The 101,111-nt window shown below is 44.2% G+C and overlaps 2 protein-coding genes across 3 annotated transcripts; one reads left to right on the forward strand and one right to left on the reverse strand.

Moving 5' to 3' along the window:
• The first annotated feature begins 16,789 nt into the window (after window positions 1-16,789).
• LOC8054079 (armadillo-like helical domain-containing protein 3) lies at window positions 16,790-66,584 on the forward strand. Of its 2 annotated transcripts, none has more exons than XM_029992481.4 (25): window positions 16,790-17,008; window positions 17,557-17,665; window positions 17,732-17,788; window positions 17,881-17,946; window positions 18,040-18,120; window positions 20,028-20,135; window positions 20,206-20,298; window positions 21,381-21,455; window positions 23,433-23,519; window positions 23,585-23,641; window positions 29,630-29,673; window positions 30,539-30,599; window positions 32,855-32,907; window positions 33,646-33,721; window positions 33,843-33,918; window positions 41,762-41,860; window positions 41,924-41,982; window positions 43,432-43,497; window positions 44,147-44,277; window positions 47,150-47,238; window positions 48,693-48,902; window positions 55,842-55,917; window positions 58,212-58,290; window positions 60,891-61,007; window positions 64,211-66,584. In XM_029992481.4, exons 2-25 carry the CDS (start codon window positions 17,594-17,596, stop codon window positions 64,301-64,303), a joined length of 2,025 nt encoding a protein of 674 aa, XP_029848341.1. In that variant the 5' UTR covers window positions 16,790-17,008; window positions 17,557-17,593; the 3' UTR covers window positions 64,304-66,584. The 2 variants fall into 2 exon arrangements, with proteins under 2 accessions (XP_029848341.1, XP_029848342.1); XM_029992482.4 differs by lacking the exon at window positions 16,790-17,008 and adding an exon at window positions 17,144-17,184.
• Window positions 66,585-72,317: 5,733 nt separating this feature from the next.
• Window positions 72,318-98,937, reverse strand: LOC8054078 (probable Bax inhibitor 1). Its single transcript, XM_029992483.3, has 8 exons — window positions 98,763-98,937; window positions 90,880-90,988; window positions 90,702-90,822; window positions 87,235-87,381; window positions 86,137-86,216; window positions 85,966-86,066; window positions 77,646-77,715; window positions 72,318-72,935 (listed from the first exon to the last, which is right to left on the reverse strand). Exons 1-8 carry the CDS (start codon window positions 98,813-98,815, stop codon window positions 72,906-72,908), a joined length of 711 nt encoding a protein of 236 aa, XP_029848343.1. The 5' UTR covers window positions 98,816-98,937; the 3' UTR covers window positions 72,318-72,905.
• Window positions 98,938-101,111: the final 2,174 nt, after the last annotated feature.

Below are 101,111 nucleotides of genomic sequence, written 5' to 3' on the forward strand. Positions count from 1 at the left end.
GCGCCTGGAGAGGGTTCTTCGCGTGCCATACTTGCGTACGAGCCGGCCGAATTACCGGCGGCGCAGGGAGTCCAGCACCCCCGCATTGGTTGGGGCCGGTGTTGGCCAGGCGGCGGTCTTGACGAAAGCGGGCCTTGGAGACTCCCAGCTTGCGGTCCAGCTTGTAACTGGGCAGCGTGAGAACCCCCTGTCGATCGAAGACATGGTCTGTGGCATTGGTTCGGCTGGCTCTCTGACGATCGAAAAGACATTGTTTATTGATTTCAATCATATCGAATAATGAACACATTATATCACGCTACGCTTGTGTAATTATTTGTCTTAAATTTATTCCACTGACCCAGTACTTAAACCATTCATTTATCGATAGTAAATCTTCCAATATATTTTTAAATGTGAAGGTAAAAAGACACGGAGATTGATGATGATACAGGCCTCGGAAATTTTTTAACGTTAGAAATCAGCAGTTTGTCTGCCATCCACCAGGTAGAGCAACATAAACACCCAAACAGTTTTTAATTGTTTTTAAAATTAGGTAAGCTCTACACCTATTAAAAAACCAAAGCAAGATTGAGAATAGCTTGATTCGTCGACCAAAAGAGTTCTGGCAGTTTGTAAAACACCACACGCGCGATGCAAGTCGAGGCATCTGTTTACGTGATGATGTAGTGCAAACACCGGCCTATCATTCGTCGCCTGATGACGTTGCAAATAAGGAAGCCAGCGGCGAGCCGCACCTTAACACGCGGAGAGCCGCATGCGGCTCGAGAGCCGCAGCTTGGCCACCCCTGCTCTATATGGTATAAAAGATTTTATCATAGTTTAATTATTTCCTCAGCGGCATTTGAAGTACCATGACTCGAAGCACAAAAAAGTGCTACGTTTGATATAAAATATCTAAACAAAAAAATTTTATTCAACATTAAATTTTTTTCTGCATATTACCAATTATAAGCACTACATCTGTAGCTAATTTCATAGTCCTAGCTCTTGTCATTAAAAACATATTTGTGCTGAAAAATGTCAATTTTAGGGCAGTATTTGGAGGGATGAATAAAACAAAGTAGTGCAAATACCAAAAAAGTGTATCGTTGTATTCTGCTCCGACATCATCTTAACAAAACTGCTATATTGGAACCAGGTTATCTTTAATGAATCGTTCATAAAATATGAACTAGCGGAGCAAGTGAGGGTCCGCGCCGTCATATTCCCAACGCTACAAATGCGCATGAACAGTAAAAACCAACACACACATAATATCAAATGAAAGAGGATTCCATTGCCTTTCGAATGACATCAATTCCACAAAAGAGTATTTAAAAGGAGATGAGTAATGACCTGCCAAAAAGTACCTAAACTGCCACATTCAGTGGGACCGTGGCCTTAATGCTTACACTCCAAGTGAAGACAGACAAAGGCGAAATTAGCACAGCGTTTTTTAAGACTAAAAGGTGCATACAAATTTCTTTACCGTGTATTCGCCTGGAAGGACGACATCCTCGCGAGTTGCAGGAACGAAGTATGGGTTGCAACTCTGCTGTTGCTGTTTTCTTGTGGTTCGGCGCAGCGTGCTTGCGGGTGGCATTTGCGAAGCCGTGTGTTCGCTAACACTCGCTGCCGCATCGAGTAGGATCTGCTGGGGTCCTTGAGTTCCTTCAACTTCAGAAAATAAAAACAGTAAATGGTTACATCAAATTTATGCTGTTAAAACGTGACCGATAGTGAAGAAACAAAAACAAAGTGACTTATCAGCTTTTTCTTTCATGGTATTCCGGACTTTTAGAAGATTGATGGTGGTTGGATCTCCCGGATGAGAGTGCTCCCCTGTTCTCCTGGTGATACGGGAACTCATCTTGTCCGTGGTGATTTTAGCCTTGCAGCCTTTTCTATTTCTGCAGATTCAGTACGAAGTCTCGGAGTCCTCTCGGCTGCACGTATAGACGCTTTCAGCGAGCGCAAGATTGAGCCTCCTAGCCGACCTTCTCTTGTCTTACCGAAATGCCGAGCCACTGAAGCGGGCGTTGAGGAATCTCCACAAGGGCCTATGCTGAGTAGAAGGACACAGTAACACTTACAATGACAATAACCTGTCCAGCCGTCGTAATGATGAAGTTGAGCGTACGCAAAAAGAGGGAACAAAAACTGAAGGTCGGTTATGGCGGCGCCCATGCACTGCTGCCTGAATGCGTCTTTCGTACAGCAGCATAGTTGCTCCGCGCTGGGTTTTCGTTAGCTCCATCGTACAGCTTGCCGGTGTTCAGTCTGGCAGTTAGCTTATTTCTTTCTATATGTACAGGGTGTCACAAAAGAAAATTTACACGGTCTTTTTTACCGCAAAAATAAACTAGGCATTGCCGAACGCTCATTCTCCGCCCAAAGCTAGAGCTAGAGGTCACAACCAGATGCCAAAGTTTCAGACTGATCCGATAACTTAATCAAAAGTTATAAGTGATTTTCTGAAAATTTCAATGAGAAAATGGAGCCCTTTTTTGCCCGTTTTCGGTTTCTGGTGCCATAGAGCCCCATGTGTTTGAAAACTCCGTCGGCCGCCATTTTCCCATTGAAATTTTCAGAAAATCACTTATAACTTTTGATGAAGTTATCGGATCGGGCTGAAACTTTGGCATCTTGTTGTGACCTCTAGCGCTACCTTTGGGCGGAGAATGAGCGTTCGGCGATGCGTAGTTTAGTTTTGCGGTAAAAAAGACCGTGTAAATTTTCTTTTGTGACACCCTGTATATATACCTTCAAGCCAGCGTTCTACCGAGTCCACACTTCGGTTTCCCGGATTTGAAGCGGTAAACAACAACAAAAAAAAGCATTTCTTCTTTTGAACCTTATCACCCCCTCACAAAAGTCTTCCCTCTAAAAGGAATTCTGAAAAGTGCTTACAATGGAAAATAGGGGTCACTGGGAAATACTTTCTTATTTTGAATCTTGGCATCCCCCTTACAAAAATCTGCCCTCTTAAAGGAACTGTGAAAAGTGCTTACAATGAAAAAGAGGGGTCACAGTGAAAGACAATACAGCCTTGTGTGATGGTAGACTGTTTAGCGAACAAGATAAAAAGAGAAGTAAGAAATGTGACGAACGAACTGAAAACATTCGACGACTTTTCCTGTGACGAGAAGGTCATTGCGACCACTTCCCCTATACGAGTTGACGGTAACCGGACAAAAGCTCACCGGACAAAAGCTCACCGGACAGAAGCTCACCGGACAAAAGGTCACCGGACAAAAGCTCACCCGTTTTTTGACAGACCCGGACAAAAGCTCACCCGTTTTTTGACAGACCCGGGCAAAAGCTCACCTCGATTTCTTTTTTTTTCCCTACCCGGGCGAAACACGGGCTGAAATAAAGTGCGGACGCAATAAACATTGGACCATTTTTAGGAGAATTTGTACCTCATCCACCATTGAGTTGCGAATTGTTTAAAAAATACTTTGAAAGAACGGGAGTTTGGCCTATTGGAAAAGTACAAGACAGATGACCAATTTAGAAAATTGTGCGGGATTTTAGATAGGCTCGGGTTTCTTCCACCACAGCCTGTTCCACAGGGAAAAGTCTACCGGTGACATCGGCTAACTGCTGGACTACTTTGATTCCACGTACGTCAACGGCCGCTTCCGTTATGCTTCTGTTCCATCTGCGGCGGCACCCAGAACGAATTGTTCCCTTCGCCTGACTCTGCGCCGACGGCGACCGGAGTTTCCCCCGGTACGGTGGAATATGTACGACACCGCTCTTCAAGATAAAGACCGGATGAACACCTGCGAAAGATAGAGTACCGGGTTCCAGAAGCTCGTCGGCCACGCCCATCCAAGCGTCTGGAGGCTGATTGAATGCCTACAGCAAAATCAGGCGCTCGTTGCCACGGCATTGACAAAAGCCCGGAGAGGTGAGCCCACCGTAAAGCGGGTGCGAAAAATTACTCTGCACCTGCAGAATCGTCTTAGAAATATTTGCGAGGGCTTGCATGTACATCGATATCTACCAAGACTGCTGGAGCTAGTGGGGGACTGCATTCGCTTCTAACCAATCGATAAATAAACTTGTTTCTACTAAAATCAACAAACCATGCGCCTGTCAAATTTAATTTATCGTTGCCTTTTTGTGTCGCACGCATGCACCTAAGTTGTCCGCACTCGTGTTGAGGCCAACATGACATTTTCTCGTGGTGAGCTTTTGTCCGGGTCTCTGAAAATATGGGTGAGCTTTTGTCCGGTGAGCTTTTGTCCGGTGAGCTTCTGTCCGGTGAGCTTTTGTCCGGTGAGCTTTTGTCCGGGATTCGAGTTGACCTAGTACAAGATGCCCTCTTTGACCAGTTGACCTATGACAAGTTTTCCTGTGACAAGTTGGCTGCGACGAAGGGACCTGTTCACACCACCATGGGGTGTACCCAAGCGGATGGATTCGGGTTCCACCACGTCCCCCTCCACTATACTGTGTCTCATCCTACGATGGACTAAAGGCGCCGCATCATTTCTCTAGATTCAACGCTGCAAAGAGCCTATGTCGTGGTGTCGTGGCTTTCTTTGCGATGTAAAACTGTTGAGTCACTCAGTGCTCTTCGATTCGAACCACTGTCCACCCGCCCCCTTATCAGTGATCCGAGACGCGGGCACCGATACAAATCCCGGAGAAAAGCTCACCGGAGAAAAGCTCACCGAAGATAAGCTCATCGCAAAACCGGCGGATGCGGAGAAAAGCTCACCGGCAAATAAGCGTATGCGGAGAAAAGCTCACGGATTTTTTTCTTAAATCAAGCGTAACATATGTCAATTTATTATCATGAAAAATCGCCGGCTTTGATGTCATTTTTTTGTAATATTTGTTAAGCTTACCCTATTGGGTATATTGCTCCCAAATCAATAATTGTGGGTGAGTGTTTTCTGTGACTTACTCTCTAAGCAACGAAAGCCTTGAAAACTTTGTGAACTTGAAGAACATGAAAAAGTTCGAAAACGTAATAATGTCTGCCTAAAACCTAAAAACTCAAACTGTAAATGCCAAAAATTCGAAAGTGCACGCGCAACAAGGCGGTGCCTGAAATTCTCTTTGAAGCTTTTGTTAACCTTTGAAAACGGGATAAAACAGTCAGTAGGATATCAAGGCTGCTTTCTTCCACGGACATGCACGTTTTCTAGCCGTTCGTGCTGGTGTTTCCACACGTTGCCTTTGTGTGATAGTGCCCTTCTATGGCTAGCCACCCATGGCCTTCAGAGCTGCACACTGGCACCGTTGTTACTCGTGACCTGTATAAGAAGTGGTCCTCTGTAAGGTAGCGAATAGGGCGAGTTGGTAAAGGTCATGCCTGATGAAAACCGCTCAAACGACGACTACGCAGTGAAGACAACAAACACGACCGGACGAAGCTGTTTTCGCAACTAAAGTTTTGTTAGTGAAATTAACAGAAAGAAAATAGCGTAGCCGACACTGATTACATCAACAAACACCTACTTATCTATTAGGCACTAAGCAATATTTGGAGCTGAAATGAAATTTTTTGTACGAATATTACAAAAAGGGGAAAATATTTCTAGTGAAGTGACGAATGCGAATTGTGTTAAATTGCCAGGTTTCACGTAGTTAAAAAAGTTTTAAAAAAATCGGTGAGCTTTTCTCCGCATCCGCTCAAAGGCCGGTGAGCTTTTCTTTGCACCTGCCGGTTTTGCGGTGAGCTTTTCTCCGGTGAGATTTTCTCCGCCGCCCCACCGGAATGTTCATCGAAGCGAGACCGCACAATTTCTAAGGGGCTCGTGATTGGATCTGGCGGTCCGTAGCCTTGGCCTTTAGTCCATCGTAGGGTGAGACGAAGTATAGTCCCAAATTTTTCGTTTTGTTTTGTTAGCAGCGTTTTTTGACCGGCTATTAGGATTCTTTGTTTAAAATTACTGGCCAATCATTTCGGTAAGGGACGACCACTTTTTCGATGAAACGGCGTTAGATGAAATGTCCTGGAACCTACGCGTTTGCCACTTTCTTTCCTTCGGGGTTATTTTCCCGAATATTCCTTTCCTCGACGACAACTAAAGCACAGCTTTGTACCCCCCCCCCCCCCCCTTTTTTTTTCTTTTTTTTTCTCCCTAAATAGAAAGTGACAAAACACAAAGGCCCGGACTCCTTTATATGTCATATAACGGCACCTACCCTAGCCACAAGCCGCTTCTGGTCAAGAGATCCAACGAGTCAAAAGATCCAACGAGTCAAAAGGTCCAATAATGGATCTCTTGACTCGTTGGATCTTTTGACTCGCCAGACCCGAGTCAAAAGATCCAATGTGGGTCAAGAGATCCAACGAGCCAAGAGATCCAACGAGTCAAAAGATCCACGGCGAGTCAAGAGGTTCAACGAGTCAAAAGGTCCAACGAGTCAGAAGGTCCAATAATGAATCTTTACGCGTTGGATCACTTAACACGGCAGACACGAGTCAAGAGATCCACTGTATGTCTAGAGCTACAATTACTCGAGAACTGCCGCTTAATATTGCAAAGGGGTCACAAAAAGCCCCTCACCACTCATCCGCGGGGAGGCGTTGCACAATAAAGATCCGTAAACGATTTTTGACTTAACGCCTTAGTTTTAGTTGAAAAAAAAAAAAAAAGAAAGCGAAATAGATTTAAGTTTGATGCGCCGCTCAAATACGCACCGTTTTCCGGCACGGAGACATCCAGTTTCGTGTCGCTGGCTATGGGAACTAGGGAGGGAGCGCTTTTCTTCGCTTCGGGTAGATGACGTCATAAAACTTTGCGTAAAAAAAAATCAAGACTATCAGGCTTTTGACGCGTCTCTTCGCGTTTTCACGATAACATTTGAAAAAAATTAGCCTCAAATCGAGCAGACACTTACTGAGCTTGCTAACTCAATACACTTTCAACCAGTTCACGTCACGCGCGTAGTTTTCTCGGCCGGCACAACCAGGCTGCAGGATGGAAAATAGTCCCCTTTCCTCTTCGCGATTTCTCCGCACACTCGCGACATTTAGAAAACTCAAAACGTGCTTTCTTTCTTTCCTTTTTTTTTTTTTTTTCTTTTGTTTCACTAACCGAAAGTTAAGCGAAAGTGACACGCACCAGATTCTTTGAACATTAAAATCATTCCACGGCCCCTTTGAAGGGGTCACGAAACGTTATCGGGTTGAAACGTTCCTGACCTTGCCGGTTCGTACTGGTCCCAGCCTGGCAAAAGTATGCTCGCACAGACCGCCACTGATTCAGAAACTTCTTTGTCGTGGGGAAATTGTGAAATTGCGAAGATAAAAGGGCATTACTTCTTTCAGTATTGCCTTTGCAAACCTGGATGACGTGATTGTGGAATGGAAACCACTTGACTGACGACACTCGAGCGCTGCACATGCATAGGTTGGGCACGAGAACTGCGTGAGCACTCGACTTCAGCTCGTAACAATGAACGCCTCGGCGGACACTCGGGTAGTGGCTCGTGTCCAACCACTGCGGTGATGAGGATAGCTGAACTCTAACAATGCCCGGAGCTCAGCACGCGTTTTCTACTTTGTCAACCCCAGCACGTGGGCATGATTAACGTTGAAGGTATAGGATATAGGCACCATGCCACCTGGCCGCTTGTTGTGGCTCCGAGTTGAGGGGATAAACGATGCTCATATTTCTCGAATTTTATTGGCGACTGCCATTGCCTAGGAAAAACTACTAAGGTTATCCAGTTATTAACCTTAGGAAGCGATTCTAAGTAGTATTAAGCAAAAGTAGAAAAATTGTTAGATTTTTCTACTTCGAAGAGAAACATCTCTTCAAAGTGACGTTAGATGGCCACTTCGAAGAAAGTAACTCCCGATAATTCACCGGTTCTTTTCGTGCAAGCAAGATATCGAGCTTGGCCAATGGGAAGGCAATACGACAAAAAATAATTTAAAAAATAATTTTAAAAATATATATATCTATTTGTATTTTTTTAAGGCGGGTTGATATTATGGTAAACTTTTCCCTTTTAATGAACTTTCAGGTTCGATATAGGATATATCGAAATTTAAATTAGCATTTAATAAGCAGTTGCAGTAATGAATCATGGGATGCAAAGTTCCAAATATGTCGCGAAAATATGAAAGGTACAATGTTGTTTTTTCCTGGGCTTTATTACGTGCGAATAAAATCATTCAGTTTGCACGGACAAAATTGACCAGATGCCGTATATGAAAAGGAGAAGTAATATATGATTTACGTGCTTATGCAAACCAAAAAATAAAATAATATATAACACGTACTATCGCGATTCATCGAAAGACGAATAAAAGTGTGCATTTCTTTTGATCAATGCTGCTCAACCTGGACACGAGCCAGTGAAGCGTGTGCATGCACAGCAAGACAAGGGGTACTTTTTCTCCTACTCTAAAATGCCTCGAACACAAAGGTGTTCAAGGCGTCGCGCGGAGCGAGATGTCCCATGACGCTCTCGGCTTCTAGCAAGGCTGCGGTGAATCCTTAGGTGAAAAGGCGTATAGCCTGGGGTCTTTAGGTGCACCACGCCGTAGTGGTTATACGATCGCACGCCGATGCTGGTTCTCCGCACAGCGTGGTGCCAGTCAGCAGTCATGCTGCACTCACCAGCAAGATACTGCTACATGTTGACCCTCTGGATGGCTGCCAAACATTATGCTGTCCAAATGATTCACATAACTCTTCCTCCCAGTTGAGCTCATGCTGCGTATAAGACCAATGCGCTGTTTCCATACAAGCCCTCACGAGCTGTGGGGAAATGCGCAGTTTCTGCACGAAATGTGGGTACTGCACGTGCGCAGGAAGCGCGCCAAGTGGACCGTTTGTGTGTGCGCAATACCGATAGCAGTACCACCGCAGTAGCGGGCCGTCAGTAGCGCGTGTTGGTCTATACGTGTCTCGTAATTCAGTCACCGATTAACAGTTCGTTGATTTCTAAATTCGAGAAACAATCTGCGTCCCTACGACCGTGTAGCATGCATAACTCTCGGGAAATTGCTGAGTTAGTCAAGCATACCGCACGAATAAATGGCGTTGGAAAATGCACAACGCCGTGACACAGCCAGCCATTCAGGATCCCGAAACTTTTCATCCCCGAGGCCACTGTATCCTCTTCTCTTATCTCCCTCTTTTTTGTTGCTTTGTTATTAGTCGCGGGATCCGACCCCGCTGCAGTGCAGTGACCGTCACGCCCCTCTTTGCCATTCGAAAGTCGTCATTCATCGTAGTTTTGCTTTTCTTTCTTTCCCGCTTTTCTTTAAAGTCCTTCCTCCCTTTTCCCGGTGATCGGGCAGGGAGTCAAGAGGTCCAACGAGTCAAAAGGTCCAATAATGGATCTTTTGACTCGTTGGATCTTTTGACTCGCCAAACACGAGTCAAGAGATCCAATGTGGGTCAAGAGGTCCAACGAGTCAAGAGATCCATCGAGTCAAAAGATCCACGGCGAGTCAAGAGGTCCAACGAGTCAAAAGGTCCAACGAGTCAGAAGGTCCAATAATGGATCTTTTGACGCGTTGGATCTTTTGACGCGTTGGACCTCTTGACTCGGAATCGCCACAAGCCAGTGGACCCCCTCTAACAAACCGATCTCACCAGTGTTCGGCACATGCGTGAGGCCGACATAACTTTAGTTCACAAGAAGCAGGCGGCAGTGTCAGAGACGGCTCGTGCCGTCTCGTGCTTTTCACGCGCAGAGTTACAGCGAGGTTCGGGCACGTGCTGAAATACTAAAGTTCTCTGATGCAGTGCGGCAGCGGTGGCGTAGTCAAACTGGCCCAGGGCAAAGAGTGAGCATAAAATGTTCGTCGTTTCGTCAACCTTTCTTTGTAACATCGCGGAGGTTTGTGGAAATTTCAACTCCGACTGAGAACGAAGTTGGAAGCCGTCCGCGCCAATATGGTGCCTCTATTAGCCGCGAGAACGAGCTTGCAATCAGTCTAATGATTGGTTGCTCTATCCTCGCCGTGGCGTCACTGGCAGGACAGCGGTTTTGTCCCCAGGAGATTAGGATCGCGCGAATAAAAATATAGGCCCTGTGGCACTGTAGGCACGATAATTCTTGCCTTGCAAGAATAAGGCAAAAATTATCATGGAATATATTATCAACCAATTCTAAATCGTTTCCGAGGCGGCTCTAATACTCTACTCAAAAAAAATGTTTTCCTTTTTTTTCTGAAATAGATAAATCTAGAAACTGAAATAAGGTATTCTCTGCTGAAATAAGGACTATACCCGTCGGTGCACCGATCTCATGTTTTTAAACGTGAATCGGTCATAGTATGCGATGAAGACCACTGCGGAGGTGGCCGCAGTACATGGCTCACTGATACGCAAACATTCGACTTTATCTCAGTCAAGCCTGACATATAATTAACTCATTTCGAAAAAAAAAAGCAAAAAAAAAAAAACCCTACCTGTGATTTTGTAAAAAATATAATCACATGGCCCACAAATCAACCAGCGCACTTTTACTCTTTTAGTATGTGCAACAGCGTTTACTTATTTGAGTGATTTGCGGTGGCGGCGTCTCGTCCGGGCGAACAAAACAAAAACAAATCCGGTGCTCGGTAAAATATGCTAGGGCCTTAGTGGAAAATCAGTTTTGAGACGCGATTAATCGGAACACGTAATTATGGAAGTTATTGTTTTAATAACTTGTTTAAAGCATAGCTTTGTCACAATAAAACTACGCTTTGATCAGTACGTATATAAGACGCAACACTATCTAAACGTGTGGTTATTCATTTTTTGGCATTTCGGCAGTACAACAGATAGTTCTGATTTCGTGCCATTTAGAAAACGCATACCGATTTGGGGATCGGGGTGACCGCTGAAATCTGGTGCTCTAGAAAAATAAGTTGGGGCTCTAATGGCTGCTAATTGTATCGTGAACTGGTTCATTTCGTTTCTTTATTCGCACAAGGAGATCAGACACTTTTTAGAGTAAGTAGCTTTATTTTTTAAAGCACTGCTCCGCGGGAATGAAAAGTAGGCTCTGAGGGGATGTGATTTAGGACGCAACACCATTCTGACTTGTGGTAGATTACTTCGCAACATTATGACACGACGCATAGCATATTTCGTTTTGTAATCACGATATGGCATATTTCGTTTTGTAATCATGATATGGCATATTTCGTGTTTGTAATGACGATATCAACAGTCTGCAGGCTATTTGGAAATCGTATCGTACGATAAACCTCGGAACGCGAAGAACCGAGCCAAATGAATCCAAAGTATCAGGCAGCTAAATTAAGCGTTCTCTAACCGCGTTTTTTTTTTTTTTTTTTTTTTTTTTTTTTTTTTTTTTTTTTTAAAGTTTGGTAAGAATGGGACAAAGGGCCCCTTCGCGATGGCCTCGGAGGCCCACCGACGGAGGAGCCATAGGACGCGCGGCCGCAGAAAAAGGGAGAGGAGGAGCGCGCGAACGCGAAGCGGTGACCAATATGGTAGCGCAGAGCGGAAAGGGCAGAGATAGTCCGCGAGCGCTTGGGTCATGAGCGGCCGCTCCCCGAACCACCTTTGTTTCGTGTTTTCGTCACCGTCGTTTTCGCGCTCCGGGAGAAACGGCTGCGGCGCAGAAACGGCGAAGGGAAAGGGTTGTACTAGATAGCAGAAAGTATAAAACAGAGAGAGGACGAAACACAGACGAGGAAAGGGTTGACGTCGAGTTTCTCTTCTCCACGAGTCCAAAAAAAAAAAAAAAAAAAAAAGAAGGAAAAAAAAAAACTGTTTCTGCGTTTGTCCGCTCGCTGTTGTGTGGCGCTGGCAGACAAGCTTCCCTCTGGAAAGCTATAGATTAAACAAAAGAGTTATTGCCAAAGAAAGCATTTATGACAATTCTAGGGGAAGCTCATTGCTGTTTGAGGCAAGAACGGGTGTTCTGCGAACCAGAACATACAGAGTGAAGTACCAGGAAATTGATACAGTGTGCACTGCTTGTGGAGAGGAGGACGAGACGGCTGAGCACTTGATACTCTACTGTAAAGGGCTTCACCCTATGCCTACCGAAGACAACATAGACTTAATAAAGTCATTGGGTTTTGGAGACAGCGAAGGGAGAGTGGATTTCAAGACTGCAGAGATTACCAAGCAAAGATTAAGTGAATGGTGGCAGAAATCGAGAGAAAACTAGGTATTTTCTTATCCACTGATGGCAAGGGGGTTTCATAGCCTCACTTTCTTTGCACTGCGGAGTGAATATAGATTTCACATTTAAATATTCTAAGCTTAAATGGTAAAACAAAATGGCTAGGTGGCGTAAGCTACCGCCCGATCCAAAGGGCTCAGCCGTATTCATTCATCCATCCATCCATCCCTCCGCTCCTGGTTCCCCGCCCCTCCTCTCCTACCTTCGGCGGCCACTTTTTTTCGCGACGTGCCGGGCTTTCTATCCTCTTTTTGAGCGAATAAAAAACAAAGCCATCTCGCAGCTCGCAGGGCGCAGAGCCTTCTGAAGCCGTCCGCTGATAACCGGAACAAAAAGTCAAGCTTTTCTTTATTTTTATTTGGAAGTAGAACTATATCGGCGTAGCAGGTTTCTACTTGAATATGTTCACTCGCGACTGTAGCATAATGGAATTTGGGAAGATCGAGCGAGGGGTTGACCTCCTGATCCTGTGGTCATATGTGCACTTGTAATTCGCGCATATGAATTAATCGCAGTCGCACTGTCGCAGAGGGTCTGCGATAGAGTTGTAACCAGTTGAAATCCTATCGCAGCCTCGGTATGCTACTGGGTGCCTATCGGTGCGATTGCTGCTTTCCACGTGACCAGAAAATGAAGAGCGGAAACGACGGAAGCCAATTCTAAAAAAGTATTGTATTCATTATTAAAATTACGTACTTGTTGCTTAACGCATGGTCCAATGCGACAGCAATAGCTTTGGTGGCTGAAGGATGCGAAACTAATCGTCGCGATAAGTGTCAATGCGCCGAATCCTCCGGATAATCACCGGACAAAACCTCACCACAAAGGCGTAATGGAAGGAACGCTGATTTTCTTATGAGGATCGAATTTTTGTTTCTGGGGACCGAAAAGTGAAATCACAAATGTCTACAACGTTCACCTTCGTTTTGTAAAAAATAATAAAAAATAAATTAAAATTTATTGTAATTGCACATATTACACCGACTTGACCTAACAATAATACTAACAATTTAATCAGGCGTTTTTATTCCATGCGGGGGACATCATCTTTGCGGGACTAGGGACAATAATAAGGAAAATATAGCAACCCGTACAATACGGAAATAAGACTGTGGCTGGGGATAGGCACGATTAATGTTTCTAAGCTTGGAACTCTCGTGGACCCCACATTTGTTTCCACGTCAGAGTTACAACCTTCTAAAAAGCAAACGCGTGACCAATTGTCAATAGTCAACGAGTTTTGTCTTTGATCTTGTAGCATGTGGGACCTTTATCACTTCATTTTTAATAATAGAAATTATCTTTATACTTAGATATATAGAATGAACAATAATTTTTTTTTTTATGAAGTCTACAAGATACACGAACATAATTTTAATTTTATTCGGGGGACTTCACAGAGGCAACGTCAGCGGGGCAAGCTCAGCGGCACTCTAAAATAGCCGTGCATCGAAAAGCCCGGTACTGAAAAGCCCGGTACCGAAATGACCACGTATACCGGAACAACCGCGTACCAAGATCTCCGCACCGAAACGTCCGGTTCCCTGTTTCATCAAACGTATTTTTCACCGCCGTAACTATCAGTAATCCTACTATTCGAAAAAAGGAATATCTGCCAAATTATATGCAAGGTTCATTCCATATCCGTTGGACCTTCAGACTCGTTGAACATTCAAACTCGTTGGACATTATGTCTCACTTGGATCTTTTGTCTCGTTGGACATTCAGTCCCGTTGGACATTCAGGCCATAAGCACACGGAACCGACTGCAGTTAGAACCCATCGACCTGTTACACCTTTTTTTTTTTTTTTTTGCTTATTTTGTTGCTTACGCATACAAACGGAACAAGATCCTGGCAAAAGGGCTACCTCTCGCGAAAAACACAAGACCTGTTAAATTCATACTCGCAAGAAAGCTTTCGCATATACGCTTGGCTTATGCAATTGCCGATCGACCTAATTATTACTGTCTCTTTTACAACCCCTTTGGCGTCATTGACCTCTTTGCATACTATCGTTGTACCGAACCACTCGGCTGTGCAGTCTCTGCACTCTTGTACATGTGTCGCAATTTCGGAATTAGGCGCTTTTATCTTTACGTTTCTTTTGTGTTCAGTTAGACCAGTGGTCGGCAACCAGCGGCCCGCGGGCCGGATCCGGCCCGCGAGGCAGTATCATGCGGCCCCTAGCCCCCCAGTGCCCCCCCCCCCCCCCCCCCCCCTCCAACGCGGTCAGCTAAAAAAGAAGAAAAAAAAAAAAAAGATAAAGTTGTCTAATTCGCTGCCCGTTGCCTGCCTTCACGAATGACTGACGAGAACCTCCACAATGTTTTGCGACTCGCAGTTAGTAGCTTGAATGTGGATGTCCGTAGTTTGGCGAGCGCAGTTCAACACCAGAAGTCTCACTGAGAGGTTTTTGTGGAAATGTTGTATCTCATGTCGTGTGTCGCGAGATAAAGAAACTGTTCCTTTTCGATTTATGTACTCAATGTGAGTCCGTGCAAGGCTCTCGGCGCAGGCTTGGCTGGCGATTTAGCCCTTTAGCGGTATGGCAGCGCGAAGTGGCTCCCGTTCTGAACTGATCTTTCCCCCGTGTTAGCTGTAGTTTGTGGCCAATGAAGTGTCATGCCGAATTAGTATTTAATCGCGCAGCAAATGCCACGAGAGCCGCCCTGGCTGCCCGCTGCATACAGCATATCCAGAGCACGCTTCAATGGCGCCCTCTCGCGCCGTCGACTCGGAGTGCGGCAGCCGTGAGCGCTCAATGAGCTCACTACTTCTCCTCTAGTTCACGGCCACTCTCAAGCAACCAAGGACGTCATGAGGGAGGTTATTTTTTGCTTGTTTTTGTAATTTTAATTCCCCTATAACTTTTAAAATAAAGGGAATTTCGAGAAAGGAAAAGTTTCACTAAGTTACTACGTTCACTGCGCTCAGGTTCGGTGTTAAAAAATAGTAAAAAAGTCATTGCAGGGCCCCTTTAACTGAGACTTGCTCTTCCGTATCTTCGCTATAGCCCAAAAACTTTCCTCTTAATTTCCTAGTGCGCTGTCTCCACTTTGTGTCTACACGCTGAAAACCTTTCGTGCCCATTGCTCCCCATCCATTTGCCTCAACCTATCCTCAAATTCTATCTTGCTCACCGCTTCCCTGCTCTCAAATGACGCCCATTCCATGTCTCCTTGTACTCCCTGGTTTGGCGTTTCGTAATGTGCCCCCAGAGCCAGTCTACATACTCCGCGCTGTTTTATTTCTAGTCTCGTATGCACTTCGGATTTCATGCATAGCACTGCGTTTCCAAAAGTGAAGCCAGGCACCATGACCCCTTTCCAAATCTCTCTCACCACCTCATACCTGTTGTAATTCCAAAGTGCTCTATTTTTCATTACAGCTGCATTTCTGTTGCCCTTACCTATTATATACTTTTCATGCTCACTGAGAGATTCTGCACCATCACATATACATGCTCCTAGATACTTGTATTTACTAGCTCTCTCAACTGTAATTTTCTGTATCTTCAGCCTCTCAACTTCATCCTCGTTAAAAATCATGACTGCTGATTTTTCGCTACTGAATTCTAAACCTAATTCCTCTCCTTCCCTACCACAGATGCTCATTAATTCCTGCAACTCTGTCCTGTTGTTAGCCATATCATCCGCATACATCAATCCCGGTAAAGATTGCTGAATTTTTTGGCCTAGCGTCCTGTAAGAAAGGTCGAATCCAAGCCCACTCCCCCCTTTCTCTAGTCTATCCTCCAATCCTCTCAGATACAACATAAACAGCAAAGGCGATAACGGGCATTCCTGCCTAAGGCCTCGTCTTATCTCTATTTTTCCTGTTGCCTTTCCTTCCCATGTTATAATCACCTTGTTATATTTGTAAATGTTCCGGGGTTTCGACCCCCGAAACCCCCCTCTGCCTACGCCACTGTCCAATATACAGTGTCGGCGGTAGTCACTTCACGGCGGTCGGACTTAATCCGGCGTGTTTTGGAGCACGTTTTGAAGAGAGCTGCTTTCTTTTGCACAGCTTCAAAGCAAATGAACGAACACGTCTTTTCCGTCCCCCCACCCCGGACCCAGCCCCATCAGCTTTTCTCGCGAAACCCGGAACATAGCCGCAAAGGCTTTTTGGAGATCATCTCAACGGAAATAATCCTCCGAGAACGTTGAACTGCCTGTGTCGCGTGCTGCTTGATGCTCGCTTTCTTCGTTCGTTTCCTGCGAAGGTTGTTCAGGAAACGAGCCCTGGTATTCCTTGGTTCTTACAGTGGAAGATAACACACAAAGTGTAAGCATCCCATGCAGGCAAATAAAGTAAAAACTTCCAAGAAAAGCCGGCGAACTCTGAATGCGCAATGCAGGTGGGGAGCCACGCTGACCGGATTTTCACAGCTCATACGGGTGGCAGAAATTTCTGGCTGATAGGGTCGCTCGAGTCGCAAAATGGCGGCGGCCAGAGAGCTCTTTTTGCAAAGGTCTGTAGCTCGTTTTGCAAAGTTTTTTTTTTTTTTTTTGGGCGCTTTATATTCTGGTCTATAGCTTTACTCCTTTAAATATAAAAAAAAATTATTTAAAGCTAGGTGATGCAAGCTACCGCCCGATATAAAGAAAACAGTCAATATTTATCCATTTATTTAGGTATCCAACTCTGGGCTAACAGAAGACAATCCCAATCCAAGCGCTCGCCCGCCTGGCCTGTCTTCCCCGCCTTGTCAAGGCCCGGTCGAAGTATTTACCTCAATATCACGACCGTATTTTTTTTTTTTTTTTTTTGAAGTGTGATGTAAATACGATATATGAATAATGTTGTGAAGAAGAGGCGTAAATATCTGGAAACAAGCCACTGCTAAAGCCAGCTGAACTGGCTGAACCACGGGTATCCGGGTATGTAAGCATTTCTGGAGAGTGGCTAGATATCGTGCTGTAAATGAATTCCGGCCAAAAATTTGGTTTGCTTTGACACGTTTACGCGATTATAAACGAGCCGCGAACCCCCGTATTGAAAACGGATATTTCATTTGTGGGGCAAGCCTGCTGTAGACTTGTCACCGCGGTGGCAGGTAGGTGTTAGGGTTTGCCATCATCGTTTCAGTTTGGAGAGCGGAACAAAATACTCCCGACTGCTGCAATACATCTCGTTTATCTGTCAAAACAATTATAGCAATAAGTTTTACATTCTGAGTTCTTAATTTGTTTCGCTAAATTTTGCCCCCATACGTGATTCGAATTTTCGTACAGTCCAGTGCTCCATCGTGCTTAGGAAGTTGCAATCCGCTTTCGAGAATATTTCTCGTCTTTCGTGCTTTGCGCACACGTTTGAGTTCTGTTGTGCGATTGTTGGGGAGGACAAACTAGTACAAGAAGCCCCTTATTTTTGAGTTACCCCTCCGGCTTTATGAAAGAGCTTGGTCTTTCATCTTTTTCGTGTCTAGGTTGTATGCGACTCGCTGCTTTGCGTACTGACGCAATATGATTGCCAAACAAAACTCTAGACAGCCATTGAAAGAAAAATTCGTTCAGATCTACGAAAGCTTCTTCAAAGTAAGTGAGAAACATAGCTCTGTTGCCAACGCGGAAATATTTGATGCGGTGTTATTTTGGCTCCAGGGAAAGGATCCTTCCATAGACAACCAGAACTTCTGGGATGAGCTTTTCTTGCTGAAAGTAAGTAGTAGTAGTTGTGCTCGGTAAGCAACCCGAATAGGTCATTTCCAGTGTGACTCGGGTGTTTCTTGACAAGGTTGTCTCACTTGCAGGTTAATGTCAACTTCATCCAACAGCAGTTCGACAGTTTGTCTGGAGAAGACCTTGTGAAACTTAAGGTAGATATTTTTGCGTTGGACACAACACTTGCCGTTGTCATTTCTGGAAGCCATCTTGCTGTTTCCTACCGGAAATTTTAATTTAAATTCCAGGAAACAATTAACACTTTGTTTTACCACTGCGTCCAAGCACTGCGAAGTGAGCATCGCATCCGAATTGTCAATGCTCTGCAGGTAAGGCTTTCTTTTGAGAGTTGTCCCCACATCTTCAGTATGGCTGTCTTCTTCCGCTTTTGTACCAGGCACACAGTTGTGTGGTGGGGATGGTGTCTCCTCGGCAATAGACCGATCTCACCAAGTGTTCGGCGCATGCGCGAGGCAGCCATAACTTGAGTTCACAGTGGGCTATCGGCAGTCTACGAGACTGTTCGCGCCCTGCACGCGCAGAGCTCCAGCGAGGTTGTCGCATGCGCAGAAAGACTAAAGTTCCCTCGATGCATTGCGGCAGTGGTGGCGTAGTCAAACTGGCTGGTGAGATTGGTCTATTTTGTGTCTGCAAGCTGGGGCATCTAAGCTTAAATATGAACTGGTAGTAATCTATTGTGGGGAATCTGCTTTGTGGGCAACATTGTGCACTTTTGTTTATGCTTTTAAAAGAATTGTTGGAGTTTTACACCTCATAAAAACTCTAAAATGTCTGGCAGTTCTCGCCATCTCCATGCATGCCTTCCCGCTCTATTTGTTTACTGGCTAGGTCAGTCAAGTTTCATTGTTGAGATGATGGATGGATGGATGCCAACCGCTGTACCCTTTATAACGGAACGGGCGGTAACTTGTTTCACCTAGCCTAGAAGTTAAAACCCAGAGGTATGATTTCCCCCGTCTAAGCCGATTTGCTTTCCCTCTCCAATTTCGTAACTATCGCCAGGTGGTGTGAGATATCACCAAGATGATCTTTGGAGGATCGGGCAAAAAAAACTTAAACAATCACCCCCCGCCTGAGGGAGTTGCCTGTTTTCTTCTGGTAAAACCTAGTCAGTGTTGCCCCAGCACCGGGGCCACTGGGAGGCAGGTTTGAGACTGGGCTAAAGCTACAAGGGAGGGAGGGAGTCCTGAGTTTCCTCTGTCCTGCCTGTCCCCAGCTGTGAGCATTTGTGTATTACAATGTTGCCAGATGAGATGCTAGTTTGCCGAACATGTGTTTAGAGAACCATGATAGCCTCCAAAATTCATATGGTCACCGATTCTTATTGCATTTCCAGGGGGTCTAAATTGACCCTCTGCCTTTCACTGGGGCATGCCAGATGCCCTTCATTGGTCTGGCATCTTAACCCCAATAATTTCCTTTTCATTTTTTTCCCCCTTAACATGGAGAATTTGATCAGTGACAGTCTGGAAAGACCCAGGAAAGTTTTCCTGCTCCTTAGCTAATGCTGTGGAAGCTGAGCTTATGCAAGTGGATGCAAATTTTGTGGTGAAACTGTCTCATTGGTGCAATTTTGAAAGACTGCTGTTGCTGTCATCTGCCTTCATTGTTTGCATATTTTTTTCTTTCAGTCTCATGGCATTGGTGCTTACTGATTGTGCTCACAAACAAATATGCTTATCTCATATTTGGTGGAATTCTTATTAAGTGCAATTCATTAACCCCTGGCAAACCAGGAAAGCAATGTCATGTGCCCTTCATTAAGGTTGGAGTGAGATTAGAAGCTTGGAATCTTTGTGCACGTGATATGAGGTAGAGGTACTATTTTGTTGGTGATCTGCCTCGTGTTGTATGTCGGTTGTACACACTACTATCAATGCTTTTTTCGCAGTGATATAACAGAGGTTTCACAATGTCTACCTCCTTTCTGTGACCGAGAATTTCTTGGCATTGGAGGCAATCGTGCCAACGAGCAATTCTGCAACCTAAGAAGAGCACACTCTCTTGCTCCTGTAGCCAATCATTTATTCCCTAATCACCCGAAGTGATTCATTCTGTTTCTTTACTCGACCACAGTTTCTTTGATAGTTTTAGTCTTAATGGGCTTCGCGGTTCGAGGGGTAAAGTCTGGAGGACTGCTTCCAAGTATGGTCCTTTGCATGGGCACTTTCCGAGAGGTCTGTCACTTCAACCTGTGAGGCCCTGCTGTTTGCAGACGTTGTGCGCCCTCATTCAAGGCGTCTACAGGAAAGCACATGGGGACTATGGCTTTGACATCATTAACCTGCTCATTGGATTTGATACGGCCGAGCCCACGATGCAGGTACGTTTGGGGCGGCTGCACTCTGGTATCGAAGGCGCTTACCTGTTGTTGTCCTCACTTTGTATTCCAGGAGCTCATCGACCTGATCTGCGGCCTTTTAGTTGGAGAGTACACAGACAGCCTCAAGTGTCTTGTCCTTCGATTCCTCCTCGTTCTAGTGACGGTATGCTTTGCTCATGGTGCCTCATAGCCTCGGTTGTGCCGTGGGCAGGTCGGACTTGGAACAGCAGGTGTGGTGTTTAGGAAGTATGTGTGCTGCCTCTTCAGCCTGACCCCTCAAGTGCTGCGGACCCTTCGGGTCGATCCTCCTTTTCCTTACCTCTCTTTACCCTCTTACTGATCCATATGCTGATGGGGGCTACATTTAAACGCTGCTGCCATATTGTATTATACAGCTTTTGCTATTTGCACACCTCTATTTTTAACCAGCATCCCACACGATTGTGTAGAAGATGCTCTGCCTCCAGCACAAACTTTCTGCCCTTGATAATGCTTTTTTTTCTCGTGCGCAGCACAAGCCCGGCAGAAGGCAACGAATGTGTGCATCAGGCGGCAATTCTACTGAATTCTCAAATACACTGACTATAGCTAGAATGGTGTGCCACACGTGTGCATACACTCCCACTGTACAGTGCCGACTGACTGTCTAGGTCGGAACTCGAAAGTGCCGTATCTCTCTTGTTCGGCTACTGCTCCACTGATTACCTTTGGCGTGCGCTCAACTTTGGGGCAGCATATTTTGTGGTATGCACCATTAGGATTCTTGATCAGATCCTGCGAGTCAGATTGCACAGAAATCATTGCAACAACATCGGTGACTTCCTAAATGTTTTGCTGCTTCAACTTTGCATGTGGCACCATTCGGAAGAGGTGATTAAGATTATTGGGCAAAACGCGTGCGCATTGTCAGTACCGTATCAACACACATACAATTGTTTGAGAAATTTCTGCTTCAGTAAACTGGTTTGGTATAGACCAACACGTGGCCCCGACGTCACGCAGCTGCGGTGGCGCTGTCGACGGCACTGCACATGCGCAGACGCTTCACTACACGCGAATTTGGTTTCTGCGCAAGCGCAGTGCCCACGCCAAGTGTGGACAAACGCGGCTTGTTTGTAAACAGTGTGTCGGTCTATACGACCCAAGACCAACTTCTACAGTGCTTTTTTTTTTTTTTAGCGTCTGTGCCCATTTAAGTTATTCTGCATGCTTTGTGCAGTGGTGCCTTCCTTATATTGTTTTCAGGCCACTGAGAATGTGAGCCAGAATACCCTCCTGGAGTACATCATGATGAACTGTGTGTTTGAAGCCATACTTCGGGTGAGCTGACACAACTTTCGGGGCTTTTGGAGGCTGTGTGACCAGGGGGGCAATGCCTGAGATGGCCATTTTCCTTTTGTGGAGGATGCGGTTTTAATCTTATTTTCTTTGTAACACTTTGTTTGGTAATCAAGAAATTTGGATACTTTACTTGGTAGCCTATTTTGTTGTTTTTAATTTTGCTTGGCAGTTCTTGCAATGTTGTCGTTCTGGCTGTAAGGAGGAAAACAAAAACAGCCTTTCCTTTTTCTTTTTTTTTTTTACGACATCTTTCATGCAGCAAGTTATTTCCTTTAATTAAGAGTTACATAGTTAACACGATAGGTAATGCCCAGTTGGGCCCAGTCTTCCCTCTCATCTGAAAGACTGTCATTCAAAATTACTAGTCTATTGGACTAGGCCCATGCGGGGCCCCAATTTAGGGTTGAAGTACTGCATGCGTAAAATTAGAAGAAAAGGGGACGCTGTCGTGTTTGTACTAAATGTGCTCTGTGTACATACGGTCAAGCACTTTACTGATGTGAGGACAGCAATTTCTTCTATTAACTTCATTAGCTTTATCTAATTGTTTGATGGGTGTTAACTTCATTAGCTTTATCTAATTGTTTGATGGGTGTAGATCTCGCATTCACTTCCTCAAGTCAGTAAAGTACTCCTAACGTTGTGTGTCACATACTCCTCACATATTTCGAAGGATTGAAGTAGTAGTCAAAGTGGCTCGACATCATGAGAGTGTTGTCTGCGCTTTTCTTCGACGGAGGTACATTGATGATAGAACCAGTTTAGAAAGTATGTGAAGCAGTGTTTGACTATTCCACCATAGTTTTCAACTTCAGGTTCCATCTGCTACGGCGTTTAGAAACAGGGTTTTTCTGTAGGATCGGAGAAGGTTCAGACTTGTGCAACTTTCACACTTGCCTCTTATTGCCGTTGTCAAATCAGAAGTTGGCAAATGCCACTCAACCATTGCTTCTTGCTTCAGCCATTGACCTTTCTGAAGTATGAAGACTCTTCCTTCAGTATAGTAGTGTTGCGCCGGAATCAAGATCAACTTTTTCTGTAGAGCTTCTTAGGACACGATTGCATACACCAACCAGGTGTCTTGGCATGAAAGGCTGAACTCTGTGAAGCGAATATGCTGCCAAGAAGCAACTAATTTTGTGCTGTGGCATACGTGTCTTGGGTTCACCACTTAGGATTTGCAGAGAATACTTGCCATGCGACTTAAATTAGAACGTAAAGTATTGGAAACTTGCGGAAATCTCCCCTAGAAGCTTAGAGTTCTACTATTCATGTTTTTATTTCATCGCTGACAGAGTGTTGTAACATAGCCGACTGCCGCAGCATCTTTTGCGCACATTCCTTTTCACTGTAGCAGGAGGAGAGCATGTTGCAAGTGTGCAGATAATGAATGAGTATGCACATGAAAAGGCTCATGTTATCCTATGAAATCGCCAAGTGTTTCTGGAGGTTGTCTGAAATTTATAATTTCGTGAAGCACTTATGTGATTTGTTTGCGGGATATTAAGGTGAAAGTTTATGAATGGTCCTATTGTGATCTCTCGAGCACAATTCACTATCTTTAATAGAAAAACAAAGTGCTTGTTTACTGTAGGGGACACTGCACTTCCTGTGCAGTTTTAAGCAAGAGTTTAGCTTCACAAAATAGAGCATGCCAACACTAGTGGAAACTCCCCAGAGCAACACTTTTTCTCTAAGTCTGAGTCTGAGCGAAAGGAAGATTTCTGCGAAAGGCTGTGCAAGCATCTGGGATAGATTGACATGGCACACACGTATCTCTGTTCTTTCCCGCTGCGTGTGCGTCGTTTTCCGTCAATTTGACCTGGGGGTCACGGAATCGAGACGCGACCTCGGTCAATACGATATACGCTTGTGTGTTGCAACCATAAAATGCAACCCTGAAAATGGGCCGAGCAAAATGAACGTTTGCTCGATGGGACTGCTCTGTCTTCCCAGCTGCTTGCTGACAAGCACTCCCGGGCACACTGTGGCTACGATGCTGTCCTGGTGCTCACCATTCTCGTCAGCTATCGGAAATATGAGGTGGGTGGCTGCACCGCTGCCTTCTTGGGCCACGAGGCGAGTTGACGCCGGGCTCTTTCCTGCAGGCTGCCAACCCGTACATTGTGAAGCTCTCCATCGTAGACAATGAGCTTGCCCTGAATGTGAGTATGGCTGGACGTGAAGATTGTTCTCTTGACACACCTGGTTTTAAAGGGACCAAGTCTTCTCAATTATATCGAGTCTTCATATATGGTCCAAGTTCGTTAATTTTCAAAATAAAAAATTAATTTAGAAAATGTTAGCAATTGCTATTTAAATTTTTCGTACCGAAAAGCAGGGGTTTGACTTCCTATTCTCTTTCTTTTGGCCCACTAAACGATATGCAATCAGTAAAATCTCAATCTAAGATAATCTATCCGAGCCCAAAATTAATTTCGTGGCCCCTTTAAGTTACCAGATTTTACTTTTTATAATTTACGAGCTTCTAGTAAACAGAAACCAGGCAAGTACTCTGAAAGTTTCAACACTTTCTTAATTTATATCGGAGGAGCATACACGATGACCGTCACATTGTTTGTCAGCGGTACCTATTGTGTTTAAAAGGTTTTGTTTGCAGGAGCATTGTCACATTGCAGGGGCCAGCTTCTCTTGCATGGCGCAATGTGCGGGGGGGTTGCATGTGCTGCACTAAATGAAATAAAAACTGTGTTTGCAATTTCCTGGATGCTAATCCGACAATAACCTCGAAAAGTTGTTTTTTCAGTGAGCTTATGATCGGTCATTCAGTCCTCCTGTCATCACCCAGGAATGTTTAGACCTTCTTTTAAGACCCTCTCCAAATGCGGAGTTTGGACGAGGGATTTGTTGCCATGTGCCTCCTGATGCACTTCAAGGGGGGCGGGTTTCCTGACATTGAAGAATTTCACCTTCTCTCTTTGCTTCATTTTCAAGAATATTTTTGAGTCACAGAATCGCATTAGCATGGTGCTACAGAATTGCGTGTAGCAAGTGTTCCGGTGTGCACAACTCGGCTTCGCAGTGTTGACTGACGCTCAAAGCCCATGGGCCCCCTGGCCACACTAGACTCGCCTTGCTTTCTATTCTAATAATGTAAACAAGTTTTTAAGTGCCACCACCAGTTGACTCGACCCTCGTCTCTGCTGTCGAGGCAGCCGTGTCTGTTGCAACTCTAATTTTGAGTTTAAGTTAGGTTGGACGAAACAAGCTTTCAGTTTGAGTCACAAAAAGTGTGAGGGGCTGCACGTTCTAAGGGTACTCTGGAGGACATTCACAGATTCCTCTAAATATTGTGTTTTAACAAATATTACTTCACAGAAGGGGGGGGGTGGGGAAACGAGTAGCAACTACTCCAACTAAAAGTTCTGCCGGGAATCAGAGAGGGAGAGGATGCGATGTTCCAGTTCGACTCTGCCAGAACGGGGAACTGAAATCTCGTGTTCCTGCTCTTTCCCACTATGTACTCTAATATTCCAAGGGGTGCCCCACCCTCGAAAGACAGCCCACCCCGGTTCCAGAAACACCAAAAGATTGCCCACTCCCAGAAATAGCGCCGCCCAGAGCCGTATATGTAGAGGGTTTGGTCAATGGGAGGCGCGGGCAGAGCTAGGGCGTGCGGTAGACTCGGAAAGAGGGCTTGGCATGCTCTCTTGACCAACCAGGAGTCGAAAAGAATCTCCTAGCGGGGGTAGCCAGAAACAGTTCTGATCAAAGGTCTATGTTCGTGTATGGTTTTAATAAGCGCATAAGAGTGAATTGTAGTAACGCTTCGTGGTTGAAAATAGGGTTCACGTGTTGTTTTGATCTTGATCATGCAGAAAGATGTAAGAAACGAATGCTCCGCTCAACTCTGTTTTGCACGGACAGAGTTTGACCGCTCGGGCGGCAGATTCCCAGCCCTCGGCGCTTGGCGTACGGATTATGTCGATCGTTCCACTAGTCACACCCTTCCACCATCATTTTGGATAAGCGTGATTGAAACATCACGTGTACCATATTTTCAGCCATCGAGAGTTACCCCAATTCAGTTATCAGGTTTGTTTCTCGCGACCACCGCCAGGGTATTATTTCCAGCTTCTAGTTGGTCACATTCAAATTTCTGAAGACGCCCTGGAACACGCCCAGCCCGCTTTTGGCCAATGGCGCCTCCTCATTTGTCTCCTATACTTTCCAACGAATGGCCGAACTTTCTACATATACGGCTCTGGCGCCGCCCAGGTGGCCTCGGCACTAATGGAGCAGCTGTTTTCACCGCTGTCATCTTGCTACATTTGCAGCGTTTGTCGGGGTTTTGGTGGAGTCATTTGGAACTGCTTGAAGTTCGGCCAACCAAGCTATATACTTCAGTAGTAGACCTATCGGCAGAAAGCACCTGTATTCTGAGAACACGAAAAGAACGGCAGCAGTGCTGTGACTGTCGACGAGATAAACGGTGGCTGTGGCTGCTCTAATGAAACTGGACCATCTGACTATAGCTTCAGTCCAGCTTCTCTCTTCTTAGGGTGTGGTACCGAGGCTACAAGACAAAAAAGAAATGGCGGAAACTCAATTCAGGGCGACCTTCTTGTGGACAAACTGTGCAAATGAAGTCTGAAAAGTTTAGTAACGGATTGAACGGCGGTGAAATTTTAGTCACTGGTATACATTAACTCTGTAGGTTGATTGTTGGTCCCACGAAGACGTCTGAAAAATCGGTTGGCAACTATAAACCAACTTGAGCATTCCGATAGCATGCATGACAAGTTGTGTGAGTTTCAGAATTCGCTGCCAGATGATTGGCGCACTGCCATAGTGGTACCTGTGCACAAAAAAGGGGATCGCCTAGCAGTTGAGAACTACCGTCCAATTTCCTTGACTACTTCTTCGTGTAAATTAATAGAGCATATCATCTGCAGCCAAATCAATGAACTGCTGGACAGTCGTAATTTTCTAACAGAATTTCAGCATGGATTTCGCAAAGGCTTATCAACTACGACCCAACTCGTCACTACCATCCATGAGTTTGCGCAAATCCTCGATAGGGAAGGTCAAATTAATGTGCTTTTCCTGGACTTCAGCAAAGCTTTCGATAAGGTGCTTAATGAACAACTGCTTTTTACACTTGAACAGCTTGGTCTTCCACATGGTTTTGTTAACTGGATTGCTGCATACTTGTCACATCGCACACAGTCTGTTTCCGTCGGAGGTTGCATCTCTCCAGTTCTGCCTGTAACGTCAGGGGTCCCCCAAGGGAGCGTTTTAGGTCCTCTTTTGTTCTTGGTGTACATAAATGATATTGTATCAATCATTGACGCAGGTGTCCATATACGTCTTTTTGCCGATGATTGCATTATTTTTAAAGAAATAACTTCGAGCTCGGATCAGTTATTGCTAGATCATAGTTTGCATTCCGTTGCATCATGGTGCGATACGTGGAAAATGAAGCTTAACTCTGCTAAATCAACACTTTTACGTATTACAAGAAAGAAGCAACCCTTTGAATACATTTATAATATTGCGGACACCCCGGTTACTGTGGAGCGAGAATGTAAATATCTTGGTTTAATTATATCGGACACACTTTCTTGGTCTCCTCATATAAAACTTATTTGTACCTCGGCATCCAGGAAGTTGTTTCTCATTAAAAGAAAGTTGAACGATGCTCCGATTCAGGTTAAGCTGCATGCATATTATTCATTAGTCAGATCCAAGTTGGAGTATGCAAATATCGTTTGGGATCCATTCACTCAGAAAGATATCCAGAAGTTGGAGATGGTGCAACGTCGAGCGGTTCGGTTTATTTACGGAAAGTATAGAAGGCTGGATTCACCATCTCAACTTATGCAGGCTAATGGAATACAGACTCTTCAGGCCAGAAGGAAATAGCGCGGTTGAAATTCTTGTTTCATCTTCAGCAAGGACAGACTCGCATAGACCCATTGCAATATATTTCCCCTTTAGCGTCAAGAGCTACGCGGCACAGACATCAGTTTTCACCAACACCCATTTTTGCGCGTACTAATATGTTTAAGTTTAGCTTTTTCCCTCGCACTATTAGCGACTGGAACGGTTTACCTCTCGAACTATTTATCGACACCAACTTTGTAGAAGGTCTCGAGCGTCTTGACAACTAGCATGTTTTGCTTTGTACATTGCTGCACCTTCATCTTTTTCGCATGGACATTAGGATTGTATAAACCTTCATACTACATCTGGATAGGTCATTTGGTATTAGTGCATGATGGAATTACATACTGCTTGATGCTTGCTTCTCCCCCCCTCCCCTTTTTTTTAAATAATATATCCTGTATATTTGCTAGTTAGTTGTAAACCTTTTAATGTTGTGTTATTTGCTTTCGTGGTATGTGTGAATGTATATGTTGTATCCCACACCTACTTGGGCCTTCAATGGCTTGTAGTATCCTCTAAATAAAATTTTGCTCGTATGGAGCGCTGCTCAAAACTTGAGAGCTATACGGACATACGGAATATGAGCTAGTCTTCCAAGCTTTGCCGGGGAGCAATGTGACAAAATTCGAAGCCTCGTGAGTGAGCGCTGCAGAAATGGCGTGGGGGGATGTCCCAATCCCTCTGTTGACATGTGGCTAGGCTTCGAGTCTTGCGTGTAGCTGCAAGCCTCGATCGACCTGTCGATGGACGACCTTGCGTAAAGTTGCAAGGCACAGCCCACCGGCCTGATGCTGTCTCATTGAGCTCCAAAAACTACTTCCTCTTCGTTTTTCTTATCGCTTAGTGAATGCTTTCTTTCTTTTCCGTTGAAATCACCACACTCACCCCCAATGACCACAATCACCCCCCACTTAAGACAATTCTACCACGTTCACTGTCACTGAGTAAGAAAGCTATCATGTGCTATAAATTATGTCCAATGAACAAACACGCGCGCACACAAAAATACAAGTTTCTATGCGAAGGATTGTGCACCAAAGCCTACACAATGTGCATTGAATATAAAAAAAAAAAATTGTTTCAACATAAACAGTGGTGTGTACGGCGTACACGTCAAAAGTCACTCAATATAAGCGCCGTCGGCCACACATGCACTTAAAAAAAATCTATTTACGTACATAATACCCTGAAGGACATAAACAAATATTCTTAAGCAACAGACATCAGACTCGTGTAATCAGCGCCAATGTTTTCACTACCTTTGATATACTCAACGGTAAAGTCATACTCCGTTAGAGTTAAGCTCCAGCGCAAGACTTGGTTGTTGACGTGCTTTGTGGAATTCATATAAACAAGCGGCTGGTCTTCACTCTGCAAAATGAATGACCTTCCGAACAAGAATATATGAAATTTATTAACTGCCCACACAAGAGCCAGACCTTCCTGTTCGATCGTTGAATAGTCTGCTTCACGTGGGAGACGTCGATGACTTGAGGAGGCGACCGGGTGAAGAACAGCATCATGCTGTTGTATGAGAACGGCACCCACGCTGGTGTTCGACGGATCGGTGCGTAGCACGAAAAGTTTCGAGAACTCCGGTGCTTTTAGGATGGGTTCTTTGGACAATTGTTCTCTTAGCTTGTCAAAAGCTTCCCCCCCCTCCCCTTTTTTTAAATAATATATCCTGTATATTTGCTAGTTAGTTGTTGTAAACCTTTTAATGTCGTGTTATTTGCTTTCGTTGTATGTATGAATGTATATGTTGTATCCCACACCTACTTGGGCCTTCAATGGCCTGTAGTATCCTCTAAATAAAAAAAATAAAAAATAAAAAACAATGCGAAGAAACCAACTTTCTCATTACCTAGAAGACTTTATTTTTTTGGCCTGGCTTCGATGTGTTCCAGAACCTTTTTAGTATTGCTCCGAAGGTTAGCTCACTTTTGGTTTTCACCCCCATTAACTGTCTATATTAAATGGGCCTATCTCTCAGGATCCTACGGCGGGTGCATGGCACCACGGAGTTGATTGTTCCATTCTCTCTTTAGTCCATTCATGGGCCAAAAAGTCGCCTTCTTGGCTTAGAACAGGGTTGGGGCTGTCTGGGATGTCTCCACTATGTGTTACAAGCTTAGAATTAGGCTTTCACAGTCCTCTCAGTGTCGCTCCCAAATGTTTTCTTGCACTACAAGTTCATACACTGTGTGGAAGATTTGAGCACATGAATAAAACTTCCTTTCCAGGGGTATGGACTGGTGGTTTCTACAGCCTTGTCTGAATTCAATAGGTAAGCACCGTTTGAATCCCTTTGAAGTCGGAACTCGTATGAGTGTTCAGTTAATGGTACTTGGGACTCTTGTAAACAAATGTACAGAATGTGATGCATTTAGTGTGATTGAGTGATCGCCCATTGTTTCTGTGATTATCTCGCAACTGAAGCGCAATTTTTGAAATTATTAGTGTGTTGGAATGTGCTCATTTGGGGCACATCCCTTAGGCAAGACAAGTTGGTGTTTGTTGGTGACTCGAGTGAACAAGACACTTCTTGTGGCAAGTTGTTACCACTTGTAAACTTGTAATTTTGTTGATATTTTATTGTCAATGGTTTTACGAGTGAGTTTTCTTAGTGATTCCCTTAGCTGACCAGCCTTGACTTTGAAAGCATCTGTCCTTTTGTGCAGTGGCTAAGTAGCCAAAGTGCCACTGCAGTTGGTATGGGGAAGGGGGGAGTGGAGGGCAGCGGGGTTCGCGACAGGTGGCTGAGTGTGTCAGCACACCACACCTTGGAGCCCGTGGACCGAAAGCTTGTGCTGCAGAACCCGAGAAAGAACTTGGAAGATGTCTGCCATCACAGTATTGCTGATTTTTCCTTGACAAAGAGCACATTCACAACGCAGGAAGACAATCCATCAGTTTGACCAGAAACCCTGACATTGATTGAGTGGCTTAGATGGAACCAACTTTAGTTGCAGCTTCTGTTGGTACTGAATGCTGTGTCTGCACTTCAGCATACTCTGCAATTTAATGTGCGTTCAAGTGCTGCCTTGTTCTAGTCAGTCATCATCAGTGACTGTAGGGCTTTGCTCAGTGTTTCTTTTCTTGACCACTTAGTGGAGATGAGATGTGAACCAAGTAATGCACTCTGCTTTCAGGCAGTTTGTGCAGGAGCAGTCAGAGCCACAAAGTGGACTCCTGTCGACAGTCACCAATTTCGTGAGTCTTATTGCACACGGAATGCATGCGAGCCATTACATGTTACCGAAAAAGAAGCCATCAGTTGCAGTCAGATATTCTGAGAAGTACATACCATACTTGAATTTATTTCATTACCAGACCATAGAAGTAACTGCAAGCTTTCTTTAAAAAGTAATTACTTTTTTAATTACTTGACTGCATATTGTTTTGTCTGGCTTGCTGGTAGCCATTGGAGGATACATGACCCACCTGGTTATGTGGAATGTGCACATATACTAATGACTGCCAACAATTTCTGTGGTATGCTGTGATCCGATGACTTCTCTTGCACTTGCTTTGCACTGCCTTTTTATCATGTGGATAAACTCTTCACTTGCTTTCCTTATGGCGAGAATTCAATTTCTGCATGTGCACTCGAGGGCATTAATGGAGACTTATAAGTGTGATCGAACAAGGCATTGTCATCATGCGAGGCAAAATTATTTGATTTGCTACTTGGGTAAACATTGCACGGGCAGAAAGCTCGGAGTATAAGGATGAATACCTAGAAGGAAGAGATGAAAGGTTCTTCTACAATGGGTCCTTTTTAATTTCTTTCCACTGGACCCCGTTCATTTTTATATTAAAATTATACCAATCTCCACATGCAAAGCCAGCAGTGCTGGTCCTGTCTCTTCCCTGTACTCGTCCTTTATGCTTTCTCTGTGTAAGGTTTTTGTGACAAACTCCTCTTTTACCGAAATTCCCGTACCTCCGCATGTAAGCCGTGCACACTGCTAATTCTGTCACCCATGTGGCAGTGTGCTCAACTAATACAGTCTAAGCTCGTTATAACAGACCTTGATTTTGACCAAGATTTTGGTCTGTTTTAAAAGGAGTATGTTGTATGCAGATAAGAAGTTGAGCCAATGGTGCATAGATGTGCACCAACCGAACCTCACAAATCGGTATGTTATATCCAAATGTCTGTTGTAGCCAGGTCTGTTATAATTAGGGTTCCGCGTTTTCGGTTTCTATTATTGCAAAATTCGGCATACTTTTTTCGGTGTTTATTTTAAAATTCAATTTTCGGTTTTTTTCGGTGTATATTTATGCCCAAAAAAGTTTATCGGCTTCTTTCGGTGAATTAAAATAAACACTAACGGACACCTAATCAGACGATCCTTGTAGCTTTGATATTTGTGATCACTCAAAGAATAACTGCACAGATAACTTGAAAAAGAAATCGATACTTTATTTGGCAAATGTGTGCAACTGTAAAAGAAACAACAAAAAAACACGGAAGTACAAACAAGTCAGATATGAACCCTATGCCCAAAACACACGGAACTTTACTCTCTGTACATCGGAATTACGTGATCTTATTATAGTACACACACATGTACTTTCCCAGGTTTCCTTCGTTGATCCGCACTTTTCCTTTTTTGTTAATATGACCGTGAGCTTCGAGAATGCCCTCTTCACGCTAACACTGGACACTGGGGGGCTGAGGAGATGAAGCGCTGCCTGAGCGAAAATCGGCCAATCAACCCGTTGTGACCGCCAAAAGAGACACGGTGCGACGTTTTGAAGCACAGCACAACATGCAGAGCTTGCATCCAGTCTTCCTTACAACGAGTTTGAAAACACGCTCGTACATGGCGAAGTCATGGGGCATTTCGGACTTCAAGTTCTGATTGATGATGCGCACATTAAACCATGACGTCGTGATGGCATCCGTGTATCTTATCCATTCGGACACGTTTCGGTCGGCACTGTCGTTCCACTTTTTCGCCACGGCTCTGCGGTACGACTGGAAGGTCAAAGTGACCTTTTCCGATTAAAACTGAATTTTAGAAAATGAATTCGACATACTTTTATTGGTTTCTATTGGTTTAAGTCGAAAATGGCGAACCTACAAACTGAACTTTTTCGGTTAAAACCGAATTTCTGAAAATGGATTCGGCGTACTTTATCGGTTTTTATCGGTTTAAACCGAAAACTCCGAACCCTAGTTATAATGAGCTTAGACTGTATATATGTCATACGAAGTTTGTTTTAAACGGGTGCCACTGTACACCACGTACAGTGGTTTTGCATGTTTGATTTTTCACACTGATTGTTTTGAACAGTGACTCGTGCAATGCAATAGTTTGTTGGACTCGTAGAATTCATCATAAAGAAATTTGCATTTATGGCAACTAGTAGCTCTATTAATGAATGGAAAAATAATTTCATGATGCATTGGATTTCTGGGGTCACTTTTTCTGAGTGGCACGTTTACCATGTTTCAGGTGGGCACAATGTTTTTGGCTGATGAGGGCCTACCGATGAAAGACTCTGGCAGGCAAGTTCCACCTGTCTTTTGATTCTACTATGGCCTCAACCTCTGCGGGTACTCTTTGACCTTTTGATTGTGTGGGTTACATGCGTTTGTACTTCAGTGGCTACATTTGCACACAGTGGTCCAACTTAAAGTAGTGAGGGTTTAAAAAGTTGTTCACACAACAGCTTTGTTGGCAGTTGATTTTCCGTTGGAAGCTCACTTACTGTAAGGTGCCGAGCAAGAACCCTCGGAAGAGTTGGAGATAGTCACGAAAAAATGGGGATAGGCTCTTGTTAGATGAGTGAGCAAAAACGCAGAAGGGACACGTGGTAGGCTAAGCCCTTATTTGATCCAACGGAACAGTATGAGAGCAGTACAGGGGTCTAGTGGAGACCCCAATTTTTCAAGCAGCCGCGACAGTCTCGTCATCTTGCTTTGCGATGGCAGTCTCACTCAATCTTTATCGCTTTGCACCGACACATGCACATAAAAGTTGACCACTTCTTTGAGAAACTCACACTTCTTGAAGAAGCAGCCAATGTGGAGGAGCACCTCGTTTAGATCGGTGAGCTTGGAGGTTTGCTGGGCAGGGTGCTTGTTGTGACCATTGCCTATACCAAATGTTTCAAAAGTAGGGGGTTGCCACTTTTTGCGACATGGGTACAGGCTCGGCATTTTACGATAATGGATTTATTGATGCATGCATTTGATCTGATAGAAAGAATGTATTGAGAAATCAATTATTTGTTTGTCTCGTAGAAGCGACGATGCAGTTCTTCTTGCACTCTATGAAGCGGTTCATTTGAACAGGAACTTCATCACCATCCTCACAAACGTAAGCTCGCAGAAAGTTTTGCGCTTGTTTGTGAGATGGACGTTGGTGTCCGAAGGCAGACATTTTTCTAACCGGGCTGACCTTTCTCATTCTGGCGGGCAACATTCTTTATGCGACGCAGTCTCAAACAGAATCGTGCTCCACCTCCTCTGCACCCAGCAGTGCTCCCCTTTCCACAACAGAGCATTCTCCCCACGGTAAGCTCTCTCACTCAACCATAGCGCAACCTTGCACAGGTTGGCACCTGAGGTCGTTGCGGCAAGACTTTGACAACCAAAGCAATAGATTTTCACGCTGCTTGTTGCGATGCATCGAAGGAAGAGAAATCGCCTTCGATCACCATTGGTGTGGTCTGCAATTCGCGGCGGTGTGGTGTATTGTTGGCTGCATCGTGGTTTGTTCAGAAATGAGCAAATGATGGGAATAGGTAACCTGCATAAATACGCATTTATTTTGTCTAAAAATGTCATACATGGTCAGTGGAATGAAAAAGATAATATGATTGGACGGATGTCGTGCTGAGTTAACTCGCACGTATGTCATAGAAGTAAAATAATGATGCCTAAATTTCACGGTGTACACGCGTTTCAAATTGCAGTGAACTTTTATTGGGGACATACCCAGGTTGAAAAGTTTATGATGAGCGATAAAATTAGGTATGTTTGAATGCAATTGGCACTTAGTGTTCGTTGTTTTTATCTTATGATCACAAACGGGAATGGCTGCTGGTGCGTACCTTAGCACATGATGACACTTGTGTCTTGGAGGAGATCATCTTTAAAGGGATACTGAACCGAAATTTTGAGCTCGCAAACCAAGGCTTGATGGATAGGCAGGACGCTACAAAACCCAAAAACATCACTCATACAGCGATATCTTTAACGGATCGCCGTATTTTTGGAAAAGAAGTGCGCGATTGAACACGGCCGACGAGACAAGGCACGTCACGATTCCCATTCCCTCCTCCTCGCTACGTCCCGTCGAGCTGGTGAACCGAAGCGAGGCCACCTCCCCTCACTCTCAAATTCTTCCGGAAGACAATGACGTCAAAGACTTTGTTCGCTTGATCGCACCCTTCTTTTCCAAAACTATGGCCATCCATTTGAGATATCGATATATGAGTGATGTTTTGGAGTCTGTAGCTTCCCATTTAACACTTCTGCGGCCTTATTTTGGGAACTCCATATTTTGGTTCAGTATCCCTTTAAAGGGGCACTGACACCCCAAAGGTCGTATTTATTTTTATTGTCTAAAACGATGCAAGTTGCAGTCATAGACACGAAAAAAAAACCGCATCGCGAAAAAAAATTTTCCTGCGCGCGCGCGCGCCTTTTTATTTTTGGCGTTTGATTTTCCCGTCTTTCGCCTCCTCGCTTCTTTTGATCGGTGACGTCAAAAATCAGGAAATTTAGAAGCTTTGTAGGCGACATCTCTATAACATTTAATTACGGCAATCCTAAAACATGTTTTTTAACACAATTGCGAACGCACTACGGCCCTTCTTTTTGAAATACCAAAAATCGGGAGTTCGTTGTGGTGCCGTCTCCTGGATTTGTATCCTCCAACGGAAAACAGGCGACACCGCTCAAAACCGGTCCGCCGCAACGCCGCCGCTCACTCCTTTCCTCCTCGCTTTGGGTCGCCATGGCAACAGCAGGGAGTGGTGAAAGAAAGGGGACTCTCAGGTCTCCGCAATTTTTGACGTCAAGGCACCGGCGCTGATCGCGCGGGAACTTCGAATTCGGCATTTGGAAATTGTTTTTTTACTTCACAAATACTGAAGTCCCAAATTTCAAATTTTGAGGGTAATGTCTCTGCATCGTTTTCAATCGTTTCGGATAATAAAAAAAAATATGATTTTGATGTGTCAGTGCCCCTTTAAAGGGGCACTAAGGTGCTTTTTGAGATCCTTGTTTCATGGTCATAACTCAGTCTACGAGCTCTAAGCATTCTAAAAAAAATTAAATTCATACGCGACCGATTTGTATGTTAAAAAAGTGATAAAATGTTGAGATTTTTACCGTTGTCGCAGAAAGACAGATGGTGCTACCGAACCTTGCTGAATATGGTTGAACGACGGACGGCGCTTGTCAGCCACTCGCGAGCAATGGGTTCGTGCAGGGACGAGCTGCCGACCAGTCCCGTTCATCCATGCAGGAACCCGTTGCTTGCTAGTGGCTGACAAGCGCTGTCTGTCGTTCAACCATATTCAGCAAGGTTCGGTAGCGCCATCTGTCATTCTGTTACAACGGTTAGTGTCGCAATCCTTAATCACTTTTTTAATATGCAAGTTGGCCATGCATGAATGTAATTTTGGATTTTTTAGGATGCTTAGAGCTCATAGGTTGAGTTATGACAATCAAACGAGGATCTCAAAAAGCACTTTAGCGCCTTAATTCTAATTGACTCTACCTTTGGCAAGACATCAATCCTTAAACTCTGTTTGTTAGCAATCCGTGTAAGCGTGTCCAGCCCATTATGACTACAAAGTTTACTAAGACAGCGCAGCTTCGGTTAAACGTCCACATCCACGCACTCAATCGATTGAGTGCATGAACGTGGACGTTTAACTGAAGCTGCGCTAGCTCTGTAAACTTTGTAGTCGTAACGGCTAGATGTGCTTACATGTTAGTATGCAAAACATGAGAACCTCAAACTGGCCAGCCAAAGCACTACATGACACACAGAATAGTAGGCACAGGCAGATGCTGTAGCAAGAATGTTAGGACCTCACTGAATAGTGATGTCATGTGAATACTGCATGTGGAGTGTGCAAAGAAAATTTTATGGGGATTGCACATGGCATTGGGCATCAAGTTCTGAGGCCCGTAACTGGCGTAGGGCACTTCAAGTCGTCATGCCTAGTCTGTGGCGGCATCACTGTGCACTGTTTGTTGGCAACCCACTATAGTAGGTTTCGACTTGCGGGAAATGAGACATCTTTCACCACATAATCCGTCCTCAAAGAATATCATCTTGGTTCTATGCAAAAATGGCTCTCTGATGTACAGGAGGCAGCAACATGGGCTAACCCAACAAAGCTCCAGTCGGGGCTCTAAAAACCCCGCGTGGGGCACTCCTGGCATGCAAGCTATTGGGAGCAAGGTTGGAACGGACAGCTGTGGCATCGCATACGAGGTGGTGGCGCTAGCATAGGTCGGCATTTTAGAGCCCCTTCATTCACCACCACATTACGAACAAAATCACGTCTCCAAATTCATTAGCATTCACGTCACAAGGTACTCCGACCTCCCGAAGTCACGGCCCATCACATCCCGGCGTTCATCCGCGCCAAAACTTCATCCCCTTCACATCACGGCTTTCAAACTCCGCCGAGAATTCATCCCCTTCACATCACGGCGTTCAACCGCGCCAAGAATTCATCCCCATCACATCACCGCCGCCTCCGAATTCACGGAGTCATTCACCATCACATCACCAATTCACGAAGTCAATCACGAATATCACGAATTCATCGGAATTCACCATCGTGAATTTCATGAATTCGAACTCACCATCACATCATGAATTCATCTGAATTCACCATCACATCACGAGTTTATCCGAATTCACCATCACATCATGAATTCATCCGAATTCACCATCACTTCATGAAGTTATTCACCATCACGGTCAACACGAATTCATCGGAATTCACCATCACGTCATGAATTCCGCATAATTCAGGAAGTCATGCAGGTTCATTCTGACTAAATTTGACTTAACGGCTGGTAGCCCTTCACGAGTTTGCAGTTCTTGTGGAATACGACTGTGGCGCCTTTTTGTGTCATCCACTTGAAATTGGGACCTGACTCCATCGGGGAAGTGGTGCATTTCGAGTGCATGAAACGCAAAGCACATTGATAGAGCGCCAACCCAGCCAATGCCGCGCTGCGATCTTGTCACATGAATGTGCTCCGTGCTCCGCCATGCGGAACCGGCAGGCCACGTGATTTGGTCTCGGCGCCGGATCAGGTGCGCCTGCTCGTGACGTCGGCTTCGGCTTCGTCTCTTTTGAAACAATATATAGCTGCGCCACGTAGACGAAGCGGCGCCTGCTGCTACTAGTGCCCGCCGCCTTGGCACCGGTTCGCTGCCCCCTCGTAGTCGTATGTGAGAGCAGTGTTGGAACTAATGCGTTTCAAGTAACGACGTTACTGGTAACGCGCTAGTTTCTTGACTAACGTACTAACGTACTCGTTAGAATCCCAAATGTCTAACGAGTGATGTAATGTCATTATTATTTTAGGGAATCTCCTATGAAATTACGTTACTCGTTACTTTTGATTGAAAATGGCCGCATGATTGTTTGAAAACAAAATAATTTTTATTTTGTACACTACATGTACAGATATCACAATTCACATCATGAGTTCATTCAAATTCATGAGGTCATTCACCATCACATCATGAGTTTACTCAACATCACATCACAAATTCATTCAAATTCACGAAGTCATTCGCTATCACATCACGACTTAATTCACCATCGCATCACGAATTCATTCAAATTCACAAAGTCATTCACCATCACATCACGACATTCATTCAAATTCACGACTTCATTCACCATCACATCACGAATTCATTCAAATTCACGAATTCATTCACTATCACATTACGAATTCCTTCAAATTCACAAAGTCATTCACCATCACATCATGATATTTTTCAGTTTCAAGAATTCATTCAGAGCCATTCGGATTCACGCCGTGAATGTGAATGATGGTGAATGAGCGAGTTCATGAATGGATTTGCCGAGGTATGGGCGCTAGTATTGATAAGGCACACTTCCACGGCCAACTTCAACATCGTTCTGCATGTTAACCCGGTAGATTGTGTGGTGTGACATCTAAAAAACCCTTATTCTACCTGATGTTTTTTAGTTTGTCTTTTGCCACATCAGCAGCATTATTAACAACCGGCTCAAAATGCAGGCTATTTTGAGAGTTGACCATGAAAACGCGGCCTATCACCAACACCTCCCTTTTTTCTGGAAGTGGCCACCGTTTATTCCAACTTCGCATTAGGGGTCTGATTTTTATCCATGAGAGCAAGGGCTTTCTAGGCTGCCAATTAGACGTGCCATTGCAGTTTTTTTTTCTGGGCAAGCATTGTCGACCAATTAGAGATTTATCTGCTTGCGAGTTCACGATCGGGCAGTATTTTGGTGAGAGCTTTTCACCCACATACGAATGGACAAAGTGGTTTCGCCGCTGCTGATGTTCTTCTGAGCATTTCTTTGTCTACTGATGGATTTTAGCATGTGTGGCTGCGAAAAAAACTCTAGATTAGCAAAGGAAGCATGGGTAGTCGATTGCTTCTTATTGAAATAGCAGATGTTTACATTTTAAGCTTTTAAATCTTGTTGCCTGCAGGACTAGATTCGTAGCAGATGATTGCATTTTTCAGGTCCGTTAGCAGATGACGCATAGGTGTTTTCTTGTTTTATTTTCCCTACACATGGTAGCAAGGAAAGCTCCTGTTCTTTGCTCATACTAGCAGACGAGTCGAAATCTGATCAGGCTCTCACGAGGCGAAGCCCTGTGAGAGCCAGATTAGACCACACAGTGACCAAAATTGGACTCCTGAGGCACCACATGCAGAGTTCTTACTGCTCTAATCGACACTTTTTGGCAAGTTTGTATTACTGCCCCCTGTACTCTACACAATGTAGGCAATTGGAAAATGGCTTTTTTTTTTTTGGCATAATATACTCAAACAGGTTTGCGACAAAAACCAACGTTTACCAACCAAGTTCATGTCTCCTCACCAGTAGTTGTAGCCGTGTCAGAAAAATGGGAAAAAAATCAGCAATTGTGTATTTGGGCATTTTGTGTCATATGTACACCAGGTTTGTTGTCACATTTTAGATCCCTGAATTCGGTCACATAATGAATTCATACTATAGACGTAAAATTATTTATCGTATTGTGGAGTCGCTTCATATACTGTCGAGACCGGCTATAACGAAGTCGGTTATAACGAAATAGTGGCTACAGCAAAGTGATCACGATTTCTCATTCCTTTTGCACTTCGTTAAACCGAAGTCGGTTATAACGAAATAGCGGATATAGCGAAGTGATTTCGATTCCCGTCGACTTCGTTATTACCGGTCTCAACAGTAGTCTCATTTACCTGAGTTTACAAAGTCTTTCAGTGTCCTATAAAAGTACTTCTGAGTTATACAGAGTCTCTCAGCATTAAATAGTGAACCTTCGCAAGTTCTTGGAATCGTTGGAATGCCGTATCGCAGGTTCAGAGTCATATCAATGGGTCACTCAGGTTCGGTCGCAATTGCACAGTGAGTGTGGGTGGGTTTACAAAGGTAGGCTTTCATAGTACTGCCGGCCTATGTGTTTCTTACAGCGGATGAGTTTTTCTAAATTGCTTTAGATCAGTGGTTCTCAATCAAGGGTTCGCAGACCCTTTGGGGTCCCCGAAGGCCTTCTTAGGGTCCCCAAAACCCTCAACTGAGCAATATTTTTATTATTATTATTATTGGTGTTGACTGTCTTCATGTGCACCAAGTTAGTAGGGTTGGTTAGTATGTTTCCGAGCTTCAAAGTTGGCTTGCATGTATTCAGTTTTATTTATTTACCCTTTTGTCTTTGGAGTCATCTATTATCCCCCTCTTCCCCCATCTCTTTCACTGATTCAGAAGGGGTCCCAAAACATCAGTGGTTGAGAACCAACCACTGCTTTAGTTGAAAGAATTTCAGGAATTCAAATGTTTCAAGAGTTAGTTTTGGTGGGCTATATTGACTCCCAATAATTTTAAGCTTATGGGTAGCACAAAACGTTCGGAATGAGGCGCACAAATTAAGGGAAAACAACACTCAAATCACTCTTTTTTTGTAAGTGCTACCCACTTGTGAAGAAAGTGATTTTAGCCTTTTTGCATTGTTTTAGATGTGTCGTAGTGACTTTCGGTGGTGTCATCGCTGGCATTTTCTTGGCCAATGAGATTGCCAATGCATGAAGTATGGTTGCCATAGCATGGTCTAAAACAGTGGAAAAAAAAATGTGCCGTTTGCTGTGTCATGGTTTTGTAGGGTACGTTGTTGGGCTAGTTGGTTCATCTTAGTCCTTGTCTTTTTGTTGCGCTATTTTATATGTTTTAGTAATGGTTTTCTACAACATGTAAACTAATGCTTTGAACCCTGTAAGCAGTCCTCAAAATTTGTTTTTTTATGTATCGCTCTGCAATTTACTGCAGAGGTACGGCTAGGTGGTGGAAGTTTAGATTAGAATTATCAACGGATGAACTTACCTTATTCAGCAAACGAAAAAGAACTTGTTTCAGAAAATCTTCCCAAACCAAAACACCAAAACAAATAAAGAGCAGAAACTGATGCCGAAAAAAATTAATCAATAACTGACATATTACAGCGGTTCAGCACTAGCAACATATTGACAAATAAAATTTAGAAAGAATCTCAAGGCATGTCTTTTCAACTTTGAATACTTTATTTTTTAGAGATGCGTGCAATTAGTGATTTAAATTTGCAGACTGTGAGCAAATGGTACCTGCATATCTCTAGTAGAAATCTGTCCAAAAGAGAGAGATTTTGAATGTCATATCAATATGTGATTTAGCTTCAGCCTGAAATTGGATCGTATGAATTAGATTGCCCAGCCTCGCAAGACCAAATGTTTGCAATTTATTTAAAGCGAGTTTAATCTGCCAAGCTATTTATTTTTCGAATAAAACATGTTGCGAAAACGCATTACAGTTTGAACATTGTAGCAACTTTATTTTTGTCACTAGAGCAACTTTTCATCGACCTATTTTCATTGTCTGTCTCGAACCTAAATAGACCAATTTTCGGAGATTACTGAACCAGTAGCATATATGCACATTTTTGAACACCAGACCGATACCAATTACTTGGTTATTAAGGTTAGTGTAACCATAACTGAAGCATTATTTTTTCGTTTTGAGTCTGGTCAGTACTCGTAGGCTCGCGTAGGCTCGAGCGTGGTTTGCATGAGCAATCTTGTGACCCTGAAGCAGCTGATGTTTTCCTCGGTGTGCAGACCTGGCGCCCGTTGAGGTGAACACGATGGACCAGCCTCCGTCCAACCTTCTGGTCACTTTCCTGGAGTTCTGCTCTATTGTTATGCAGAAAACCAAGGGTTTGTGCCTTCTTTGAGCTCTTCCATGGTTCGCTTCCCTTCTCATGTGTGGCATGATTTCAGATGAAGACAATGCAAACACGACCAAGCTTGGTTTCATCATCCTCACGTGCATTACAGAGGTTGGTCCTTGTTTTTTTCAAAGCTGCGTAGACTTTGCGCTAAGACTGGCTCCCACACTTGCAGTGGAGTGTTTTAGACCTCTTGGGATCGACAAGGGAACACGCCTTCTTCATCTATCGGGTAGTTGTGGAACGTTTGGCATTTCCGTATATTTCCTGCCTTTTTTTGCGCATCATTTTCTTTTTATTGGCTTAAACAACTTGTGACAATGGTAGTACAGACATACATACATACCCATAGGTAGTACATACAATTGAAATGCTGCAAAAACGGCTCTGGTGTAATGCACTTTCAAGGTCAGCGCATAGAAGGCGACAGCGTGCTATAGTCCGTTGCAACTCAAAGAGGTAGGGCGAGGGAAAAGAAGGCTGAAGAGGAGGAAGCAAATGGAATGCTGGAGAAGAGAGGGGGAAACCTCCTCCTTTCTTTAGCATTTCGTCTGCTTCCTTCTCCCCTGCCTTCCTTTCCCTCGCCCTACTTTCTTAGGTTGCAACGGACTATAGTGTGGTCTCTCGTCGTAAGAGATCTCAAGAGCTCGGTCATAAGCAAAGGCAAGTGTGTGCATGGGCCTTTAGTGTGTGAGCTTTGCTGCTTGTTATCCAAGTTACTTAATGGGGCCATGAAACAATTTTTCCACTTCTTCCTTAGCTTTCCTCCTCAACTCACAAATCGTGCAGCATTACTAAACAGTTCAAGAGGAGAGAAAGGAGGAACTCCCCTCTTGCTTGGATCCTCGTTTGTGTACCCGGACGTCGCCATTCTCACCCTAGAAGATCACTCAAAATCGCTCAAAATTTGAGCAAAAGTTGCTTTCCCCCCTACTGCCCGTGGCTGTGGAAGCTACATGCTCGCTGGGCCAGCCACACTTCTATCTTTTGCCCCTCTCGCAATTTCACTGAAGAAGAGAGTCTGGTAGAGATGATTCATACTTTGTGTTTCCTATCGGTGGTCACTGTCCTTTTGTGTTTCTGTGGAAAGAGTTTGTCATTTCTTTCATGTTTGTATGGGTTCTTGGAGGCTATATAAACACCAACTGTTGTCAAATCAATTCAGCTATGTTAGAGACCTGTGTTTGTTCGTCCTTTTGTTTCCCAGTCTCGGGGTGTTTTTACTACGTCCATATTTCGATTCCATCGCTGAATAAAAAAGTTAAAGCCCAGAAGGCAAAACTTGTTGAATTCCTTCTACAAAAGGTCAAATTCAATTTTTAATGTGGGCTCAGGTCTTCGGCCCTACTTCCTAGCCAAATGATTCTTCTCATCAATACAATTTCATGGTATGAGAAAAAGACAGTGCCTGCAGGTTTAGCACAAAGGGCATGGCTGTATGACCATACCTGATTTGGATCCTGTTTCCTGTTCTGTCATTACTAATTAAAACTTGAGTTTCATAGTGCATCATTACTGTTGTAACAAGCATGTTTACAGGGCATCCCTTTTTCTTTTTAGGATCAGTATGCAAACTCGATCATGCACGATGTAAACATGGTGTTCAAGGTCCAACTTCACAGGATGGTACGAAACATGATTTTTGTTTCTTATTGCATTTGCACATACTTGATGAATTAGTTTGCATCGCCCCCCCCCTCTCTTAAAAAGCCAGAACTTGGTCCGTTCTTTGCTATGCCAACTTTGGAATGTATTGGCAGCTGCAATAAAACTTCTGTAGGTCATACATTCGCAGCTTCTTTATTTTGCAGCTGGCCATTGTGAAACCAGGAGTTGTCCTTGGCATGTTTTTAAAAGTAAACAATAGCTCTTCTGTGTATTGGAAATTTCCGCAGTGTATTAAAGAGGCCCACAGTGACTTTTACCAATTTTTTTTATGATTAACAGCATGCTGTAGGTCAGAATTCCTAGTCAAAGCAGGATGAGGAAACAGAGGAGGGGAAAACAAACAATACCAATAGAACATGTTCATTGGATAACTGGAAATTGGGAGTTGCAATTAAAGGAAGAGGAGCTAAGACATAAAAACACCAGCAAAATATAGAAATGGTCGACCTTGGAGAAAAGCTCCCGTAAAAAAAATGGGTTAATAACGATGAAGCCAAAGAACAGTGTGCCAATGTAGAAAGCAGCATCATAGCAGGGCTATTCAAACCACAAGGTCTTAAGATAGGTTTAGTTGACAAGAGCTCATTGTCCAATTGTTTTCTTGCAGCCCATGAGGCATCGCAAGGTGACTCCACTGCATGCAGTGCACTCACGGCCTCTGGCCTGTGCGCTTCTCGACCTTATGGTGGAGTTTATCTTCAGCCACATGAAAAAGAATCTTCTCCTCGATCTCTACCAGTGAGTGGCCTTTCTTTCCCCTGCTGTCTCGCTGTATTTACTTAGTGCTGGGCACAGCGCATCTGAGAAGGATGAAGTATCTCTAAAGTTGTTTTTTTTTTGTTTTAGGAAAAGGTTTTTGCTACATTAGTGTCTTTACGCTGTTGGTGCAGTTGACCGGTTAATTCAATCTTCCAGTTAATTTGACCCTTTTTGGGCAGTCCCGGTGAGAACATCTTTCTAATCCTTTCATGAAATGTTTGGTTACAGGGTGTCTAGCGACCGGGAACTGTCAGGGAAATTTTAATTACCGGGAAAAATCGGGAATTGTCGGGGAAATTGTCAAAAAGCTAGTCCAGTCAGGGAAAATGAGCCGGAAACGCCATCGAGTGCCCTGAGCAAAGACTTGAGAACTTGGGGGCAGAAAAATAGGCAATAAATCCTGCTTAGAGCGGAGCGCGAGCTCTGCTCACCCGATGGAAGGGGAACAGCCGACAAATCCAGTCCAAGCCTTAGATTGGATTGAGGGTGCGACATTAGGCTAGATCCAGTTAGAGCTACTAGATTTAGTAACAAATAGGAAAGCCGCAGACCTCAATCCAAGCCTCAAGACGAAAGTATCCGAAAGTGTGCATCTGGCGGCCATGCTGCCATTCAATTATTGAAGTGTGTGGTTCAGCGTCGAGTTTTCATTGTGTTTCCGGAAGTGGCCTCTTCACTGACGATGTCGGCGGCAAGAAAGTGCTCATTTAATCCGGACTGGACGAACCCGAATATTTCGGAATATGCAAGTTGGATTAAGCTTGTGCAAAATGATCCTCACAGTGCTCAATGCTCAATGCTTTGTGTTGTAATGGTCTTATATATTTAACCGCCTCCACAGTGGTCAGGGAATTTCATCTGAAATTGTCAGGGAAAACCTGGAAGAGTCAGGGAATTTCAAAATAATTTGCTAGACACCCTGGGTTAATTCGATCGAAAGAGTAGTGAAATATTTGAGAATCTTCTACCCTAAGTGCATCCGCATATCCACTAGTTTGGTTATACAGCGCAGCACGCAGCCTTCCGTGCCTCCCAGCTTATTTGAACGAAGTCTGTTATAAGTGAAGTCTTAACAATTCTGAGCTCTCAGTGATTTATATTGGTGGATTGATTATATTCTAACAACCACTTGCCTAAATTAGTAGGCTCGTTTTCCATTTCGAAATGCGTAAACAAAGTGAAGTGTCTTTCCCTCCTTCGTTTTACTTTGTCACGGATGCCCTGCAACCGTGAGGTTCGCAGGACGTCCGTGATGGGTAGGATGAATGTTCACGAATCGCGGAGTCCGCTTTGGGGTATTTGTAGGGGTGGGCGATCATTCAGTGTTTTTTGGGGGATCTATATTCACCCAAAACGTGGAGTAGGTGATGACTCGGGATATTATGGTATGTTAGGCAGAGCTGCCGTGACAACCTGCATTAATCATGCATGATTGTATTTCCTTTTTTTGATGCGAAAAGATGCGAAAGAATTAACTATCCCATGGAGCGAAGCCAATGCCGTCTGTAACCACAAAAAAAAAAAACTCAAAAGAAATGCCCATTTTCCCATTGGCTGAGATAGCATTTGGTGGCCAATGGTTCCTAGGTAGCCATGGGTGGCCGCTTCACGAGAGCACGCGCTTGGCCGCCGTTCTTGTGGCAGGCATTGCCAGAGGGGGGGTGGGGGTGAAGCTGCGGTCGCTTCATCAGAGCGTGCACTCGGAAACCTCGTCGGTAGCGAAACTTGCCCGTCCACATGAGTACACTGCAGACGAACTAAGGGAGCGGAAGAACGACATTCATGCATTCGCATTCACAACTTGTAAGAAGTGCTTAGGTGTCCTCGGAATTTTTTTTATAATTCAAGATTGAGGAAAGGATATTTGCATATAGCAGGAAGGTTTATAAATCCCCTCAATTAGGTATAGCAGAGCATCTTCTTAGGTTTATTTTCATGTCAAATGCATCATGTACTTGCCATCCAAATGTACGCATTGGACCTCCTGAGATCACAGTTCATAAGTGTAGTTCGATTAGAATGAACTTAGCTTAGAATTTGACAGCTGGAAGCTTGGGAACAACCTTCACAAGTTTAGCTGGGTTTTCATTCAATAGTTAAAGGGTCGGAGGAACTATTCAATATTCAATTCAAAGCGAATTTGAAGTGAATAGTGGTTTGGGCCTAATATTTCTGAGTGCATAATCCACAATTTGCACTGTGGACACTGGGGATCCAAAGTATTGGACCAGGTGACCAGGTGCCAAATTGTCCACAGTGATTTCTGCCTTGAGGGGGACAAGTACATTTGGCCACGCGAGCTGCGCTTTGCTGCTGTAAAAGGTCGTCGCAGCGAATGCGTAGGGAGGGGTCTTGGGATCACGGTGCAGGCAATGACAGTGAATAAATGACTATGCATTGTTAAACCAGTGTGTCTTTTTCATTCTCTGAGACGGGTAGCAGCAAGAGAATCCCCACAGCACATGTCTACAATTTACCCTAACAAACTGAAGGGATTCCTCCAAGAAACGTTAAAAATTCACCCAGTGGTCGGGGGGGGGGGATGATAGAAAACGAGCAATATTTTTGTGTACCCTCAGCAACTGCGCTTTATAGTCATCCGTGACAGATGAGTAGTCATTTGGTAATTCACAAACAGTACCCACAGTTGCTAAAATTGCAATGGCACCATCACACTTGATAGTACAAATGTAGGCAAAAAAACTTGAGTAACATGAGTGTACTATGTTTCGGTGAGCATCATGTAAAAACATTTTATTGATTGAAAAAGACTCGGTGGTGGGAGGCCTTATTTTGTGCCGACAGATGGAAGCATTTGAGATGATTTTGTGAATCTTCTCTCGTGATACAGGCGATGTTTGGGCATAATCCACCGGTTACTCTGCTACCAGAAGAAATGCCGGGTGCGACTGCAGTACAGCTGGAAAGAGCTCTGGACGTGTAAGTGATAGGATTGATCCGCTCGAAGGGATATTTGAAGGTCCAGATCAGCTGAAGACGCACGTTTTTTGGTCTCTCTAGAAACTGCTTATTCCACATCTGGACAAGATGACAAAACTCTCCACCAGCCTTTTTCTCATTACCTCAGGAATTGAGCGTATAAATCGTACATGCGCAAAAAGGAACATCACATCGGCATTTGTCGGTGGGACGTTCCTTCCAACTGCGAGAGACAAATTAGACAAGAGGGAGAACAGGGAGAACAAAAAATGTGCTCGGAGAAAGAGTTGTACAACAAAATATGCTGCTGCCGTGCATTGCCATCGCTTGTGTCGTGACCCCTGCTAAGTTCTGCTCGTTTTGTCGACGGTCAGCATTCGGAAATCTTGATGCCACGTTTAACGAGGCTGCCATAATCCAGGTTGAGCCTGTCGACTGACCCGCTCAGTCACACGCGTCGCATTATTTGCCGCTTCAGTAGTCGTATTGTTTGTTGCAACTTATTGCAGAGGCCATCGTTGTTATTTTGCAGTGATGTAAGGCTTGTGAGTCTCGTTCATTGGTGTGAAACTGAAATCCGTCATTTGCTCTGTAGGAGATCTTGAGAAATGTCTCTATTTTATGCCCCTGGCTGCTATGCTTAGCTGGAGCTTCCTAGGTGCATTATGGTACCTAAAAAATATGTTTCTGTTACCTTTTAATGCTTGCTCAAATGGGAATCCTTTCATGTGAAGTGCAAACACAATTATTTTTAACTCTAGTACGCTAGAAAGGCCAGAGAGAAAATTTCTCACTTGAGAGGTTAGCTAGTATATAAGGGGAGCTGGAAGGATCTCGCTGCACAGAATGCTCGCAAGCTCTAAATTATTCATTTTTGACTGAAACTCCATGACTTCATACAGCCGAAGGATGGTTGGCAATGCAGCGCAAGATTCCTACTCTGTCATCTGTAGCCCGGTTGCGTCCTGCTTGAAGGGCATTCTATACACAATTTGATAAGCGTTTCGCTACGGTATCTGAAATGAGCCGCCGACTGGTGCGTCTTCACTTTTGGTTCTTTGATTTCCGCCTCGCGACGTCGCGGCCAGCTGGTTTAGTCGCTGGCTGCAATTGTGGCAACGGCACGGCGGCGGAGGTAGATGCAGCAGATGCCCCCGTGGTCGCTTTGCAAATGGTCGGTTGACGGAAAGTGAGTTGGGATGCCGTGGCGACGGCGACCCTTGCGACCATTCGCCTTCTTCATCGGCACTTGAACAACCTGCCACCGGGATTGTGACCAGCGACTAAATGTGCCTCCCATTGGCGTGATTTGTTGCCATTTGGGGACTGCTCAGGGTGCATGATCGGTGTAGGACGCCCAACACACCAGTCGGAGGCGCGTTTCAGGCACCCTAGTTACATTAACCTCGAAAACACGAAGGTGCTTTGGACATTGTTTTGGTGCCTGCTTCCAGCGCTGATCAGCTTGCTCAAGTTCCTGCTGAGCCGAGAGTCGGACTTTGTGAAGAAGCACAACATATTCCAGCTGGCCAGTCAGGTGGTGAACATTCTGAACCTGTTCATTACGTACGGCGACACCTTCCTGCCCTCGCCTGGGAGTTACGACGAGCTTTACTACGAAGTGATACGGATGCACCAGGTGTTCGACAGCATGTACTCGATGGGTGCGTCGCTCGGAGTTGAGCCGACTTTTCCACACTTGGGCTTAGCCCAGCGTCTCTAGGTTAGAAGCTTGCTCAAGAAGTGCTAGAATTATACTGTGATGTTTACAGAAAAGAAGTTTGGTTCAGCAATGGGATGTGGGTTCTTAACTGAACAACACTGGCTGTGGGTTCTTAACTGAACAACACTGGCTTTTTGTTGTTGGCAACCTAACTAGATTGACTAGCTGCCTGTTTTTCCCCAGTAAGCAACAAATGTTTTACACGGGTTTGACGGCAGCCAGTGGAAGAAAATGGTTACAACTCTTTCCTTACTGCACCCATAGAGCGTCAATCACCTGTGATCGATGGGTGTGGAGGCCCATTTTAAGACTCCCACAGAGCTCCCGTACTTGCAGCTTCATCTCGTAGGTAGTTTTAAAGACCACAGTTTTCGTTTCCATGTTTCTATTTCTCTTTCCGTGTGGTGGCGATTTTTAAGCCAAGCGGGAAACGGACTTTGCGTCATCGTCATTGACAGCCGTGGCTGCTTGCACAGGTCCGGCGCGCGTGGGCCTGCAAGTGTGGCAATTTTCGCGAATCCTTCGTCGATTCTTTGAACTCTGGTAGCAGCAGTGGGTCTGATGATAAAGCCGGATGATATTTTAGTTCTAAAGACCTGTACTTCACCACATTGAGAAACTGCTTACCCCAATGGCATGTCAGTCATGACTGCTGACTTGATTTTTGGTAGCTCAACCTTTTTGAGGGAACTCTAATTTTTTCTGAGCTTTTTGTTATCAAAATGAAGAACACTTCGCATATTTGTTTTACTTGCCGTATTTTCCGGACTATAGTCCGCAAACTATACAAGGATTTTTTTTTCTAGATGCTTCACTGTGCCAAGACGTGAGAAATTTGATAAATAGCAAAGTATATTGATGCTGATTTATGCATGACACAAGCTTCTTTGTGAGCTAATACAGCAAGCATTTGTCAAGGTGTACTGTGTATGATAATGTTTACATTCGGATTGGGCACTAAGTGCGCACTATGCACTACTACCAGAAAATGCCAAGCAAGGGCCCACTCAAAATATGAAGATAATCGTGAAAATCGGGGACTGGGTGCTTGTTAGGTCATCAATTGTAGGTACTGTAGAATACTGCGCATCCGCCTATACCACTCCAAGCGCCCTTACCCAAATTTGTAAGATCTGAGAAAATATGCACAGTAAATTGATATGCAAAATTGATGACCGGACAAGCGCCCATGCCCCATTTTTTCGCAATTATCTGTAAATTTTGAGTGGGCTCTTGCCCGGTATTTTACGGTATATATATATATTGTGCATATTTTTTCAGATGTCGCAAAATTTGGGGATTGGCGCTTAGTATGGAATGGGGCCGATGCTCGGTATTTGACGGTAAGTGCGGACTATGCACCTGGGGCTGACTATCTAAGCAAAATCTTTTATTTTCACCCCCACTAAACCCCTGCAGTCTATACACCGGGTGCAGACTATAGACCGGAAAATACGGCACTTCTTTTTTTTTTAGATAACGCCATATTTTTACTTAATTTAAACCGACATAAAAAACTAAAAAGAAATTGTGTTTTGGCAGATTAAATTTTGCATGATAATTTAAAGGGGTGCCAGAAAGGAAAATCAAAAATATACGAAAACCTTTCCGAAATGGGTGTCATATTCCCTATGATATCCGTAAATGACAATCGCACATTCATATCTTGAGCGGATGGCTATGTTTTTTGTTTCAAGTGTCTGATTCTAGCGAGCGCTTAGAGATCGGCCATCGAGGCGTGCGATGCGTCATGGGAATTCCGTCGCAATCGTGACATCAGGCTCCTCAGCACAGCCAAAGGCTGGCCTGATCATGAGCACCGCCACGCGGTGGCTTTTGTGTGTTACAATCTTGTGTTTCGCAGTGGCGGAGGACCGCAGAGCTGCACGACGATTGTCGTGACATATTCGTTTCGGCCCTTGTAGTCAGCGGTGCGTCCCGCCATGTTCTACGAACTCGAGAGGATGAGGATTTTGACTACCAAAGGGACTCGGAAGATGTCAGCGAGGACGAGTAGAGTGACTCTCGCGCATGGTGACGGGCAGGCAATTCGGGCTAGAACCGTACAAACTATCCGGCAAACCGATCGTCCGCCCGACAAAATCTGAAGGGGTTCGGGGTCGCCAAGGAATGCCTCGCATTTAAAGGGGCGGTGCAATGATTTTAACACTGAACGAATGTGCAGCTTGTATTTTTTATATTGTTTACTTCGGCATAAGTAAGAGAAAAAGTGCCACCATACCCCAAAATACCTCTATTTCGCTGCGTAATCGTAAAATAAAAAACACTTTTTTTCCCAACCTGCGACCACATGGTGGCCGCAAATGGAACCTGTGGTGTAACGTCATTCGGAGTGGTTTTTATAAGTGATAGTGTTAGGCAATTGTAAGCTTGATTTAAGGTTAAGTTTAAAAAATCTTGTTGTTTAGGCATGCAGAAACGCTTCAAAAGCCTAATATTGCCGCTAAAAGGGTATGAATTATTTGTGGCGCCATCTACCGCAAGTCAACAAAACCTGCCGTCGCTGTCATCCGTCGACGCCCGAGGCGCCTACGGCGGCTACACGAGCAACCCGGACGTTTTGTCTCTCCCTCGCTCGACGGAGTGCGTTGGTCGCGGTCCGTTGTATCGTGGTATCGTTATTATTCCTGGTGTCTCGACCTCGACTTTGACTTCGACTGCCCGCCGCGTCGCAAGCATCTTGCGCTCGACGTCGCTCAAGCCGTCCGCCCATGCCGCCATGTTGGTCGGGAATCGGCGGGAGAGCGGCGAGCCTGGCGCCCTGGCGAGCCGGCGAGCGCTGGAGAAACGGAAGCCAGAAGCACCCAACCGGAAACCAACGCCACTCCGAATGACGTCACAGGCGAAGCTGGTGCCGCTTCAATGTTGAGTTGAGGGGTGCCAGAGATACCAATTTCTTTTATTTTTTTTAATGAAAACTAAAGCAAGCAGGAAAGAATATTTTTCGGTCCTTCGTTTTATATGTGGACGGGATCAATTCCCGCAATTAATTAGCCAAAGCCCGCAAATTGTTGCACCGCCCCTTTAATAATGATTGGTCAACTTGGAGGTATGCACTATTGGGTGTTTTATTAACAGCGTGCACACTTAACAGTTTACTTTGCTCTTCGTGCAATTCGCTAAGCTCTTCTGCTATTTTTCTTTTTGAAAAAAAAAAATAGTCGGCACAATCCCTGGTTGCAATCGAATATTCATGGTAGGAAGACCCAGACTCCTGAGGACAGTGGGTCGCCTCTCATACTCTTCATCGTGACAACGATCACCGTACAGGCGATCGGTTTTCACCGGCGCCCGAGAGATGACAGATGCACAAGACGAATCCACACGCTTCGGAATTTCTCATAATTCGGAAACCCATTGGTCGACGTCTCGCAGTTCAGCATGCTGTTGCCGCATCCCTCTGCGGCAAGAGCCCTCTGCGTTTGCTTGCATCCTGCACGCAGACGTGATGAATAAACACAGAAACAACTGGGTAGTAGCAAAAGAGTCATGCGAAGCAGCACGATTGCGTCATTGCGTTTCTAGCTAGGGTATCTACCGTATTTACTCGCCCAATGAACGCACTCGCGTAATGAACGCACCCCCCCAAGTCGGCTCTCAAAATTTCGACTTTTTTTTCACTCTCGTATTAAACGCATCCCCAACTCGGACATCAAAATTTTGACCCCCACGCGCGCTAAATGAACGCACTTTTCTATCCTGGTGCAGCGAGGTTGCGAATGCATGGGCAGCGTGGGCGAACAAAACGCCTTGCAAAAGGCGTTAAAAAATAAAAAAAGATGCAACGGAAGCAAGAAAAAAAAAAACAAAAAAAAACATGGAGAGGAGCTTTTTTTTTTTTTGCACAGCCCAGTCTGGACTTTGGGGTCGCGTGCCACGTGCAAGGAGATAAGAAAGATAAGCGGAGAAGCCCTCGCCTAAGCAACGCCTAAACAAATGAAACAGCTTGGGAAAGGCGGCAAGAAAAAAAAAAAAGACAACCCACCGAACTAAGAAAAAAAAACAAAGAGGAGCTTTTTTTTTTTTGCACAGCGCAGTTTGGTTACGAAGTCGCGAGGCGTGCTGCGCGCAAGGAGATAAGAAAGATAAGTGGAGAAGCCCTCGCCTAAGCAACGCCTAAACAAATGAAACAGCTTGGGAAAGGCGGCAAAAAAAAACAGCGCGCAAAGAGATAAGAAGTTACCTCGATTTTTTAGGATAAAAGGCCATTATGCGAATAAATACGGACGCAAAAATTTTACTTCGCGTAATAAACTTTGCATCGATTTTTCGCAAAAAAAAAAAGTGTGTTCATTCTGCGAGTAAATACGGTATATGAGTATGATGTACTGCCGAGGGTGGCACCACTGCTGGAGGACCAACACGTCACAATCTCCCAAGAAAGTTTCGGCCTTCCAATTACCAGGTGCAAGTGGGAAATTGTTTTATTTGTTTTAAAATTACCTTTCTTGCGTTTACAAACAAAGGCTGATGTTTTTTTCGGGTGCTGATGCAACGTGGTATATATTTAAGCAATAAAATGAGCCCTGAAATTTTGTTTCCATACCCCTTTAGGTATCTGTTTTGATGTTTGCATCATTCAAAGGCTCATTTATTTAGCTTCATTTCTATGTCTAGCAACCATGATGCATTGTAAACCTAACAGTTTTCTAAAAAGTAAAAAAAAAGAAAAAAAAAGTTACACAACACAGGCACTTTTCCTCATGGTCAGGAAAGAGTTGATATATTTCTCCAAGCAGTTAATGTATTTCGTGGGTTGCTTCTCAAACACTGAGCTCGAATAAGATTTTACTGGAATAATGTGTTCCTTTTCTAGTTTTACCTTTAAATTGTTCATTAAATATGTTTCACTGGTAATGGCTGATCGTTACAGTCTTTAAACGAAGAAGTTGCTGAAATCTGCTCGTGTCTTTGAAACAAAAGAATGAAAAAAAAAAATTAATTTCAATCACTTAGACATTCTTGTAGTATGCCAACTAACCACTTAACTAATTGTTGTGCAATTTATGGCAGTGATGGAAGTGTTGCGCCAAATTGTGCCATAAACGGAAGTGCTACATCTTGCGCCAAAATGCCATTTATGCTAAGAATTGCGTCTCACCTGCTCCAAGATAGGCTTAAACAAAGCAAAAGATACAAATTTTATTATTGGTCAGTCGTAACTGCTGAAGAAAATAAAAATTTTAAAAATATGTATTTTGCAACTTCTTTACTCACTGTATAGTTTCTTTGATCTTAGGCAGAGCAGAGTCAAATGCTCTGACACACACAAAACGAACACACTTACTAAAAGCACAAGTCACGAGGCATTCACTGTGCTTCATTGATTTCGCCGATGAAAGCTGGAACACGTACAGAATGACTACGAATGCCTTGATGTCGCGCTTTTGACGCTATTTGATAGGACCCATTGGCTTGTAGAGCACGCTGCGCTTTGTTCTTAAAACTAAAACAAAGTATAGAGATTGCTCATCAACTGTACTGACCCCGTTATCGTCTGAATCTTCAGGCGATGTCGGCAATGTGAGGAGCTAAAAGTTGCGAGGAAATTGTGCAAAATAGTGGGATGGCAGTTACTGTTATAGTACAGAACCGGGGTATTTTACTCCTGATGAGATCACTTGATTATCGTATCTGCCACATGCCTTCGTGCGGTGGCTACAGTCACGGCGTACCATGGCTCTTGCACCGCTCGCATCAGCCTTCACCGCCTCACACCAGCGTGCTTGCGTCGAGCTTCACCACTTTGCACTGAGCACTAGGAGCAGTGGCTGGCATGGGGGAGTGTCTGGGTTAGCGGTATTGACTCAAATTATGCTGAGTACTATTACGTCCTTCTTTGATCTGGGCTCTAGGTTGACCTCTTAATTCTAAAAAGGCTGTGCCGAGGAAGGGGAAAAGCGCGGGTCTATATTTAAATAAATATGCTCGTCAGCGTAGTTCCCATGCAGCAGCCAAATGCAGCAAACTTTGACTTGACTCTGGTTCCAACGCCGGTAAAGTACAGTGTCACTTCTAAAGCACAACTGTAGCTTTTTATAATGTTTGCAGGTCGGTTTTGCAGTTTATGATATTAGAATCTTGAGTTTGGTAAGTTCGTACAACTTTGGGGGACATATTTTTGTTGATAGACATACTGTAGCAGATATCCTGGTTTTTGCTGACGTTTAAAAAAAATGACGCTTGCAGGCTAAAGGAACTATTGAGTGTAAATATGCTTTATTTCAACTGAAGTGTTGAGCTGTGCTTAATTTTTCAACCATTTTTTTAATACACATTCTAAAGGAAAACTTCTTTGACCTGAGCTTTATTTCTAAAAAGAAGTTTGTGGGTGTTTCTTGGTCCTGTCTATTCTTATTACAAAATATAATATGTAATATGCTCCGGTATTAAGGTGTAAACTTTAATCATCATCAAAGATGAAGTCATTTAGCGATTGATGCAATCACTTCTTCATTTCCAAGTGATATGCAAACGGATGTTGGCATCTGCTCCAAAAGCGGCGGTCGCTGTTCCAAACCAATATTTTGCCTGCTACAAAACCTGTTACGAAGGATCAAATGCTGCTTCCATCACTGTTATGATAAATAAAAGGGTTTACCATTTAAATGAAGGTCCCTGGAACAAGCTGTCTGAGACATTTGGTAAACTGAGACATAGTATAGTCTGTTGCAGGTTGAGAAAAGCGGGACAAGCCCCTCCTACAAAGCTCTCTGCTTGCCATGATTGCTGGTTTCCCACTCTCCGGCGTTCGCTTCGCTGAAGTGGAGAGGCTTCGTGGGAGGAACTTGCCTGGCTCTTCTTAAACTACAAAAGACTCTAGTGAGGTAGATCTTCTTCATTTCTCGTTTTCTCTCAGCACTCCGTTACACGACTGGAGATAGCCAGTGGAAGGATTCTGCAGCCAAGCTTTCAAACCATCTGGTCAATGTCAGGTAAGAAAAGTAAGGTACTTACGGACATTCGTGTGAACATTTGTACAGTCAACTGGAAGCATGTTGGGAGCTTTGCAGCTTTGTTGGGGCTTAAGCTTTTCTTTTTATTAAAGGTTTCCTAGAGCTTCTGGACATTGGCATGCGTGCATTCATGCTTCGCAAGGTCATGCTTCGATATCTCTTAGAAGTTGGTCTCCAGGTTTTCCAGGTCTCAAATTCTCTAGTTACCAATGTTAGGAACTATAGAGCATTTTGTGTTTTGGTTATAAGACACAGTGAAACAAAGAAAGCAGTTTTTTTTTTCTTTTGTTTTTTGCTTCATATCTGCAAGAAACATTTTCCAGGTGGCTCGGTTATCATTCCTATATCTGGTGTGCTATAGATAATCTTGCTGCTAAATGTTGTCTACTCTTACATAGACCCAACAAAAATATGAATGGTTCTATACAAATGGCCTCTTTATAAGCAATGTCATTATATGCACAATTGGTATAGGTGAATTGCACAGACAGTTGTCTTCTCTCTATAAACAAGGAAAATGTAACGTTATTCATAGAAATGTATTAATAATGTTAGATACTGAATGGATTGCGAAATCGAGGTTGCACAGTAAAAGAATTTGTATTTCCCATTTCTCGAGAGAAGTCGAGATTATCCCAAATATTAGGAAACCTCTAAGCAGCAAACATTGAGTGAAATGGGGTTTTACCTAAGAGGACTGAAAAATACACGATGGTCAGCTCGTTTCTACCATCACCACAAGTGACAATTCACTTGTCTGTTTAGAGCAGTGGTTCTCAAAGCCAGTTTGGGGGTCTGTGAAGCCCTTGCCTCAACCCCCCTCCCCTCTTTTTTTGAGAAAAAAATGGTTTTGTTGACTCGGTTAGGTTACCGCCAGTTATATAAGGTACAGCCATTACCATCTATCCATTCATTCATCCTTTTACGTGATGCTTCTCAAGAACAAGGGTCAACTGCCTCAACAGCCTATTGTCATCTTGAAACTCTCCCATTTGACAACTCCAGATGATGCCCAAAGAAAACTGAAGAATACACAAAGAAAAAAAAAATGTACCCCTAATTATATTTAAAAAAAAGCAGGAACATAATAAAATCTGCTGATCAAATCTGTTCCCTTAGCTAGGGTATTGCTTTAAGGGGGGGCACTACCCAGAAAAACAATTTTCTGCAAAAAAAGCTGATTTTGAAAAATGCCCAATTTACATCCATCAACATCTAGAGAGTATTCCCAGAAAGTTTCATTTGTTTACTGTGCATACGGTAGTTATTTTTTTATAAATCATTTTCAGTCCACCAATGCTAAAGAAAAGGTAGAGAGGTTCGACCACTTCGAATGTGTGAAATTATGAAATCATCGAGAGACTTAATATTCGCGGCTAATATGCCGAAATTTTATGGAGCCGGTTGCCATGAACCTAGATTTTGCATTTTCATGTTTTTATATTATGAAAAATTGTAATAAAAAAACTTGGTAAATGTAAAAAAAAAAAATGCTTACTTCTTTTTTTTTTTTTTCTTGAAAAATGCATATTTTCTGAAATTCCCTTTCATAGCAACCGGCAACAGGTATTCCAGTATGCATTCCACCAGAAAAATATGTGGTTATCAACTACATTTTTTCTCAACGATAGACTCATTGAGCTGATTCCATGCAAAGCTATGCTTTACTTCGTTCTGGGGGTATAGTACCTCATAAAATTGGTTCACAGGGCTGAAACTTTGCATTATCTCCTTCTTTATAACCACAAACACCACCTGCATATATCACGCCGATTGAGTGAGCGGTTCAAAAGTTGACATTCCCAGGTTGTGTCCCCCCTTTAACCACCGTTTTATTCTCCCCTTAAATTGTTTTTTATTTTTCAAAAATAAAATTTGGGGAACTTGCCACCCTATTCTTTCATTTCGAATTGGCTTTAAATCGGTTGTGCCTTCCCAGGCGATACCGATAATGTATATTATTTTATAATGATTTTTTTCCCTCGCCCTAATTTATGTTTAACAGTAAAGGATGCCCTTTTCACACTGCAGTTGGTTGTCTTATTTTATTTCCCCCATTCCCCTTTCCCACTGGCATGGGGTCCCCGTCACTATGGCGGGTCTCCAAGAGGTCCCCGACACGTCCATGCTTGAGAACCAATGGTTTAGACTCTAGAGAAATGTTTTCTTTTTGAATCACTAACAAAGTCCCGTAATTTGTACCTGGAAGCTTTCGACGGATTGTCTGGTTGTTGTAGGATGTTCACTGAATGCTTTTATCACCAAAATTGCAGAGCAATTGTGAATCACTTCACGCCAAAGATTGACTCCTGGTCGGCTGCTAATCACATGTCGGCACTCACAGAGGAACAGGTGAGGCTGCAGTTGATCATTTCACTCGGTTTGCTCACAGTTCTGGATGCTGGAAATTTAGAGTGGCTGGAGGTGATTGGACATCTCTCAGATGATGCATGGGTGTGATGCTCACATATCACCTGTTAGCACAGCACTTCGGCTGTTCAGAGTGGTGATTCTCAACCACTGACATCAGGGACCCTAACGTGCCCTTGCCCCGAGGTTAATAACGACAACAGCTGCTAGGGCTGATTCCTAGCGGTCATGCCACAGGTTGTTTGAGTGCCATGTATGGGCAAAACGTTAGTCACAAAAACAGTCCTCCATTTCTTTGCCCGAGGTGCATACACCCACGCCTACATTCTAGGTGCTGCTTGTACTTCATTTTCTAGAAGGCGAATTGAAACAAAGTGTGCTTGCACGTGTAGGTGGGTCAATATTGTGTCCAAAGGTTCAGCCCCTTCTGGATGCGGGGAAGTACTTCCTCCTTTTAACTAAAATACCTTCCAGTTCTGGACCACGAATCGGATAAATACAAGTTTATTAGGCTTCGCTCGTCGAGCAATGGTTTCTGCAGGCACCCATTTGGAAGCCAGCGGTCTAGTGTGTGCTTTATATCTAGCATCAAGCCTCTGATACTTATTGAAAAAAGAGAAGAAAAAAAGTGATAAATGGACACTAAATGACATTGACAAATCAGTGTAAAGAAATGGCATGCACCGAGAAGTTTACTGAGCCTAACCGCCGAATTCACAAACCTCACTCCAATTGAGGGGCCCCTCCACTTCCTCGGGGAAGGCGCGAGGGCCAGTGCTGGCCAATCGCGACGGCGGATCCGTCCTCGCAATTTGCCAGCGCTGGCCCTCGCGCCTTCTTCGAGGAAGTGGAGGAGCCCCTCAATTAGAGTGAGGTTTGTGAATTCGGCGGTTAGGCACTTAAAAATGATTTCAGCCTGGCGTCTTGCATGTAAGTGCGACTGATTTAATAGGAATGTAGGCACTATTAATCGTGGTAATGCTGCCTTTTTAAGGGAAAGCTGGAAAGATTTTGAGAAATTTTGAGTTAATGGTCAGTTCCAGCATATTTGCGTGGCAGAAAAGCGCGGCGATTCGCAGCGTGTTCCGGCCTGTCCTCTCGTGACTTCGGCCGACGTAGCAAGAGGACAGGTTAGGACATGCCACGACTCGCCAGTCATGCTTGCCCTTCCAGCTCTCCTCCTTGCACCGGTTGCCATGGAGGGGCGCTACAGTAAACCCTCCTTAACTCCAAGTCACGGAAACTAGAAAACAATTTGAGATAAGCGGGGGACTGAATTTTCATCGTGCATTGTGCGAATGAGACCTTCCAACAATCGATGCCATGGAAAGAACAAAGTGACCACACTGAAATTATTAACAAGCAACACTTTTAAAATGAGACACCAAAACCAAAAAACAAAAACACACAAAAAAAAAAATCTTCCTTTATCCCTCCGCCCCCCCCACCCCCCCCCCCCCCCCAAAAAAAAAAAAAAAGACAGAAAAGTGGAGGGTAACGTTGAGAAGAGAAAGGAAAGTAAGACAACAAACGTTCACATTGCCGCGCTCATGACACTGGATTTCCTTGTGCGTTGTCGTGCAAAAAAGGTGCAAAACTTTTTTTTTTTTTTTGTGTGTGTTTTGTTTCAGATTGGTGATTCTGTGTCAACCAATGTTTGGGCCACCATTTCATTGTTTGTTGTATCCTGCCTAAATTTTTTTTGTAATTTTTTTTACAAGCTTTTTTTTGATACTTAGGTCCATTCTGAAAACTGAGATAAGCAATGAGTAAATGCGTTGTGCCTATGGGAGTTCATTCCATGACAAGGAAACCTTTCCACCCATGTTTTGATATAGCAGAGTTGGAGTTCGGGGGGGATTGTACTTTGAAGGCCTCTTCTTGGCTGATGTGACTATGAAATGGCCAAAATGGTAATGATATTGGTGTGCCACAGGAGTAGTGTCTTTTTCTCAAATTGAAGTTCACTTTAACTTCCCTTTAAAGATATGCAGTGAGAAATTCTGTAAAGCAATGTTTCTTCCCTTCTCTACTATTGCACTTTTGCTCGCCTTTACGCAGTCTTGCTTTCTCCTTCAATAACTTTTTTCAAGTTTTTTTTTTATCTGCTGGAGTCATGTCTGTTCCAATAGACATTGATAAATGCCAATCATATTTCATGGAAACAAAGACCAATTAATTGTGCCTATTTAAAAAAAATGCCAAAGACCAGAAACTTTATCCTATTTTTGTTAGAGAAAAGTTCCAACTCTGTCATTAATTTAATCTTTATATGTTACTGCTTCGTAATGATTGCAAGATACAAAGAAAATGAATTGCACAACATACATTAAGATTGACTTAAAACGAAAGAAACACACAAGAGGACGAAACAGACGACACAGCTTCCGACTTGCAAGTCGGAAGCTGTGTCGTCTGTTTCGTCCTCTTGTGTGTTTCTTTCGTTTTAAGTCAATGTAGATTACCAACACGCTCAAGTCTATAAATACATTAAGAGTTCTACTTTTCATCTGGTAGTTTCATGATCTGCCTCTTGCAGAGGTGGACTAAATTGGAGGGTCCTTAGAACCAAGTTTTTCCAGGTGTTGAACGTAGTGCGAAGCAACTATGACACGCTGACGCTGAAGCTCCATGACAACCTGGACCAATACGAGAAGTATTCGGAGAAACCCAAGGAGTCTCCCTTTTTCACGCTCATGGTGAGTCTGCCGCCTCTTTTTGCTCGTCCTTTGACAAAACTTCTTGCAGACTTTTAATGGCTGTTCGAGTGTCCAGGTTGGGGGAGGGGGGGGGGGGCGTCGTTTTTTACTTCATTAATTGCACATATGGACAGCAGGGATGGGATATTGGCAAAACTTTTAGATACTCCACAGATTTTATTGCAGTCATTTCTGAGTAAAATGTTGGGATGTTTTGCAGCTATTATTTGTTAATAGAGACCCATGTTTTTAGGTGGCATCCTAGGAAGTATTGGATACTGATACCCTTAGATGCATTTGGGTATTCTGTTTCAGGTAACGCATGTCAGTATCGGGTGTTTTGAAAATACCAGGTACATAGTGACTTTCAGAAATGTGCCTGTACTGTCGAATCAACCCTTTTCTTTTCTGACTTCTGAGGTTGCCTATTTATGGTTGTAACTCAATATACGACCTCTAAGCATTCTATAAAACCCAAGACTAGATTGATATGCGTCCAATTTTCCTATTAAAAATGGGATCAAAGATTGCGACCCGCCCGTTCTGTGATTCGGCGCAGAAACCAGAGGGAGCGATCGCTTCCCCCACGGCAAGAGGGCCAACCAACAGCAGACTGAATTTTTTTTTCGTGTGTGATTCGCGTACAGAAAGTGATCACCCACGATTGGGTGTCACACGTCCGATGGCACCCTCTGGTTTTGCGCCGAATCGCAGAAAAACGGGCGTGTTGCAATCTTTGATCTAATTTGTAATTGGGAAATCGGACACATATCATTCTAATCTTGAGTTGTGACCAAAAATAGTGGTTCTCAGAAACCACTATTAGTGTCCCTTTAAAGTGGAGCCTGTTGACATTTTGATAGTCGCTGATTTGCTTCAAAATTTGTTCAACACATTAAGAGACACGTGTGAACTAGTAACCCAAATTACAAGCGTATATAATTTCTTTTCATTAAGTTATTAAATTTTCAAAATTAGTCCTCCCCGTTTTTTTGTTGTTTTTTTTCTTTTAGAACTGAGAGGTTCTACTGGCAACACTGAAAATGTGATGTGAGATGTTGTAATAGACCCTTTCCGAAATTCAGTTTGGCCACTTTGATGACCATCATCATTGTGTGTGTTGCCTGTACATGCTAAGGTGGCCTTTTGATGGCTGATGAAGGAAGAATTTTAATACAGGCGGAGCATTTCAGATGTTTGTTTGCTGTATTGTTCAATGTCACCGTGACGAGACTTACAAGCTTCTATGCTGGGGTTACCAACTCTTTAATAAAGTAAGTCGGGATGGGGCGGCGGGGGTGGGGAGGAGGGGGGGAGGGGGTGTGTGAAATCAGTTCTATCTTTATTGCAGCATCTTACAGTTTCCCTTCCAGATAGATCCGACAATCTGTCGTTTATTTATTGCTGGCCTCTTGAAGTGGTACTTCTGCTGACCGCTTGCTGCTCGCAACAGTTCTTGCCGGAGAATCTGCTCGTAAAATTTGTGGCATTTTACACGGAACTTTAGCTTTACCTGCAACTCTGCCTGGACAAGTCCAGCACGGATATGATATCTTTCGTCTCCCCACAAGCTCTTCATAACCGAAAATATTGTCATCACAGGGGCATAAACTTCGGCATAAACCGTTCACGCAAGAAAAGCTAAAGAGCACATGTTCCAAACTTCCTATGGCAGCAACGATGAAAAGAAACAATGAGTGCAGTGTGAGGCAGGAGAAGGGTGACAGAAAGAGGTTTATTCAAACTATGATGATGATAACAGGCGCACCAGTGTCGCCCCGATTTGCGGCTTGTCATGGCTTGCATGCTAAAGTGGCTAAAGACTCTTGCTGCCAACGCTAGCCACCGCAGCATTGCTTCGTGTGATTCGTGCTAACTTCCTGTTTCGCAGCGTGACTCACATTGTTGACGTGCATTGGATTCCATATAAAATTGCTAACTGGGCAGTCTGAACCAAAACCGGGACATAGCTGTCCCGACAGGGACGATGCAGGACTCTGGACGCTTCATGAAAAGTCGGGACAGTCCCGCAAAATCCGGGACGGTTGGTAACCCTCTTCTATGCACTACGCATTTGAGGTTATCATGTGAATCCTTGGAACACCCGTCTTCGGCAGGCTCGAAAAAGTGCAAAACAATAAAATTTGGTGAATTTTATTGACAGTTTAACGCAACTAAGCGCCTCGTACAGAGTGGTAGTTTCTTGGCACCATCAACTCTGTACAGCGAAGAACATTGCTACTTTCGAACGTCTGCCCTTGACGAATAGGTACTAGATTAGCATACAAAAACTTTTACAGATTTTTGAGCCATTAGATGGCACTGAATTTCTGGAAAGGGTCTATTGGGGGTCCAGTACAGCTTGTTCCCAACGGGTTACAAGAAGTTCTATGGCGTGAAATGAATGCTGGGGAAGCTCACTCTAGCAAAACCGAAAATATTGTGTGACATAATATGCAAGTTTTACAACATTTGACATCGCCCCACTGGAAAGCATGGACAAATTTAAATTGTGGTTTCGGCATAACCTTTCTTTGCCGTTTTCTTAATAGCTAATTTGAATTTGAAGATAATAAATAGCATGAAAGAGTAAAGCTTGGGTAATCCGAAAACGTGTTTAGTTTCAGTAGCTCAAGAAATCGCCGGAGCTCCCCTTTAACAAGGCTCACTTGCGAAATAAACCGATTGCTGCAAAGGAAGATGACCAAGTAAACAGACTGCCAGTCTGCATCAAAACTAACATGTTCTAAATTAATCGGAGTGATCGCTGGTTCAGAATCTCGCCGCCTCTATGTATGTGCTGAAAGATCAAAGAGCGTGCAGCACCGTTTTGAGTTTGCAGTCCATTTGGAAGACGGAAAAGTGTGCAGCCCTGGTGATAGTGTAACATTAACCTACTCCAAGAAATCATCAGAGTGTGCATGCCTGGCTGTTTGGTGCCTTGGTCTGACCAAGTGGTACCAAACAATGCTGTCATGCATGTGCAGCAAACATGGGCTCACTAGTTTGGTTTTGCACTCTGGTTTATTTAAACAAACTTTCCAAAGTTAGGTGCATTCCTGGCAACACAGGTTGAGACTTTCATGCTGAGCTAAGAACTCTGCGATATACAGTTTATATAAAATATTGCTTATCAAGGACTGTTGCCAAGCAACTCCTGTAGGCTGAGAGAATTCTGATGGAAATGCTGTTTGTATTTTCAGGTTCGAAACGTGGTGTCCGATTTCAGGCAGAAGCTGAACCTGACCGGACTTGGGCAGGAGAATGTCTTGCAAGAATTCTCTACCATTGCCTAAACTAGCAATCTGGTGCTTTCAGTTGGAAGAGGGTGCATGTACTTTAATACAAGTATGGAAGATTTGGCGTCTTCTGGATTTAAATCTGTAAAGATGCGGTCGGAAGTTGTGTTCTTTCATTTCAAAGTTTTGCGTACAATGCTTCTGCTGCATTTGCCGTGCTTAGGTTTGTGAGTGCAGTGTAGTGGCTTGAGGCAGTGTCCTTGTCCAAGGAAATGTCTGCGTTTTGTCATGGCATCAAATCAGCCTGACATTGTTTGATGGTAATGACTACCTCCCTTCGCACTTTAATAAACAAGTGCACAAGAATGGGCATATGAGCTTTTTGTTAGGTTTTCATGAATCTATGTACAATGTTTCTATACTGTGGTCTAGTGTCAAGGGGATCCTCTCTGGAGTGGTTGACAGGAGTGTGGTAGGTTATGGAATGCTTTTAGTGCCATAACGAGCATTTGGAGTGGTACTGTGCAATGTTATATATGTGGCATAGCAGTTCTTTATGTTTCGTGGAACTGGAAAGGGTTCCCAGACATATGATTAGACTCCGTTTAATCAAGTTGCTTTCAAGCAAATCATAAAATGCCAGTTTTTTTTCTGGAATTTCCGTTTTTTAGGTTAAAACAAAAGACTGGGCAAGTTCTCTCATGCTGAACTTGTGCCGCACGTGTCGCTAGTCCTAACCGAACGAGTAGCACTGCTTCAAAAATGTTCCCGCGATCAGTCACATGAGCACCCAACTGTATTCGCCAGCCTCTACATGGAGATCTCCACCGGGCTTCACCGTCTCAAACCGCTCCTAGCAAATTGAATCCGATCTGATGTGCTCGACTAGCAAATTGAGCTGTTTACGTGGGTCGATTTGATGCACTGAATCGATTCAAAGGACTGCGGTGCAATTTATGTAAATGCAAATGTAAATGTACAAGGATGACACGTATTCCCGCTCGACATTGTGATCAGCACATTGAGCCTTGGGCATATAAAGCTGTGTAGTATTAATGGGTTGTGATCCTAGAGTGCAAGCGAAGCGCCAAGGAGAACAGCAGCCGGTCCTTTCCTTACGCTTGGGAGTCTGTGGTGCACACTTCCGATTATGAACACTTGGAGTTCTCCAGCGTGCCCGTTTCACGAACCAAGGGTACTTCCTTGCCAATTTTTCGCCTAAATGCGTTGCACTCTCGCCCGCCAGCCCCCTCAGTCATCATGACGAGGGGGAAACGGAGTGTGGGATGACCCAGGTGCAAATGTCCCACGCCGCCAATTGGCTCCCTTGGGTAGAAACGTTGTGAAGCCTTTGATCCTCGTGCCATTCTAGTGCCCTGCAGTGGGACCAGCAAACGTGCAGGGTCAACCTGTTTCCTCCTTAAACTTGGTTTCATGAATGCCCAATAGTAAAAGTATAAAAATATGTGCCCAGATTGGCCAATGGTCAGTGAAACTCTTTGTTGCAAAGAAATGGCATTTGGAAATGCCCATTATATCTCGGGGTAGGATCATACAGGTGTCAAACAGCAACCTCCGTGCCTCTCCTCCTGCAGTTTTCTGAATTTTATGCTCGCGGAGTGAAGCAGAAAAATTTTCTTTTCTGCTTAGACACAAACAATACCTGAATTGCCTGTAGTCACTTATACTAAGCATTTGCATCTGTGCGAGGTTTCTTTTTGTGCCGATTGCCTATGCATCAGCTCCCCCCTAATAGCTATGTTGTCGGAGACGAGATTGTGATGTTTGCCTTTGGGAAGGGGGCACATTTGCTTAGTAGTCTTCAAGCAAAATGTTTCTATGGGCAGACTTTCGAAAAAAGAGCTATAGTCTAAAAATGACTCGTGCATTTGCATTCCCCTGCTCATTGTGCTTCTTTGAGGAATGTTTCATATTGAATGCTTCCTGCCCACTTCTCGCAACTTCTATGGCATGAATTTTTAAACTGGGTTCCCCAGAGTAGCCTCGTGGGTTATATTGCAGCAACAGCAAACGGCACGATACAAATCAATTTGACAGGCATTGCATCGATCGCGACATCTCCACCCCATAATATTGCCCCTCAAAAATGATTTTTTTCTTCTTAAAGTAGGTACATTGCTCTATAGCAAAAACAAAGCTTCTACAAAAATTACATTTTTGAAATAGTGTCTGAAAATATGCAAGCATTTTTCCTGTTATCCAAGTGTTTTTATGAAATAAGTCCTATTTATTTTCACTATTGCTATGAAAGGAGTAAAATGGGTCTGTGAATGTTTTGTCCCCTTTCACAATAAACATTTTACACCTTGCTTTTTTATGGAGGCCATATCTCTATGGATACAACCAATCTGCCATTTCTTTTAGCCTTACCTGGGAGAAGTATAACAGGTATCCAGTAAGAGGTATAAATATATGTTAAATATGGCAAGTATTTTTTTTTATATGCCACCAGTATTTCTTGTGACAAGTTTCAAAACAAAAGGTCAAACTCTCTCACAAATCGTCCATTTACACCTTAAGGCCCGTTCACACTCTTGCGACTGCTTGCGACCTCTTAAACCTGGGTTCCTTAAAGGCCCGTTCACACTCTTGCGACCGAGTACGACTGAGAGAGACGAGATCTTCTTACAACTTCTTAAATGTTTTTAGAATGAGGGAACACACTGACATTGTGGCGCCATCTATGTGGTGACCCTGGAACTGCATTTCACAGGAGCGAAGGTTTTGCGGGATTTTCGAGGTCAAATGTGAGTAATACCCATAGAAAGGCACGTTTATAACATTGTCAAAAGTCTTTCGAGCCAAGAAAGAAAGGATAATGCTCGAGAAATAAAAAAAAAATATGCCGAACCGCCGAGTTTACACTGCTTCCCAATAGATGGCGCTAGTGTGTTTTCTGGTTTAAGAAGTTTTAAGGAACCCCGGTTTAAGAGGTCGCAAGAGTGTGAACGGGCCTTAAAACTTCTTAAACCAGAGAACACACTGGCGCCATCTATTGGGAAGCAGTGTAAACTCGGCGGTCCGGCATATTTTTTTTTTCTCGCGCAATATCCTTTCTTTTTTGGCTCGAAAAACTTTTGTCAATGTTATAAACGAGCCTTTCTATAGGTATTACGCACATTTGACCTCGGAAATCCCGCAAAACCTTCGCTTTTGTGAAATGCAGTTTTAGGGTCACTGCATAGATGGCGCCACAATGTCAGTGTGTTCCCTCATTCTAGAAACATTTAAAGGGGCGGTGCAACGATTTTATGATTAAAAGAATTTGCATCTCGTCATTTTTACGTTGTTTATCGTGTCCCAGAGGATAGAGAAAACACTTCCTTCATTAAAAATGTCGCGATTCCGCTGCATAATCGCAAAGCAGAAGTCGAGCTTTTTCCCCCACCTGCAGCCCCAAGTGGCAGCCGAAGGAACTACGGCGGAAAGATTACGTGACCTCGCTCGGCTCTAAGCTGCAGCATAGCGCCCGCTAATGTACGCAGAGAGAGGGAGGGGAAGCGTCCTCCGAGATAGCACACGGGAAGCTACACGGCACTCCGAATGACATCACTGGGAGGGGGACCAGGTGTGACCCTGAAGGCTGGGAGTGAGTTGAGGGGTGCCCGAAATGCCAATCTTTATCTTTTTTTTATGCAACAACTAGGACACGCAGGCGAAATCGGTTTTCTGTTCTTTACTTCAGAAGTGTCAGAGGGCAACTTCCAGAAATCTTTGACCGAAGTCCGAAAATCGTTTCAGCGTCCCTTTAAGAAGTAAGAGATCTCGTCTCTCTCAGTCGTACTCGGTCGCAAGAGTGTGAACGCGCCTTTAAGGCCCGTTCACACTCTTGCGACCTCTTAAACCTGGGTTCCTTAAAACTTCTTAAACCAGAGAACACACTGGCGCCATCTATTGGGAAGCAGTGTAAACTCGGCGGTCCGGCATATTTTTTTTTATTTTTCACGCATTATCCTTTCTTTCTTGGCTCGAAAAACTTTTGTCATTGTTATAAACGAGCCTTTCTATGGGTATTACGCACATTTGACCTGGGAAATCCCGCAAAAGCTTCGCTCTTGTGAAATACAGTTCCAGGGTCACCGCATAGATGGCGCCACAATGCCAGTGTGTTCCCCGATTCTAAAAACATTTAAGAAGATCTCGTCTCTCTCAGTCGTACTCGGTCGCAAGAGTATGAACGGGCCTTTAAACCAGAGAACACACTGGCGCCATCTATTGGGAAGCAGTGTAAACTCGGCGGTCCGGCATATTTTTTTTTATTTCTCGCGCATTATCCTTTTTGTTTTGGCTCAAAAAGCTTTTGTCAATGTTATAAACGAGCCTTTCTATGGGTATTACGCACATTTGACCTCGGAAATCCCGCAAAACCTTCGCTTTTGTGAAATGCAGTTCTAGGGTCACCGCATAGATGGCGCCACAATGTCAGTGTGTTTTCTCATTCTAGAAACATTTAAGAAGTTGTAAGAGATCTCGTCTCTCTGTCGTACTCGGTCGCAAGAGTGTGAATGGGCCTACCTTACTGGATTCTGTAACTAGTTCAGTGAGATGTATATTTTCCGATTTCAATGTTTGGATTTATCTTGATCTAAATCATAATTTTTACGGATGAAATCTTTAATAGTATGCAAACTGATTAAGCTGTATAAAAATGGAGTAGATATTTACAACCAAAATGTAAGGGGAAGATGTGCTTGGAAAATTCCATTCCAGTCGGATCGCTAATATAAAAAAAAGCGAGAAGTAGTGCTCTGAATACTCCTCAGATGCATTAGAAGCATGGAATTAAGAGTTGTTTACTTGTACTATTTAAGAAACAACAAAACTGATGAGCTTCAGCACGATTCATTCTACGAATATCAATAGGGAGTCTTAGGAAATCATTTTCGAAGGCCCGATACTGCCCCAGGTGCGAGTTTTGGAGCATGCTCCAATGTGGCAGAGTTGCTGATGCCAGTATCCTTTTAGGAAAGCACAATCTGCTAAAACTCCCCATTAGAATAACATCCCAAGGACATCTACAGACCTAGTGTTCAGTTGGGCATGCTAGAGGTGGAATTAAAGGTAGGGATGCCGCAAACTTTTTTCGAATCGAAGTTTCGATGATCGAATCATGCGGTTCGAAAGATTTCGATTTTTCGAATTGTCTATATCGTAAAATTCGACGGAGGTCGAAATTTCGAACTTGTTAAGCTAAGAAGTTCGACGCTGTTCGAACCGTCAAACTTATTACGCTAAAAAATTCGATCTTTTTCGAACTTATTGCGCTGCAAGGTTCGATGCTTGTCGAACTTTCGAACTTGACTGACCAAAAAATTTGATGAATTTCGAACTTTCGAATTTATTTATCGAGAGAATTCGAAAAGTTTCGAACTTTTGAATTCTGAAAATTCAGAAGTTCGACGACCGGCGGACGGTTTCATTTGATTTCAAGTAGTGGGGTACAGTCGTGATTTTTTTTTCTCGAACTTTTACACGCGGTGCTGCGTTCCTTACGAAAGACAATGTCGTTTATTTCAATGTTCTGGCATGCTTAGGTTTAAAGAAATAAATCCCCGAAGGGGCGAGGAAGGACGACGGGTTTTTGACGATTATCGTTTGTGCCAGATTTGAAGCACGCTGCAGCCGGAGCTATTTATGGTAGATAGGTTATACTTTTTTAAGAATGATCTATGTATAGCCTAGGTAAGTGCCGTCTTAAGATGTGATTATTGTTATTCAACGTGAGTTTCGAAGAAATGTCCAAACATGTATATGCATGCAATTATGACCTAAGCTTGATATTTATTTTCGTCTAAGTTGTTTGAGGTATCGCATTTAAATTAACACCACAGACAGTACATATCTAATAGTGTTTAAGTTCAGCACGTCATTAAAAGAAAACTTTTTTTTTTCGCTTCACGTTCCTGGGACGTGTTTCTTTTAGCCTGTACACATTTTGGTAAAAGAAACTTGTTTCGAAGTTCTGAACCTCTGAATATGCAAGAATAGAGCACTTTCGACGAATTCTTGATAGTTTTTTTTTCCTCCTGCTTTTTATTCCCGCATTTATTCTTTTTTTTTTTTTTCTTTTTTACTATCGGCACAGGTGTTTAGGTCGAAAAGACAGCTTTGAACTTCCGAACCACTAAGCATGTGACGAGCAGTGCCTTCTGACAACGAGTTTCTAACAATGACCATCTACGCAACCTTTTATGCAGTGAAGAGCGACAGTAGCTATACATATGCATAAATAATTTCAGATTAAAATAAGCTCGACCACGCCCTCTTTCCCCGTATTGTTTTCTTTAACAGTCCGAAATACCTGCAAGGGGGAGAAAGAGGCTGAAGCCCCCCCCCCCGCTACCCTCTTTCCCCCCGTTTTTCCTCTTCCGACGCCACTTGTATGGTAGAACGCTCCTCGACCTCGAGTTGTGTCGGCATTTGTGCTTTTTGCGAGGCGATTCCTCCGTCCCAGAAAATAAACCTCCACGACAATTATAAACTTCACCGGATCGGATTACTACCAGCGTGCAAGGGGTGGCGAGCTAGTTTGCCAGGTCGCTTCAAGGTTTTTCTGAGCCTCAACCTCCTGCTCGCCCCTGGCCGTTTCGAACTAAATGAGTCTCGTAAAACAGTGTGTTCGTGCAATCACTACTGCGTGATGCAGGTTAAAGACCCCCCCCCCCCCCCCCCGGGGCTGGCGGTCACAATTCTGCACTGGCAAATATTCCAGCACCATCCGGGACACTCGTCGTCTCATTTAATTGCCTGACCAACTTCGCAGAATCTAGATATCACACCCTAACTTTTCTAAACTTGATTTTGTGAAAACCAGTGAGTCGTGAAAACGTTATTTGAAACTGTGGAAAAACTTGAAAATCGGACTTCGAACTTTGAAAACTTGGATTAGAAAGAAATTCAAAATCTTCGAAGATTTTTTTTTTTTTTTTTGAATTTGGCGTTAAAAGAGAATCGAAACCTTCGAACTTTATGCAAAAAGAAATTCGAAATCTTCGAATTGTTCGAACTTCATGTCTATAAAAATTCGAAGCGTTCGAAGTTCTCGAATTTTTTTTACAAAGAATTTCTAAATCTTCGAATTTATCGAACCTGAAGTAAAAAAATATTCGAATTCGAAATTTTAGAAACCGTGAAAGCTTCGAAATGTTCGAATTCGAAACTCCGCTGTGGTCAAAAGTTGCGAATTTTTCGAAATCGAACCTCGGTCGGTACGAAAATATTGAAATTTTTCGAAATCGAACCTCAGTTCGCTTCGCAAATATCGAAACCTTTCGAAATCGAACCTAGGGTGGTTCGCGACATCCCTAATTAAAGGCATGCTATAATGAAGCCATATACTGGCACCCTTGAAGTGGCAAAAATTCAAAGAAAAATGCCTGCAGCCATCCGATAGCCACCTGCAGGACTTGACCTACTAGACAAGAATCACTCATGACAAGAAGCCTCGCCAACACGCGGGGTCACGTTTCTGTCTGCAAGTCAGCAGATTCACTGCGTTTGTGGCTTCTTTGCAACCATGCATGAATATATGGCCAGTTTTCTCCGTCATTTTGACAAGTGTTATAATCCGTTCGCTTGCAAATGCTAAATTTCTCACGTCGACGGGTTCGAATCTTGACCTGGATGCCTGCAATCTGACGAAGGCTTAATTGGAAAGGCAGCGTTGTGCAACAGACATTTCAGTTGCATGTCAGGAGATCCCCAGGTGGTCGAAGCACCCTCAGTCCAATGGGTCATGCCAGGTGCTTTTCGTTAGTCTGGCACGTACAACGCTCGAAGTTGACTAGCTCACGTCAACGTGCCAAATGCATGTTTTGTGCCGCAGCGACTGCAGGAACGGAATCTAAGGTCCACATGTTCAAATTTTCGTGCAACGGAAGACTCGTGAAAAGTATGGATGTGGTGGGCCAGAAGGGAAGGTGCGACTTGCTTTGTCAAATGGGCAAGAGTAGTCCCGAGATGGAGCCTGCAGAGTGCTGCCTGTAGGGCGACACCCACACCACAACCCTCAACAGTTGTCTGGAATGAAGAAACAAAGGGCACTCGGGGATGCTAGTCTAGAACCCGAGAAACTTTTATTGGACCACAGAAATACAGCCACACACAAATAGTATGACCCCAGAATACCGAGAATGATTGTCAGCTGTTTTTCTTGTGTGGAAGGTCAGTACATCTGTTGCGCCGTGAATGACAATAATGTATTCACTGTAACGTCACATACAGACTGGGTATACAGGCAAGAAACACAAAACACTCTAAGATGTGCCACAAACAAAAAGCAACAAAATAGCCAAAGTACAGCCCTCCAACTGGATCAGACTGCTTCCTATGCTCAAGCAACGAAGCAGAAAAACAAAATTTAAACTCAGTCAAAATAGCAGATAAACCAAGCAAAGTCAAGAGCACCAAAAAAAAAAAGTCGGCCTCACACAAAGAATATATTTCCATTGAACTCAGACACTTGGAAACCAGAGGGGCACGTTTGCAGATTTATGACTCAATGTGGGGGGAGCCGCACGAGAGGCTTCCAGGACAGGGTTAAAGACGCGAATTTAGGCCTTGCTCAATGACACCTAAACAATCCCAGAAAAAAAAAAGTCTCTGCAGCCCAGGGAATCCTGCCAGTGCTGCAAAGCCATCAGTTCCGCTTCTCACGCCGGCTGCTTTCCTGCAACGAGAAACGGGAGAGGCAACGCTTGCTTACAAAGGCTCACAAGATGGCCCACTCCCAGTAATGGCACCAACTGGTATACAAACCCACGCTATACGCTGCGTACGTCCCATGTGCATAAAATAACAGACTTCTTTCACAAATCCCCAAGCTTAAATTCTGGATACGCGAACCTGTTTCAGATTTAAGTTCTCTGGTATTATCTGGGTTCAACTGTGGTAATTTTAATTGGTTATGTAAACAAAACTGCACACCTACAAACCTTCATTTTCAAAGAATGTTTTACAAGAATGTCACTGTTCCACATGGGAAGCAATCAGACGTCTGTGTCCACGGTTTGAGTGCATGGGATAGGCACTCCCGAGATGGTGCCTGGTTCATACAGTCAAAAATGGCCATATAACTAGCTAGCGTATTCAAACTACCGCCTCCCTACCAATCTCCCTCTGGAGGGAGATCGGTAGCAAAAACGCCTCAAAAACTGGTAGTATTAGGCCTCATTCACAGAGCCGGCGTTTCTCCAATCCCGTCACCGTTGCAAGGGGCGTTCCCGTCAGGGGAGAGGATTTTCGGCCCGGTTTTCGACGGAAAGCTGTGCCGTGCCGGGTGCCGGGCGACGTAGGGAGCTGCTCTACGGGTGGACCGCCATCCCGGCGGATGACAGAGTCCCGCCCCCATCGAAAATCGACCAATCAAAAAATACAAAAGTTTTGCCAAGTTTGGAAAATTTTTTCATTATACCGTTACCAACAGTGAGCTAACGCTTGTGTTGTTTTTCTTGTTCCTTTTCGGCGGAAATTGCTAATAGCAGACGCAAATCCTTAATTTACAAGAAAAGAAACGTGCGCACTAATGTTCAGGCACAATTATCTCTTGATTTTGTAAATGTAAGTTGAATAAATAAGCAATCCAATCCAATCCTGCCGTCGCAGCCTCCGTCGCTTTGCTTGCGCAGCCTGTTCGGACACCCTGCCGTCGCGTCCCCGCCCCGGCGTGCTCCCGTGACGGTGCCGAGATGGTAGAGGCGCCGGCTGTGTGAATGAGGCTGTATATGGGTGGATTGGCTGTATCACTAGTTCTAAATTGGGAATATACTGTTTTTCGTTCTTGGTGCAGTTCGGTTGAAGTCAATCATTTCCGTTCATTAGACTGTAGTCAGGGGTGGAACTCATGAAATGTATTTGGGAGCAGCCACAGGAGCAGCTGAAACCGCTGTTTTGGAGCAGGTTGGGAGCAGCTAAAACTACATTCTGGAGCAGGCTAGAAGCAGCTCAGATCAGTTTTCATTGCACTTCAGCTTGTGTCTTAGATGAGCACAGGATCAATTTCAATTGTGCTTAGCAGCACAGATGAACATGAGTGGTTAGGAACCTAGGTAGATGGGATAACAGTGTAACAGATGCGAAAACTTGAAACTTTGGGAGCCTTAATTAGAAACAAAAAGCAAGTACCATATGTTTCTGAAGGTGGTGTCCTTGATATTTTCTGAGTGGCTTTCAGCTGCTCAAAATGCAAACCATCACTGCTTATCGCACAACCCACACGTGCTCAACATAGTAATTATATGTGCAAACCTCTTGACGTGCGTAAGCGACTGACGTGCAGTTGCGTGGAGGAACAGGGCAACAAATTTCAAGTTTATACTATTGTGCAACTCAATATCGAAGCAGCCGACGACGATCAACGAAGTTATCGTATTCAAAGCGATTAGCAGGAGCAAGGTTAAAGTACGTCGAGCAGATCTAAAGCTCGCGTGACAGCTGCTGGCCGGCAATGTTTTGGATTGGACCGCGTTTCAGATCTATCAAATCACAATTTATCTTGCGGGAATGCGGTTCCAACTTCTAACGATGAAGTACTAAAAGGAATCTTTTGCTCATTTGTTTTCAACTGGCTAACGTCCGGAGCCCGGGCCGCAGAGCCTCAGGCAATCCGACGCTTAACGACTCTCCTCACCTCGGCCGACGTGCTTAACCCCCGATGGTTGAAGAATAACAATCCAGCCGCAGGTGTAGCGCTTGGAATCCGATCCTCAAGTTTTTTTGCGCGCTTCCGACTCGGGATACACGGGAAGAATAAACAGAACAAAGGATTGCAAGGGTAGCCAAGCTAAATGTGCTCATTGTTGCCAATTGAGTCGATAGAAATCGAAACCAAGACAAAATACAATTTTTTTTGGCACACGTGCGATTTGGTGCATAATGGCGCAAGGTATTGGCAGTGGCAGTTTCTGCAAAATGGCGCAGACGTGTTTGGCACGAAATGGCGCAAATGGCGCAGCCGTTCCACCCCTGTGTAGTGGATGCTCGCTTGACAGTAAAAAAATGTTTTAAACTGCAGCCCGCAATTCTCTGGCGACAGCTAACGAGGCCAGTTAGAAAGGCGAGTTGGTAAAGTGCCACACAAGCAACTATCGTGCCCTCCTTTCTTGCTGCACAATTCTGAACTTAAGGTCAATCCAAGATACCGCGGAACATTGTTGATAAGTTCCCGGTTTTTGCGTTTTCCCAACTTTTACGTTCAGAAGTGCCAGTCCTGCCGAGCTCCTATAGGAACCTACATATTAATTTCCTGCCTAGCACATTTGCTTTCCCAGTTCTTAGGTCCAAAAAGCCGCTGATATAGCGCCCACGGTGCTGGCCGATTTACACGACGTACCGTTTCACAGACGTATTGACCATGCAACGACAAGTTCGCAGATCGTTCGTCTTTCAAGCGTGGATCGGCCAAACCACTTGGCGGCTTGGTCTACGAGCTAATGAGACGTTTGTCGCCACGGTCCCGGCACCATTGCATTGATACGAAAAAGAACTGTGCACCTCCATTACGTGCCGCATGAGACAGAACATTGCGAGAGGCTGTGCGCGAAGTGCCACAACCTTTACTAACCCAAGGAATAACGCAAGTGTGGTCCCTGCTCAAGAAGGGCCGGAGTCCCAGCCTTGCAAAGGGGCATTTGCCTGTTTCCTTGTCCCCCTGCGCACTCGCACGCAAAACTTCAATAAACCACAGATGAGTTTTGACATAAGCTTCTCGACACGGACCTGGAAGAGTACTGGAACCTGCAGTGCATCAGCCGGCAACTGTTCCTGCAGCTTCTTCACGCGTGGAACCGAGAATTGCACGACAAAACAACCCAGTGAATGGAGGGAATAGACGAAAGGAAACAATGTGCCATATTGGTTTTACTTGCCAAAAAAAAGGTGGTGGTGTTGCCAACAAACGCTTTTCGAGTCAACCTCCACTGAAAATCGTGGACTGAAAAAGCAGAGTGCCGTTTTAATTGCGGATTTTTTTACTTTAAACATGTTTATACAAGCAACAATTTTTTTTTTTTTAACGAGCAACACAAAGATAGAACATCAATGTGCTTTGTTCCTTTTTTTTTTATTTGATTGTTTGTGCTGTCACGCGGTTCTTGGTTCCACTTGTGAAAGAAGTTGCAAGAACTTCGCCTGGCTGATGCGCTGGAGGTTCTGGTACTCCTCCGGGTCCGTGTAAAGAAGCTTCTGCCGAAACTCGTCTATAGTCAGTGACAGGTCAAGAATGAAGTGGAAGCTCCTCCCACCTCTTTCCACTTCAGCAGAGCGAATGCTGGACAGGAGGCCACCTCCTCTCCAGCGTTCGCTCTGCTGGAGTGGAAAGAGGCGAGAGGAGCGTCCACTTCATTTCTGACTTGTCGCCAACCATAGCACGCCGCAACCTCTCCTAAATGGTTGCACCGGGACGAACCGACGAGGACATCGGCAAACGCCCCCCTGCAAGCCCCGGACCCCGTCGTTTGCCTACAGTTCAGTTACCAAAAGTGCCAGATGGAAATTACGAGCTTTCAATGAACGCATTCATTCACGCTGAAAAATGTTTACGAACATTTTCTAAACAGATTTGAGATCATGCCTACAAACTTTTGCAGTATGTTTATTTCAGTTTACACCTATAAATGTTTACAAACTTTTTCTCAGCCCAATTTGAGTTCACACCTTCGAATGTTTGCGTAGAAAAAGTGCTTTGCGGCAATTCCTATCTGTCTCATGTTTGCACCCACCTCCCACTTCCGCCCGTATAACGTCCTCTTTTCTTACGATTTCCCAGATTGTAGTTTTTATTTCCCCGGTTTTATCACCGAGGTTCTACTGTATCTCAAGAAAAACTCTTCCATGTTGCTTCATATTTCTTGACTAGAAAAGACACCCACTGCAAGGTTTCAGAGTGTGTGACAAAGAGCCAAGGCGAAATGAAAATCCACACATGCACATGAGCAATAACAGCAGAGGCCCACTGCTCCACCCTGCCCGTTTTCAGCAAATGCCTCTCCCAGACAAGGCAAAAAAAAAAAAAATTGGTGTGTGTATGTTTACACAGTTTGAACATAGTCTGCCTCAACAGGCGACTTGCCTCTCAGCTGCAGATGAGTAATTTAGCCAGTGCAGTACAACCACCAGCCTGGGGGTCTTTAACATGCACCACGCAGTAGTGGTACACGACCGCACGCCGGTACGATGCTCATCCAGATCAAAACGGGCAGGGGTGGGGATTGAACTCAGGATCCCTGGATTTTGCAGCGCGAGCTTTCGCTCCACTTGCTCCAAGATGGTGTGCACTAAACCACTCGGCCAGAAGCCCAGACAAGAGCGCAAGCTGTGTGGCCACCCCTCCGACACCAAGACAATGGGGTGGGCGGCATTTCCACTGGACCCCTGTACCCACCTTCTGAGTCAGGATCACAAGCAGGTGTCTGAAGATGCTGACCAAGTCAATGAAGAGGTCCACAGAGTGTCTGCAAGGAGTGGCAACAGAGCGTCCCTTCATTTCTGCACCCAACTCGGCCTTCCATGCACTGCCAGACAAACACTAGACATTCCTACATCTCACTACTTGCTGTCGCTTGATGCTACAAACATTGCAGTAGCCTTAGTACAAGGCTGAAAGTGGCAAGATAGAAAGGTGCTAATTAAATGACAGATGAGTGATTTCATCTCAAATCAGGCAGGCTAAAAGTGCTTAATTTTTATTTTTTTGCGAGAAAAATATTTGCCTTGGGGGCATTTCTAAAAGAACGGAGGGCACAAACAGCAAGTTTCCCGTATCTTTTGTTCTTGAGTTATGGAGCGTAGAAGATGCTGCGGCAGGTCGTTTATGTGACACCCTCTATTGCCGTTATTTTTTTTTCTTTGCCTCCTTTAAACTTTTTCTAGCATTTAGTAGGTACTATAAGACACCTTGGATAAAATATGAATTTACAAGTTTCTTTAATTTTTTCTAACAAAATGTGAAACTCGCCTCCCAGGTCGATGTTTTGTCAAATTGGAGGGGTCCCTATTTGGTTAAACTTAAGAAATTCCAAAACAAGCCGATTATAGATACAATAATATTGTTCTGATCTGTCAATTAGCCATCTCACTATCGTTGTGTAAACAGTGTATAAAATAACAAAAGTAGCATGTTTAAAATTAATTTTCTCAAAAAGTAAATTTTTTAAAATTTTGTTTGTGTTATTTTAGATACCAATAGTAGACAATTAAAAAACAGTCTAGAAATGTCATATTTTGGTTGTATGTCCTCTATTTAAGCCACAATCTTGTGAAATTAGTGTTCCTTTGTATAAACAACACGCATCCTTATTGACCTTGGACGTCTATGATTTCAAACATATATTTTAATTACGTTGTAAAAAAAAAAATTGAACTTTTTATATTCATTAAAATTTAGTTTGCTATAAAACAAAAACATATATGCACACTACAAAACAGTGAGTGAGAAGTCTATAAAAATCAGAATGCCACGCAACATATCAAGATTGTTTCTATATATTAAGGCTTCAAATAAACGACGGTGTTACCACACTATTCAAATCTTGTACATAAAACTTATGAAAATACACACCGGGTTTTGTACACCTCAGATTGTGGAAATCACCAACAGTTGACTGCAAAATTCTTGCAGCTAAGTAATATACAAAAGTTTGCGCACAGAACCAGTTTGAAAAAAAAAAAATTGACCGCATCTCCATGTGGTGAATGATGTTGATTGGGGCGAAGCTCTGGTGGTGCTTGTCTGCGTAGACGGTGAGCCGCAGCATGCCGAGCCTTTCATTCGTTTTCATCCATGTCAGAAAGAGAATGTGTGGTATGGAACGTGGTTATATACGCATTTGAGCATTTGACCGCAGCGCCCTCTCGTCTATAAATGTTGAGCCAATGCATGCAAAGTTTAACGCAATTATATACGCATTTGACCGCAGCGCCCTCTACTGTATAGACCTTTCCAGCGGCAGTCTCGAACGAAGCCATTTATAGCGCGCGTCCCTGGTTTTGAGAGTGTACGTCAGTGTTGCCCGACTGTGCTGAGCTGTGGAGTTTCTCGTCAGTAAGCTGTGGCAGCCTGTGTAGGCGCAATTCCGGACGCCGGTGGCGGCTGAATTGCCGCGTTTTTTTTAAATGTTGTGTTCTGTGGCGAACATAATTTATAGAGGTCTTTAAGAAAGCGGTGATCTATTTTTGGGAACAAACGCAAAGAAATGAAAGCTGTTTTGTTGAGTCCGTGCGCGACAGAACAAATGCAACTGGAATGTTTGTTTCATTTTATGTTCCTCGTTTTACGGCACCGTACACTCAGCCATGTCAATCCATAAAGGTCAAAATATTTGACCACACAGGATATCCGAAATGCGTGGATATTCCCCGTCCACAACATGAAATTCAGCGAGTCTCACCAATCGAACATATATTGTACGTACCCCACGGTGCCGCGTTATCCGAACAGGATTTGAGAAAGGTCTCAAATAACACAGCATATCCAACATACAGTGTCAACAACAGTCACTTCATGACGATCGGACGGAATTCGGCGTGCTTTGGGGAACATGTAGAAGAGAGCAGCATTTTTGCACAGCTTCAAAGCAAATGAACGAACGTGTCGTCCCCACACCCCGGACCCGACTCTATCAGCTATTTTACGCGAAAACCCGGAACACAGCCGGGAAGGCTTTTTGGAGATTATCTGAACGGAAATAATCCTCCAAGAACGTCGAACTGCCTGCGTCGCGGGCTGCTTGACGTTCGCTCTCTTCGTTTGTTTCCTGCGAAGGCCGAGCAGGCTAGAGCACTGGTATTCCCTGGTTCTCACAGTGGAAGGTGACACACAAAGGGTAAGCATCCTAAGCAGGCGAATAAAGCAAAAACTTCCAAGAAAAGCCGGCGAACTCCGAATGCAAAATGCAGGTGGGGAGTCACGCTGACCGGGTTTCCACAGCTCAGGCGGGTGCAAGAAATTTCTGGCTGATAGGGGTCACTCGATTCACAAAATGGCGGCGGCCAGAGCGCTCTTTTTGCAAAGGCCTATGGACGTTGAGTGGCTACATGCAACGTTTCATCCATGACATCCCCAGCTCTTGCGTTACTACCACATCTCAGAGCCCCCTACTCGTCCCGCAGTCGTGGCCGACTGGTTAAGGCGATGGACTAGAAATCCATTGGGGTCTCCCCACACAGGTTCGAATCCTGTCGACTGCGCAAACATTTTATTTTTTTTTTTCATTTTTTGCTTTACACGAGCATGTGAGCATGTGAGCTCATGAGCGCGAGCACCAGCAAGATCAATGTGAGCACGGACGCCAGACGGACAAGGCTAAACCCTAAGGAGCTTCGCCCCTAAAAAGTCAATATCACATTCTTTGAAGGCAGTACATTATTTGACTAGTTCAATGTAGCTGCGAACCAGTTTCTGCACTGTCTATACTTCGTTCACCCTTAAGCTGAGACTACGGTGGGAGCTACGTGGCCGCTGGACCAATCAGCCACCTCCCTCTCATCACCTGACCCGGCTCTGTGTGTGGGTATGGCCGGGAGCGTGATGACGCGGCCAAAGAAAGGGGTACGACTAGTCCAATGAGGACGTAGTTTTCACTGCAGTCTCAGCTTAGGGGTGAACGAAGTACAGAAGCCAGGCAGTTCACGATCGTAGTTTCAAACATGCCGGCACACACTCGCTGATAATCTACTTTCAGGGCACAAAGTGGTACGTGCATGTGTTGACACATCTATGCGGCTGCTCTGGGTTTTCGCTGTACCGGTACTTAGTTCTTAGAACCCTGCGTTGGAGATGTTTTGTCTTGTGCATGTCTGCTTTTGGGATCTCCACTTCGGAGGTGGTTTTGCTTTGTGTATAACTTCTCTGTCTTCGAATGTGCTTTGTACTGTTTATTGCTACTCTTGTGAGCTTCGTTTGAAACGTGTTCTGTCTCGCGTATGCACTGGTGCAAACTTTTCACTTCAACAACAGGAACAGTGTTTATAAACGGCTATCACTGGGCTGACCTCAAAGCAACTGGTGTGGTCTTTCAAGTTTCTAGACCGTTGCTCGCAGAAGTGATTCTCAAACATATAAGCTAGACGCTTAAGCGAAGCCGCGTATTAGAACTGCAGTAGAACAAAGCATAAGGCGACTACAGGCCATGCGCACGCTCCCTGCTGGGAAACAGATCAAGTTAGGGAGCGTTTGGGTGGCAGAGGGAAGTAGCTCTGTAAATGCCTCTTTCAACTGCCACACTAAATCGCTAGTTGCTCGTGTACTTTATGGTTGTGTCTCAAAAAGTAGACAAAAATACAAATGTCTATTGGAAATCATAGACACACAAGGTCAGATAAGGGTGCTTGTTGTTTATCCAAAGGAACACATATTTCACAAGGTTGCAAGCTCAACTAGGACATACAACCAAAATATTACTTTTATAGGTTGTGCGTTTTTTTTTTATAGTCGGATATTCTATCTAAAAGCATTCAAAAACTAAAAATAAAAAATGGTGTTTTTGAGAAAGGTAATTATAAACTTGCAAATTGTTATTTCATACACCGTTTATGCAACAATAGCGAGATGGCTAACAGGTCTGAATGATATTATTATATCTATAATCAGCTTGTTTTAGGCTTTCCATAGATCGAAAAAAGTTAATTTACTTTAAGTTTAACCAAAGCAGGGACCTGTCAAAGTTGACCAAAAATCTATCTGGAAGGTGAGCTTCACATTCTGTTAAAAAAAAACAAAAAAACTTGTAAGTTTTTATTTTATTCCGGGTGTCTTTGTAGTACTACCTACTAAACACTTAAAGGTTGACGTACAACCTCGGTTTTCTGCAGGGAAGATAATCCTGTTAGCCCTCCCCTCTCCTAATCTGCGAGAGGAGCCAAGTTGGGGCAAGGTAAAAAGTGGAGAGGACATAAAAAAGGAGGAAACGGGCAAAAGTTAAAAGCGCGAAGTGTACGTCGGCCTTTAAGAAAAGTTTAAAGGAGGCAAAGAAAAAATAACGATAGCAGAGGGCGTCAAACACACGACCTGCGACGCAAGGGAAAATACTAATTCCTGCCGCAGCATCTTCTATGCCCCATAACTCGAGAACAAATAATACGGAAAACTGGCAGTTTGTGCCCTCCTTTCTTTTGCTCTTAAGACATATATTTTTCTTGTAAAAAATAAAAATGAGGCACTTTTAGCCTGCCCAATTTGAGATAAAATCACCCAGATGCTTTGGGGGGTCCAAACAAGTTAAAAGGGCAACTCCACTCAAGTTTTGTGATTGAAAAAACAATGAAACTTTCTTCAGTATCATCTAAGAAGACCAAGAGTCAATTATTAAGATGCAATGCCATCTAAATGTTTCTTAAAATGGCCAGCAAAGTTTCACACTCACCAATTCATTTAAATCTGCTAATTGAGCAGACCTGTGGCACAGCCCACCCTCTGCAACTTATGTCTATTATAGGGCTTGGCGTTTTTTTTTTGTTTTTTTTTTCTTTTTGCTTTTTTATCAAATTCAACACGCTTTTTTCAGTTTTTATCTAGAAAGAAAATTTCAATTTTTTTTTCTGTGAATATTTATGCATATAACGGTTTTTCAGTTATATTTCCGGCCTACACCTTTGTTTTGGCTGGACAGAAGCACCGAAGGACCGGCACAAAGTGAAGGAGGTAACGACAGCACGGCGCGCACTCGCAACTGAAAGTCTATTAGAAACACACTGACTTAAAGGGGCAGTGCAACAACATTGAGTAGGAATATTTCTTACTTTACACCAGCTTCCTGGCACTAGTGGGACCCAAGAATACTCGAAAGCAACACCACTGACCAAAAAGCGTCTTCGTCGCGGCGGAATTCAAAGGATGAAAGCGGAGCTTTTCTTTCAGTTCTCCTTCCAAAGCCGCCTTTTGCTCCTTCGCGTGGGGACAATGGCAACAGTACGATCCCCGGGAATGCGTCATCGAGCTTTACGGTGATGATATTCAAATGCTGCTCACACAGTGGACACGAAGACTGCGTACGCATCCGATCTACGCTCGTGACAATCAATGCTTCGACATGCATTTGGGTAGTGGCCCATGCCCAATCGCTGCAACGACGACAATAGCCGAGCCATTACAATGTCTGGAACTCAGCGCGTGTCCTGTGCTTTTCCAACCCCAGCGCGTAGCTATGGTCAACATTGGCGGCATATAATCGGCTCCAGATCACGTGGCCGCTTGTTCTGGCTGCCAGTTGAGGGGGTGAACGCTGCTAGTCTTTCTTTCATTTTCTAGAACTTCTATTGCGTGGGGTGAAAAACAAACGCGTGTTTCATAGGTCATTAACATCAGGGATCCGTTTTAAGCGGTATTTGCGCAAAGTGCAAAAATTGTTCCATCGCCCCTTTAAATACTTTAATAAAACCATGTCACTTCCAGCCACCCCACCATCTCTAAAAATAACATTTCCTTATCTAACAGTGCCACAAACTGTGTTTAGCACGGTACTTTCAGGAATTTGCAACTGGCATTTGAAAGGGTGACAATACGGAAACTACCTATGTGACTGGGCCTAAAATATAACTAGAAATAAACCAGGTACAACATTGAAATGACAAAATAGGCATCGTTAAGTACAGATTAAGCAGATATCGACGTGCTCTATTCAGTGTGAACATAACCTTTAACAAGGAACCTTTAACTTCACTGGTACCACAATTACTTTATATAATTGTAATAAGAACAAGTCGTTTCCCACATTTTCTACCGTAAAGCTCCGAAACAACGCCCACCCAAAATAAAGATTATATGGTGAAACACACGGGGTGGCCTATCTTCGGGAATGCCACAGCAAAACTTTATCAAAAATTAATGATAAACACCCTGACACCGGCCACAAATTACGTGATGCCGGAACTGATACCGCAGATCGCAAACACCACAAATTCGTGTTTCACGATGTGATAAACAGGCGGAAATTCGCTACAAACTCCCGTTTCACGGGAAAAGATATTGCAGGTTGCAGACGCAGTAGATTCGCGTTTCACGGTGCGAAGGACCCGCGGAAACTTGCCGAGAATTCGCATCTCACGGGAACGAGTACCGCATATCGCGGACGCAGCAGATTCAAGTTTTATGGTGCAATGAACACTCGAGAACCCGCTATAAACTTGCCTGTCACAGGAACCGATATCACGCACGCAGATCACGGACAATAACGCGGAAATCCGCTACGAACTCGTATGTTACGAGAACAAATACCGCAGATCGCGAACGCAGCAGAATTGTATTTTATGATGCAATATACAGGTGGGACCAACTCGCATGGAATGAGATCGCAGACAAAAATGCGGGAATTTGCTACAAACTTTGTCACCGGAAAAGATACCACAGATTGTGGACGCAGCAGATTCACATTTCACAGTGCAACATAAACGAGAGAACAACTCTCGTGTTACCGGAGCCGATATCGCGCATGCAGATCATAGAGAAAAATGTGGTAACCCGCTATGATCTCGCTTGCCAGACGTGCAGGTACAGCCAATTGCGCGGTTTATGCGATTCTCCTACATCGCGTTATGTCCGACAGAAATCGGGGGTGGGTGATGTTTCAGAATGTTTATGTTAAAGATATTTAGCCACAAAAACGGGATGAGTGATCTCTCAAGGGCGGGCGTCCTTCGAGAACTTTACGGAATATGAATGTGGACCTATTCTTTTCCACTTGTAGCCGACAGTTACAGAAACACCCTCTCACTATTTGCCACTATCACTCAATACTCCCCTGCCACTCCAGTAGCTATGCATTTACACTTGAGACTGGCAAGCTGCCGAGGAGAAGTACTATGGTAGCTAAGGCTGGCAAATGCATGCGGTAAAAGACAACTGGTACTACATTTCAAAGCATGATGCTTCATGAACTCGCGAAACTCTGCTTTATTATCGTCATTGCTTTTGATAAACACGATGAAAATGTCCTCATACTACGAGACATTGAGCAACATTTCAGACAATGAAAACAATTCAAACCATATCTCCAAAGGACAGTGAATCTGGCAAACAAGACCTGATCACAAAAGAGAGGAATTTAATGCATAAGGTGTGCAAGCACTACCCCATACTTCCACCATGCCCGTTTGTGCCCCCGGACTCCAACATGGAGTTGAAAACGTGGTGCCATAGCTGCCTGCCACAGCCAAAGTTTTGGCTCGTGATCCTGTCTAAACAAAATTGCACCCTTTTTTTATTTTTTGGCAAAACATGTTACGCAAGGTTGTTTTTGTTAATACCGCATTATTTGAGCTGCAAGTTGCACCCGCCTAAAACGGCCGTTCACACAAAAAGGTTGGTCTATAAGTTGCACCTTTGTATAAGTTGGACATGATTACGGAGTGCTGCGAAGAATGGTGCGTGGGGTCGCTGCAGCCACGGACCTACGCTGCCACGCTTTAAACAGTTTTCGGAGGGCGGGAGAGCAGGTTATTAGCGGGTGCTCTGCCATTCCTCCTTTGTTGTGTACGTCAATGCCACCTACATCTTGCTCAGTTAAATTTCATACTTATAAAAAAAAAATGCATACAAGTCGCACTGTTGACCAAAACAGACAGAAAAAATTTAGGAAACAAAATGTGACATACACATGGGAAACATGGTACTCTTTAACATGAAAAATTTGTTGGTTTCAGGGGAGCTGTCATTTCGGGGGAGCTCTTGGGCTTTCCATTTGACTTCATGATCTTGCCCTGAGCCTCACCTGATGTAGTCACGCTCCCCGCGCTTCCTCTTCTCAATGATCAGCTGGGTGTCGTACAGCACGAAGAAGCAGAAGAGGATCAGGCCGAGGTAGAGGTGCATCTGGAAGACAAAACCCCTCACTCAGTCCCCACACCCGCCAGAGGCCCCTTCCCCCGCTACACTCACGCACCTGGAAAAGCAGGTAGGATCCAAAGAACAGGTTGGCCAGGGACAGCACAAGCATCATCGACAGGATGGACATCAGGGTTCCTGAAAGGCAGACAGCCGTCAGCCACAACACCCAAAACGAGAGCACATATTGTAGTCCTCTTGCAGACAAGTAAGCCTAACCAGGTACACCGCATAGTTTCGGGGATCAAAGGCGTGTACAGCCACGAATGAGGACAACTAATAACGGCGAGCCTTCCTTTGCTACGCGAGCTGCAAGAACTCTGGCTGGTCCCACATTCGGAGGGTCCATCCACGTTTCACGGTGGTGATATCTCCTGAAAGACGGTGTGAACAAATTTTCACCCGCCCCGTGAAGACCTTCTAAATACGGTTTCCCCTAAATCTCGGGGGCACTGCAATAGTCTTTTGCAGTCTCCTTTCATCCACCATTTCTAAAGAGACCAGCGCTACCCACCTTAGGTTGCTGGAACTGCCATCAACGTCCAATTCGTAATGCCCATTTTTACTCGGAGAAAAAAAAAATGGGGGAAGAAAGACCGCTTTGTTTATACTCTATGCAGGAAGGGCTCCCCTTATGGTGTATTCACACGATGGAGATTTTTTTTTTTCCAAGAAGAGGATTAAAAGTCGTCAGGTATTGAGGTCACGGGTGCCGTGTTACGGATGTTCGCTAATCCTCCGAGTCCGCAGGTAGCCACAGACAAGTCGTGACTGGCCCACAAAATATCCATCACACCATCAGAGTGGCCGGAGTCGTTCCTGTTGGGGAAGGATTACGGTCAGCGGCACTGAGGTGCAGGGTCTTTTATTTTTGTTTTTCTTCCACTTCCTTTTACTTGATGGGGATGCAAAGGTTGCAAATACATTTGTGAAAAGAAAAACTCCGCCGACTCAACTAAATGCGATTCTGTCCAGTGAATGCTCGCTCGGTTGTTCTGGCATCGCCGCCTCCTTCTCGCAACCTTTCCTCTTGGCAGCTCTAAGACATACTTGATTCTCTCTGGAGAAATATCTGCCGCGTGAATACACCATTAGGAATTAGGAAGTCTCCGCTCCCAAAGCAGGGAGCCCAGGGGGTCCCCCCGCAGAGCCTTGCCTCCGATGTAGATCCAGCGGCAGTGGTCCGAGTAGAGCGCGCTCAGGGAGAAGCAGGCAAAGACGGCACAGGTGGCCACAAACGCAGTGGCCACGATTGAAGGGTCCACAGAGACCACCACATCCAGGAGCGGCCCCAGGCCCAATCCTGCGCGTAGGAGAGCAACGCCCCATCAGAGGCAAGCACCGCTATGGCACGTCCGTGTCGCACATGAATGCAAAACTATACTACCACCAAACACAGACTCGTACATACATTTTTGAAAAATTGGCTTTCCCAAAGGCATTCTAAATGCATGGCATTTGTGGGGCCTCTTTGCACTCCTTTTGCAGGCACAGTAAGATCACTCAAGATCACATTGCGATCGTGAACACCATAAAGCCTTCACGCGACACTACGAAGTCAGTTTCATGCGACGTCGTCGAGGCTACATGCCACGGACACAAAATACACCCCACCCACCCCCTCCCCCGAGGCTGGCCCTATAATGTTAATACTCTAATCGAGTTACTTCATTGTAAGTACTTAACGGGAGTAAATGGGTATCTCACAAATGCTTTAAAGGGTCACTGTATAGTACTCTATCTTAAAATACCTTTTGCAAGTAACTAGTACTCTTAAATTACTCAAATTACTCCAGCTTTTTTTTTTTATTATTATGCAGGAGACAGGAAGCTCAGAACATTACCCTTCAATTGTTTTGGCCAGGCAGTCTAACCATACACATTTTGTCTCCAATATTTTGGGGCCCCATGATTGTGCAGAGAGAGGCGGTCAACGTGCTGCTTCAAGGTGAGTGAATGTGTGCCTTCTGACAAGGCAGGACATAAAAGAGCATCACCTGGTCATTTCCTTGTGGCTAAGCAAAGGACGAAGCTTTGATCTCTCAATCTAGACCAGGGGTGTCCAAACTGTGGCTCGCGAGCAGCATGTGGCTCATGGCTCCCGAGTACTCCCCGTCCCGTCCCGTCCCGTCCCCTCCCCTCCCCCCCCCCCTTGGCAAGGTTCGGAAGGAATCTTTTTATCGCTGATGAGTTGAATGGTGGCTGTCTAACCATAAAAAACATCTCCCTAGATTTAGGAGCGTTCCAAATGAAACGAGGCTCAAGTCATCCTGCAGTGTGAGGACACGGCAGGATCCTGGTGGCAGGTGCCAAAAGCAAAGTGTCCCCACGCCATGCTTGCATGCCAGAAATGTCCGTTGATATTTGGATGGACATATTACTGCGTGGCTCCGATATCAACAATGAAGATGGTAAAGTAAAAACATTGGGCTACCCTGACAGGCAAACCCCCATTGAGCTGCTCAGGACTGCAGGTCATTTGAGCCCACTTGAAGATGCTTGTTTTACGAATGGGGACACACAATGAAGAAGCATAAGAAGTAATAGCTTTACGAGTAGAAATCACTAACCACCAACTAAGTTGGAATGTAAAAAAAACAAAAAAAACTGCCATGTCCTTTTTGCATTGCAAGGAGGACACTATCCAAAATGGTTTGAACCTTTGGCTTAATATCACTGAAATTTACAGTATATACCGGCAGTTGCAAGGCAGAATGCAGTGCAAAGTTTTATCTGCGTACATGAATTGTGAAATAAATTAGTGTTTTTTATCAGGAACACACTGGCATTGTTTAGGAAAACTATAATTAGAAAACTAATGTAATACCCCACACTTTTCTTCACTAGATACACAGCAGAATGCCTGGAGTGCAACTGTGAAAACAAACTTTCCAAAAAGTAATTTATTTTATGCTAACGTCGCACTGAAAAATCAAATAAATTTCTTGCCTTTTATCTTGCTAACAAAATCTTTACACTTTTATCAAAGAAATCCAGAAGTAAAAAAACAATGCCAAAGCTGCATTGCCCAATAAGTTCCATTTAAGAAAAACAATGAGTGAGCCTTTCGTTTTGTCACATTACCAAAAAATAATTTTTTTTAAAGTGAAATTTACGCCAAAAAGCGGAATGCAGAAACATGTGTTCAAAGTGCTTAAACCTCTACCTTTTCTTTAACATTGGTGGACCGATAATAATTTATGAAAAATTAACTATGCCGTGTAAACAAATGAAACTTTCTGTAAATACTCTCTAGATGTTGATGGATGTAAATACAGTATGCTATTTTTCAAAAGCAACTGCTTTTGCAGAAATATTTTTTTCTGGGTAGTGCTCATTTTTTATGGTTCTTTGCATGTCTGTCTGGCCACCCCTGATCTAAACTGCAAAGAAAGGGGTGTGTGGGTGAATGCACAGGGTGTCTACAAGATTGGATGAGTGGATGTGTGCATAATAGAGATGGGACTGCTACAAAAGACAGGAAAGAGTCCATCTCGCAACGTCGGAAACCATTGAGACAGGCAGTAGCATCCCCCTACAATGGGGAGAGGATGGAGGCTACAGTGGTAACACAGTCGAAGAGAATGAGAGCTCGAGCACACTGGTGTAAAATGCACGGACACGAGCACCTGCTGCAAAAGGATGTTCCACAACAACCGCTCGACTCTGCCGTCCCGGTCGGGCAACTACCGCAGGATCACCCCATGAGCTTTGAGAACAAGGATGATGCAAACACTTTGTTAATCTTGATAGTTTGTCTTTGAAAGCATCCTTTTGACAAAAAGTCCTTGCCTACATGTTTCTAAAAAATACACTGGCTTCCCGACCCTTCCTGAAATCGCGAAACATGGTAACGCATCTAGTTTACAATTCTCTTCAGTGTCCTTTTAACAAAGCTTGTGAGCATCAGCGCTGCTTCGCTGCAACGATGAGGGGGTGCTTGAGAAGCCCAGAGACAGGTGGTTCCACCCGGTTAAGTGCGGCCCTTTTTTTGTATTGAATAAACTCCCAATCGAACAAAGCTTAAGTTTTGCATCCAAGTAACACCCCACAACTTGTCCCTCATCAAAACATGCTGAACCATGGGTGGGCACCATTTTAAAACGCAGACAGAGGAAGCCATGTCTACAAAAGTCGCGACATGCCATCAACAGGTAGCATCACAACAGAGAACAAACTCTTTCTGTGCCTCTATCATAAATGGTGCTTCACATAAAAAAAAACACCCAGTCGGCTGCAGGCAGCTAAAGGAAAACGTGTAGCGTGCACTCTTAAGCATGGTAAAAAGTGAGCACGAGAACACATTCGACTTGTGCATCTGCGACATTCTCCCATGAGGATAGTCACAACCGAGCGATGCCAATAGGGTCGATACATGGCCACACCAGGTTGCAGATGACCAATTGGAAAGCTTGGCTCTAGACCAGACCCGACATGACATGACATGGACATGACATGACCCCCCCCCCCAAAAAGCCAGTATTCTCTAGAGTAGCATCCTGACCTGATGCAAGCCTATGTTGCAGCAGGCCTGCATAAAGAATGGTTTTCCGCAGCTGTCCCAAGCAAGTACCCCCACCTAAACCTAAATCACTGAGGCAAACTGCAAGGAACCGACTGTACCTGTGGTGAAGGCGAAGCCAACAAGAATGCTCAGACGGACATGCTGGTTCTTCCCATTGTCCTGTACCGTGAAGAGCGCAACAAGAAGTCCAAGGGACAGCAATGTGGTCAGAAAGTTGCCCTGCAAGAAGGAGACTGTCAGGGGGACCACGAGCCCGAAATGAAAATGCAAAAGTACCTGCAGGAAGTCGGTGAAGAGATGCACATATCCGCCCGCAGCTGCTGCCAGGGTCGAAATGGCCAGGCAGCTGTACACATTCTGGAGGTGCTCACGCACCGGCTTCTCCCTGCAAAGGAAGCAACCATCATTGTTATATTCAACCTTCCAATAACACTCGACCCTTTCAAAAATTGCTCTTGGTAACCATGCGAAGCTGCCTTGACGGTGCTTGAAAGTGCAGCTGGTCACATGATTGGGCAAGGCGCTGCCAGTAAAGGGATACTACAACAAAATTTCGGCGCTTATTTCTTGGTCTATTTGTGTTAAATGGAGCCATTATCACATCAGACACACCAATCTTTTGTTGAAAAGGCATGAAAAGGAATTTCAAAACAGATCAAACGATTAGCGAAGAGTACCTCGTGGATGTCGCTAATGCCTTGTTTGTAATGCCCATTTAGGAACCTTGACAGGTAGTGATGGTAACTGTCCTGCCTCCAGGCACGACGAGAAAAGAGCTGAAGGAGGAACTTCCCTCTCCCCGAGACTCTCTTGTGTGTCTCCCAGAAGTCGCCACTGTCCCTCTACAAGATTATAGAAGATTAACCCGTCACTCAAAATTCGTACAAAGACAACTTTGGGGTTACTTGCGGTGGCCGATCGCTGGTGTGCTTTGACCGCTTTCAGCGGATGCTACGAGCCATCGGGGCCTATCCAAAGCTGTGTGAATGTCAAGTGACCTTGGAGAGAAGGCACAGCGACGTACGGAAAGTGTATCACGGGCTACGTCCACAGAGCGGGATTGGCTGGGATAGCTCGCAGCGTCCGCTGCGTCCGGACGTAAGGTCCCGAGACAAACTATGTCAAGATTGTGGCGGACGTGACGTGTCTCCGCTGGCTGCTCTCCGAGCATTTGCCAGAGTGGGCCGTTTATAACAAAAAATACAGCCATCAGGCTCAAAATACAAACATGTGATTGTCATTTACAGATATTGTGGATCATATTCAGCCTATTTGTGAACACGACGGGTATATTTCAAATTTTGCTGAAGTATCCCTTTACAATGATACCCCCACGGTCATGAGCATCAGCACTGCTGATTCACTATCGTGGACCAGGAATTTGGTTGACATTCCAAGTATGTACACTACGGATAAAGTAAATTACAACTATGTCACCCGCAAGAGAAGCGACCAAAATTAATGTTGCAATTCAAGTTCGTGAGCGAGTTACATGGAAACATCTTTGCACAAAATGCCTATTTTTCTTCCTTGGTTCATTTTTACATTGGTGATTGAGTTATGATAATAATCCCTAGAGAAGGGGAACAAGAAGGACAAAGGACAAACACAAATCTCCAAACACAGCTAGGTGGCTGGTGCGCGACCGAAAAAATCCGCCTGGTCCTGGTATCCTGAGACCTCTCCATTTCCAGTGGAGAGCTCTACCAACTGAGCTAACCAGGACTAAGCAACACAATTTCTGCCGAGATCACCATCGACCAGGGCCCTGCAATTACTAGAAGTGGGCTATGTTTCGGTGTTACTGAAAAAGTTGTAAATCCTGCCAAAAATAGGGGTGGGTTATCTTTTAGGAGTGGGCCATCTCTCAGGACATTGCAGTATGTATATGTGCTTAAGAATTTTAGCTGTGCCCGAGGAATGTGAATTTTCAGTGAAGTGAGTTGGTCCAGTGCTAGCATTTCTGAACGTTTACTTGGTCTACGTGACCTTGAAACACTCTCTCTTTCAGCCTCTCGGCGAGAATGACATTTATTCCATCATTGCAGCAAAAGAATGTGGTGAGAATTGTTCTCGTGGCGAGATTTGTCCAAGCCGACATAGTCCCCAACCGGCATATAGGTTTTTTTTTTCTTTTTTATTCAGTCCTACAAGCCTAATATCTGGAAAATAAGAATACAATTTGTGACTATCAAAAAATGCCTGTCCACTTTTATGCCAGAGAAAAACAATGCAGCCTGTGTTTTGGAGGCACAGCTGAAACAGCTGATGGCGGTGGAGAAGCTGCTGTCGTGTTGCCGGCTGCAAGGTTTCTCGTAATCGCTGCACTTGTCGTGGGAGCATGTACGTGAGGCAGTGTAGTCGTTGCAGTCGGTACTGACGCAGTCGCAGCTAACGCACATTTATACCAACTACAAGTGTGCATTCTGATGCAGCATTGGTTTTATATGTGTGGGAGTTCCATCTCACTCCTAGTATCCTTGGGTGCACTGTGTAGCACTCGCACCACAATAAACAATACTGCAATTCAGACATCCTAAAAATGACACTATGTGATGCACTTTCGCTCAATCAAAGCGCATCTTGACCAGAGCTGCCTGCTTCATTCAGGGTTCACAGCAGCTCGAAAAGCCTCTAAGTGTGCGAACAGTGATTTTTTAAATAAAATTGAATATAAATTGAACGGTGGTGGCACCAAATTGAAGATAATACGAATCTAAAATTTTTTTTAATAATTCTGAAATAGTGGACAAACAGTTTATAATGAAGATTACACTGCTTAAAAGAACACTGCTTATTTATTGTCCACAGGGCTTCCTAAAAATCGTTATAAGAATGTAAGGCTAGGTGCAAATGACTAGAATAAAACAGTGTGATCCAGACAAAACGGAAAAGGATGTTTACATTGGCATCTTGAAGATGGCAGCACACACCAGCCAGTTGGCTAAACCAGTGCCAGAGTGGTAGGAAAACTTCCATACTACACTGTGCTTTTTCTTCGAACCTCCCCAGTTTTCTACTTCAATCATGCCGTAGCAGCCGGTCACCGATCGCAGACAGAAACGTCACCCCATTTTGCCTTCCAGAAGCATCTAATGGCAGTTTTGTGTGATAGTGCACAGTTATCCCTAGGTGAAGTCATAGACAGATAAAACACCACCATAAGAAGAGAGACAAAGCGGTACTGCAATGATGGCTGTGCCTAGGAGACGAGCATAGTGACTTCTTAAGGCACGTATGTCAGGCCAGTGGTGGGTGCCTGTGAAGGGAAACGTGCGAGACTGTTCTAACTATTAGAGCATTTTTCTAAAAACATTCAAAATTTCGAAAAACCACTATTACATTCAATTTGGACAACAAATCAAATAGGGTGATATTCTATTTGCTATTGAAAAGGATGAATATTTGCACAGCCCTAGTCTCTTTGCATTCCCTGTACCCATAAGACAACAAGAAAACATGTAGCTTAGCATTCAACTTGCTATCATAATTGTTTCTTACATTATTCAAATAATAATCACATGCACTCGCCATCAGAAACCAAAACATCCAAAGCTTCACAGGCATCACTCGCAGAAGCAGATACCTGTGAACTGACTGATGCTTCAAGAGCAAGTTAAAGAAACATGCAGAGTAACAAAGGTTGAAACACTACAAAAAGTCTCAACTGTTCCAGAATTATCTTTTAGGTGCACCATAATGCGGCCCCATTTTAGGCCTAGTGACTTAAGATATGGGAGAAAATTTGGCACCTGCGAAGTGCCGCCGCCGCTGCCGCCCCTCCCTCCCTCCCTTCCACCTCCATCGAGGGAAGGGCTAAAGCCCTGTAACAAAAGGGGCCTCGTCCAATGTATGACTCCACCAGCACTTTCCTAGATGCTTCACCCTAGTGTGGGTCTAGATTAGTCCGTTCAAACCCAAAGCTGACCCTTACTGCCAAAGGGGGAGAGAAGAAGGTACAATTGAAGAAGTGACTGGCAGGCAGGGTGGCATCCAAGATAAGAGTGCACATATCTTGCATAATACCTTTAGATAGTTAATACATCTTTTATATTTTTTAGGTATTGTTCGCAAAAAAAGAGAATGTATTCATGCTTTGGTATCAAAGATATGCAATTTTTAAAGTATTGTACATTTTGAAAATACCCAATACTTCAAAAATGCACCCCCAACTTCAAAGCTGCATTTCCTTTCAGTCTCATTCTCGAGATGCCTTGCATATTAAGTTAAAGCGTATACTGACTGCAGAAAAAAAGTAAACAAATTTTGACACAATCAAAAGAGTGCAGACCAAGTGGTCCACTGTGATAACTGAAGGCACATTAGGTGACCAAATGGTTTCACTTAACCTTATCTTAAATCACAGTAAAAAGTGATACCACAAAAACTGGTAAGGCATTTCATGTGGCAAGTAATTGAAAAAACATGGATGGCACAAAAAATACTGGGACCAGGCATTTCGTAGGGGAAGTTATTGAATAAATATAGGAACAGCACGCAACAGATTGCGACCAGGTGGTGAAGTAGATGAAACAAGTGCTCACTAACAACTGAACACCTATTAAAAAAGGAATGCGGCCCAAGCAAGCACTACCACGAACAAAACAAGAACAAGAAAAAGCACCAAAAATCCAGGTTAACCATGACTCGCCACCTGTCAGTGCTATCTCTTTTTTATGCGAAACAGTTAAAATATGTAGATGAATGAACTGCACTTATCGAACAGGTAAATGTTACGAAGTCGCCAAAAGAGAAAAACTTTGGCAACACCGGGATTCAAACTCAGTCTGCTGTTTACCAGTCAGGAATGCCACAAAGTTTGAATCCCGGCAGTGCCAAAACTGTCTTTCGTCGGCTTCATAAACTTCACCTCAATCCAACAGCACAATTCATTTGTCTGCATATAAGAAACTACTTCCCTCCCCTTTAGAGGAAGTAATTCAAATATGCAAGGTAGTGAAAATGACCCATCATATTTTTTATGCAGCTAAACAGATGTCTGACTCATGCAGCTATCTGTGCCCTCTTTGGTAATCTCATAGACACTAGCAATTCCCTTGCAGATTCATCTTTAGCCTTTCCCATAATCTGACTACTTTTATCTCAATGTTTCATAAGGGAGGGAACTGTTCAAAGAGAGCACAGATAGCTGCATCAGTCAGACATCTCTATCTGCATGAAAAAGATCAGTCAGACTTCTCTTTATCTGCAGAAAGAGATTAGTTCATTGACAAGTGGTGAATCACAAGTGAGGCAAATTGCCTGCGGTCTTCTTTTTTAAATGTTTTTCTGATGTTTGTTTTGTGCATGGTGGTTTGCTTGGGTTGTTTCTCATTCTTGATTGAATGCTAAGTTGTCAGTCAGCACTTGTCTCTTCTACTTCTTTCGCTTGGTCCCAGTACTTTACAAGCCCGCCATTTCCATATTTATGGAGTCATACACCACATCGCCAAACGTTGTCATCCGGGCAAATGATGCTGCCATTCCCGACTACCTGGATATCTCGTTGGATTAGGGACCTTCAACCTTCCCGTAATATTAACACACAAACTTATTTTTAAGAGTGCACTGAAACTTGTAATCCAATGCACATTATAAAAAGAAACTATTAAGACAATCCATGGACTACCAGCAAAAACCTAACAGGACGGACAATGACAACTAATTTGGGAATGAATTAAACATATACATAGATGCATTTTTCTCTACTCTATTGCAGGTTGAGAAAAGCAGGACAAGCACCTCCTGCACAGCCCTCCACTTTTTTCGCTTGAGCAAGGTGAGCGCTGGAGAGGACGCAAGAGAGGGGAAGAGTTTACTCGCCTTCACTGTGCTAAAATGGAAAGAGTAGAGGGCTTTGCAAGAAGAGCTTGTCCTGCTTTTCTTAACCCGCAATAGAGCATAGCTGTTACGCACACAAGATTCATTTTTTAAAGAAGGCCTAAAGACACCCTGAAAACAAGATTAGTGAAGCCCTAGGATAAGAGTGTGCACCAAGAGCTTCACTCATGTCTGTTGTTCGTTGGCCTTCTCAAGAGAAAGAGATATGACGTGGGCACCGAACAATGGCTTAGTTTTTCCCAGTCAAACAGGTCACTCGCCCCTCTCTTTCTATTGTTTTCTATGGCTGTGAATAACAAACCTAAAGAACATTCACTCATCATGTGCATCCCTTGTTCGTAAAAAGAAAGACAGGACACTTCTCTGATCATTTACAAGGCAGTAAAGGCTATGTCAGGCATAAAGTGGATGGAGACATTCATATTAAAAATAGCGCAAAAGAGACGGAACAAAAAGACGAAGAAGCACACAGGACAAACGCTAACTGGCAACGAAACTTTATTGAAAGCTTCCAACTTTGCTATCGCCATGCACGCGCTTAGTCTCGTTCAACAGAAACAGGGCGTACCGCCAAATCCGCACAATCATACCGCCCACCGCCTGTTCCAAATAAAGTTTAGTTGCCAGTTAGCGTTTGTCCTGTGTGCTTCTTCGTCTTTTTGTTCCGTCTCTTTTGCGCTATTTTTAATATGAATGTCCACTACCAACTTGCCCAGCAGACCAAGCTTTTACAATGGATGGAGACCAAAGCCTCATCATTTTTTTGGCTAATAAACTGTCTGTTCAGGCCACACTCATTGCTCAGGCACGTTTTTTATGTTAATTCACTATTATGAATGATTTGTTTGGAGAATGAAAGTATCCATATTAACAAGCCATGACCTGTAGCAGTCTTTCCCGTTTTTTTTGTTTTTTTTTCGGTTTCAACTATGGTTGGAGCAACCCTAAGAATGTAGTCGGGACTGTACTGACTTCACCCTCTCGGGATATTAACTTCTTCGCTAATTTGTTGAAAACTAAGAAGATTGACATGCTATCTTAATCACAGTTAGCGGGAGTGCGTGGAATCTGGTACTATCGGAGCACTCTAATGGCTCGACTTGAACTGCAACCGTATCAATGCAGATGTGCACCAGGCCGTTAGAGTGGTCTGATAGTACCCAACGCCACACGTCCCTCGGTTTCTGCTAACTGGGATTAACTGGCATCTTGCCCAATGCCTTTGAAAGAAGAAAAAAAAAGACATTTTTTATGAAAATAAAGTTTCAGCATTTTTTGCTTCCTGTACATAGCTATATTTTTGTTCACTGTACAAATCGAACTGAACTGTAACGTGGGAGAAACTTGAGGCTACACACTTTCCTCATAGCTACCATTTTCCTCATACTCTGTAAAAACACAGACAGTCGAAGCTGGCAGGGAGGACTAGAGGAACCTCGTGAAAGCCTCGGCGTAGCAGTCGACCTTCACTAGAAGACCTGACGTCTTTTCCGGGCCCCGAGGAAGCCGAGGCTTGCAGCGAGTTCCTCCAAACTGCAATCGGCAAATTGACTCGAATACACCGAGTCTGCCACGGCGCAAAACTTGCTCCATCGAAAAGCCAATGCTTTTGCATTGCGAATTTGGTCTCGCTGTCAAATAGGAGCCAACCTATCGTCGCTGTAGCCTTCTGCGCAAAGCCAATCGCATTCGCCCAGTTCTAGAACGTCTGTCCCATCTCGCAGCATTTGACGCCGAAATGGAGCCAGGAACTTGGCGGGCAACACAGGTCAAATCCAGCAGGCAAACCGTTCTCCGGCCGTCCCGAGCCCACGACACAGCTATCGCTGCTCGGTATTCTCTCAAGGCCAGTAGACGTTGGCCCCAAAACTCGTACAGTCCAGGCTCTTCTGTGCCGTTCGCGGCACGAGCTCCAAGGCAGGCTCCAACCGCTCGCGCGGTGCGGGCCCGATAAAGCGCCAGACACAGAAACGAGGAAACGGCCTACCCGTCGTACGATGCGTCGAAACGGAATTAGGTGGAATCATGACCTCCAAGTTCCCCGGTGCGCAATTTGCGCACCGGTGGTCCAGCGGTTTCCGAACAGGCCGAACAACACGTCGGACATTCTGTAGCGCGTGTGTCTGGCCCCCGATAAAGTACACGACAGCCTCGAGTGCGACGCGCTTCAGCTTCATTGTCGGGGAGGACAGGGAAGTTGAGCGCCCGTCGCCAAGGTTGGCGAGGCGGCGTCCATTTACTCGCGCTTCCTCTTCTACAACGGAACAGACGAGGAATCGCAGGCCCACTGAAGCGAATCAACTGCGGCCAGTACTCACAGTCTGTTGCTGAAGGAGTTCCAGAAGGAGTTGAGGTTAAAAGTGGCCTCCATGGTCTCGATCTACCAAAGTCCGAAAACAACACGTCACGACTCACGTAAGCACTACAGCAGCTCGCAATGGCAGGCAATGGCAGATGTCGCAGATGTCCGCGTTTTGTGGATTGGATTGGATTGTGTTGGTTTTAGCAGGTTTAATCGCTTTTCTTTGTATTAGGATAGAGAGTAAAGACTGTATTGGAGTGAGGCAAATCGTGAGCGCTGACATCGTGGGTCTTGAGAGCAACGCCTTTTAGAGTTTTAACCTGAAATCACAAATATATGGTTATAGTCCGCCCAAAACGTCGTGTATTCCTTCCTGTCCACTCGGAGTTACTCCGGTGGGTCGTGTACAACATGGATTGAAAAACGCTAGACGTGGGTAGGTTTTGGAACGCCAAGGTACAAAACCCTTACCCTGGAGTAAGATCGAGTAAATTTTGGAATACGGCCTTAGTTTGGGTTAGTCGACACTGCGCCGGGAACAGCTAACACCTCACAGCAACAGCCAACATATTTTGTCCGTAGTAAGAAGTGGTCCTGCTCAGTGTTGCCAGGTCTACTGATTTATCAGTAGATCTACTGATTTCGTTTCGGGTCTACTGATTCACTGAAAAAAAAAGAAAATCTACTGACTTTTTTTTTTTTTTTTGTAAACATATCAAAAGTTATTGTTTGGCCCCTTCAGTTCCCAGGGTCGCCCATCAAAGGAAACTCGTATTCTCCCAGCATTAAAAACGAAGCACTGGCTAAATGGCCCAGAAGCCCGTCCTATTCGAGTGACTTAGCCGTATATTCATCGATCTATTCACCCAGAGCAGATTCGACGGCAATCCGACGGTGACTGGAGTCAGAGCCTTATATGGGGATAGTTTGGGTAGTCTACGATCTCGCCGCCGTAACGTCGCTCTCCCGAGTGAGCCAATCAGCCTGTGTCGCAGAGCGAGAGGCGTGTGCGCATGAACTCTCGGCTGCTCCCACCCAGCTGAGCGGAGAGGGCCGCCATTCTCATTCATTCGCCCGGCGGAATGCATGGGATCGACATCCAAATTTCGGTTCTTTACTTTTATCAGGCAGGCTCTGGAAAGAAAATTATATAATATGTTATTCCTCGGTGGCTTAAAAAGCTAACGAATTAAGTTTCTCCACGTTTGAACGCAAACTTTGAGACTGGCGAAAAAGAAAAAAGCCCGTGACAGAGGACGCGTAGCCTCAACAGTGCTCCGCGCCGACAGCGTTGCGTCAAAAACCTTCCACAGCCCAGTAAGGAAAAATGGCAGCTTGCAGGAAACTTACATTGGACATGTACGCGCGCACCATAGGCGCGCACTTGCCGGAACGTCTTGTTTCGGTTTCGTTTCAATAACGGCGACAGGTGGATGTCGCACTGTCGCCCTCATCTGTTGATCCCAAAAGTGGCTCAGTCTCGATTTCAAAGAATAATCCTCGAAATCGCAACACAATGCTGATAAAAAAAGAAATAATAAAAAAAAAACATTCACGGTGCTACTTTACTTTGTCCTCCATAAAAAAAAAAAAATTATTCATGAAATGGTCTTTTTTTCATTTTTATTGGTGTTTATTACCATGTTATTTGTTACTCTATACTATTTCTTCGAAGTGTGGTTTAATGGAAATAGCAAAACATGGCAAAACACAGATTTCGTAGAATCTACTGATTTTTGTGCAAATCTACTGACTTTTTGGGGATCAATCTGCTGACTTTTTTTTTCTCCGTCTGGCAACACTGGTCCTGCTTTTCCGAGTTGCCAAGGCGGCCGAAATGCGTAGAAAGGTGGCAGCAGCGGCATTATGGTGCCTGGAACTGCCTGGAACGCGTCTCCGACTAGTGTACATGATAAAAACAAAACAGCGCAAAGAAAAGGACGAAGTAGAAGAAACCACAGGACACAGCTACACTCTGACACGGCGCTGTGTCTTGTGGTTTCTTCTACTTCGTCCTTGTCTTCGCGCTGTTTTGTTTTTATCATGTCTACTTACCAACTAGCTCAAACTTGAAGGTGAACATTTCGGCAGACGTCTGCCTGGTTGGGTTAAATGTTATAAATGAATAAAGGGCAAACGCCAACCAATCCCTAAAAAATCGTAGGGTCCCAACGTTTCGGTGCCGGCACGGCACCTTCTTCAGGGGGGCTATTGAAAGGAGAAGCAGCTTCTTTCTTTTCTTCTGCGGTGAATGTAGCGCAGTATCTTCGTTTTTTTTTTTTTTTTTTTTTTTTTTTTTTTTTTACGGTGGTTAGTTTTCAAACTAGGTGCGGTACCTTCGTTTTCTTCGAAGTTGGTTATTTAC

The sequence above is a fragment of the Ixodes scapularis genome, unplaced genomic scaffold (assembly GCF_016920785.2).
Source record: "Ixodes scapularis isolate PalLabHiFi unplaced genomic scaffold, ASM1692078v2 PGA_scaffold9__187_contigs__length_104089568, whole genome shotgun sequence".
Lineage (NCBI taxonomy): Eukaryota > Metazoa > Arthropoda > Arachnida > Ixodida > Ixodidae > Ixodes > Ixodes scapularis.

Coding starts and splice junctions, on each gene's coding strand:
- LOC8054079 (XM_029992481.4), top strand. CDS start 17,594: ATGATTGCCAAACAAAACTCTAGACAGCCATTGAAAGAAAAATTCGTT. Junction 21,456..23,432: donor TGTTTGAAGCCATACTTCGG/GTGAGCTGACAC, acceptor CTGTCTTCCCAG/CTGCTTGCTGACAAGCACTC. Junction 58,291..60,890: donor CGGCACTCACAGAGGAACAG/GTGAGGCTGCAG, acceptor AAGTTTTTCCAG/GTGTTGAACGTAGTGCGAAG.
- LOC8054078 (XM_029992483.3), bottom strand. CDS start 98,815: ATGGAGGCCACTTTTAACCTCAACTCCTTCTGGAACTCCTTCAGCAAC. Junction 86,217..87,234: donor CCGCTGGATCTACATCGGAG/GCAAGGCTCTGC, acceptor TCTGCCTTTCAG/GAACCCTGATGTCCATCCTG. Junction 77,716..85,965: donor GGGGAGCGTGACTACATCAG/GTGAGGCTCAGG, acceptor CACTCCTTGCAG/ACACTCTGTGGACCTCTTCA.